The 144179-nt window shown below is 38.5% G+C and overlaps 3 protein-coding genes across 6 annotated transcripts in view; 2 read left to right on the top strand and 1 right to left on the bottom strand.

The window, feature by feature from the left end:
• The window catches only part of ankrd28b (ankyrin repeat domain 28b), a 21730-nt gene extending 992 nt beyond the window's left edge, over positions 1–20738 (bottom strand). Inside the window, exons 1-28 of the mRNA XM_084089519.1 lie at positions 20520–20738; positions 14936–15019; positions 14745–14823; positions 14512–14582; positions 11824–12024; positions 11544–11631; positions 11300–11442; positions 9459–9671; positions 9262–9340; positions 9064–9178; positions 8778–8860; positions 8615–8678; positions 7469–7537; positions 7233–7373; positions 7036–7147; positions 6931–6957; positions 6755–6829; positions 6446–6647; positions 5940–6027; positions 5731–5848; positions 5406–5625; positions 3379–3466; positions 3216–3299; positions 2864–3009; positions 2693–2775; positions 2453–2535; positions 1345–1436; positions 1–514 (exon numbers count right to left, since the gene is read on the bottom strand). The exon at positions 1–514 is cut by the window's left edge and continues 992 nt beyond it. Coding sequence (XP_083945645.1) covers positions 231–514; positions 1345–1436; positions 2453–2535; positions 2693–2775; positions 2864–3009; positions 3216–3299; positions 3379–3466; positions 5406–5625; positions 5731–5848; positions 5940–6027; positions 6446–6647; positions 6755–6829; positions 6931–6957; positions 7036–7147; positions 7233–7373; positions 7469–7537; positions 8615–8678; positions 8778–8860; positions 9064–9178; positions 9262–9340; positions 9459–9671; positions 11300–11442; positions 11544–11631; positions 11824–12024; positions 14512–14582; positions 14745–14823; positions 14936–15019; positions 20520–20546 — 3159 coding nt within the window. The 5' untranslated portion in view covers positions 20547–20738 and the 3' untranslated portion in view covers positions 1–230. The remainder of the gene's footprint in view (positions 515–1344; positions 1437–2452; positions 2536–2692; positions 2776–2863; positions 3010–3215; positions 3300–3378; positions 3467–5405; positions 5626–5730; positions 5849–5939; positions 6028–6445; positions 6648–6754; positions 6830–6930; positions 6958–7035; positions 7148–7232; positions 7374–7468; positions 7538–8614; positions 8679–8777; positions 8861–9063; positions 9179–9261; positions 9341–9458; positions 9672–11299; positions 11443–11543; positions 11632–11823; positions 12025–14511; positions 14583–14744; positions 14824–14935; positions 15020–20519) is intronic.
• Positions 20739–25223: 4485 nt separating this feature from the next.
• On the top strand, positions 25224–59689 carry ahr1a (aryl hydrocarbon receptor 1a). 2 transcript variants are annotated; one of them, XM_084089517.1, is made up of 11 exons: positions 25224–25766; positions 26727–26914; positions 46526–46614; positions 46740–46829; positions 48414–48537; positions 49326–49456; positions 50128–50327; positions 50567–50676; positions 53345–53486; positions 54385–55660; positions 56482–57845. In XM_084089517.1, exons 1-11 carry the CDS (start codon positions 25711–25713, stop codon positions 56563–56565), a joined length of 2490 nt encoding a protein of 829 aa, XP_083945643.1. In that variant the 5' UTR covers positions 25224–25710; the 3' UTR covers positions 56566–57845. The 2 variants fall into 2 exon arrangements, with proteins under 2 accessions (XP_083945643.1, XP_083945642.1); XM_084089516.1 differs by having other exon boundaries at positions 25253–25766; positions 54385–55705; positions 56482–59689.
• Positions 59690–82382: 22693 nt separating this feature from the next.
• hdac9b (histone deacetylase 9b) lies at positions 82383–141955 on the top strand. 3 transcript variants are annotated; one of them, XM_084089813.1, is made up of 12 exons: positions 82383–82506; positions 82694–82819; positions 121848–122089; positions 122206–122356; positions 123445–123568; positions 124144–124265; positions 131753–131884; positions 133279–133394; positions 135222–135344; positions 136465–136660; positions 137103–137314; positions 139977–141955. In XM_084089813.1, the coding sequence occupies exons 1-12, from the start codon at positions 82491–82493 to the stop codon at positions 140301–140303; spliced, it is 1887 nt and encodes a 628-aa protein (XP_083945939.1). In that variant the 5' UTR covers positions 82383–82490; the 3' UTR covers positions 140304–141955. The 3 variants fall into 3 exon arrangements, with proteins under 3 accessions (XP_083945939.1, XP_083945940.1, XP_083945941.1); XM_084089814.1 differs by lacking the exons at positions 82383–82506; positions 82694–82819 and adding an exon at positions 110069–110718; XM_084089815.1 differs by lacking the exons at positions 82383–82506; positions 82694–82819 and adding an exon at positions 116988–117128.
• The last annotated feature ends 2224 nt before the right edge of the window (positions 141956–144179 follow it).

Here is a 144179-nt window from a genome sequence, read left to right as displayed (position 1 = left end):
CCGTGCAAATGTTGGTCCCAGGCCGCTGATTCTTGTCTCGTTATTGCCATGTCGGGAGGTCCGCCCACTTATCCATTACTTTTGTGTAAAAAAAGCCTGCTGCGCCTCATATACACGTGTATTTGTGTGTGTGTGTGTGTGTGTGTGTGTGTGTAGAGAGTTAAGGCTCTGCGGAGTGGCCGGCCGCTGGGTAAATTAAGACAAGATGTGAGCCTCTCCTTTCCTCCACCTCAGTAAGTCTCTGAGTCAGAGTCGTTTAGCTCGTCGTCCTTGTAGAAGCCGTCGTGGCGGCCGATGCTGTTGAAACTGCAATAGGAGCTGTGTTCGGAGCGGAGCATGGGCAGACTGTCGAATGTGACGCTTTTAGTGGGGCTGGTGTAGTGATTGATGGCACTGAACGTGAGACTGGGCACCGCACCTCCGCCGGGAGACACTGGCATCATGGTGGCCAGGATTAGCGCCAGGCAATCTGCCACGTCTTTGTTAGGAGCACAAGCCAGGGCTGGAGTGTAGCCTTTCAGAGAAATGAGAGAAGAGCCTTCAGAATGGTTTTATGCTATTATGGTAAACAAAACTGCCATGTGAAAATTAGGGATGCGAAAATGGAGAAATTTGGACTGATACTAATGATAAAACAATTATTTTCCAATATAACATACAGATAAAGAATGAAATGCTAAAAATATTATTATAGAAAAATAATATTAGGAGATCAATGTTTTGTTTTATTTATCTGTAAACCCTGCAACCAAAATTCCGTAATTTCTTGATTTTTAAATTTCTATGATTTCCAAAACTCTATTGTTTACTAACAAAAGGGGGGAAAAAAGGTTATGAAATGTACATATAAAAAGAAATATATAAAAACATATACACACAGTACCACTCAAACGTTTAGGGTCAGTAAGATTATTTTACGTTTTTGAAAGAATTTTCTTATGATCAACAAGGCTGCTTTTACAAAAATGCTATAAAAACAGTAATACTGCCAAATATTACAATAAACATTTAAATGTTTAAAATATAATTTATTCCTGTGATGGCAAAGCACATGAATTTTCAGCATCATTACTTCAGTCTTCAGCATCACATGATATTCACAACTCATTCTAATATGCTGATCTGATGCAAAATATTTCTGTCACTTCTGATCAATTTAATGCATCCTTGCTGAATAAAAGTATTAAAATAAATAAAAACTTACTGATTCCAATTTTTTTTTTAATGGTATTATGTGTATATACATAAAAGGATCACCAACTTTTTGCACATTTCTAAACATAATATTTATTTTAAACATACATTAACAACTCTAGTCATGATTATGATAAGGTTATAAATTACCATTTTCATCCACGGCTAGCACACTGGCACCCTTAGCTAGTAGTTCTTGGACAACCACAGTCAAGCCATTCCTGGCAGCAACATGCAGGGGCCTGGAAAATGAGAACTTAATATTAGGCATATTCTTTAATCAGGCATGTGTTTAGCTAATGGCAATTATTATTCTGAATTTTTTACAAATTAATAAAGAATTATCTTAGTATCGCAATAATAGTTGTACTGAATAAAACAAATTCAGTATTTATGATAATCATAATAATAATAAATTACATAATACAATATACAATGCCCAGCCAAAAAAATAAATAAAATAATAATAATAATAATAATGATAATAATTCATTGTTTGGATTTAAATAGGCTTAACGATCATTATTGGTGTGATTATCCTGTTTCTAGAATGTTATATGTTTGGCATACATGATTTCTCTAACCCTAATTGATGGAGTGTGTAGCTTTTCATTTCTTAAACAACCATGTAGGAAGACACATCATGGCCATATTCCAGGATGACAATGTCTCAAATTGTGAAAGAATGATTGGGCGGGAGCATGAAGAATCCTTTTCACGCATGAATCGGCAGTCCAGACCTCTAATTCATTGAGAGTCATTGGGATGTGCTGGAAGAGACTTTACAGAGTGCTGGACTCTTGCATTGCCAATTCAAGATCTTGAACCAAAAATGTATGCACTTCTTGATGGAAATAACATCAAAAAAAAAAAATTCATCAAGAGATGCATACATTTTTCAATTTTAACAATTTTTACTCGCATTTGGCAGTTTGCACCCTGGCTTAACATGCTAATAGTGTCCCACAGATGGCGCCACAAGCTCGTGAAGCGCTGTGAGAAGCAATCCATGCATGAAATAAAAGTATTAGAAAAAGTAACATTTAGCAGTTTTAGTAATCGTTTAAGGTAATTTCACGATTTCAATCATCATACAGTAACCAGCCACCTCCTCACCCCCCACATTAATTTAAGCAATTCACGTGGGTCATACTTTTAAGGTCAGAAAATACAGAAATCTGTATAAATGCGGAAAAAAACAACATCCCGTTAATATATTTTGGTATATCGGTGCATCATTTCTACGTGTTGACCGTACGTTTGTAAAGCTGCGTTGGTGGAGTTGATGAGGTTTCTGTCAGTGATCTTCTCCAAGATCAACAAGGCACTGGTTTCATGACCCTGTAGAGAGCAAATGAAAATCAATAGTGTGAGTAACAGATAGGAGAGAATCACCAAATCTATACTAAATGCAATGTCCCATTGCTTGACCTCAATGCAGAATGCAAAAAACAACTCCTACAGAAATGAAGACATAACAGAACAGAGAGTTTCTTACCTTACTGCAGGCCAGATGGAGAGCAGTGTTTTTGTTGGCATCCTGTAGCGTGAGATCTGCTTTTGCACTGCTCACTAATACCTCTGCCAAACACAGACAGACATCAAAACCAAACACAACCTCAGTTAACTGTAAACAAAAAACCATGAGATTTGAGTGTCAAAATCCTACCGACGGCATTGGTCTGGCCGTTCTCAGCAGCCATCATGAGTGGGGTTTTGCCTCCAGCATCCACACAGTTCACCTGTGCGTTGTGACCCAGCAGGAGCTGCAGACACTCCACGTGATCTGTGAATGCTGCAGCGTGAAGAGGAGTCCTGTTACAGAGACAACAACAATTACAGCCTGGACCTCAACCACAACAAAAGATGATTATTTATCATCATTTACCATTAAAAAATCTAATAAGTAATCTAATATTTCCATTTTATTTCAGCTTTATTCCAATTAACAAAATGATATGGCATAGGCCATATTTATCTTAACTGATTTAAGAATGAATAAAGAGAAGTATGAGTGGTACCTGTTTTTGGAATCAGTTGAATTGACGATGGCAGGACTAAGTGTGTCTATCAACATCTCAGCTGCTCCTTCATTGTCATTTATACTGAAGGTCATAAAAAAAAAAGAGCTTCAATACTCTTTCCCTTCTTACACACACACCAAACCAACCCAAATCCACTTACACAGCGCAGTGAAGGGGGCTAAAAGTGTTCCCTTCAGTCTTATGAAATAACTCCTGCTCCAGCAACACTTCAACACAAGTGTCATGACCTGCAGAGAGAGAATCTGATGTAACAACGGTTTATCTAACAAGCTTCCTGAGTCCTGATCAAAAAAAATCCCTCAATAGCCCTATTCGGACTGGACAAGTTTTCCAGGAGGACGTTAGAAAAATTCATGATTCACAGACGTACTTTGTGATTTTAATCCCGTCCCAATCTGCCAAGTCATTGTTTTTCCTCACACAATTCCAGGGAAAATTACCTACTCAAACTCAACGGTCCTCTGAGAAATCTAATCCTGTCGGAATGTGAATGTCTGTGATTGCTGAGCTACCATTTCTGCACCAATCTTTGGCATGCTTTTATTTCAATATGGATGGTATCAGAAGGAAAAAAATAACACATACTATGAATAAAGAGCCAAATCGTGGAAACTGCAAAGACTGCCCATTTTAATATCAGTGTCATGTAAGAGTAAGATACTTGTCTAGATTTCTCTGCTCACTTAAGCAAGTTTATTATAAACAGCCGCTGCTAAAAACTTGAAGTTGACTTAAATAGGGTTTTTATAATAAATTAAAATTATATTAACAAATAATAAATTAAAATATGTCATACGTGATGCACGCACGCACGCACGCACATCACATGACCTTCTGTAACATCCCCCATCTAGAAAACACACACTCCCACCTCTGTAATAAACATGGAGATGTCAGTCCCGTCCGAATCGGTAAAGGAAATCATAGGCGTCGAGGAATAAGAATTGTAACTCAAACGTCATTTAGAAAACTAGTCCCGTCCAAATAGGAATAATGACAGACTCTGGCTAGTGCATGTGACAGCAATCATATTTTGTGATTATGCTGGTTTGACCTTTTTTAGTACCCTGGTAATACCAAACTCTGCTACTTCGCTTTGCTTCGTAGACAGAGTCTGGCATGGCATAATTGAAAAGCGTTTTCTTTCTCGCGGGGGGGGGGGGGGGGGGGGGGGCGCTTGTCTGAAGTTTAAAATCATTGGTTACCCGTAAGCCAATTGGTTACCCGTAAGCCAATCACATAACGTTTGGTTATGGCGTGTGTTATGCGCATGCTCAGCCGCATCTAACTTCCACTGTAAACACATGTATGATGCGAAAACAAAACCATCGAGTGAAATACCAGAGTGAACATGGCTGTGAACGACTTTTGCAGATTATGTGAAGTAAATCTACGCATCCACGGTACAATCAGCGTCTACGTCGTCACGGCTCTCAGCCCGCCCTCTGTTCGTTGATTGGCCGGCTGTTTTCAGGCCGGAGGAAACCGGAAAGCTATTACGCTGTATCAGACTGAGTACAGAAGCGAAATGAAATTGAGCAGAAGTACGAAGTCTGACGTAGTCAGGCTACTTTTTTAGGGGTCTAGTCACAACAAATCAGACCATTGAGATTTGTCTTCACTCACTCACCTATATAAAATATGGGTTGTTTCAGATTAATGCAAGTGAAATCTGTATGTTTCAGACCATTTCATGCTTTCATTCAGATTTAAACATTTTGCAGAAAAAGAAACAAAAATAGACACCATAGTGCCATTTACAGGGTTCCCACACATTTTGACCAATGGTTTTCCATGACCTGTCCTATAAGATTATGATTACTACATAATATTTTAGAACTTATTATTATTATTATTATTATACATAGAGATTGCTAAAGAGGATTTCCTTTGTATGCCAGGTTGTTTTCCTTAAAATGAGATTTCAATAATTATGCTTATCCGTGTATGAAAGTCTCTAAAAATAGCTAACAACCTGAAATCTGAATGTAACTCAAAAGAGGATTCAGCTTCCTGAGACTCCAAACATGGAAATTCCCATTTTTAAATTCCCTGATATTTCCTTGACTGTGGGAACCCTGCATTAAGTTTAATCAGACTTGGTGTGAGCAGGCCTTTAGACAGGTATGGTGTATCCATCTGTGACTGGCAAGTGCGTTTATTCACCGTTGTAACAGGCCCAGTGAAGGGGCGTGTAGCCCTGGTGGTCAGTGATGACAGGAATGGTCTCTACTGACTGGGCAGCATGCAGAAGGCCCCCCAGAACCCCAACATGGCCACAGGCGGCCGCAAGGTGCACTGGAGAGCGCCCCCTACAGTCCCGTACCATGAAACTGGCACTGTGCTGCAGCAGAGCCTCCACACACTCCTCATGGCCCGTCACCGCCTGGTTGGAACAACACACACATCCATGAGCCACGACAGGAAGCACTAGCAGAGGTGAGAGCCAGTGCCAGTAGAAATACTTCTAGTGCAATGAGTTGCGATTTACCCCTCTGTGCAGAGCAGTGCGGCCCCACTTGTCTTTGGCATCAACATTGGCTCCTTTATTAATAAGGGAGTAAACACAGTCTGTGTGTCCGCCCAGAACTGACAGCATCAGAGGAGTCCTGAGAATCACGTATATGAATATATCTGTCATTTCCATTGACTTCTACAAGAAGAACATGAAAATTAGTGTTTTTTGTCTCATGTACTTACTGGCCAATCCCATCCTGGATGTCCACTGCACTCTGCAGGTCGGCATTTCCGATGAGCAAACGGAGACATTCAGAGTGACCATTTGTGGCTGCAAGGCAAGAGAATAGGCACAAATACACGTGTCATGAGTGTTTATGTCCATACATATACAGTAACAGTTTAAATCCCTCTGAGGTTAGCGATAGATCGATATATATTGGCCAGGATGATAAATCTGCCGACAACATCGACCTTGTGTCTGATTGGCTGATTAACAACAAGTGTTAGCTCTGCCTTGTGTCAAGAATCTATAAACAGCTTTGTCAATGGATTTGAACATTTTCTGTTTCCAAATATTTTTAGTGATTGAGTAAATGTAATTTTATAGTAAAAAAATATAAAAAAAAGAAAAGCAATAAAATAAAATCACCCGTCGGGTACCCGAACCCGTGCAGGACTCTGAAACAGTCACAAATTATGGGGATAACTGAACTTCATGCTATCTAATTAGTTTTTGTACAACATACCAGCGGCGTGGATGGGGGTGCGTTTGAGCGTGTAGTCTTTCACCAGGATGGAAGCCCCCTGGTTGATGAGCACATCCACACATTCAACATGGCCTTTGAAGGCAGACAGGTCCAGCGGCGTGTGCCCTTGTGCTGTTCTCACATCCAGGTCCAGCAGAGACTGAACCAATACCTCAAGAGCCTGGTGATGTCCATGATATGCCTGAGGACAACCATTACATATAATCTGAGACGAACCCCAGCCAGGAGGCAAGAAATTTTAAATGTTTCCCAACATTTGTTGAACAAACAGATGGAGACTGTACTCACAGCCAGGTGGAGTGGGCTCACAGGAGCACGTACATCAGAGTCATTTAGGATGTCTGTCCCTGAGGTTTCCATTAACTTCAAGACAAGACACAACAGATTTAATTAGGTCTGATCACTCAAGAGCAGTGATGATGTTAAAGGTGTTGATCTTAAATGTTGAGTGTCATAGTACTTACCACATCTAAAGGAGTTTCACTAGCAATCTAATAAAGAGGACAGAAATACAGTAAGATGAAAATATGAAAAGCATAGACCTATCATGTGATTTTAAGTCGTCTCACCAGCTCCAGACACAGGCGGTGTCCATAAGCAGAGGCATAATGCACTGCATTGTAGCCCTGATTGTCTCGGATCCCTGGGTTAGCATCATTCCTCAGCAAATATTCCAGGCACCTAGGAAGGGAATGAGAGGCACAGGTAAATTCATTAGATTTGAAATTACCCATCCAACTCAACCATAGTGCATATGGTAACTCACTTTCCATCTGCGTCAGAAGCAGCGGCGTAGTGGAGGGGGGTGCAGCCCCTCTTGTCCAGCTCATTGACATTGGCTCCTGAACCCACCAAAGCAAACAGGCACTGGTAGTTGCAGTTTGCAGCTGCGTAGTGCAAAGGTGTCCTAAAGAAGATAATATTTTCTCAAGCCCCAGAATCAAGAATATCACAAAACCATTAGCATAATGGATGACACTGGTACTGTACAGGTAAACACACCTTCCAAAACTGTCCTTCCTATTGAAATCTGCCCCCGTGTTGAGGAGAAGATTCAGACACTCAAGGTTCCTACAGTGGAAAACATGTTTCATTAAATACTGTAATACATGCTCAAACTGTGTGAATCAAACATTAAATGGGTTACACTAGGTTGGTTAAATCACAACAACAACAAAAAGTAATCACAATAAGAAATATTTAGTCTACTTTAAAAGGTCAAGAAAGTTTCAATTTAATGACTTTAAATTTAACGATGTGTGGTGTAGTCATCATTCATTTATTTTATATTTTTAAAATATTTTCCTTGCACCTTGTGTTTCCTTGCATCACATTGTACAAATTTGAAACTTGACAAAAATGTTTTATTTATTAATATACTTTATAAATACCATTACTTTTTTGGGGTAGTCACACCACATGGCATTTTACAAACTGAACTAACCTTGCCTTACCATAAAAAGGTCGAATTATCTGGTATTTTAAGAAACTTATTCACCTTGGCACACAGTCATGAGGGTCTTTATGATATCATTTTATGATTTAAGTTTTTCTCCATGTTGGTCGCACCACATGACAAAGTTTTTAAAATATTAATAAACTACGAAGCAATTTTGTTAAACTATTACTTTGTATTATAAATATTTTTTTCTAAGTAACTAATAAAAAAAATATGCCAAACTAAGTTTCTTTTCAAAATTTGTATTCTTTTAAAGTGTTTTATTTTATTTTACTTATGATATCAGGATATTTGTATACCCCTGACATTTACGCCTTAAGAAAATAAGGATGCTTGGGTTGACCGTTATCGGCCGATAATAGCTTTATATAATTTGATCGGTGGGTTAGGGTTCAATTAATGATACTTTCTCATGTCATCTTTTTTTTTTATACTGAAATACATTCTTGTTAACAATAGCTAACTACACCAGTGGGTTTATTCGAAGCATTTTATTTATCATGTAGTATTATTTACTACAAACACCTGATCGGATCACCCTTACCTTAAAAAAATTACTACATTTAATTCAGAAATCAATAAATGTATATACATTTTTTACTTTTTCTGAATAAATTCTAAATAAAAAGATTTGGACCAAGAAAAACATTGCATAATGTCATTGACCATAAAATCAAAAAGAAACTCACCCGCCAGCAGCAGCAGCATGTAAACAGGTCCTTCCAAAGTCATCGGGGGTGTCTATATCAAAGCCTGGAAGACAGAGGACCCATTCAGTTCATCTTTATATTGAAAAGAGCAGACTATTAAAAAACAACAAATATTGTAATCCATGCACAGAAAGCGTCTTACCAGATGACAGCAGCTTACGGCAGCAGTCAGAGAAGCCGCTGAGAGCAGCCAAATGCAGTGGAAACATGCCATGAACTCCCCTCCTAAATCAAAAAGAGCCAATGTTACAATCAGAAAGCCAGGAGCATCTCTGGCTATGTATGCATGTGGGATCAATTACAACATTCTTGGGATTTCCAAAGAAGATATATAATGAATTCCTGCCTACATCTATGTCAACAGTTAGTGCACAAATGTAACAAAGCTGTTATGTTCAGTAATTAATAAGTGCATGGGGGATTCATACTTGGCTGTATCAGCTCCATTAGTGATCAGTGTGTTGATGAGAAGCTCATGTCCGTATCGAGCTGCGATGTGCAGAGGAGTGTTCCCGTTCTTATCTTCACAGTCTATCTCAGCACCTACACACAAACGAAACAGACAAATTGGACGCAGTCAGATACTGCAGGTTTCAATAATGGAACACAGAAAAATGAAGACTCACCATTCTGAATAATCGCCTGAGATCTTGAGAACCTCCCATGGATTGCGGTCATATGTAGAGGGGTCTTACCGTCCTTACTCTAAGGAGAAAGCAATGATAAATAACCAGTCAAACCTGTTTTTTCTGCAGCTCTATTAATCTAATCAAATCCAATGGTGATTTTTGTCATACATGTGAAGCCTTAATAGAGGCTCTACCTTGATATTGACATCAGCTCCATTGCCCACAAGCAGCTCAAGGCAGAGCGCTCCGTGCCGAGAGGCTGCGGTGAAGTGCAGGGGTGCGAAGCCCTTCTCGTTAACCTGGTTCACATTCGCGCCACACTCGATCAGCTCGTTCACCACCACATCCTGACCGTTGTAGCATGCCACATGCAGCGGAGTGTTCCCATATGCATTTGGCTCATTCATCTGCAAGCATGTCCACAGTTTAAATGATCAGGTACACAACATTCACACTAGGGCTGTAATCTATCAATTATTTTTACTGTTAATAAATACATACATTTTTTTCTGATTAATCAATTAAAATAATAACCGTAACTTGTAAACTGCCATTCAATTTTCAATGTTTTATCCAAAGATTCTCATAAGAAAGTGCCAAGAATGAAGACATCTATCAGTAATACAGACGATGGCTGCATTTAGTCACTGTTTGGGATTGCCAACAGTATTTGCTTACAGGTGTGAGTCTTGAAATATTTTGTTCATTCAGCAGATTAAAGTAGCTTCTTGAATACGTATCTGTATGAATGAATAGATGAAGTCAAAACCGCATCCTAACTAAAGATGCCAAAGTCCATAACACCAATCAAGGCATGAGTTCATCTATCACGACTAGATATTCGGAATGTTTTGTAACCAAGTGTAGAGTACGCTTGAGCTGCATCTGAAGATCCACTGAAGCTGCCGTGGGTGCAAATCATTTCTCGGTCTCCGTGAGTAAAGGAGTCTTGTTTTTAACATAAAGTGAGACGCATTGACGCAAATCATTGCATCGATTACGCAGATGCCTCATAACAGCCCTACTTGAAATTGCGCAGGCTTTCAGAAGAGTTTAATTACAAACGTGTCTAATAGAATGTGCTACTGAATGAAACTGAACACAGGTGTGCAACCAATTTAAGCATTGTGGTGTAACCCACTTAGCTATACATGCTTTTATTCAAATGCACAGTAGGCTACTTTCTTAGTGCCTTTAAAGTGGGTCTCTGCATGAAAAAGTTAGCATAATGCCCTCTGAAACATACTTGGACCAAATCACCCTGTCCCAAGACTACAAATGCCTGTGTGAAAGCAAATCCCATTGTGCATTTTATTATGTTCTTGTCAATCAAACTAACTGCCAATGTAAAATTGACTGGACCAATGTAAAATAAAATTGCGCACTGCCAAAATAATAAAAAAAGACTGAAAAAGAAATGATTTGCAGAAATTAATTTAAGTCACGGACTGAATGGCAAATGTATTTTACATATGGAATTTGTTTATTTGTTCTTATTGTTTTTATTTTACTTGTGTTTTTTTAAATAAAAATAACATTTTGCATTGAAGAAAAGTAGTTTTTTGTTTGCATATACTGTCAATAATAGTTCTTAGAAAGAAAAATCGCAATCGGCAAAAGAAAATTGCAATTGGTACACCTCTAGTATTTACTCTTACTCTTTTTTTTTTACAATTTCTTTATTTGTGAAAAATACTAGGATCACAGAATCAAAACGCTGCTCTCTAAAGTATAAATATTTTTATTTGACAGGTTTATTCTTTATAGTTTCAAGTCAAATGATTTTTTATTATATTAAACGATAGTTTTTAAATTATTTTTAATTTATACTTATTTAAATTTTAAGTGAATATGTAAAATTATACATTTTAAAATATTACATTTAATTGCAGCTAAACTAAATAGTTGTATAAATATCCGCCATCGACCACTACTGTGTTTTTAATATTGCCGGCAAAATTTCTGTATATTCAATATTATCCATAGTAAACATTTATTTTAAGACAATATGATTTTTGTAAAGGTTAGCACTCACATCCACTCCCAAATCCAGCAGATATTTCACTACACTGATCATCCCGCTGGACGCCGCAGCGTGGAGGGGTGTGTAAGCTTTCTTATCCTTACACGTCACCTCAGCGCCGTGCGACACCAGCAGTTTCACCACCTCCATGTGACCTGAGATACAGAAAAAATGAATAGTTGAGGATTTGAATGGGTTTTGAATTTATAGATATGGTTGTGAAAAGGACTGGAAAACAAACATTGCTCTGCCTCACCCATGTATGCCGCCCAGTGGATCGCCCTTCTGTCCTTCTTATCAAACGCATTAATATTAGCTCCCCTGGATAGCAGTAACCGCACCATCTGAAAAAAGAAAAACATGCATACTTTACACAGGGAGGACATTAATTAAACAATACATCTGCAGTGTAAAAAAAACCCCCTCAATTTATATACTGTTAAAATATTCATCTCTCAATTGTACCTCAAGCTCTTAATGAATTCTGAACCATAATTTCAACAAACCCACACATATGCAAATGCTTCTTCACTGACCTCCAGGTGGCCACTGAAGGCAGCGTGGTGCAGAGCGGTTCGTCCAGCCCGATCGGATACATTAACGTTGCTAAGCAGCGGCACCAACGCCTCAGCGCAGCGAACCGCTTTGTTAGCAGCGGCCACATGTAGAGGGGTCTGCCAGTTCTTATCTCGAGCGTTTACATCAGCAGAGTGCTTCAACAAAACCTGCACTGCCTCCTGCAAGACACAAGGTTACATGAAGAGGCAGATCAATAATCTGAAACATTACTTTTCTTTTTGTTTTTGCCTTATTTTGTCAAGTAACAATTAGTCAGTTTACTCACATGAGCTTAAGTCAAAAATACTGGTATTTTTGTACTGCAAAATGTCGAGAGCAAAAATAAAAATAGGCTTTATAGGCAAAAAACGAAGACTGGACGTGTGTCAAAATAAATTGTTTTGTATATTCTTCAATATTTAGTGCTTGAAGTTTCAGATATCTTACAGCAGTGTTTAGCTCACATATCTTTGTTCTATTGTTTTTATTTATTTATGATTGTAATTTCTCTAATTTTATAACCGTTTACTTTGATAATTACTAGATTCAATTATTTAAGGCGAGACACGGCAGGCAAAAACAGTTTTGAGATTTTGGGCTAGTTTACTCCTTCAATATGTGTTCTTTCAAGCTGCTATAAAGAAAACGTTGAAAATATACATTAAAGGGTAAGTTCACCCAAAAATGAAAATTATGTCATTAATGACTCACCCTCATGTTGTTCCAAGCCCGTAAGACCTCCGTTCATCTTCGGAAAACAGTTTAAGATATTTTAGATTTAGTCTGAGAGCTTTCTGTCCCTCCATTGAAAATGTATGTACGGTATACTGTCCATGTCCAGAAAGCTAATACAGACATCATCAAAGTAGTCCAAGTGACTACAGTGGCTCAATCTTAAGTTTATAAAGCGACGAGAATACTTTTTGTGTGCAAAAAAAATAAAAAATAACGACTTTATTCCACTATTCATTTCCTTCTCTCTGGGCCTCGAGTTTTTTCACGTAGTATAACTGCGTAGCGCTTCTGGGTTGTACGTCACCCGCATTACACACATGACCAGCGTCGGCCAATAGTGAGCCTACGTGTGACGTACAACCCAGAAGCGCTACGCAGTTATACTATGTGAAAAAACTCGAGGCCCAGAGAGAAGGAAATGAATAGTGGAATAAAGTCATTATTTTTGTTGTTTTTTGCGCACAAAAAGTATTCTCGATGAACGGAGGTCTTACGGGCTTGGAACAACATGAGGGCGAGTCATTAATGACATAATTTTCATTTTTGGGTGAACAAACCCTTTAAGATGTTTATTTTATTACATTTTGTTTACTTGCATCAGTAAGTTTCTCCCGAATTTACCAAGAAGTTATCATTCCAACGCGACATGCCAAGTTCCGTCTGTTGACTGAAGTCTGTCATGACCGGTATCGCTGTAAAGCTCTGAGTCTCCTGCACAACGCTATGTAACCCAAATATGGGCATTTCCGTTCTATCAGTAACCAATCGTGAATGTTCAAAGGGGGATTTAAAGCTAACGACGAAACCTCATTTAGAGCTATTTAAATCTGCTAAAAACTGCTGTTTTCTCAAAATGAGTTTTTTGTCATTATCTCAGCCTATGTAGCACCTGTGTACACCAAACTTTCCAGTTATACACTTAGCAGTATTCTGAAGATATTTTCAGAGGGATTTGTTAATAAATCATTCCTGGCCTGATTTATGTGACATTTTAATAAAAAAATATGGCGAAAATCGATTTAAGGCTATGGACAGTATATTTTGATTTCCTAGGTAATGAAATCCCTCTGAATTTTTTTTTTTTCATCTTGTGTGTAAACAAAATGAAAAAAGAATTTTGCACCTGGCTTTATCATATGTTCAGATCTATCTACCGAAAATATATGCAAAATCGTGCATATTTAATGAGATAATGCCTAATTTGCATTATTAAACACAAATTTCTAAAACTTGTAATACTTTTTTTATATACTTGTGCAAGTAATCAACTGAGGAAGTTTCATGGTGATATCTATTATTTTAAAATTTTACCCTTTTCATGTGTAGTGTCTTGTCTTAATTAATCAAATGTAGGCTATTTTTTTTATTGTTTTTAATTTAAGTTTTTTTTTGTTAGTTTCAAAATAGTTTAGAATAGTTTCAAAATCAGTTTTTGCTGTGATGCCAAAATTTATATTATTTCAGAATTTTGGTATTCACCAGTGTTATTTATATACCATTATAGTATTTATTATTTTGATATTTGATATTTTTTATATTTATTTTCCAGTTTAATTTTAAAGTTTTAGTAATTTTGTTGCGTTTTTTTTTTTTTCATGTCTATATTTTTCTTTTTTCAACTTCACCTTTAGTTATTTCAGTACATCAAGTTAAACTAAATGAAAATGAAAAAGTTGCCTTGGCAACTAGCTGAAATAACATAAGTTTTGTAATATTTTAATTTCTCTTAGCGTTTATTTTATTTTAAACAACAAAAATGTTTTTAAATACAGTTTTAGTTTAAGTTAACTATAATAACCCTGGTATGCACTACTGATATTTTGGTATTGTGACAATCCTACTCTTCCGGAAGTAGAGTTCAGGCAAATTCTACAGGACCCAAGTGCGAGTATACATGTGTAGGTTGTCGAACGGCTCTGTGCTTGTAGTACCTCACTGCATGATGCCACTGCGCGGTGAAGAGGAGTCAGCCATTTGTTGTCTTTGGCATTCACCCTCGCCCCTACATCACAAAAAACATTGAAACATCAAGAGATTCATGAATAACAGTATAACAATACATCAAAGCCACGTCTGATCTGAAGACGCCTGGAATCAAAGGGAGAAGATACTAGAAGCTTCAGGAAATGTATTTCATCATGATGAATATTTCAGGTGCATTTACCTGATAAAATTAAGAGCTCTATAATTTCAGCATCTCCTAGGTAAGCAGCTGCGTGCAGTGGTGTCCTTTTCTCATTGTCCTGAAAGAAATAAAGAGTTCTTAATCACAATTGAGTCAATTCAAAAAATGTGGTGGTTCAATTAAGCAATCTGGTCATGCATATTATTATTTTTAACAGGTTAAAATCTTACTTGTACATTCACATCCTCTTTTTTGAAAATGAGAGAGCGTACTTCATCCGGATCAACATTGAAAATAGCTTTTAGCAGGGCAGGCTGAAAGACAGACAGAGAAACATCAAGTTACAGGGTTCTTGCAGGTTTCAGTAAGTCAAATTTAAGACCTTTTTAAGACATTTTAAGACCATAAAGACTGAAATTTAAGACCTACCAAATAAATATTCAAATCAAAGAATTAATTTTATTTCAATGAATTCAGTAATTGAAAAAGCATTAATTTAATTTACAGATAAATCACATTAGTAACCTTCCACACCCAACAAAGACGCGATATGTGAACGGCCTCTTGGCGAGCGACCTCCATCAGGCCGCGAGCGACGTGTTGGAGACCCTGCACTAGAGCTCCGCTTTGTAGGCTACGACTCAATACTTTTTTGCTTCTTTGTAATAACTTTCTGCGGCCAGCGTTTCTGGAAATAAACGAGGCTAAACCCTTTTTAAGACCTGACTAAATGAAATTTAAGACCGCGGATGAAAATCTGGCCGTTTTTAAGACTTTTTAAGGCCTTAAATTTGAAGTTCAGAATTTTAGACTTTTTAAGACCCCGCGGGAACCCTGAGTTAGACAACTGACAGTGAGAAACATGGCCAAGTCTGAATCATGACATTTTGCTTGTGTCCTGAGGGGTGAACTTAAATGCAGAGTCTGAGTTTGTGTTTGCAAAAACTGAATAAACATGGTTGCATCTCTCCCCCAAAGACTTCCGACAGCAATGTTGTCATGAGTCTGCATGTGTATTGCTTATGTAAGTGCATCCTCAAGGGCCAGAATGATTCTAAATAAAACCAGCCTCTGCCTCCTCGCCTCGTCTTTTTGAGCTGCAGTGCAAATTGACACTAATGGGTGATTCTTCAATCAGTCAATTTTCTTTCCCTTAGAATGATTTTAAAGAAGACATGCTTTCATTGTAGTTGACAAACATTCAAGCTTTAAAGGATAGATTATAATAGCGTTAAACGTTGTCTCTAATTAATATTTCCTCATAGAATTTCATAATTTTGAGCTTGTCCCCATGCAAACTTAACTTTGCCACTATAATAAATATCTAAAATATATATTTTTAAATTGTATACTATTTGATTAAAGGAATAGTTCACTTTAAAATGAAAATTCTGTCATCATATACTCACCCTCATGTTGTTTCAAACCTGAATGTCAGTAACCAGACAGTTTCTGGATCCCATTGACTTCCATAGTATTTTTTTTCCTAGTCAATGGGACCCAGAAACTGCCTGGTTATTGACATTCTTCTAAATATCTTCCTTTCTGTTCAGCAGAAGAAAGAAATTCATACAGGTTTGAAACAACATGAGGGTGAGTATATGATGACAGAATTTTCATTTTAAAGTGAACTATTCCTTTAAGTATGATTTTAAGTTGTTTGGAAAGAAGAATTTGTAGATACTTTGTAATTTCATTATAACAAAGAATTGTTGTACCCAACAATGTTGTCATTACCTCTGCATTTCTCCTCTTCTCTAGCTTGCCTCAATCCCTCCTAATCTCGTTGCCTAATAAACCTGGCATTGTATATTACGATTAGTGTTGTTATTTTTTGAGACGCTTTTGTTTTTGTAATCAGGATCTCAAAATTATATAAAAATTTGGATTTAGATTTATCAGCCAATTTATCGGTCATCGGCTTTCAAATATAAAGAATTATTGGTATTGGCATCTCTAATAAATTTGGTTGACAAAAATCAGCGACACATCTCTGCCAGAACCACAGAGCGACACATTGAAAACCAGAAATGTAATTAATTGTACTACTTTTTAATCATGACTTGAGAGCAGCTCTGCTCTATTAGGTGTCTATAACAAACAGTCAGCATCTAAAAATTATAATTACATTAATAACTTCAAAAACTGGGATCAAAAACTGCCAACACACACACAATATTTAAAATCCACACCTCCACAAACTGAACCCAAATTAACTTGAAGGTTAATCAAAACCACGATCAGATCCTTATTCCAAGAAATGTGGTGCATTTTAACAAGGATGAAACAGTTTGAAGAATCTTAATTTTTAATTTTTCAAGATTAAGCAGTCAAACATCCACCTAATTGGGGGGGACGACCCTAATATTAGTTAAATGGGATTAAACACCAGCAGTGAATCCCAACCAGCGAGAAACCTCAAAATGATGAATTCAAAAATGTTCTTCATTAATTGAAAGATGATCCAAAATATGATGGTTCTCCACTAGTGTGGAGAGAGCAGATGGTGCAGACAAGGCAAATCTGCTCCAAATCAGCATGACGGTTGATGTTGGACACCACTGTTCCTCCCAGCAGCGAAGCTTGTGCTACTGGTTTATCAAGCACAATGATGGCTAATTTTGTGTTTATCAATAAATATATAGCCAGCTTTAACAAACAAACAAATCCCAAAACATTGTCAGTGACAGGAGGAGCAAAATACACAGTGAAAAAGATGACACCTTGAGTGCTGACACCAGTTCTCCTCTGCAGAGACTCATTTCCATCTCCATCTCCAGCTTTGCCACATAGGCAACGTACACACTGTAAAGTTTCAGGACCGTTAACTGCGGGAGTGAGACCCCTAGATTATCGTTCTGTGTGTGTATGGAACGCGACTCGCTCACGAAACTGTGATGATTGACACCGTATTTAGCGTCTCACCTGTTTAGTATCTGCTATTCTGACCAAAGTAATATTACAGTGACAAAAAACGTATGTTTAACAATTTTAACTAAAGCACACTACTAGCACAGTCGACAGAGGCGTAGTGTTTTGCTTATGCTTGTAAAGGCTGCTTCACAGAGCACGCTCTTGCAGGGTTGACTTGGCCATGTCCACTTATTAGGCTATAAGCGTTTTGGGGCTTGTTGTTTATGCTTGGCTCATAGGGCGATCAAGTTTATGGAGTTATTAAAGTGAGCAGGTGTGGGTCATGATATTTTGGTATTATTTTCAGCATAAAGCATTTCGATTTACTTCTTGTTCTCCGTTTTTCTTAGTAAGATCTGGCAACACGAATGAGTCAACCACTTTCACTGCACATTAAGAGAGAAACATCTCTGATGCACATTAGGCTTCCTGCGATACTCTGTGTTACCGGTGTTAAGCCGCAAACTGATTACATTACTTGCCCACCGCAGCACTGAATTTAGCTGCAGTGTGTACGTGGCCATAACTATTCCATACTTTATCTCTATCATCACCTTCAACAAAAAAAGAAAGAAAGAAAAAAAGGGGGGTTTAGAACAATGCACGCGTCTTCCGCATCTCCTGCAGAGCACGCAGTGTGACTCATGGGAAGTATGTGCACTATGCCAGAGTTACAGGAAGTGTTCAGTCACACATTCTTGAGAGTTGTGAAATGAGACGCAGAAAAATCTGATAACAGCCAAGTGTTAATTTGCCTCAGGTTTCACACCATGCACTACTTTTGAGGATAATACCATCAGCAAGGCATTTAAATGAACATTAACATGAGCAATATACAGGGTGAGAAGTTTCGTAAATCTGAGGTCATATTAGATAATATAATGGATATGTATGAAAAAAGCGAAAGATCTCTTTGTTTGACACATTTACGTCTCAATCAAGACAATATGTAGTACAAAAATCAACACAATATGTAGAGTTCACCCAGATCTTCACTGGCTCATCTAAATCAGTCTCAGTTCAGGTTGTCAGTGGAAGGACAGGCTCACACTGAGAGTCGTGAGAACATAACAAGAAAGCACTTGTGCTTGAAGAAAGCTTCGTTTGAAAAGCCTCCTTTAGTGGCTCTAAGCTGAGACAAGGCTCTATTTGTCACATGTGGCCTGTGCTCTACTGGATGCATACAGGGTTTTAAACTTCTATTCAAGCACTGCGATCGTGTTCGGTCTCCTTTAACAAGCTCCTCTAGTTAATGCCATCACCATGGAGATGAGCACTTCGCTATCTCCACATCCTTTCTCAGAGAAACACATGTGCACATGTACAAACACTAACAACCCAATACTGAAATCTCCTCCTGTTCCTGGAGGTCGACAGGGAGAACATGGAACTAGTAATGCCAAGGTCATTGGTTCGACTCCCAGAGAACACCTGGAATACACTGTAAGTGCAGAAGCAGGGCTCAACAATAAGAAATGTCTGATGGCCAGCTGAGGGAATCGGAAGTTTATTATATGCATGTGCAAATTGGTCTCGCCAATTTAAACGTTCAATCGATTTCAATCCATTCAGGTGCTAAGGAGAACTCAATTTGGTACACAAAATGGCTTCTCTTTTGTGTCTTATCACACTTGAACAGACAAATACACATACAATATTCAAAATGCAAGTCTTGGCGAGTATCTTTGTAAACAGTTGGCTATGTTATAAGTGAACATAACCAGCGGAGAAAGAAATCGAATCTGCTGTACCTAATGTTTGAACATTATAACATTACGTAAGAATAGTAGTTTTTGCTGTGGTATCAAAATTGTGAAATTTCCCTGGAATCAAAATGCTGGTGTTGTAACAATCTTTTGTGACACGACAACTGAAAATCGAAACCATTGGGCCGGTAGCAAAAATCCTTAATGTTGAGCAGTGCTAAGCATCCATCGAGTACATAATGATTGCATTATTCCAAAGAAAACCAGGAATTACATTAATGTGAAATCACTAAATGGTCAAAACAAGAAAAGTGTAACGTAATAATGTAAAAATAGATAGATATCCTGCATGACAAAGTAATGTGACAGGTGAAATCTATGATGTCAGTAATTAAATAAAGCCTCTTTGGCAGTCTCATCACTACAAAGGTCAAAACGTCCAAAATATTCAACATCCTGAATGTGCTTTTGCTAGTCACCTCTCATATTAAAAAGCCAATAAAGTTCACGTAACATACTAAGTGTAAAACATCAACTGCAAAACCTAAATCACCACATTTGAATTATTTTTATAACTGCTGTGCATGACTGGATTAGTGCATCATTGATAGGCGACCATACACCTGTCGTGCACCCTGTAAAGTTGTAAGCCAAAGCAGAATGACGTTAAAGTTATCAATCTTTAAATGACCTTCAATTTATTATCAACCCTATAAATAAAGCTACATAATCAAACCACTATATAATCTCTGATAGCTGTGCATTTTCATAGCCAGCAGTAGTACAACGAGATGTCAACCCTCTACCCTCATGAGACCAACTGTTGACTGAGCCATAAGATAACTATTAAACCGAAGAGCGATTTATGAATTACATTTAGTAGATTATTGAAGACATAAAGTGTACACTTCATCAGTCATGATCCGTTATACTAATATCGTGGCTCGCGGACATTTAGCTTAGCAACTATTAGCCACACTCCTACTGTACGGGATGACAAATACCTAAATACTACGTTTCATGCTTATTTGCTTATAGCACTGTGTATCACGTCTTCATTCCCATTCTCGGTTTTAGTTAAATGACTTTGTACAGTCTAATCGTCTGTAAGGTTTCTGAGTAGTTCACTAGCGTGTTAGCACTTATTAGCCTAACTCGGCTAACGTTAACGTTAGCTGTTTCACACATCACTCACCTGGTCTCTAATTTTGAGAACCACCATGTTTCGATGCTCTCTTTGGCTCTCATGCAGGACTAAACGGATATTAGTTACCACCACCACTTGAATGCTGATGTTTTATTGTCGGTAAATTTAGCGCTTCCAGTAGGCCTGGGGTTTCCTATGTGCCACTGATGAGCAGGGGAGAAAACTCCATAACATTACCGCCACTGCTGCCTCACAAAGAACGAAGACGGCGATTGGCTAGACAGTGGCTTGAGCGAGAGTAAGAAGAACAATGATTGGTTAAAAGCAAGATGGGGAGCTGCTTGTGTGTGCGTGTGTGTGTGTGTGTGTGCGTGCGTGCGTGTGTGTATTTCAGAGAAGTAAAGGAGAAGTGCGTGTTTCTCTATCGCAAAGTGACTTCCAATTCACGTTTGAACAAAAATGAATAGAGACAAAGAATGTGGTTTGGACTTTATTAGGTGGATAAGGCTAGTGAACATATCATATAGCCTACATTTATAACGGTTACTTTTTTATATATAAGTCCTTTAAGTAAATACTTGAATACTTAAAGTTACCAAATGACCATGAACATTATGGAACATTATTTGTGTTATGCCAATATCAATAAGGATAGGCTAGGTCTAACATTATTATTCATCCCAATGATCAACTTCCCAGACAGCAACATATCAGCCCAGATCTGGCCCAAATCTGGTTCATGTGGATTTCACACGGTCCAGATGTGGGCCGGATCTGGGCAGACACTATGTTAGATGTGGGCCGGATCTGGGCAGACACTATGTTAGATGTGGGCCGGATCTGGGACGACACTATGTTGCTGTCTGGGTTGTCACTTATGGCGCGTTTCCACCGAGCGGTACGGTACGGTACGGTACGGGTCGGTACCCTTTTATTTGCGTTTCCACTGCCAAAAGTTGAGAATGGTACCAAAAAGCCGAACCGTACCGTACCACTTTTTGGGTACCCTTCCGTTGGGGTACCTAGCACAGTGGTACGGTACTAAAAGGTGGAGCTAGACTCACTGCAGGACGTTGATTGGTTGACAGAGAATCGTCACTTGCGCGTGCTACGAGGGGAATGACAACATAAGAAGCGCCATTTTTTTATATACAGTTTAATATAATATACTGTTACTGTGTCACGAAATGTAATTTTAAGAGTTTTTCAGGCGAGAATGTAGTTGTTTAAAGCTCTAATCTGTGGTTTATTTATAAAGATGATTTGTTTTTCCCCGGTTGTGAGATCCATGCGATCAGCGGGCGCTCGGCGCTCATGTTTCCCGGCTGGATGAGCCTTTCCTCGGCTAAGTTAGTTCTTCTGACGTTCGCCGATGACTCCGACGGTAGTGGTTAAACATGAGATATAATTCGTCTTGTGCAGACCTAACGGGCGATCTTTGGTCTCGTGAATAATTCGTTCCCTGTCAATCGTTTTGACTGAGGGCTAAGTTTAGTTTCATATTATAGGCTATTTGTATTTAACTTTACTGTTGTAATGTTAGACTAGCGCAGCATTTGGACATTTGACTGAATTGTTTGCTTTATTTCTTATTGTATAGCTTCTTGTACCTTTTACTTAAACTTTTATATTGGCTATTATTGATAAAACTGAAATTTTACAAAAAGAAATATGGTTTCTTGTCATTTTCTTTTTACAAGATTATCACTGATGTTTATTGCAACATTTGTACAAATGAATATATTGCCTGTAATGTGTAATTTTTTTTATTATTTAAACGAAAAGAGGTAACGTTAGGGTTGTGTTTTAAATCGTTTTGTTATAAATAGAATAACGTATAACGTGCAGTGAATAATCAATATGCGTTGCGCATGAACCACATTTGTGTCCCTATAATGTTTAATTTATTTAAATGAAAACGAAAAGAGGCAGAGTAGTGTTTTATAACATATTTCGTTTTATTGTTGCTTAAATTTGTACATACAGAGTAACAGAGATAACCGGAGTAGCAGAGCGAGCTGAGTGACGCTTTTAAGAACGCGCTGTACCATGTGCATGTAGGAGTGAGTCGCACATGGCAAGTACAAACTTTGCGTACTTAATATTGAGAAAAGCCTAATGTCGGCGCTTGTCTTCTTGTGACAAACATGTCGAGGAGCAAGAACAAGATCTGCTGTATGTCATCCATTGTAGTTTACTATGTTCTTCTTCGCGCGAAAATTACGTCGATCGAAACACCACGCCTATCAAGTAAGGGTACTGTTGGCAGTGGAAACGCTAGCCAGATCATGGTTAACAGACCCGAACCGTACCGTACTGTACCGTACCGTACTGTACTGCTCAGTGGAAACGAGCCATTATAGGCCTATAAAACTATGAGAATAAAGACATTCATTTAGGACTGATCATACTGTTTAGGTATAGGGACGGACCTGTTGTAGGTTTAAAAGTGGTAGCCTACATTTCCATATAAAACTGTCAAATTATTATTATATGTTTATATATTATTAAATTATTATATGTAACGAAATGCAATATGTATCAATGATAAAATTACAGCAAACTTGGAAAATCCTAACCATCTTCTTCACTGGGTCTTCACTTTGTGTTAGAGGAAATACATGTTTTCATATGTCTGTACAGAAAACAATGAAACCGGTTCCTTGTATTGTCCCTTAAAGGAACAGCTCATCAGACCATAGTTGCTAAAGTTGTGCTAGATAACAAATATAAAGACAGATGAATAACATAAATGAACATATATCATACTGACAGTTTGTCTCGATAAAATAGGCCTACTATGAGAATAAAGACATTCATTTGGATTAAACAAGGCTTTAAGACAATGAGCGTTAAATAAACGCAGAACAAACAGTCTATTATAATGTTGTGCACCAGATGATGCTAAAGGTGTAGGCTATTTAGCCTACTTTACAAAATACATATCAGTGGCACTGCAACCAGTCACAGAAACTGACACTATTTACCATTTTATGCTATATAAACAATGAGTTAAAACAATTCAACTAAATATAAATTGAAACAAATCTTGGTTAAAAAATTTGCTGCTTGCTCTCTGTAAAATAGCAGTCTAATCCACAGCAGTCATCGGATATGCTCATCATTATCACCATCTGCAGTTATTATGCATAAAAGACGAGGCTGAATCCAGCTTTCGTCTATAAGGTAAAATGGGAGAAGATGTCACACGCGAACATGCGCATAATTTACTTCGGCCACTTACATTATTTTATATACTGTAAGTGTAGCATATGAAATGATAATGCATCAGCCAATGTGTTAAGTGATACATTTGCTAATTTGGTGTCATAGCCCAAAAGTTAAAGTTAGCCTATTCGAAGAGGCTAGTTTTATATAATGCACATTACAGTGATATTTGTCAGGTAGGATATAGATATAGAGGCATCAGCAAATAATTTGGAATATATAGCCTATGTAAAAAAAGAAAAGGAAAAAAAAGTCATATAATAATAACTTGCATATTACATTAACATTTTCACCATTTTTTACGTCATAGCAAAGAATATTATGCCCTTATACTTCCATTAGTAAGTATTCACATTGAAGATTCACTGAATTTAAAGGGATAATTCAATTCTGTCATCATTTACTCACCCTCAAGTTGTTCCAAATTTCTTTCTTCTGCTGAACACAAAAGAAGATATTTTGAAGAATATGGGCATTCATATGGAGGAAAAAAATACTATGGAAGTCAATGGGGTCCATCAACTGTTTGGTTACTGACATTCTTCAAAATATCTTCTCTTGTGTTCAGCAGAAGAAAGAAATTCATGGTTTGGAACAACTTGAGTAAATAATGACAGAATTTTAGATGACAACCAAGCATCTTGGAATTCTTTGGAATTCTGTCTTCTTCACAATTATGGTGAGGAATGTAAAAAAACATGGCTGTGCTGCAGGCCTAATTAATGTATTTTAGTCAACAAGCCACTGTTGTTAAAGCAACATGAAAGGATGTGCAAATATTTGATGCGGTGACATTTGACCATTTGTACAAATATAAGTCATCAGATGAAACATTCCAGTCCCCAGTGTGTCTTGTTACAAAGAAATAATAATAATAATAATAATAATAATAATAATAATAAAAACATACTTATAGGCTCAGCGTAGGCCCGCAATTTAATTTTCTACATCCTCAGATGAACTTTGGCAAATTATATAATTGTAATAGTCAATGACAATAATCAAAAACAATTATAATACAGACAAAATGTGATGTCTATAAATATTTATTTTAAATATGAAATTCTGCTAAGAAGGCACATTGTTATACCTTTGTTACATCCATGTAATTAGTCATAATTTCTATCATATTCTAGTCAATTTTATTAGTATTCAGAGAGTCATCTCAACTTTCTTAATCAGTAAAGTCATTCAAAGTGGTCAAAAAAAGTGCAATTAACTCATGGCTGCATGCTATATTGAACAGCTTTAATTTTGCTTAAACATTTGGTTTTCGTTACCATGCTAAAACTGTTGTAACTTAGTATTAGTCACTACTGTCATAAAAACTAAACATAAATAAATTGCAGAATGCTTCTGAGCTTTTGACACGGTTTAAAGATATCAATTGATTATGGTTTTACAGTTCATACAGTATTACATTTATTATGGCTTAACAATAACTGATATTTTGTTGCCTACAGTTTTGTGGGGTTTGGGGTACTTGGACAAAGTACTGGTTCAGTCCATGACTGAAAAGGAATTGTAGGAAGTGGTTAGCAGGTGGTTAGTGTGAGGGAGAAGCCCTGCCTCTGATTGGACTGTCAAAACCAAATATTGGTCACAGCAGAACTGTCAAACTAACTACAAGTTAGCCCTGGACTATTATGTTAGTTAGTATATAATAGCTGAATACAAACATTTTTGGAGAGCAAAGGCTGCGTTTGAGTCAGTAGTAGTTGAGTTTTAGAAAGTTAGACAAAACTTAGCTAATGTAGTTAGACTGACAGACAGCTTGTCATTTTAGCTTAGCAATGACAGGGATGTGTTTATTCTACCCTCGTGTCAACCGTGGGCTTTAACTGTTTACTAACACAGGTGAAAGCTTCAGATTTAAAGAGCACTCTTAATTATAAGAGTAATTGTTAGTTTGTAGCCTAAAGTTTGTTTATTTGGGCAGAAAGCTAACAGCAGATTAAGTTTAGCCTGCTAGCACCACCCGACTAACCACGAATCTGTTTTTGTGGGAATTATGAGCTCCTGTAATGTTTATGCAAGTCGCAAACGGAGGAAACCTGCCCAGAAAAGGTAATAAATCATTGTTTTACTAAGGTTGCTTAGTTAAACCTATATACTCAGCTTACAGCACGGTCAGCCTGTTTAATATCTAAACCTAAAGCGGACACTTCACTATCGTTGCCTAGTTGTTTATTTATATAGTTTTTGTTACAGTAGGCTATTTCTTTATATAGTTATCTGCATATTTATTCAATTTGACTCAACTTTGAGTGATGTTATCGATGCACTCTGTCCAAAATCTAACCAGACTGTGTTTGCGAAACTTTGACGTCGTTTATAACGCGTTCGACCGTGTTTTGTGCTTGAGCGTTTTCATGAACGAAGATTTGTTCATTGCGTGTCACCTGGCAAATAAGCGATCCAGGATCAGGTGGTGAACTAATAATTTGTGCTTTCCATAATTTATATTTGGCTGCGTTATAATGAGTTCCTAAATCGGAATATTAAAATAAATTATCAAAAACATTGCGCATATGAACGTGTTCGGTTATTTTGACTATTGAAAATATAAAATTGACCTCCACTTGAATGACTTAAAAAAAATTGTGCTGAACCAAAAGTTCAAGTCAGTAAAAAAGGGCACATACATACACACACACACACGCGTTTTTTCTTCAGTTCTGTTAAAATGTGGAAAATGTTTAAATATGGGATAAAACCCTGATTTTGTGATTACATTTAATAAACAACTGAAACTATTCCAGGTTGTGGAATTAAACATTAACGACAAATATTCTTTTCAACAAGTCATTGAATATAGGTGTTTAACTTAATTTTCTATTCACATTTCACCAGGTTTCTGCATTTTCTTACCAAAATGTGGGCCATGTCTAAATACAGTCTAAAATGTTGTGATTGATTATGTCTAATAGAGCAAACTTTACAAAATATGAAATTATGAATGTCTGGCTATCCTGTCATACTAATCTGAAAGTTACAGTAAAGCCGAATGTTTTCTCTTTTTTGTAGTGAAAAGCAGTCTCCTCCTGAATGCGTCAAATCGAATCCATCCAAACGACATCGGGAGCGGCTGAATGGAGAGTTAGACAGGTTGGCCAGCCAGCTCCCTTTCCCACAAGAGGTCATATCCAAGATGGACAAACTCACCATACTGAGGCTAAGTGTGAGCTACCTGCGGGCCAAAAGTCACTTCAATGGTAATACATGTAAACCGAAGCTGCAGTTGTAACATGTGTATACTAATTGTACAATTGCTGACTGCATTTAAATTTATGGATGCAATAGTCCCAGGGGGTCTAATCCTGATCCCAGAGGACCAATGTCCTGCTGAGTTTAGCTCCAAATTCTCCAAAAATACATGCCTGGCAGCAGAGGTGGAAAGAGTACTCAAAATTTGTACTCAAGTACAAGTACCGTTACATTGCTGAAATAATACTCAATTACAAGTAAAAGTACTGGTGTCAAAAAAGTACTTAAGTAAAAGTACAAATTACTCTTCTCAAAAACTACTCAGAGTACTAGTTACTAGTTACTTTTTAGCTGGCGATAGTTAATGTATTACCAATAAATATTCAACCAAATCATAGATTTATGTAGAAAATAGCTACTTTTAACACGTTTTTACCTTATTGTCGAAGGACATTAATTAGTGGTCATGATACTGGAATTTCTAACTTCAATATGACACCTTGAAATATGTGAGTATTCAGTTGGCCTAGCCTATAATTTTTAATACCATCGGGAAAACTACCACATACTAAATATTTTAATATCTACATTTTTGTCCATCCATTTTGTCAAGGCAATCATTATTTTCAAGCACAACACTCATTGTAACAGTAATCTATTTGAATGGAAAAGTTTAATTCAAGTCTTCTGAAGAGACACGTCCACTTTATACAGTGAGATTTTAATTTAGGCTTTTGTTTACATATTTAAACATTGATCAATAACCATTACAATAATCTAACTTAAATATTTACTCACTCAGTGTATTTGTCTTTACAATAGGGTAACGTTAAAGGTGCCTTATGTAAAAATTGAGGTAAAAATATCCAAAAAATGAGCTACATGCATCAAAAGAATGAGAAGAAATAAGGGCGATGATGTCATTAAAAAAATGTCAAGTTATAGTGCTGCAGAGATATCAACCTCAATTAGCATTAGCATTAATAGCCACGGCCCGACAGGTGTCGTAATACCAGTTTCGGCCATGGGAGGCGGTATGCCGGCAACATAACCACCAGTCAAACATGCAATACACGAATAACTCGCACGGCTTGTGGGCGTACTTGAACCTGATGTCAATCGTGTGGAAAGTAGCCTACAGCCCACTACTACATTCAAATAAAATATGATAAAAAAGGAACAGAACCAGAGTAAACATTGGCACTGCTTTCCATCGCTGGAGACAACTAATGGACATGAAAAAAATGAGGTTTGACTTCGAACTTGCAACATTTCGTTTGGACTGGTAAGTAAGATGCTGTTAGTATTTCGTTAGAAGTTTGTTTTATATGTTTGTGTAGATTTTCGGGAAGTTATAACATAGAAATGTATCGAAGGCTGTTCGATAAACGTATATAACGTTCATAAATACAGTATTGTAATATAGTACACATAGCACAATCTCTATTGCTCTTTTTTTCTTGCCAACTACGTGACCTATATTATGTATATTAAATGGCTTTCCTGAGGTAAATCTGACATAATTGTTCTCCAGCTGTGTTATTGACCTCTTCACGATGATAAAAAACACTGATTGGTCGATATTATGTATGAGGAATACATTTTGGTAAGTTGTAGCCTAACGTTACTGTATCTTTCAGTGTTCGTGATTTTTTTACTATTAGCTAGTAGAGATGATCGGTTCACATGCGCTAGGGATCTGTCGTGTAACATTTACAAGCGCCAAAACGGTATTTAATTGACAGAATCTGAGAGCTGAGATTTTTTTATATCATAACTAACCTGCTCTGTCTAGTCTGTCGGTCTCCGTGTCCTCTTTGCTTCGCGATTTTTCTGTGCGTGAGAAAATTGATGTGTGGGGTGAGAGCGTGTGAAAAGTGTTTGCGTGTGTCTCACGGTTAATGCGTGAGAGTTGGAAGCTCTGGTTACGTTGGCGCTAGCTTGGTCAACATCAGCGAATGCTGTCTGTCAAATTAATGTAATTCAAACTAACAATAAAAATGTAATATGAACAAAACGAATATGAACATATTCACTGGTAAAGGTGAAGGGGAGTAGCTTGAAGATATTCATACTCTAGAGTAGACCAACTCACTTTCTGGAGGTATACTGCCCCCATCTGGTATGGAATGTGGAGTATGAATTTATTTATTTTTACATAAGGCACCTTTAACTGTTGCAATAGCTCACACACAGCACAAGGAAGCTTGATTTCAAGCTGAATTTAATTTGCAAAAAAGAAATGTAATTTTTCATAACTTTTGACAACGTTTAATTTAAGAGCATGGAGAGATTGGAGCTGGATGTCATTTGAGTCTGCAGTGAGAACCACTTGGAGAGATTCGCGAATCGCGATTGCACATGATATGACACAGTCCGAGAGCGCACACTCAATATCCGAGTCCAGTTCATTCGTATATTTGAGAGCTCGCGTCCAGTTTTCTGCGATTACATGAATGTGCCCTCGCGTTATAATATTGCACTTGTGACATTTGCCATTAAAATATGCCATAGAAACTTGCAGGTATTAATAAAATTATGCGTAATAGGTCTACCTGCAATCCCGCACTGAGAGGAGGTCAAACTCGCTGTCGTTGATGAGAGAATGAGAACGCGCAGCTGGTATCGTATCGATGTATAGGCCGAAATGAGTATTGACAGATATTTCAGTATTGATATATCAAAATATAGATATTTTGACAATACTACTATGTAGATTGTTGTTTCTCCAAACTTTCAGTCCAGCCATTAATCACTCTGAGCTCCTCGCCTCCTTTACTTATGATCAGCTCTTGTAAACCTGCTGCGACTGCGGCGGCTTTAATTCAGTCCAAATATCAGGGGTTTTATTGGTCCGTTTACGATCGAATATTTTTATTGGCTACCGAAATGCCGGTCAAAGATTTGAATATCAATTCAAATTGTACTCAGTAACGAAATGTGATTTTACAAGTAGCGAAGTAGATTACTTAGTTTAATATGTACTTGAGTACAAGTAAAATTACAGATTTAAAAATATACTCAAAAAAGTACAAGTACCCAAAAAAACTACTTAATTACAGTAACGTGAGTAGTTGTAATTCGTTACTTCCACCTCTGCCTGGCAGTAATCCTGAAGACCTTGATTACCTTGGTTCAGGTGTGTTTAATTGGGATTAGAGCCAAATTCTCCAGGAGAAGGACTGGACACCCCTGCAATAGTCCCATCCAGTTTATGCAAATTTGAAAGATTATTTGTTTATTATTTTGACTGCATCCAAAGGCAACACTTTTTCTTCCTTAATGATTAAAATGAATAAGGACATTTTTACACTGGCAGTTTAGTTCGAAAAAGTACCCGGATGACCTACTTCTTCCGGCGAGATTCTGAAGTGTGTATACGATAGACACTTTACTATCCCATGAGGCCACGGGAGAGGATTTATGAATGACAGTGAAGCGACGTAACTGACGCTGGTAGATCACATGAGGACTACATGGCGAATGTAGTACATCCAGAATTTCATTCATACTACACACACTCATACTATAGAATGTACTTTTTTTTAGCGGTCGTAAAGTAATTACTTATTTAAAATAAGTATCTACTCAAGAGAGTATGCGATTTAGGATGCTGCCTCGGACACACTTGTTCAGGAAGTAAAGTAACCTGCGCATGTGTTTTATCCGATGACAACGTCATCAACCAAACACACTTAAGAGATGACAGTTTGATGATTTACTCTGGATACGAGCGAGGGTGTGTGTGCAGTGTAATTGCTCAGAGTGGCAAATGAATGACTCGCAATTAGCTTTCTCCTCAAAAGAGTCCATTTGCAAGCCTTCATGCGAAGCACATACAGTAAACGCAAGTGTCGTTCACTTTTGTTCACTTGGTGCTCTTTGCATAACAGCACCATATTAATTAAAAGCCTTAAACCACAATATATTCACCCACATTCTCTTTTCTATCATGTGCTGTGCCCATTTGTGATGACGTAAGATGAACGCAAGAGGCTTTTTCCCTCAGCATTAAGATTTGGAAGTTGGACAGAGCAGTGCATGGAGTTCCTCTTTTTGTTTGTGATAGATTGAGTGCTTATCACAGGACATCCCGGTCTCTCAGCAGTTTTATCTCAGGATAACAAAAGGAATATGGAAAAGAAATAGGCTATGCTTTGAAATATTATAACAGTGGTCTGGAGGTTCTTTCTTCTATTGGGACAGATCATTTTTTCTTGCCGCTGTCCAAAAGTTTTACGTGTGTATGAATTCACAAAATTCAAGGCACAGATTGTGCAATGTTGGCACTTGAAAATAGATCATATTGCGCGATATAGTTGCAGTATGTAATGCATGCTCAACTGTAAGAATGAACCGATGGCCCGGGAACAGCCCTTAACATTGCTGTTGAATTCCGTTGATTTAATCTAGCCAATTAACATAGATAAGAAGATTTAGTTGAATGAATGAATTCATAGATTTTAGTTACATTATATTTGTCAAATTTCCAGTAATAAATAAATAGTAATATTGTAAAATATTGTTCCAATTTAAAATAAACATTTTCTATTAAATGTAAATCTGCATTTTGCCCGAGAAGATAGTTATCTCCACACTCAAATGGGAGGTCGAATCGAAGGTCAGGTTGGCCTTAGAAGGGGTAACGCCTCCGCCCGGTTGCCCACCGAGTCGATTGTTTGTACCGGAAGAGTTACGGTCTGAAGTCATTCGATGGGGACATTGCTCCAACATCGCTTGTCATCCAGGAGTAAACCGGACTAGCTGTTTAGTAAAGCAACGATTCTGGTGGCCATTAATGGCTCGCGACATTCGCAGTTTTGTTTTGGCTTGCTCAGTTTGTGCCATTGGTAAGACGTCTAACCGACCTCCTGATGGGTTACTCCATCCGCCGTCTGTCCCTTCGAGACTCGCGCTACCTACCTCCTGGTTTCCGGTTACAGTTTCATCACCACCATCACCTTCGTTCTTCATCGGAGGTCTGGGCTGTCCTCAGCATCCCTGTGCTGCCAAGTGCATTTCATCCCTGGACATTATCCTTCACCACTCTCACCGTCTCTGACCTACTCTCTTTAATAAATATCTTTGTACTTGCTACTGAATCATCTCCGTCATTTCATTACAAGGGGTCACTGTTTGACAAAAACCGAAACTGCATAGTGTCCCTTTAATATCACAGTTCATATAGTGTATGCATGTGTTTCAGACGAGCCTTTCACAATTATGCTCTCAAGGATGCAGTTGTACATCTTTTTTGAAATTTATAAAGGGAACAGTCCAAGTTTTGTTAAGCAAGAACCTGTCATGTAAAAAAAATACCGTTTTCCAGTTCCCAGCTTATATTCTTCCAATTATCCTGACCAGTTCAGAGGTGCGGTCAGCATTGAAGGGATTCCATGAGAAACAAGCTAAACAGGTGCGCTGATTGTTGCGTGTAATTACTCTGACTTTCTGGAGGCCATTACAGGGGAGGGTCTGGGTTTGCGTGAGCAATTGAAACCGACTTGTTGACATTTTGACTTAGGTGAAAAGAGTTACGAAATGTTTGATAGCCATTGGCTCTAGCAGCAAACTTTGACCGGAGTTGCTGTGTAGCATCAAAGACCCTGCCAAGTTTTGATCATTTGAACCAGTGTGTGGGGATCTTTAGGGTCAGACATTGCATGAGAAGAGTGCAGGAACACCAGATGAGATATGATCTCAATGTTTTGCTGGCACACACTTCCAAAATTCAGGGGTTTGTTGACACAGTGACTAAGTAATGGCATCTAGTACGTGAAGACTAGAGAGATCATTGTTCTTAATAGAAAAGAGTTTGCCTGGCAGAGTCAAGAGTACATTTTTTGTGTCTTCTTGCCAGTGTTTTGGTATTGTGGAGTTATGTACAGTATAACATCTTGAAGAATTGATGTTCCCAACAGATACATTTTCAAAACAATGAATTAGTTAATTACATGACTGGGTAGTAGTTATAACCCTATACCATGTGTCAAAATGATTGATGACTTCCGGTCCCGCCCACAGATAAGACATCTGGTCCCCGCCCTTCCGGTTGTCCGTTGAGCTGTCCCGCCCTTTCTGGCTTGTATAGATATGGATATGGATTGTCATATCGAGCGTTCGATCATGTGTTTTGACAGTTTTATCTACCGGTGTCTTTCCGGCATATGTTGTTGTTATGGTTTGCCCTATTGTCCTAGTTAGTCGTAGATCATGTGGTTTTGACAGAAAGTTTGAAGACTGTGTCACACAAGCATTATCTCTTGTGCACACGAGTTGGGTGTATTTTCTGTGTTTGTGTACTGTCTTTGCAACAACTGAATCGGACATAAACACTGATATCTCTGCTACACAGACGTCCACCCTCACATTCCTGAGCAATGTATATAAATGGTGGGTAGTGTGTTGTAAAACCATCACCAGAAACATGAGCTACATGAGCATGGATGATTCATCCTCCCCTCAATCCTCAGAGTCGGAGCTGAGCAACCAAATGATGGAAAGGCTGACTATGGCACCGAGAAAACCTTTCGGACATGTCCGTTTGACAAGTTTTCTCCATGAAATTTCGGAATGGACTACAGCTGAATATGTAATGGGTAGGAACCGTGTATTCGGATACAAATTTCACAAACCAACTCGAGTTGTTACACTCTACACCACTGACAGCCTCGGAGAGTTTCAGACTGGGCAAGACGTGTGTCTGGTATTTCCTGAAAAAGACTGGACTCTCTTCTACAATCGTGTATGGAAGGATCTGAATGATTGTGGTGAGGAGCCTTTGTACATTTCAGAGTGGGACGGGGTAAACAATAATGTCCGGTACCGTGTGGTAGGTGACCATACTAACAAGAACCCTAGTGATTCTGTTTACATATTCTGCTGTAAAGACAAGACAAAGCTCAAAAACAACCGGTCTGCGCGCATACGGCCTAACGAGCATCACAAACTGTATGAAATGCAATTTTTGTTCGACTGGGGCGATCTGAATCTCCTGAATATGGTTTTTTCAGTCATCGACAAAATGTTCAAATGGTGTGACATGCATGACGGATACAATAAAATTAAAGTGCAGCTGTTCCACCCTGAGACATGTGAACGGAGCGGCATATGGTCTCGGCCATCCCCACCCATTTACTACAGCCATCCTAAAGCTCGCAAGCCAGACCTACTCAAATAACGTCTATTAATCAGGTTTTGACTGCTACAACAACCCCGCCCCCTTTACTACAACTATCATAAATTCCTGCGACCAGACCCTTCCAAGCAACATTTATAAACCATGGCTGAAGACGGCGCTTCAGAACCCCATCATGTATGCAGCTGCGGTATCTCTTTCGGCAGCATTCTCGACCCTCCCAACGACAACGCAACCCACCATACTCTGACTGACGCCTGCGGGCCATTGGGCATACACAAAGACTGGGCTCCGGCTAAAACTATCAAACGTCGCATAGACTTTGAATCATGCATTGAAAGCGATTGGGGTCCGGGTAACATTTTCAACCCTGAACCATTGGACCTGCGCAAAGACTGGGCTCTGGCTGAAAGACGCAAACGTAGCTTAGACTGGGATCCGAAGATCGAGTGCGACTGCGGTTGTACTAAACCTTGGTCACCACCACTATCCAACAAAAAGCTTGAATCTCACAACCTGACTGACCTCTCTCATGCTAAACCCGGTTTCGATGCTACAGACGGATGTTTCAGCGACGTGGGATTCAAAATCATAAAAGCCGCGACAGTGGTATTGCTGCAACATCTCATCGGAAAGAAGCTGAAGGACGACTGCGAGGGGTGTGAGATTGATCACCCCAGTCAACTGCAACATTCCTGCCTGTTCGACCCACCTAACTACTACTTTGACACACATTTTGATGAACTTTCAGGCAAACTGTTTAAACCCTTTTTTCATTCAGTCATCACTACCCTTCTGGAGCGGTGTGGGTTAAAATCTCAACCCCAACGTATTCAAGGAACAGTCGGGACTATTCTGCACGAATTAAAAGACGAACCATTCATCGCCGCTAAGCTAGAAGAAATCAGGACGAGACTTCTGGACAAACCCTGCGAGGAAATAGTGCACGACGTCGTTGATCTCTGGGAAGGTCTCTCGATCGTGAATGGAGAGTGACCAAGACCCCACCAGTATGGGTGCTGCCTGTAGCCTAAAGAGCTGTATGGAATTCATGTTTAAAGACCATTACAGACACCAGATGACCGAACTGATGAATAAGATTATTGCGGATGCATCCCACCCTGATACACCGTGTTATGAAACTGTGCGTGAGGCAAATCTCAAGAAAAATATGATACATATAAGAGGACTGGCTAATTCATGGGACGATTTGACGGACAAATGCGCTTATGGTACCGATCCGCCTGATGTAATGATAAAACAGGTTCTAGATATGATGTGTGAATCACAATCTCTACTAGGGATCACCGATGTGCTGTGTACTTGTACGTATGTGGCGGATGTCTGTACCGAGCTGGTAAAGAATTCAAAAGAATATGACTCCGATGATGAGGATGATGCTGTTCAAATTGTCGAAGTGATTAAAAACGTTGAAAAAATTATCGAAATGTATGTCGATTACATCCTAGACAAAAACATGATGGCCTGTCGTGACTTTCTTTTCTGGTTAGATTACCGTTGACTTCATTTTACTTAGACTATGCATGTAACATTGTTATATCTAATTTTACTATATTCCGTTTTGTACTAACATCATTATATTCAATTTTACTTAGATTTTGTTGTACTAACATTATTATTATTATATCCATGTAGGCTATATTCTATTATAATCATTTTTACTATCTTCTATTATAATCATTTTTACTATCTTCTATTATATTAACACCATTTATCCATGTTTACTTATATCATGTATCCTGTAATTTTTTTTAATAAAAGATTGATTCAAACCACATGTACGCGTTATTCTTTTGCAGCGGTTGAAACGGCAGCATGTCGGAGCTCATGAAAAAGGCTTATTATACACCCTCCAACCCCGGCTCTTTAGGGGGTAAAAAACGATTAAAGGACGCCGTCTTAAAAGAAAGTGGGGTCCGTCTAAGCGATAAAAAGGTTTCAGAATGGCTGGCTGGTGAGGATGCTTACACTTTACACAAAACAGCTCCTATAAAATACAAACGAAATAGAGTGGTTGTGTACGGGGTCGATACCCAGTTCCAGGCCGATCTAGTCGACATGATCGCCTATGCCAAGGATAACGACGGCAATAAATATCTGCTGACTTGCATAGACGTATTTAGCAAGTACTCGTGGGCTCGTGTGTTGAAGAATAAGAGTGGGCCCGAGGTCGCTAGAGCGTTCGAGTCTATACTCGAGGAGGGTCGTGTGCCGCAGAAATTGCAGACGGATCAGGGGAAGGAATTTTTTAACAAACAATTTCAAGATGTAATGAAAAAGCACAACATTGATCATTTCGCTACCGCTACCGATTTGAAAGCCAGCGTCGTAGAACGATTTAATAGAACGTTAAAGAGTCGTATGTGGAGATTTTTAACAGCTACAAATTCCCGACGATACATAGATGTTTTACAAGACATTATGCAGGGGTACAACACCAGTTATCACCGAAGTATCTGCATGAGACCTGTGGACGTCGACAAAGTAAACGAGGATCAAGTGTTTCAAAACTTGTATGGTGATATAAAGAAGACCGAGAGAGCCATATTTAATTTCAAAGTCGGCGACGTCGTCAGGATTTCTAAAGTGAGAGGCCCGTTCGCCAAAGGTTATGAGCAGAACTACACGGAAGAATTTTTCACCATATCCGCATGCATTCCGCGACAACCCCCGGTCTACAGACTCAGCGATTATGACGGTGATGTCATCGAGGGGGTTTTTTATGAAAAAGAGTTGCAAAAAATAATTGTGAGTAAAAACAAATCTTTTAAGGTGGAAAAGATTTTAGGTCAGAAAAAACAAGGGAAATCTATGCTTGTTTTAGTGAAATGGCTAGGCTGGCCTTCAAAATTCAATAGTTATATAGATAAAAAAACACTGTTGGACTTAAAACACCCCAACGTTTAATGGATGAGTTCATACGAGCGAAGGACAGTCATGGATGATCAAGGGTTCTACATTACGCTACCGTGCAATGCATCGAGGTCGGTTTACCCCGAAAATCGCATATCCTGCTATACAACCAGGTTAGCAAAAGCTATACAATTGAAAGGACAATGGGAGGTGGGCCTCGCCGAAATCGAATATCCTAGAAGTTGGTATAACTTTAATGACAAAGACGGGAATTTCACCCTGCACACAAGTCCCGTATACAAAAATAGTGGGGGTCCAAAAGATGCGCTTAAAGAAGACTTACCCAAGTTTATTGTATCGAGGGAATTATACATATCTGGTGGGTACTACGCGAACATTCGTGCGATCCTCCGTGTGATAAATCAACTTCTAGCCTCCACGGGTGTATTGGATTACGATGAATTAAAAAACAAAGTGTTTCTGATCGCGAAACCCAATGTTTCAGTCAGCTTTCAAGGCAGACTCGCCACTATTTTAGGAATGATACCGGACGATGCTCTCGGACGTTCGAACTACCATAAAGAAGCAGATTTTACTACGAACCATATCACGTACGCTCCTCATCAATCCGATATCAACGCTGGGTTCTACACAATGTACGTTTACACCGACATCATTCAATATCAATCGGTCGGTGATTCTTACGTACCGCTTTTGAGATGCGTACATATATCGGGTAAAAGCAGCGACACGGTCATTGCTAGATACGACAACCCACATTACGCATCGATCAACAAGGATCACATCGCCAGCATTACCATAGAGTTGAAGGACGACCAAAACCGCGAAATACCATTTTCTTACGGGAAAGTCATCGTAAAACTACACTTTAAACCAACCAATCATTCTATTCTTTAAAATGAGTTATTACTATAGTCCTAGAGAGCACAATACCGCGGACTATGTGGACTATTACCGAAATCAGGCCGGCGGCGGTTTGCCAGGCTATGCCGGGGGAGGGGTTATGTACGGGGCAGGGTTAGGAGGACTTTTCAGAGGTTTGTTCAGGATGGCCATACCTCTGTTAAAAAGAGGATTTAGCATCGCAAAACCCCACCTAAAATCCGCCGCTAAAAATATAGTATCCGACGTCGTCTCAAACGTATTGACGCGGGCGCATAGCAATAATGCTAATGCTCAAGACGGATCTGGACTGATGGTCATGGCCCGTAAGAGGATGTCTAAACCACCTGGTGTGAGGAGGCGTGGTCAATGGGGTAAGAAGAAGAAAACAACAAGTGGAACAAAGAAGCGTCCAGTCGCACGTAGAAAGCGTAAGAAGTCTGTTAGTCGAAAAGCGACGGCCAAGAGATTCGTAAAAACCATATTCTAACATGGCGCTACTACATCGTATGTCGGGAGAATGCATCAAGTCCGAGTTGGACTTATTTACGGTCCCGCTGACGCAGACAGTTATTGAGAAAAACGGCTATTTAGAAGTTGCCCCTTTATCAGCCATATCGGACACCGCGCCATTAGAGTTTTTTATCGCAGGCAACGGCGATGATTACGTAGATCTAAATAACACGATGCTCTATCTACGCCTGAAAATCACGAGACCTAATGGAGCGGACATTGTGCATCCTGCGAGGGTTGCCCTAATAAATTACCCCGGAGCCACAATTTTTTCACAAGTCGACGTGACCCTAGGCGATCGTCTGATATCACAGAGTTCGAGCACCTACCCTTACCGTTGCATCATAGAGAGTCTGATCAACTACAGTAAAGATGCGTTGGAATCTCTTTTCTCTGCCGGACTGTTTTACAAAGACACTGCCGGTCACATGGATGTGAATGACCCCGTAGGCCGTAACGCGGGGTTGACGAAGAGATCGACCTACACCAGCGAAAGTAGGGTGGTGGAGCTGATGGCCCCTATACACAGTGATATATTCTTTCAAGAAAAACTTTTGCTGAATGGAATTGACATCAAGATACGCCTAATTAGAGCAAAAGTTTTTCTTGAAAGAATATATCACTGTGTATAGGGGCCATCAGCTCCACCACCCTACTTTCGCTGGTGTAGGTCGATCTCTTCGTCAACCCCGCGTTACGGCCTACGGGGTCATTCACATCCATGTGACCGGCAGTGTCTTTGTAAAACAGTCCGGCAGAGAAAAGAGATTCCAACGCATCTTTACTGTAGTTGATCAGACTCTCTATGATGCAACGGTAAGGGTAGGTGCTCGAACTCTGTGATATCAGACGATCGCCTAGGGTCACGTCGACTTGTGAAAAAATTGTGGCTCCGGGGTAATTTATTAGGGCAACCCTCGCAGGATGCACAATGTCCGCTCCATTAGGTCTCGTGATTTTCAGGCGTAGATAGAGCATCGTGTTATTTAGATCTACGTAATCATCGCCGTTGCCTGCGATAAAAAACTCTAATGGCGCGGTGTCCGATATGGCTGATAAAGGGGCAACTTCTAAATAGCCGTTTTTCTCAATAACTGTCTGCGTCAGCGGGACCGTAAATAAGTCCAACTCGGACTTGATGCATTCTCCCGACATACGATGTAGTAGCGCCATGTTAGAATATGGTTTTTACGAATCTCTTGGCCGTCGCTTTTCGACTAACAGACTTCTTACGCTTTCTACGTGCGACTGGACGCTTCTTTGTTCCACTTGTTGTTTTCTTCTTCTTACCCCATTGACCACGCCTCCTCACACCAGGTGGTTTAGACATCCTCTTACGGGCCATGACCATCAGTCCAGATCCGTCTTGAGCATTAGCATTATTGCTATGCGCCCGCGTCAATACGTTTGAGACGACGTCGGATACTATATTTTTAGCGGCGGATTTTAGGTGGGGTTTTGCGATGCTAAATCCTCTTTTTAACAGAGGTATGGCCATCCTGAACAAACCTCTGAAAAGTCCTCCTAACCCTGCCCCGTACATAACCCCTCCCCCGGCATAGCCTGGCAAACCGCCGCCGGCCTGATTTCGGTAATAGTCCACATAGTCCGCGGTATTGTGCTCTCTAGGACTATAGTAATAACTCATTTTAAAGAATAGAATGATTGGTTGGTTTAAAGTGTAGTTTTACGATGACTTTCCCGTAAGAAAATGGTATTTCGCGGTTTTGGTCGTCCTTCAACTCTATGGTAATGCTGGCGATGTGATCCTTGTTGATCGATGCGTAATGTGGGTTGTCGTATCTAGCAATGACCGTGTCGCTGCTTTTACCCGATATATGTACGCATCTCAAAAGCGGTACGTAAGAATCACCGACCGATTGATATTGAATGATGTCGGTGTAAACGTACATTGTGTAGAACCCAGCGTTGATATCGGATTGATGAGGAGCGTACGTGATATGGTTCGTAGTAAAATCTGCTTCTTTATGGTAGTTCGAACGTCCGAGAGCATCGTCCGGTATCATTCCTAAAATAGTGGCGAGTCTGCCTTGAAAGCTGACTGAAACATTGGGTTTCGCGATCAGAAACACTTTGTTTTTTAATTCATCGTAATCCAATACACCCGTGGAGGCTAGAAGTTGATTTATCACACGGAGGATCGCACGAATGTTCGCGTAGTACCCACCAGATATGTATAATTCCCTCGATACAATAAACTTGGGTAAGTCTTCTTTAAGCGCATCTTTTGGACCCCCACTATTTTTGTATACGGGACTTGTGTGCAGGGTGAAATTCCCGTCTTTGTCATTAAAGTTATACCAACTTCTAGGATATTCGATTTCGGCGAGGCCCACCTCCCATTGTCCTTTCAATTGTATAGCTTTTGCTAACCTGGTTGTATAGCAGGATATGCGATTTTCGGGGTAAACCGACCTCGATGCATTGCACGGTAGCGTAATGTAGAACCCTTGATCATCCATGACTGTCCTTCGCTCGTATGAACTCATCCATTAAACGTTGGGGTGTTTTAAGTCCAACAGTGTTTTTTTATCTATATAACTATTGAATTTTGAAGGCCAGCCTAGCCATTTCACTAAAACAAGCATAGATTTCCCTTGTTTTTTCTGACCTAAAATCTTTTCCACCTTAAAAGATTTGTTTTTACTCACAATTATTTTTTGCAACTCTTTTTCATAAAAAACCCCCTCGATGACATCACCGTCATAATCGCTGAGTCTGTAGACCGGGGGTTGTCGCGGAATGCATGCGGATATGGTGAAAAATTCTTCCGTGTAGTTCTGCTCATAACCTTTGGCGAACGGGCCTCTCACTTTAGAAATCCTGACGACGTCGCCGACTTTGAAATTAAATATGGCTCTCTCGGTCTTCTTTATATCACCATACAAGTTTTGAAACACTTGATCCTCGTTTACTTTGTCGACGTCCACAGGTCTCATGCAGATACTTCGGTGATAACTGGTGTTGTACCCCTGCATAATGTCTTGTAAAACATCTATGTATCGTCGGGAATTTGTAGCTGTTAAAAATCTCCACATACGACTCTTTAACGTTCTATTAAATCGTTCTACGACGCTGGCTTTCAAATCGGTAGCGGTAGCGAAATGATCAATGTTGTGCTTTTTCATTACATCTTGAAATTGTTTGTTAAAAAATTCCTTCCCCTGATCCGTCTGCAATTTCTGCGGCACACGACCCTCCTCGAGTATAGACTCGAACGCTCTAGCGACCTCGGGCCCACTCTTATTCTTCAACACACGAGCCCACGAGTACTTGCTAAATACGTCTATGCAAGTCAGCAGATATTTATTGCCGTCGTTATCCTTGGCATAGGCGATCATGTCGACTAGATCGGCCTGGAACTGGGTATCGACCCCGTACACAACCACTCTATTTCGTTTGTATTTTATAGGAGCTGTTTTGTGTAAAGTGTAAGCATCCTCACCAGCCAGCCATTCTGAAACCTTTTTATCGCTTAGACGGACCCCACTTTCTTTTAAGACGGCGTCCTTTAATCGTTTTTTACCCCCTAAAGAGCCGGGGTTGGAGGGTGTATAATAAGCCTTTTTCATGAGCTCCGACATGCTGCCGTTTCAACCGCTGCAAAAGAATAACGCGTACATGTGGTTTGAATCAATCTTTTATTAAAAAAAATTACAGGATACATGATATAAGTAAACATGGATAAATGGTGTTAATATAATAGAAGATAGTAAAAATGATTATAATAGAAGATAGTAAAAATGATTATAATAGAATATAGCCTACATGGATATAATAATAATAATGTTAGTACAACAAAATCTAAGTAAAATTGAATATAATGATGTTAGTACAAAACGGAATATAGTAAAATTAGATATAACAATGTTACATGCATAGTCTAAGTAAAATGAAGTCAACGGTAATCTAACCAGAAAAGAAAGTCACGACAGGCCATCATGTTTTTGTCTAGGATGTAATCGACATACATTTCGATAATTTTTTCAACGTTTTTAATCACTTCGACAATTTGAACAGCATCATCCTCATCATCGGAGTCATATTCTTTTGAATTCTTTACCAGCTCGGTACAGACATCCGCCACATACGTACAAGTACACAGCACATCGGTGATCCCTAGTAGAGATTGTGATTCACACATCATATCTAGAACCTGTTTTATCATTACATCAGGCGGATCGGTACCATAAGCGCATTTGTCCGTCAAATCGTCCCATGAATTAGCCAGTCCTCTTATATGTATCATATTTTTCTTGAGATTTGCCTCACGCACAGTTTCATAACACGGTGTATCAGGGTGGGATGCATCCGCAATAATCTTATTCATCAGTTCGGTCATCTGGTGTCTGTAATGGTCTTTAAACATGAATTCCATACAGCTCTTTAGGCTACAGGCAGCACCCATACTGGTGGGGTCTTGGTCACTCTCCATTCACGATCGAGAGACCTTCCCAGAGATCAACGACGTCGTGCACTATTTCCTCGCAGGGTTTGTCCAGAAGTCTCGTCCTGATTTCTTCTAGCTTAGCGGCGATGAATGGTTCGTCTTTTAATTCGTGCAGAATAGTCCCGACTGTTCCTTGAATACGTTGGGGTTGAGATTTTAACCCACACCGCTCCAGAAGGGTAGTGATGACTGAATGAAAAAAGGGTTTAAACAGTTTGCCTGAAAGTTCATCAAAATGTGTGTCAAAGTAGTAGTTAGGTGGGTCGAACAGGCAGGAATGTTGCAGTTGACTGGGGTGATCAATCTCACACCCCTCGCAGTCGTCCTTCAGCTTCTTTCCGATGAGATGTTGCAGCAATACCACTGTCGCGGCTTTTATGATTTTGAATCCCACGTCGCTGAAACATCCGTCTGTAGCATCGAAACCGGGTTTAGCATGAGAGAGGTCAGTCAGGTTGTGAGATTCAAGCTTTTTGTTGGATAGTGGTGGTGACCAAGGTTTAGTACAACCGCAGTCGCACTCGATCTTCGGATCCCAGTCTAAGCTACGTTTGCGTCTTTCAGCCAGAGCCCAGTCTTTGCGCAGGTCCAATGGTTCAGGGTTGAAAATGTTACCCGGACCCCAATCGCTTTCAATGCATGATTCAAAGTCTATGCGACGTTTGATAGTTTTAGCCGGAGCCCAGTCTTTGTGTATGCCCAATGGCCCGCAGGCGTCAGTCAGAGTATGGTGGGTTGCGTTGTCGTTGGGAGGGTCGAGAATGCTGCCGAAAGAGATACCGCAGCTGCATACATGATGGGGTTCTGAAGCGCCGTCTTCAGCCATGGTTTATAAATGTTGCTTGGAAGGGTCTGGTCGCAGGAATTTATGATAGTTGTAGTAAAGGGGGCGGGGTTGTTGTAGCAGTCAAAACCTGATTAATAGACGTTATTTGAGTAGGTCTGGCTTGCGAGCTTTAGGATGGCTGTAGTAAATGGGTGGGGATGGCCGAGACCATATGCCGCTCCGTTCACATGTCTCAGGGTGGAACAGCTGCACTTTAATTTTATTGTATCCGTCATGCATGTCACACCATTTGAACATTTTGTCGATGACTGAAAAAACCATATTCAGGAGATTCAGATCGCCCCAGTCGAACAAAAATTGCATTTCATACAGTTTGTGATGCTCGTTAGGCCGTATGCGCGCAGACCGGTTGTTTTTGAGCTTTGTCTTGTCTTTACAGCAGAATATGTAAACAGAATCACTAGGGTTCTTGTTAGTATGGTCACCTACCACACGGTACCGGACATTATTGTTTACCCCGTCCCACTCTGAAATGTACAAAGGCTCCTCACCACAATCATTCAGATCCTTCCATACACGATTGTAGAAGAGAGTCCAGTCTTTTTCAGGAAATACCAGACACACGTCTTGCCCAGTCTGAAACTCTCCGAGGCTGTCAGTGGTGTAGAGTGTAACAACTCGAGTTGGTTTGTGAAATTTGTATCCGAATACACGGTTCCTACCCATTACATATTCAGCTGTAGTCCATTCCGAAATTTCATGGAGAAAACTTGTCAAACGGACATGTCCGAAAGGTTTTCTCGGTGCCATAGTCAGCCTTTCCATCATTTGGTTGCTCAGCTCCGACTCTGAGGATTGAGGGGAGGATGAATCATCCATGCTCATGTAGCTCATGTTTCTGGTGATGGTTTTACAACACACTACCCACCATTTATATACATTGCTCAGGAATGTGAGGGTGGACGTCTGTGTAGCAGAGATATCAGTGTTTATGTCCGATTCAGTTGTTGCAAAGACAGTACACAAACACAGAAAATACACCCAACTCGTGTGCACAAGAGATAATGCTTGTGTGACACAGTCTTCAAACTTTCTGTCAAAACCACATGATCTACGACTAACTAGGACAATAGGGCAAACCATAACAACAACATATGCCGGAAAGACACCGGTAGATAAAACTGTCAAAACACATGATCGAACGCTCGATATGACAATCCATATCCATATCTATACAAGCCAGAAAGGGCGGGACAGCTCAACGGACAACCGGAAGGGCGGGGACCAGATGTCTTATCTGTGGGCGGGACCGGAAGTCATCAATCATTTTGACACATGGTATAGGGTTATAACTACTCTGGGTCAGTGACACAATGCATTTTTATTGATTTATTTTAATTTGTTCAAAAATATATTTAAAATGCAATTGATTCCTACAGTGGCTTCAAAACAGCTATTCTATGATGAGCATGGTTTCCATTTCAATTAAAATGTATATATTATACATACACAGAGCCGGACAGTAACGGAGTACATTTACTTAAATACAGTACTTAAGTACAATTTTGAGGGATCTGTACTTTACTCGAGTATCATTTTTGGGGAGTACTCATGACTTTACTCAAGTACATTTGAGAGGCAAATATTGTACTCTTTACTCCTCTACATTTCTATCCATAACTGTGAGTACCTGTTACTTCTTCTAAAAAAAAAACAAAAAAAAACATTGGGACAGCCTATCAGCAATCACCTTCAGCTTTCCGCCAAAGTCAACTCCATGGTCAGATTTAGATAAGAGACGAAACCATGGACGAAACAATGGATGAAAACGCAGCAGGTCCACCTCGCCAGACTATTTCAATTTTCTGAACAAGTTAATGATAGTTTTCGCTTCAAGTGTTTGGTGTGTTTACCAATGTAAGCACTGTGGCAGTAGTAATGCAATATTTAGAAAATGTACTCTTGTACTCTTGATACTCAAGTACTTTTAAAAACAAGTGCTTTAGTACTTTTACTTAAGTAGACATCTGACTGTAGTACTTTTACTTGTACTTGAGTAAAATTTAGCAAGGGATATCTGTACTTTTACTCAAGTAATGAAGCTGTGTGTACTCTGTCCGCCTCTGTACATACATACATAATATCTAAATTAATTGAAATGGAAACCATGCTCATCTTAGAATAGCATATTGAAGCCACTGTATGAATCAATTACATTTTAAATATATTTTTGAACAAATTAAAATAAATCAATAAAAATGCATTGTGTCACTGACCCAGTCATGTAATTAACTAATTAATTGTTTTGAAAATGTATCGGTTGGGAACATCAATTCTTCAAGATTTTATACTGTACATAACATAAGTTAAAAAAAGTTATTTATTTGAAAAAGTTTTTCAAAATCATATGAAACCAATATGAATAGAGAACAATTTAGAACTTGGCACATGCTTTTTAAACTAGATTTTTTCTTTTCTTTAACATGGGCTCTCTTATTTGTTATTGACCCAATGTCTGTTTGTTAAGATACCTCTCATTGCCATTGCATGTCATAAACCACTCTGTGAGCAAACCTTTCATGACTCATGTGTGCCAAGCACAAGTATTTTTCAACCATGACTGTGTATTGTTAAACCACTGGGCATTATGATTTGCTTTCACTTTTGGTTGTTCAGATGCCAACAGCTCTGTGATATAAGTTGCCATTGTTATACATTTATTCATGTTTCTCTCTCACTATCATTATTACTGCTTTCTAATGCAGGAAGTTGTGCTGTTGTTTGATTATGCCTGATCAAGTGCCCTCACATGACATTAAATATTGTGAAAGGTTACCCATACTTTTCTCATCATGTCTTTGTTGAAGAATTGGTATTATCTGTTTTATCTATTGTGCAGAGCTTCTTGCTTTAATGCTTGTTTGCTGTTGCAGTGACCCTGAACTCAAAGAACTCCAGCCAACTAGCAAATAACACTAAACCACAAATTCAGGAGCTTCCAGAGGGAGAATGTTTACTACAGGTGAACTCACTGCTGGGAAACATTAGTATTTTAATTCAAGCACATAGATCTAGACAAAAACACAATCAAATTGATTTAGAATTCTATTAGCAGCATAACTTTATCTACCTACGTTTTTTTTATAGCTTATAAATGGCTTTGTGTTGGTGGTCACCTCCAGTGGCACAATCTTCTATGCTTCCTCCACCATTAAGGACTACTTGGGGTTCCATCAGGTTCGTATTGGTTTGCGTATGTATTGTGGGGGTGGAAGAAATTGCAGCCCAAAGGGTTTATTTGTAGGGGCTAAATTGGACCGAAATGATCTGGATTTACATTATAGCACCTTCTCTTTAAAAAAGAATAGGGCTGGGTTAATAATACCAGTTTCTCAATTATAATCAATTCTCATTTTGATCAACCAATATTAATCCTTAAATCCCAGAAATCATTAATTTATTCTATGCTGTCTTCAGTTATCAGACTTTTGAAGCTTTCAAATTCTGTCAGTTATAATAAAATTCAAACAATTAATACCGTTTTGATGGTCTTTAATGTGGTGTGACAGGTCGCTGTAGCCGCCTCAGTTCAAACGGCATGTGAACCGATCATCTCTTCCTCTTTAATACTAGTTATAGCATAAACATGAAATAAACACAAAATGACACAAACATGAATATAGACGTCAATAAAAGCTTGTAATCAATGTCACGTAACAATATATTTACCTCAAAAAAGCCATTCAATGACATTTGCTTGATAGTTAGGTAGAAAAATTAACATTGAGCATTTTGCTAAGTATATGCACTATATACTTTTTTTTTTTACTTAACTTGTAGTTCTTCAATGTATGAATACATTTGCATAAAAACAAGTTTAGGAAAGCCACCATTTAAATGTTTATATATAAAAAAAAACAACGAATTGGAGTAGAAACTGGAGAAATCTGAGTTATTATAAAACCGGCCTTATGTTCAATTTAAATATTTGTATACAAATGTATTTTTTTCCTTCAGATAAATTGACATATAGTGTACTTGATATTAATCGGTATCTGTCACAGTTGGGTTGAAAATAGAGATGAGTAAAGGATCTAAATGCAGCAGTTTTACGTATATTTTACTAAGGAACTAGGAAACAAGAACACGTTCAAATTGAATAACACTGAATTGCATTTAATCGAATCGCAAGATTGTGAATCAAAATTGAACCGAATTGTGAAATTTGTGTCAATGCCCATCCCTAAAAAAGAACAAACAAAAATATTGGCAATTTGTTTGTCAGTCCAGTTTGTTCAAATTTCACCTACCCAAGTTTTTGTTTGATCCACTGCACACATCCCTCATCAATTTAGTGAATCTACTCACTCAAAAACATTTCAAGGTTCATTACATTAAGCATTATGGACCTGATATTATCCAAATTTAAGCCAGTTATTCAGTTGTTGTTGTGACGCTACTGGAAAGATTTCTTAATTGATGTCACCAGTCTTTTTAAATCCCTCATAGCAGATTTCTAATTTATTGTGTGTGAAATTCCAGCTTCTTCCCACAAATGTGATTCTAAAAGCACTTCCTCACCGCAATCAGAAATCAAGCTGTAAACAAATACCAACTTGAATTGAATTGTTTTGCCAGACAAAGCAGGCTGTGAACAAATTTAGATAAAAACAGGTTCATTAGAGGTTGAGATTGCTTAGACATTTACCATTTGTTTTTTTTCTTCAGCATTTAGATTCAGATTTCTTCATAAATTTGGTAACAGCTGTAATGAGCAGCTGTGAAACTACTTGCAGTAAAACCGATGTGTTTTGTTTGCAGTCGGATCTCATCCATCAGAGTGTGTACGAGCTCATTCACACTGAAGACCGGGTTAGGTTTCAGAAGCAGCTCCACTGGGCGCTCAACCCCAGCTGCACTTTAGACGCCGGACAGCTAGTGCAAGGTAGAAAATAAGTTAACTAAACATCTCTCCAAGCAGACCATGAGCAGACCTGAGCATTGTGCCTGGACAACTGAAACATTCTGTCCCCATTCCATCAACACAAAGAGCCAATGAAGATGGGATTGCATTTGTCTGCAAACAAAGTTTGACAAACTTCCATTATGACAGACATCCTAGTTTACAATCTTCATTAAAAAATAAATCCAGGAATAACATGATTTTAAAACAACAAAAGCAATACATTTCAATTAACTTCTAAAACATTGTCATTAATGGCTAACAATTTGTCAAGGTATCCGAATGTTTTTTCTTAGAATAACAAAGAAGTTTGTTACGGACCATACTTTAAACCAACAGCTCACTTGATTTCAGACAATCTGAATATTTCCCAAGATGCTTTTCTGTTATATATGCTCTGAGGATTCAGGTTCATATGTGTAACCGCCTCTTATAGCTGGTGTTCAAAGGCTGTGCCAGTTTACTCTGGTTACAGATTGGGCTTTTTATTCTCAACCAAGCTGGATCGGTTTTCATCAGATCTAACGCTGGCAATTTGGAAGGCCTGTCATTGTTATACACATGACAGCTGTACTAGACAGCACACACACACACACACAGCACATCTAGCTGTTAGCAATGACACTACCTGCAATGAGTTATATAAACACTTACACTGCCACCAATGTATTATTATCACTTTCTATGTTATATAATCTTAGAGAGTTTTGTATTTAATTATGCTTTTCTCTATATTCAAGTTTAAATGCACTTGCTTTGCTTTTGTCAAGCTTCCCATGGTTCACCACTGCCTCAGACGTACTACAGGCCAGAGCAGTTGCCACCAGAGAACTCCACCTTTTTGGAGCGAAGTTTTGTTTGCCGGTTAAGATGTCTCTTGGACAAGTCATCTGGCTTTCTTGTAAGTTGAAATGATAATAAATAAAAAACTAAAAAGCTTTTTGGTCACACTTTATATTAGGTGTCTTTAACTACTATGTATTTACATTTAAAAAAATAATTGTTAGGTACTATGTACTTATTGTGTTCATGTTTTTTTTGCTGCTATTGAGGTGGTATATGAGTAAGGTTAGAGAAAGGTTTAGTAGTTTGGGTAGGTTTGAGGTGTAAGGGAAGGGTCATGTATGCACATGTAAAAACATGTATACAATAAGTGCATTGTATCAAATGATTAATTAAAATTTGAGTACATAGCAGTTAAAATCACTTAAAGACCATATTGTACTGTAAGGGGATTTACAGTCAAAGACCCAGAACCAGAAATAATTAATTAAGACAAGAGTCAGAAATATAATAAATGAAAGAAAAGTTTTACTGAAGATAGTTTGCAGTTTCATTAGCAGAAGTCAGCTTTAAGACTCACAAGGTGATAATCCAGATGTACGTCACAATATGGAAGAAAAGATCTGTCGCTATTTCCATTGCATCACATAGCTCAAATGAAAATTCTCCAAAAAATTCATCATCTCTTCATATTGGTTTCAAAGAGAGGTTGGGGAAAATTAGCTGAACTCTGTGGAATGTATTTACATATGGTCGAATGAGTTAAATAGATGGGTTGTACTTTTATAGGCCATGAACTTTCAGGGGCGTTTGAAGTTCCTGCATGGGCAGAATGAGAGGACAGCAGATGGCAAACCCATCCCTCCTCAGCTGGCCTTGTTTGCCCTGGTCAGCCCTGTGCAGCCTTACATACTGGAGATCCACACCAAGAGCTTCATGTTTGAAACCAAGCATAAACTGGATTTCACGCCCACCGCATGTGACCCAAAGTAAGACATATTAGCTCCTATCAAGTGTGAAAAAGCTTGCGGTTTTGTTCTCTGTTCACTTCAGTTTGTTTCAGTTGACTTGTAGTGGCATCTTTATCTCCTTAGATTTGTGAATGTTTAAAAATTACATTAAATATTTATTCTTGTTGTAAACAATAATTGGCCCTTAATTTGGTGCTCTTATACCATCAGTATCTCTCACTTTCAAAGCCATGTGTTTCTTTTTTCCTTCTCCACAGAGGAAAGATTGTTCTGGGCTACACAGAGGCAGAACTGTTTTACCGCGGCTCAGGCTATCAGTTCATCCATGCAGCAGACATGCTGTATTGCGCCGAGAACCACATGCGGGGTAAGACTCCTTTTATCACAAATGGATAAAGAAAACACACTCACCTCACTCACGCTGGGTTTCAACATTGATGTGTCAGAGGACGGAGATCTAACTGTTGTTGAAATAATTGTATTGCTCCTAAAAGTACAAAAAGACATCGTAATCCTCATGAATCGAGCGGTTAAATCCAAGTATTCTGAAGAGACACGATCACTTTATATGATGAACAGATTTAATTTCGGCTTTTATTCACATATACCGTAAATCCTCTAATATAGGCCCGGGCCTTTATTTTACTCAAGCGCATCGCGGCCCAGGCCTTTATTGGAAGGAGGCCAGAATTAGAGACAGGCCTTTATTTCTATTTGAGCAAAACGGACTACTAAAACGAGATTTTGTGTCTATTTGAACCTATAAAATACTAGGTTCATTTATTGAAAATAAATTCTCCACAGCTGCCATGGTAAACAACGTTAAGTAAATTTTTCACGTAGGCTATCTGTACTTTACTTAAGTAGAATCAATAGTGCTAGTGCATACTTTTGACTTTTACTTCGTTACTTTTTGCAGCAATTATTATACTTTCTACTCCACTACATTTCTACAACGTTTTGTTACATTTTCGTTACCTAAGCTGTCACAAAGAACCGGCAAAAGTAATGAATATGTAAAATAGCAAGGAGACATTTCAATTGTTTATTAATAAACAAGCGTTTTCTGTGTCGGCTGCAAAGATGAAGTTGATGAAGACGATGCTGACTCGTGATCTTCGCAGTAGTGAACGCGCCAGAGATAAATGCGCATTTCATACGGATTAAGCAGAGAGCAGTCTGTTTTCTTTTGTTTTGAATTGTTCTGTTTAAAAGTACACATTTAAAGCTGTCTAAAGATATATTTATCAGGTCTGTGAGGCTTGCCATATATACGCTGAGTTTCGGTTAATTTATGAGACGCGCTTCAGTTTACACGCTGGTGCCTCCGTGTCGTGATTATCTATTTTCTACTATATTTACTTCTTATTTATTAAATCCTGGCAATTGGTTGATGAAACATTGATTAAAATTAAGATACAATTAATACAAAACGAAATTCACTTAAAAAAAAGGCTTTGTGCTTTCTGTTTGAGGTGTCTGTGAAAGTTTTAAAGCTGTCTTTTAGTGCGGCTTTCAGTGCGCTCACGTCCGTAACATTGTTTTTTCCTCATAAATGGAGACACGAAAAATAAATTAAAATGAATATTTTGTGTTCTGTGGAGAGCCAACCTGTCATGATTCCTGTCCTGTGTTTCCCTTGTCTTGTGTGCCCTTTTGTTATTTCCTGTTCTGTGCCATGTTTTGTAGTCCTTTGTAGTTTTTCATGTTGATTAGTCTCCCCAGGTTTTTCTAATTAGCCACACCCCCTTGTTATCTTGTTTAGCTTGTTTGTCCCTGTGTATTTATAGCCCCTGTGTTTCACGTGTTACTTTGTCAGTTGTTGTACATGTAATGGTTGCCTCTGTGATTCCCTGGTTTTGTTCCTTTGAGTTCCGTGTTCATGTTTCTTGTTATTTTATTAAAATACCCTGCGTTTAGATCCTCATCTTCACCTGTCTTCCTCAGCACATTACAGAACAACTGACCCAGTAACACGTGAAACACAGGGGCTATAAATACACAGGGACAAACAAGCTAAACAAGATAACAAGGGGGTGTGGCTAATTAGAAAAACCTGGGGAGACTAATCAACATGAAAAACTACAAAGGACTACAAAACATGGCACAGAACAGGAAATAACAAAAGGGCACACAAGACAAGGGAAACACAGGACAGGAATCATGACACAACCCTTCTTCATCCGGTTAGTATTACTTTTGGTTTGCGCAGTGTAATTCACAGAATTACTAAAAAATATTTTGCTGCCTAAAAGAGATTTTTGTGTCCCGTAACGCATGTGTAGCCTAGGCTATTTCCCTCATATTAAATATAAAACGCATGTGTAGACTGATATTTTTCAATATGTATTAAATGCATTTTCTGAGAATTTATATTTCAAGTTTTTACTGCAAATGTCCCGTTTATAACGCTGGAATTGTCCAATATTAAATTTATACTCAACTAGTTTTGTGGTGTAGGTCTACGTATTGTATAATGTTAACTTCAAAAAAGGGGTGTGTCGCAATTCTGCCTTCTCTCACAGGTTCGTAGGTCTGAGTGTAGTGATTTCGGATTCATATTGCATATTGTTACAGCCCTAATTATTAGAATATATACATTAAGAGAATAAATTGGTAATAAAATGTTACTATCACAAGCATAATGTTGTGGCCTGCCCAGTAAAACGTTGGTTCTAATAATAGCCCCGGCCACTATTAGAGACCGGCCTTTATTTACCTCCGCCGACAGCGAGACCGGCCAATGTTAGAGACCCGGCCGCTAATGGAATACAGGCCAATATTAGAGGATTTACGGTAAGCATTGATCAGCGCACATGTGTAGATAGAGCACAGCAAATATGGCAAACAGAAGCTCAAATGTGTTTGTTTGACGTGCAAGAACCAATGACAAATCTACATATACCATATACATAAATCTGAAATTAATCTTTTAAAAGGGGACTGCTAAAAGCATATATACTTTTTTTATTATTAATGGTAGCAACATAGTTGCTGATTATTTAAATTAATTTAATAATTTCTCTCCCCTGCAGCGATGAGGACGGGTGAAAGCGGGTTGACTGTTTTCAGACTCTTGACTAAACAGAACCTCTGGATTTGGGTACAGTCCAACGCTAGACTTGTCTACAAAAACGGGCAACCAGATTACATCATTGCCTCTCAGAGAGTCATCACGTATGCCTTTATTTGTGTCTTTGTGAAGTTGTCTCTTTTTGATATTGAATATCCTGTATATGTTTTCCTGTGTTGTTTTATTATGAAGCAGTATTCATAGCAAAAGGTAACCGCAGATAATTTAATCTTAGTTGTAATAACTGTTGATAAACTGGTATACCTTAAAGTCCCCCTGTAGTCAATAATTGTATCCCTAGAAAAAAATCTCCATGCCTTAAAATAGCTTGAATGTAGCTCTACACCCGTGCTTCATTTAGTATACGAGGTTCTTTGAATATGCAAATTAGTCCTGCCTCCACTCACTCACACCAGCTCAGAGATCCACTCGTTGATGATCACACATTGACATTATTGGTTACAAGTTAGTTTGTGACATCAGAAACACCAGCGATTTCAAAACGAGTTTTTGAGACTGTCTTTGGTTCACTGCAGTTTTAGGAGAGAATACTCAGCAATGGTGTTTTATGCTTACTTATGACTTTTCACATGTTTTGTCTTAAAGCATATTAAAAACACCAATAAGACATACTGTATAAACAACATTTCACCACAGGGGGACTTTAAAGTCAGCATGAAATTAAAATTCACCCTATTTATTATTTAGTTATTGATCTTATTATGTATGATTCATCCATGCATTTTTTTAATTTGTTTGACTCATAATTTTTAGTCGTGATGAAATGGAAGTAGCAACAGATCTTTTCTTCTGTATTGGGGGATGTGTATCTATAGTCAGCAAAGTGGCAAAACAGAAACCTAAACCCTATGCTTACTTTTGCTGTGTTGCAAGCACTTTTATTTCTTTCAGATCTAGTATTAATATTGTTATTTGGTAATAGCATTTAAAATTGTTTCTGTAGGTGTCTTGCTTAAGAATGAGTCATTCTGTCTTCTGTAGGGACGAGGAGGGTGAGGAGAACCTGAGAAAGCGTGCTATGATGCTTCCCTTCAGCTTTACTACAGGAGAGGCTGTTCTCTATGACATGAACCTGCCCAGATCTCTGGGTAACACCACACCTTCTGATCCCACTGCTCAAGACAACAATAACCAACTCAGAACCACTGGAACTGTAGACCCTGACTCCCTGCTGGGCTCCATGCTGAAGCAGGACGAGTCAATATATGTGTGTTCTGCAGATAAGCGCTCTGTGTCGGTACAGGGATTAGCGAATGAGGATCTTGGTGGGATCTTTTTCAGTAAGTGGCAAGAAAGTGTTATGTCACTCTCTGAAAGCTCTGTGTTCAAACAAGAACCAATCGTTGGCTCTGGAGGAGATGACAACTGTGAGATACTGAGCTTCATGCGGAGTTTAGGTATCAGCCCAGAAGATCTGAAGTCCCTACAACAAGACGAACTGTTCCTCAGGATTGACCTTGATGGTCGAAATGACGTGGCAGACCTCACAGATGGCATCTTGTCCTATGTGCAACAGTCTCTCGGGACGAAGACGGACAGTGTAGGTGATGTCCAGGACAATGTGAAGGAGAAGTGTCTCATCGGGAAGCCTACTCAGACCTTCACACCTTCACAGCAAGCTCCAGTGTTAATCCCAGAGGATTCATGTGATCCTCTCACATTAGTACCTCAGGAGCAACAGATGACTTTTACTATAGCACATCCTGAACCAAAGACACAACACTTCACAGGGATACAACCTCACACGGAACTGAAGGCTGCTGCAGATCTCCAAAACAATCCTCAAGGACAGCAACACTCAATGTATCAACCATACAAAGAGACTGGAATCTCACAATGCAAACTTTCACACATTACAATCCAAAAACACCAGGTTCAGACGACGAGCCAACAGTCACAGTGCTCACACCTTCCAACTCTGGATCAGCAGGTGTGTAAAACACTCAAAAATGCTCAGGTTTGTGGGAACCTCACTGAAGTTCTAGCCAGTGACACACAGCAGGCTCCTCCCCTCCTCCAGCCAGAGCTCCAGCAGCCTGGATGCTTTTACCTGGAGACACCTCATGTGGATCTGAAGCACCCTTACAGAAACCATCTAAGCACTGTGTCCATCAGCTACTCCCAGCAGCTCTCTTCACCTTATATCACTGCTGGTGACGCAGGCTTGAGCGAGTTCACGGCTCAGGACATCGAGGAGCTGCTCAATGGCCTGGATGGTGATATGGAGAGGAAGAGGTACTCAGGACAGGATGAAAGAGTAGGTTTCCGACCAAGCCTGGATCAACAAGCTTACATAGGCCAGGTTAGAATCAAACCACTCATGTGTGGTTTAACTATCTTAACTCTTAAAAATGAAGGTTCTTAATTGGCATCTATGGTTCCATGAGGAAACTTTTACATCCATGGATCCTTGCAATTGCACAAAAGGTTCTTTATAATGGACTTTAATTTTTGCATAGTACATTGCAGCATCACCTTTTTTTCTCACAATGTCTGAAACGGTTTGATGAAGGATTTGGTCTCTGTAAACCCTTCCTTTCCTAGAGCGTCAGATGGCCTAGTCTGTTGTGATTGGTCTACCACTCACAGTGTGTGTTCAGAAACAAAACGGCCATTACCATATCTGAATTTCATAGTACTGTACTTTACTGAATTATACTTTACTGTAAAAGTAAAATATTCCATCACCGTAAATAGTGATAACTGATGTTTCAGTCACCAATCTGGCAGATTTAGTGAGGGATTAATTAGACGGAGTCTGATTGTGAGTCTTTTTGAATGGTTCATTATAAAGACTGGCTCAAAAGTATAGTTTTGCTCATATATATATATATATATATATATATATATTTTTTTTTTTTTTTTTTTTTTCATTCACTAAAAAAGAACATAAGAGGCATTTGTTCATAAATTAGACTACATTGGTCATGCTGTATGTTATTGTTTGCAGCCCATTCGATTCAAACTGTAAATTCTTTTGCTGTGGGCTTGTAAAATCGGTACTGGAAAAGATTGACTTTGGGATTTTAGAATTGACATTTAGATAATTAATCATACTAAAATCATCTCTCTAATCAGTTTCAGAATGGAGGCCACACAAACTATACAATGGAGAGTAACACGGCACATCTCGCACAACATCTCGGCCAGCGGCAGAACTAGAACAGACCACGTCCAAACCTGTCTTTTGGAGGATACTTGCAGCTTACAGGTCCTTGAAAACCTTGAAAGTTTGTGAATCTGAAAAAAAAATTCAAGGCCCTGGAAAGTTTTTGAAAATGAACATACATAGATACAGGTCCTTGAAAGTTTTCTCGAAAAAAATCCATATTAATCCATCTGGTTCACTAATGTTTTATTTCGCCAACACTTCGTGGCAGTGGCATACTAGCTTGCTTGATTTACTTTAGTTATGCGCATTTACGCGTTACGTTACGTGTTTCCCGTGTGAGGTACTTTGTGTTGTACTGTTGCCATGACGCGCGCTCGAAACTACTTCTATGGTTCCTCAACGGTTCACAGACACACCGTGAAATATTGCAAAAATAGTCTGAAACCGCAGAAACGTGATGCCTGGAAATTTCAAGATATCTGTCTCACCAAAGAAGATTACAAAGAATGGTCCCGTATTTAAAGGTAAAATTATGTATTTTACATAGACCCACACATTAATTTGAGGGTGATTGCATGTTAGCATCTTTGTTTCCATAGAGACGGAGTCTAGAGAACATGCGCAACAATGTATCTTACAAGGTAACACGATGTAACCTTCCTCTCACCTGAAATGTGTCCCCACATTAAGTCCTTGAATTTGAAGTTAACCAAGGTGTGGGAACCCTGAATAATAATAAAAAAGGTGGAGCTTTGTTCCTACCTATTAGAGGTCACCATGCTCTGAGCTGTGATGATCATTGGCTGTCTAGAGATGGCAGCTGTGGTCATACAAACCCATAATGCCTGGGCCAGAAAAGATCACCAGTAGAATGCAGGATGAGGACAACGAAGCAGAAATTGGGGTGAAAGAAAGGCTGAAAATGGACAAAGAAAGGCACAACTGTCTTGTGGCTCAGCATGAAGTCTAAGATGAATGAAGAACCAGCCCGTTTGGATCAGCTAGATATAAGAATCTGTGGCTTCCCTGTTAAATGAACAGTGCTGTCACTGTGCTTTGATAAAAGGTCTCTTTAAATGTCTCTCATGAGATGTTGCAAATCTATTGGCCTGTGAAAAATGTGCCCTAAAGAAATATATATATACAGTGTGGACCAAACAAGCCTTGGTTTTTCAAATATGTAATAACGTTTATTAAGTAGGACAACATACCTATCTAATTTGTAGTTCTTTACATGCTCGCTACTTGTTTCCTCTTTAGATTAAAGTGCTTCTGAAAAAATTGGGTTGAGATGGATTTCTTGTGCTCACCAAGGCTGCATTTATTTGATAAAAAATACAATAAAAACAGTAGTATTGTAAAATATGATTACAATTTAAAAGAACTGTTTGTTTTTTCAATATATTTGAAAATGTAACATTCCTGTGATGGTAAAGTTAGATATCTGTGGATCTGTTTTTCCTAAAGTTGTTGAGTCCTGCAATCCTTTAAGTTTGTTCAACTTGCATCTACACCGTTGAGCCAAAATATCATGTCCACCCGCCTAAAATGCCGTTGGTCCTCTGTGTGCTGCCAAAACAGCGCCGACCCGCCGAGGCATGGACTCTATAGGACCCTGAAGGTGTCCTGTGGTATCTGGCACAAACACGTTACCAGCAGATCCTTTAAGTCCTGTAGGTTAAGAGGTGGAGCCACCATGGATTGAATTAGTTGGTCCAGCACATCCCACAGATGCTCAACTGGATTGAGATCTGGGGAATTTGGAAGCCAGGGCAACACTTTGAACTCTTCATCTTGTTCCTCAAACCATTCCTGAACAATGTGTGCAGTGTGGCAGGGTGCATTATCCTGTTGAAAGAGGCCACTTCCACCATGGGAACACCATTGTCATGAAGGGGTGTACCTGGTCTGCAATAATGTTTAGGTAGGGTGACACGTGTCAAATTTACGCCCAGATGAATGGCCGGACACATGGTAACCCAGCATAACATTGGCCATAGCATCAAACTCCCTCTACCGGCTTGTCATCATCCCACAGTGCATCCTGGTGTCATTACTTCCACAGGTAAATGGCCAACATGCACATGACGGTCCACGTGATGCAAAAGAAAACGGGACTCATCGGACCAGGCAACCTTCCTCTGCTTTAAGGTCCAGTTCTGACACTCGCGTGCCCATTGAAGGTGCTTTCGACAGTGGACAGGGGTCATCATAGGCACTCTGATTGGTCTGAGGCTATGCAGACGCAGCAGAGTGCAACACACTGTCTGTTGTGACACATTCCTCCCAAAGCCATCATTCAAATTTTGTGTGACTCGTGCCACAGTAGACCTTCTGTTGGCTCGAACCAGACGGGATAGCCTTCGTTGCCCTCGTGCAGCCTTGGGTGCCCAACACCCTGTCACCGGTTTGTGATGCGTCCCTCCTCGGACTGCTGTTGGTAAAATACTCACCACTGCTGAACGGACCGTTTCAGAGATCCTCTGACAGTTTGTTTGCAATTACAATTTGGCCTTTGTCAAAGTCACTCAGATATTTATAACAGGCCATTTTTTCCTGCATCCAACACGTTACAAGAATTACAAGAGCTGATTGTTTGCTTACCATCTCATCTCTTAATATATGGCCTTGTTAGGAGATGATCAATGATATTCCCTTTACCTGTGACTGGTCACAATGTTTTAGCTCATTAGTGTAAATGGATATAAAAATATATTTACTGGAGATATTCACCACTATTCACTGGACCAAAATCAAATTAGATAACAGCTTGAACTCAGAACTTGTAAATGAATGGATTCCTTCAACTCATTTAGAGCAACACGGGTAACACGTTCTGAAAGAACACTAAAAGTTAGTCGGCCTTCTCTGATGAACAGTTCAATAAAGCTTTTACAAAGCATGCGTGTAGCTGATCGGATCACTTCAGCTTATCTGACTAACTAGAATGAGTATGAATGTGGCATCCTGGTGGGATTTTGCGATACATGAATTATGATTATTTAATCATTTTTAAGATTTAATTACTGGGTCTGTTTGAAACATTTCCTGTATTTGAGTACCTCCCGTTTTTCTCTTCTTTGATTGTGTAATACCGCCCTCTGTTGTTTGGAACAGTATTGGCAACTTTGTGATTTGGTTGGTGATTAATGAAAATAAAAATGATAATAAAAATGTTTCACCTTTTTTTTCCCTTTAAAACCAATTATATTTATATTGACATATATATTCCATAGAAATACTTATACATAATAATGCTTATTTTAATGCCTTTCTATATTACATTAGATACATATTTATATTAAATGAAAATCTAAAGTATATTTGTAGTGTAAATATAAAGTGTAATATCATGTAATAATATAATGTGTGTATATATGACAGAATATTTCATAGAAGTGCTTATTATACATAAAATGCTTATATATCTGAGGAATGTTTGCAGCACAAAGAATTAAGGCAAAAGGGGGTCCAAACCCAGTACTAGCAAAGTGTACCTAATAAAGTGGCCGGTGAGTGGGCTATATATTTTGTCAGATGGGGTGATGTTTAGTTTTACAGCTAATAGTGTCATAGCTTTTGGGGCAAACCCACTCATAGCAGGATAATCCCAACGGATTGGGCTCCATAAGCCCCATGAAACCCCTCTAATGCCAGTAGGAATTTGCCTTCACCGTGGCTGAATGTTCCCACAAATTGAATTAGTAGACGGTCAGCAAAGGGAGAGTGAAGGGAGTGCACAGGGCAGGTCAAGCCCACTCTGCCCCTGTATTCCAGTCCTGTCTGAGACCTGCTGACCTCTGAACTTTACACTTCCCGTGAGGTTTATGGTTCATTGTGGCAATGAACATATGTGATCATCATCACCGTCTTTCTTTGTCTAAAACAAAAGGGTCTCACTTAGACTATGTACAACAGGCAGGTATTTTGCATCATGTACTTTTATATGGCTGTGACAATAGTCAAAGGGTGAAGAAGCTCAAAAAAAAATTGGCCAATACATAATTCTAATACTTACATTTTTTTGTTTTTTTTTTGTTTTTCATTTTAGAACTTTACCATCGCTTTAAATGTGGAAAATAGTAATAATGAATAGGTGTGCCCGAATGGAGCAATGTGAAAAAAAAGAATCCTGTTGTTTTTACAGAAAAAAACTGTTAGCTGTGGTTGCCAAAATAATACTGTAACAATACAGTGACAACAAATGTAAACATATTTACAGAACAACCTGTAACACACACATACAAAATATAACGCACATGACAAAATAACGCAATAAACGTTAATTTAACTACAGGTTGTACCATAAAACCCTAATGTACCCGATAACGAAACATGAAAAACTGTCAAATGTGAAGCGTCACACAGGGAATTCTGGGAATATCCGTTTACATTTTTTCACTGTAGATTTGTTTTTGTTTTTTTACTTCCAAGAATGGTATTAAACAATATTTTACTTTAGGCTAAGGGAACTTAACCAATTAAAAGATTTTTACTGAAACATTTTTTAGTCTTTTAAATGTAAAATTACAATCATTTTTACAATCAATATATGCACAATAAAAACACCTGTAAATGTATCTACTGTGAAGCAATTAATATTGTCTCAGTGCAGCTCAAGGCAGATCTGTGAAAGGATGGGGACATTGGGTCAAGGGAGACTCCCAGGCAGTCAGCATGAGGAATAGCAAACAGCTGGCAACACACACACACACACACACACACACACACGTTTAGTCATCTAAATGGGGACATTCCATAGACGTAATGGTTTTTATTAAACTGTATATTTGATCTCCTTACACTAACCCTACCCCTAAACCTACCCATCACACAAAACTTTCTGCATTTTAAATAACAAAAAACTGTAATTACTGTATTTTTATAACAGTTTACAAATGAGGACGTCCCTAAAGGAAGTTTTTTAGAGATTTTGGTCACTTCTGGGTACAAATTTGTCCCCAAAATATAGTTAAGTAGGTACTCTCTCTCTCTCTCTCTCTCTCTCTCTCTCTCTCTCTCTCTCTCTCTCTCTCTCTCACACACACACACACACACACATCCAGATGCTTGACATAGAAGAAAGGAGGTGAGAGGAGAAGAAAGGAAATGAAGACTAAGAAGAGGAAGGAAAGTCAGGATGAAAAATGATCCAGGGTTCAGAGTCAGACAACACCTTGTACGGATGACTACTGGGCTTCCAATTTGCTCCTAACAAGCATTCAGGCAGCATGACGTGAAACGTGACATCTCGGTGGAGAAGTGCTGGAGAAGAGTGACCCTCTTCGGCTGCCGTCAGTAGAGTTGGACAGAAGCTGTAAAGCAGGAGGAGACAGACAGGAATGCGTTTGAAGTGACATGTAAAAATGTGAAGCCTCCGACAGCTGTGGATTTATGACGATGACAAATCTGTACATAATCGGTGCTAATCGCATCCTCCACCAGCCCTCAGGAGGGATGAAAGAGTCCCTGTCCTACTGCGTTCCCAACAGTCATCAGTGACAGACGGTAGGAGTGGGAAAGACCTTCGTGTTATGAGGCATAACTGATCATTCATGTCTTTAATGTCAGGCTGGATGGCTGCAGACTCATACAAAAGGTTTTTTTTTTTTTTTTTTGTACAGGATATTGTTCAGTTATTGTCATTTGAACAGTAGGTGGCAGTCTTCCTCTTCCTTAAATTGTAGAGAAATGCAGCAGGTGCATAAATACTTCTGAATGAATTTCCCACTATCTCAGACTTAACAGCAATGCAATTCAGACAAAATTCAGGGGCTCCAAAATTATTTGAACTCCCAAGCCACACTTAAAAGTGGATGAATGTCACTGTATTAAATAAGAAAATATCAAGCCATGGAATTAATTTGAAAGAAATTCACAGTACTTCATATAGATTACTTAATAACTATTCATTCATTCATTTATTCAGTGAAAAGTGAAAAATTATGCTTAGACTTTCGTCCCTCAGAATTGGGACAGAAGGCCTGTAGTTGCGCTTGTTATATGATTTATCTTATTAATAATTATTATAATTCATTGAGCTGTTATTTGAGCTGTTATTTTTTATATCACTTCAGTTAAAAATATAGCACTGTGCATAATTCATAGAATTACACTTATTCACATACATCTCTTTGAGTGGGATTCTGTTATTTTATTGAACTGTCATCATTTAATTATTCAAATGTATTATTTGTCAACATACATTTACACAGAATTCCATTTAGCATTTTACATTAATGACACCTTTCTTTGAGAAAATAAATTAAATTAAATTAATCTCAGATGTAATTTAGATATTCTGTAATATTCAGATAAGAGTTGGTCTAAGTTTACATCAGGGGGTTTCTTGTTGGGGGTCATCATACCTCAGTAGTGGGGCAAGATGGCCCCTTTTCATAATTTTGTGCAAGAACAACTACTGTAAATTAATAAAAAGATTCCAGTAATTTCCATTAACAATACATTGGATCCCAGCTAACAAAAATATTTTCCAAGAACGTTTTACTAACATTCCCATCAAGTTATGAAAACACTGTTTCTGAATGTTCTCTGAACGTTCAAACCGTCTAGGTTTTTTGAATGTTTTTTGTTTTTTTTGGTTATGTGAAGATTAATGGAATGTTCCATTTGTTCTCCGAAACATCTGAAACTAGTAAGTAGATGAAACTAACTAAAATGATTCAGAAAAATGCACCATGAGCAATCCTGTTGCTCAAACAGAAGAACATGGTGCAAACAACGCCAATGTAATAGGTTTGATTCCCAGGGAATGCATGATTTGAAAAAAAGAAAAAGAAAAACGTTCCATGAACGATGCATAAGTAATGTTTTCGTGCTAACGTCTTGAGAACGTTTTTAAAGACCAGACAGCTTTGAACAAACATTCTGTTAACGTTACTAGAAGAACGTTTGTTCATAAGTTCTGACAGCAACATAGTGTCGGCCCAGATCCGGCCCACATCTGGTACGCGTTGAATCCACATGTACCAGATGTGGCCCGGATCTGGGCCGACACTATGTTGCTGTCTGGGGAGAACATTTCCTGTTAGCTGACATGATCATTATCTTGTACATGCTAAACTCATAAACTCTAAAATATGTTTAATTTTATTAGTAAATGCACACTGTTTGACTATACATGTACATCAGAATCAAATATTCCTGTAGCTCAAACAGTGGTGCGTGGCAGTAGAAACAGCAGGATCATGGGTTTTAATTATAAAAATGTATGCCTTGAATCAATGTAGTATAAGTGGTTCCAAATTATAAATGTTCCAAAAGGTGGTTTAGCAGCGATGCCATAGAAGAACCATCCTGGGTTCCCTAAAAAAGAACCTTTCAGTGAACAGAACAACTTTTGTGCAATGGAAAGGTTCCATGGATGTGAAATGTTCTTCATGGACCCATCAATGGCAATAAAGAACTTTATTTTCAAGACTAAGTAACACTTCACCTTCATCGTAGGAGAACGATCTCATCTCAAAAAGACAAGCATATACCTGATATAAAACATTTTTAAAAGCAGAGTTCCTTTAAAAAAAAAAAAAAAAGACCTGCACATATTCTCAGAAAACACTAAAAGAGGACCAGCTAAGCTTCTCTGTTCTTGGACTCCTCCTTTGCCTGATGTTCTAGAGTGTTTTTGAGGCCGCAGGGGACGTTTAACCTCCGTCAGAGCCCCTGTTTCCAGACACAATACCGAGCCAGAATAAACACTACTGTGGCAGCCGTACACCTGCACAAACCGGCGCTTTCTCCCTCATACCGCAAACACTCGTCTGCTGCACAATAAACTACGTCATCCATCACAGAGAAACTCCCCACTGCATCTCTTCATCATCTCACAAAAGTAGGGAGAGAAGATTGGGAAATGTGAAGATGAATCCTGAGGGATTTTTGTTGATGCGCAAGACCTGCAAACAAACGTGATGATGTATTTACTGTGGTAGCAGGGGAAAAACTCTCAGCTTGAGAATATGTAGTCATGTTGACATGCAAATGAGCGCAGTGCTCCTGGCTGGAGACCCAACGCTTGTGGTTACACACCAGAATAAATTTAACTCAGGTATTAATTCGACACCTGTAGATGCACTAATTCAGTCAAACAAGGCCATAAGAAAATTAAACATGTTTTTGAAAGAAGAACAGAGAAGAGTGCAAATGGAGAAGCAAGCTAAAAAAACTGCTCTATAATTTTACAAGATGCTCCTGAATGAAAATAACTCTACCATAAGCTGTTATTTTGAGGTCATTGCATGCAATAAACCCTGGACACAGTGATGATCAGAGCATGCATCTGTTATGTATTTAAATCATCAGTGTTGGAGAGTGACTACAAAGAGTGACTCTTCTAATTTAACAGCATTTTCAGTAGCATGACACCAGTTTAGCTGTTTTTACGTTTTTTTCAGTAATAAAACACAATTCAAAATTTGGCAATTCTTTTTTTTAATGGTACATTGCCGTGTTTATTCTAAATAATTTATCCCCTTGTAATCTTTAATCAAAATTTCTTCCCATCTTTCAACAACATCTCTTCACTTCTCTAATGACGTGTTTCCTGGCGTGAGGGCGGGACAACCTGTCACTCACATGACATCAGCAATAGCAAATGACTGCGATCCAATCAATTGCTGATGGACAAATCCAAGTCACATTTTTTCTTGTTTGAGAAGCCATTTCACTGGGATCTACATCACAATAGGGGAAAAAGACTATTGCGACTTCTGTTTCATGCTGACTTTAATTTTTAACCTGATAGAACAATCAAACGCTCACGTAAACAGCTGTCATTTCGTTCATATGTAGGTGGGTCAATGACGTGACGCCTAAATTTTCTGTCTGACTGCATTTTTTCAGGTAAAAACGGGTTTAAATGCTTAAGAATATACTGTAGCCTATATTTGTAGTATCTCTCCCATGTATGTACTCACTTTAACTTTTCAAAAACCTTTAGTTATTTGTAATTTTTTTGTTATTTAAAGTGTCAAAATATCATGTGGTGCGACTGTCCGGCCATAACTTCTGTTTTGAAAATGTCTTTGAAATTACTCTAAATTTATTCACATTTATTTTCTGCACTATTTGGCATGATTTCCAAAGTGTTTTGTAATCCTGTAAAAAAATTCAAAGCATTTGTATTTATATTTCCATCATAATATACAAACAAACTTTGTCCGATGATGTCCATTTTATGAAATATCATGTGGTGTGACCATCAAGGAACTACCATTTTGGGACTTTTATGTTGAAAACTATTCAAACACAGGAAGTTACATCATATACCAATTTACCAAGGACCCATGGAAGCAAGCAGGTTTGTCAAATATATAGTTTTATTATAAATTTCTTAGTGACCTTTTGTGGGAAGCTAGCTTGTTTTGTTTAGGCCAATTCTGTGCCTGTAATTTTGACTGAATTTGAAAATATCATGTGGTGTGACCACTTCAGACTTTTCAGATGTTTATATACAAAAAGTACTTTAATTTTGTATCATTTGGAATAGTTTTTTATGCAATTTGGGATATATATTTTTTTATATTTCAGATGGTTTATGTTTACTCTTTGTACAATATGAGAAAAATGCAACAATGTGAATATATAGTAAACTGTAATTTATTCCTGTGATCAAAGCTGAATTTTCAGCATCGTTACTCCAGTCTTCAGTGTCACATGATCCTTCAGAAATCATTCTAATATGATTTACTGCTCAAGAAACATTTCTGATTATTATCAACGTTCATATTTTTGTGGAAACTGATATACAGTTTATATGTCAGGATTATATGATGGATAGAAAGTTCAAAAGAACAGCATTTATTTGAAATAGAATATTTTGTAACATTATAGCATAAATATCTTTACTGTCACTTTTTATCAATTTAATGTGTCCATGATTAATAAAAGTATTAATTACTTTAAAAAACTATTGACCCCAAATGTTACCTGTATACAATACTTTTATTTATATCTATAACATTATTATTTGTTAGAAAGAAATTCTAAGGCAAGTTAAATGAAATGGTGCACTTATGTTTGCGATGTGATTGTTATAAAAAATAAAATAAGAAGTGTATAAAATGTTTGTGTTCAGGAAAATTCTTTGAAATTTTTATAAAATCTGGTTTAAATCTTTTTTTTTTTTTTTTGATTTATTTTTTCTAGTTCGCTTGCAGAGCGCAAGTTTCTGGATGGCACATAAGTAATGGGTTTAAGTAAAAGGGAGCAGAACCAGTGGTTGTTCTGTAGGCAAATGTCAGTAACTTGATGTGAGCGGCAACTGGCAACCAGTGCAATTTTGTGAGGAGAGGAGTGACGTGCTCTCTTCGGCTTCTTAAAGACCACTCTGGCTGCAGCATTCTGGATCAGTTGCAGAGGTGCAAGCTGGAAGACCAGCCAGGAGAGCATTACAATAGGCTAGTCTGGATAGAACAAGCGCTTGGACAAGGAGTTGTGTAGCATGCTCTGATAGGAAGGGCCTGATCCTCCTAATGTTGTACAAGGCAAATCTACATGACTGGGCAGTTCTAGCAATGTGGTCTGTGAAGTTCAATTGATCATCAATTACAACTCCAAGGTTCCTGGCTGACCTTGATGGAGTTATGGATGACAAGCCTAGCTGAATGGTGAAGTTGTGATGAAGTGTTGGGTTGGCCGGGACTACAAGTAGCTCTGTCTTCACAAGGTTTAGTTGAAGGTGGTGGTCCTTCATCCAGCCAGAAATGTCTGTCAGGCAGGCTGAGATACGATCAGCTACCGTCGGATCGTCAGGCTGGAATGAGAGGTAGAGTTGTGTGTAGCAGTGTAGCAGTGATAGGAAAAACCATGTTTCTGAATCACAGATCCTAGTGATGTCATGTAGATGGAGAAGAGAAGTGGTCCAAGCACTGAGCCCTGAGGCACTCCAGTAGCTAGATGTTGGGTCTTAGACACCACACCCCTCCACGACACCCTAGAGTTCACCCTGAGAGGTAAGACTTGAACCATTGCAGTGCTGTTCCCGAGATGCCCTACATCTTTAGGATTGACAGGAGGATCTGGTGGTTAACTGTGTCAAAGGCAGCCGACAGATCCAGCAGGATGAGAACTGAGGATTTGGAAGCTGCTCTTGCCAGTCTCAGAGCTTCAATTACTGAGAGCATGGCAGTCTCAGTTGAGTGTCCGCTTTTGAAACCAGACTGATTGTTGTCCAAGTGGTTGTGCTGTGTAAGGAAGGAAGAGATCTGGTTGAAAACAACTCATTCAAGTGTTTTCGTGACGAATGGAAGAAGAGATACCAGTCTGTAATTTTCCAGATGTGCTGGATTTAGAGTGGGTTTCTTAAGCAGTGGGGTTACCTGAGCCTTCTTAAATGCTGTGGGAAAGGTACCAGTGTGAAAAGAGGTGTTTATGATATGCGTGAGTGCGGGCACAACTGGAAGAAGAGATACCGGTCTGTAATTTTCCAGATGTGCTGGATTTAGAGTGGGTTTCTTAAGGCGAGACACGGCAGGCAAAAACATCGTTTTTTTTTACTGGTCAATTTTGAGATTTCTGGATATTTGTCTTCAATAACATGTCTTCTTTCAGACTTGTGGTGAAAAAAAGTCAGAAATACACATTTAGGTCTTTATTTTACTACACTTTGTCTGTTTGCGTCTGTAGATTTCTCATAAATTCAACAAAAGTTGGCGTTCTTAATCAACATGCTGCTCCGCAATCGCTGCCTGCACACTGTCATCACATGCACCGCCGGAAAGCTCTCTCTCTCCTGTACAATGCTGTTGGATCCAAATATGGTCATTTCCTTTTTATCAGCAACCAATCGTGAAAGTAAAAGGGCTGAATGCGCAATCTCATTGGCTGATGATAAATCTTTAAAGCCCGTTTTCTCAAAATGACTTTTCTCTACTCCAAGTCCAGCAGTGGGGTTACCAGAGCCTGCTTAAATGCTGTGGGAAAGGTACCAGTATGAAAAGAGGTGTTTATGATATGCGTGAGTGCGGGTACAACTGAAGATGAAATGGCTTGAAGTAGGTTAGTGTGAATAGGATCAAGCGGACAGGTGGTAGGGCGATTGGAAAGGAGGAGTTTGGAGACTTCTGCCTCTGAAAGTGGAGAGAGAAGGGTAGAGTGTGTGTGTTAGCTGGTAAAATGTGTGTGTCAGTTTATGGATTGGTAAATCGGCCGCTGATGGTGGTTGTTTTATTTATGAAGAATGTGGCAAAATCATCAGCTGTTAGGGTTGATGAAGGAGGAGGAGGGTTGAGAAGAGAGGAGAAGGTTTTGAAAAGAGTTAGAAGAATTGTTAATTTTGTTGTGATAGTAAGTCATTTTAGCAGTAGAGATATTAGCAGAGAAGGAAGAGATGAGACCAAAGAGGATAGACGAGAGGGTGAGAGTGAGCGTAGGTTTCACCGAAAGGTGACCTGTGGAGGAGTGTGTGTTGTGTTCTGAGGCAGGTTGAGGTTGAGAGTGAAGAGGAAGTGATCTGAGGTGTGCAGTGGAGTGACCAGTGTATGGTCAGTGGAGGAGTAGCGCGTGTAAATAAGGTCCAATTTGTTACCTGATTTGTTAGTAGCCGCAGTAGATACTCGTTTGAGGTCAAATGAGGCAAGCAGAGTGTGGAAATCAGCAGCCTGAGGTTTTTCTAGGTGGATGTTGAAGTCTCCAAGAACTATGAGAGGAGTACCATCCTCAGGGAAGGATGAGAGTAGCACATCAAGCTCCTCCAAGAAGCTGCCAAGCTGACCTGAGGGACGATATACAACTACAAAATGAATTTTAATAGGGCTAGTGATGGTAATTGAATGTGATTCAAATGAGCTGTTGTCAAACAGAGGTGGTAGGATCAAATTTCCAATCATTTGAGATGAGCAGACCAGTACCTCCACCCCTACCAGTCAGGCGAGGGGTGTGTGAGAAAGTGAAGTTAGTGGAGAGGGCAGCCGGTGTGTCAGTGTCCTCTGGTCTGATCCAGGTCTCAGTCAGGGCCAGTAGGCGGAGACCTGAATGACTAGAAATAGATGTAATGAAATCAGCTTTGTTTACAGCGGACTGGCAATTCCAGAGACCAATAGGAAAAGAGAATATAGTACTAGAAGACACCGGAAAGGTACGCAGGTTGTTAGGATTGAACTGCCTCAGACGTGTGAAATTTGATTTAAATGCTAGGGATGGGCACAGTACTCGAACGTGACAGCGATGATCGATCATAAAAACGATGATCTGAGTTTAAAAAAAAGAGTTTTTTTTCTGATTGATTATAGCAGCATTTTGGGTGGCACCTTGAGCTCTGATTGGTTACCGTTGCCAGAGCGCGGTCCAAAGTCCAAACCGAAAAACAGAGAAAATGTCTTCAAAGTCACGTAGTGATGTCTGGCTTCACTTCGACAAAATAGATGAAAAAAAACAGTTCAGTGCAAAATATGCAGCGCCAAGCTGTCACACAAATCTACCATAAGTACAATGCGTTATCATCTAGTATTTGTACATAAAATGTCTTCCGATACCACCAAAGACGCAACTCAGACGAGCATTGCATCTTTTACCGTCAGACAGAAATGCAACGCAGCCAGAGGTGAAAAGATGACACAACTAATCACCGAAATGATAGCAAAAGATTTGCTGCCCATTCGTTTCGAAGGAGAAGGGTTTAAAGATTTGATGAATTATGTTGAGCCCCAGTATAACGTCCTGAAGGGTTACAAATTTAAGAATCTATTTCAAATATGCTTCCGTACATAGCATCATGGTAAATAATCTTTTAAGGTTAAGATCTCAGCAAAGTTGCAATTCCTGTTCTCTCAGACTGATGGGATTAGCACACGAATGATTCACTGAGAATCTCACCTTTTGTTCTGCAAATGGCTTTCGGACCCAAATGGCTCTTGGAGCCTTATGCTGATTGAATTAGGATTGGCCAGACCCTCAGTCTAGAGTGTTTCCTTAACCTGTATACTCATTTACATGCTTTGTTTGAATTTGTCTCCACCTTCAAAAGTCCCTCCTCCTAAAATGCCTATAAGACACCATGTAAATTTATACACGTTAGTCTTGATGATGAAGAACTACAGACTACAGACGTGGAAGAATAAATCTCTTCTGCTTATAAGATCCATCTCAAGTCTCCTGGTTTTTGCTTCGATGAAGGAATAAAAAGTTTCCAACAGTCCCATCGCGCAAGACAGTCATGAGAAGAATAGAAGCTCTATATGAAAAGACTGCTTCTTCACTGAAAGATAGACTGTCAAAGACAGCGAGGATGGCTATCACTACGGATGCATGGACCTCGCTGACCACTGAATCCTATATAACACTAACTTGTCATTACATTGCTGAATGGGAAATACATAGTGCAGTGTTAGAGACGTGCAGTTTTGACGAACGACATACCGCTGTGAACATAGCCAACTACCTAAAAGATGCTACAGAACAGTGGCTGTCAAACTCGGAGAAAGTAATTGCATGCGTTCATAATAATAACGCTAGTAACATGGTTCCGGCGAATCGAGGACTTTGGGCTTTCTATCAAACACACCTGAAGCAACCAATTAAGGTCTTCAGGATCACTTGAAAATTAAAGGCAGGTGTGTTTGATTAGGGTTGGAGATGAACTGTGCAGGATCGGCAGGAGCAGGATTGGGCACCCCTGCAATATACCATCGCAACTACATGAAAGAGTGTTTACTGTTATACAAAACTGATTTGTGAGCTTTAGAGGAACTAAAGGTGTTTGAATAAACACGAAACACACGTGATAGTTGTCATGCGGTGAATCCGGCCAATCGTGGAACAGCTGTGTCGTCATCAGCCCTCGTGCAGCCCAGTGCAGCCGCTCTTGAGAAGCTGCACTGGCTGAGTTCTCCGGCTACTCTCGAATCGCTCTCGCGGTACTTTGATGGCACACGTCACAGTCACGTGGTGTCGGCGCTGTATCAAGTCGAACAAAATTTCTAACCGGCATGCACTGCTTCAAGTCAGCTGCCAATCGGTCTGCGCAGAGCTGCATGAAGTCAAACAAGCCTACTATGCTCGAACAAGAGCTGTTCGGACCAATCAAATTGTCAGGGCGGGCTTTATACGATGATGGACAGATGATCAACTGTAACGTAATCATCCACGTCACCAAAGAGCGCTTAGGTTGAATTCGTTTACAACAAAGATGACTGCCACTGGAGAATTGAGATTTCACGAGTTCACACTTAGCCTACAATTAAGTCGGATAGAATAATTTGGCATGCTGTCCGAGAAGAGGGCTCCGGGCTCGGTATTCGGCCCGAACCCAAAGTACTCCCCCTGTATTCCAGGCTGTGGAAGAACAGGCCAAGAGTGAGTGGAGGGATGCTGAAAACTGTCAAGGAATGTTAGGTGAGTTGACAGAGTGAATAAATATATGCTTCCTCTCATGCTGATAGGGTAGACATGGTAATTGTTTGATGACAAATTGATTGGATTGATTATTTGAACGTGCTCCTCCTGAACTTTGTTTATGAAACATCATGTGTAGATTCCACCATCGAGTCTGTTATAGAAGATATCGACAGCGCATTAATTTTAAAAGAGGAACAGAGAACCGCGATCAAGGCATTTGTCGGTTGGAAAGATGAATGAAGAACATACGTCACTTACTCCGTTGCTCTGATTGGTTGTAGGTCTATCCAATTGAGTGCAGAGGCATTTTCTTTCCTGGTTCGGTTGAAACACGCCCCATAATCACAGCCCAATGGAACAGTATCAGACTCATATTCTGACTAGAATCTGAGTATGACGACATCAGGCTAGTGTTGTTCAGTAATTTAAGTAATTTTTTACTCTGACTAAAGTGTAATTTTAGCCAATACTGTAAAATAACGTTTTGGTTTATCAGAAAGTGCTAATGTAATCCAAAATATTGCTAAAATATTAAATTGATATCGTCTCCATGACAGACATGCCCCGCCACCTCCCCCGAACAATGTTAGTAATAATAGGGATTTGAAAACACAGTGTAAGAGAGCTCACAAACAGAAAGATCAGATGAAAAGTTGTGTAGAAGAGAAAGGAAACAAGAAGATAATCAAATAAACAACAAGAAATTAATACTCAAGTGCCTTGTCGGTGTCCTTGCTCGGTGGAGTCGCACAGGTAGAGTCGTTGGTCTTTACATTCTTCAGTCTTCACACGATGAGGGCTTCACACGAGGGCTGCCGCAACCGCTGCCGCGGTGCACTAACCTATTTCATAAACACCTAATACCTCGTTATTGAATACAGCAGGCCACGCCCTACTATTTAGCCAAGGGAACTCAAAAGTCACGGCAGTGACGGCACACAAACAAATGCCACGTGGGCACGCGTTTTACCAGAGTAAAACACAGTAAATCAAACAAAGTTTCCTAGCAACAAAGAACCGTGCTAAAATCTACTGGGAAAAGTAAACACTCACAGACCGATGTTCTCTCCTGTTGTTCGACTGCTTCTTCATTCTACTGACTATAAGTAACTTTGCAACTATATGTCAACTTATTCTAACCCTAACCCTACCAGTCTAATAATACTCTACTAAACCTAATGAGAGGTAGTAGACATGTAGGTGCAACGTTACTTAGTCAACAGAATGTGTGTAAGGGACCATCAAAATAAAGTGAAACCTTTTATTCTGACTTTTTGTTTTGTTTGTGTTATTGTTTGATTTGTGATATAAAAAGTCGGAGTTGCCTTATTTATTACTTTTTTTATTTTATCCCGTGGCAGAAACAAGCTTCCATAGAAAGGCCTATTGTCAGAGTTTGTTCATTTATTCAAAACCATTCATTGTTTTTATATTAAAAATAGCTACTGCTCTGAATAAATTATTAATTTGCTTTTGTAAGCCTTAAAGGGGACCTATTATGCAAAATTCATTTTTACATGGTGCAACATAAATGTGTTCTGTTTTCTTTTGTTGTTTGATTCATTTTAACAGCAGTAGGTACTGTATATTTTGCTGCTTTCACTTTAATACACAGATCTATGCGATTTCTTTACTTTTTACGTTCACAGAAATAACTGACTGTGTTTATGTTAACTTTGTGTGTTTTTGACATAACTTTGTGTGTATTTGACAATTTAAGCGCAATAAGACGTGAGAGAACTTAGCTTAAAGGGGTGGTATAATGCACTTTTCACAAGATGTAAAATAAGTCTCTGATGTCCCCAGAGTGTGTATGTGAAGTTTTAGCTCAAAATAGCCCACAGATATTTTTATATAGCATGTTAAATTTGTCACTTTTTGAGGGTGAGCAAAACAATTTTTTTGTGTCTGTCTCTTTAAATGCAAATGAGCTGCTGCTCCCCGCACAGATAGTGGAGCTTCAAAAGCTTGTGTCCTGAAAATTTCAAAAACGTCCTTTTATGTTCAAACCGGAGTCAGACAAAGATGCACTGTAAAAAATTTCTAACCCTCCCAAATCAAAAATTTCAAGTGACCAATAACATCTACATTTTTCAATTGGCCCAAGTGAAATTCTTGTTGCAATAGTCTGTTAACATTGGCTCAATGAGAAATAATACGTCAGACTAATTGAAAAATTTAGATGTTATCGGTCACTTGAAATTTTTGACTTGGGGATGTAATTTTTTTTTTACAGTGTGGAGACTCAAGAAGAAGTGATAACATGAAGACAACATTTCTGAATGGTTAGTTGATGAATTTATGTAGCTATGTGTAGTTATCTTCTAGTCATTGATTAGCATATTCTGTCTTGATAATCTATAAATCGTGTTCCTGGGGGCGAGGTTTATGTAAATTTTAGGGTTAGTGATGTCACTAACCCGGTAGTCCCTACCAGCCTTTTGTTGTAGTCCTTAAAAAGCAATTTCTTTAAAAGAAAATATCTCTCTTTGCTTTGAACTTTGAGCGTTCTGACTTTGCAGATGTTGTTTATGCTCAAACAGCAACATTACACACTAACTAAAGTTAAAAATGTGAAATCATAATCAGTCACCTCTTTAATACTAATGGGATACGCCGTCTGACATCCAGCTCTCTGTGCGCGTGCTTAGGGTGTGTGCACTCAGAAAACCATATATCAGAAGTTTAGACTGATATGGCTTTATAACGCATGCAAATAATAAACTTTCATGATGATGAACTGTAACGTGGGCATGACCACAATAGAGATGATAACCAAAACCAAACAGATGTTTTGTTCATTTTTGGCAGAATGTCTGAGGCACTGTAAAGGCTCCGCCCTCTTCTGGAAAGCAAGGTGGGGAGCAGCAGCTCCTTTGCATTTAAAGATACATGCCGGAAAGCAGCATGTTTTTCCATCCACTCAAAAATGGTATAATAAATGATATGTGGGGTATTTTGAGCTGAAACTTCACAGACACATTCTGGGGACACCTGAGACTTGTATTACATCTATAAATTACAGAAACGTCTGTCTGTCTGTCTGTCTGTCTGTGTGTGTGTCTTTTAACCACATATCTCTCGAACCGTTAGTCCGATGGATTTCAAATTCGACAGGTGTCTTGCCACGGGCACGAGTAAGTGCAGTGCCAAGTTTGACGTTGTTTGGATGAGAAATGCTAAAGATATCGTTAAATATATCAGTTTTAAAAGGTTGTGGTTTAAAAATAAACATTCTGACATTAGAGGGTTGTATCGGTCAAAGAAGCCCCAAGAAGGTTGTGGTTTAAAAATAAACATTCTGACATAAACACTCAGTCAGCTACACTGTTTACTTCTGAATATTATAGTTTGGTTCCTTCTGAATATTATAGTTTTCTTTACCTACAAACCAACAATTACTAAAAACACACACAAAAACTGATTTTGCACAGGCACTTTGCACTGCTCCCTGAATCGACGGATGTGGATGTAATTCATTGTGGATGTAATTCATATTCATTTGTGGATGTAAACTGAATCTATAAGTCAGCTATGCTGTTTACTTCTGAATATTATATTTAATTCTGGTGCGCTTAACGTTATCGCCACTGTGTAATAGTAGCCTATGCTATTCACCAACTAAACATATCCTATTCAATGCGATCACAGTCTCTTTCACGGGCATCATTTGTAGTTGCCTATTCACAAGCTGTTTGCTCAAGCATAGCGTTTTCTTAAATATCATTCTGACATAAACACTCTGTCAGCTACACTGTTTACTTCTGAATATTATAGTTTGGTTCCAGAACGTGATAAATCCGATTAAGGTTGTGGTTTAAAAATAAACATTCTGACATAAACACTCTGTCAGCTACACTGTTTACTTCTGAATATTATATTTTATTCACGGCCATCATTTGTAGTAGCCTGCTCCCTGAATTCAATGCGTTCAGTCTCTTTCACGGGCACCAAACCAACAATTACTAAAAACACACACAAAAACAGATTTTGCACAGGCATTTTGCACTAGTCTTGTAAAAGGGGCATTAAAGGTCCCTTTTAAGTACTCCAATCTAGTTAGCAACTTTTTGGTTGAAGCTTGTCCTGTGAATAACTACATTTTAAATGTATATATACATGAATATGTATATTCACATCAATGAATAAAGTCTATTTAGAAGATAACTATTTATGTTGGATCTGGGGACATTACAATAAAAACCTCAGAAAAAGCATATTTAAATGAAACGCATTAAAGCAATTTTTTTAAGAGATGAGTAAGTAGTCCATTTTTTTTGTAAAAAAAAAAACATCTCACACTTTATGTCCCCATATCAACATAGTCACACTCAAAAGTGTTTGGATGATAATTAATCATGGTTCAGCAGTTCTGACAGAATGTGTGATGAAAGTCAAGAAATTACTGGTAACTGAAAAAAAAAAAATATCACAAGGACAACTTAGTGGGACGAATGACTAAAACAGGTGAGACATGGTTAAAAATTTACCCGGGCAGTGTATTTTAATACCGCTAATGAATAGTCAGAAGGTCTGTGGTTCTGTTGACTCTCATTAAACATAACTTTTTCTGTATAATGTGTAGCATGTGTGCCTGGCACAGAGCAGCTTTTGCCTGATGAAGCCCAGCAGGTGTACGATTTTCCAGTCAGATGGCTTGAGGGGGCAGTGTCATCGCCATACTGCCAACTAAAGTCCTCGTGAACCCAGGATCATTCTCACCACAGATTTGTGTGAGTTGGAAATGTAAGAACAACAAATTCCAGTCTAGAAAATTAAAGTCTAGAATTTTCTTTGGATATACAATGGCTATTCAGATGACTCATTCTTACAATTGAGTCAGAATATCAGAACAGAAGTACTATTTATATCAACATTTAATGTGGTAAATGTGCACAGGGAACTATTGTTTTATGTAAAAGGGGTGCAATGAGATTCTTTAAAAAAATGTTGTGTTCCACAGAAGAAGAAAAAAGGATTTGGAAATGACACGGGGGAGTACATTTGGATTCATTTAAATTTTGGGGTATTCCTTACTATTACTTGAAGGTATTTCTCTGTGAAAAAGTGAGAACTGAAAGCTTTCAGAGTAGCAACAATGTACTTTTTTTTCATTTCATGACAATGCTGAGATTCGCATTACTGGTTCATCATTGTAGCTTACAGCTTACAAAATTTCCTGTCGCACACTTCTAAATAGAAATGCACCGATATGAACATTTTGGTCGATACGATACCGATAACTGATAATTCTTTATATTTGAAAGCCGATAACCGATAAATTGGCCAATACATTTAAATCCAACTTTTATATAATTTTGATCCTGATTACAAAAACAAGTCACCATTAAAAGCCATGTCCCAAGCACACAATTATAATGATGTCACGGTTCATGAATTCACTGTTTTCTTCGTGTCTCGTGTATTTGTTGTTCTGTGTGTGTGGGTGTGTGTGAGTGGGCGTTACCGCTCGTTACAGCTGATCAGCGCGCCAGCTGATCTCATTCCCCGCACCAGCTGCTGCCAATTCACTCACCTATAAGTTCTCATCGCACTCTCCTCTCTTTGTCAGATCGTTGTTTGGTGTCCTCAGTGTGTGTGTGTTCATCGTGTGCCCGTCTTCAGTCTTGTTCCTGGTTCGAGTTCCTGTTCGTTGTCTTCGTGGTTCATCTCGTCTGGATATTCACCTGCACTGGATTCACCGTCACCACTCTGCACCAGCACGCTGACCATCTAGTCCCTGCGCCACCAGCCCACCCGAGTTTCTGAACTGTTTGTGTCTTTTGACCAACCAAATAAAAGTTTACTTGCATCCTTGCTTCCGCTTTGTGTTTTATGACAGAACGATCTGACCAAGCGATGGAAGCAGCAAGTGAACCCTCTTCTCCTCTGGAGGAATTCATCAAGTCCAGCATTTCACGGATGGATACCCAGGAAAGGAACGTGAATGAGTTGGGTCGGGCTATTCAAGCTCTTGTGGCGCAGGTGTCCGAGCTCACCCAGCAATTACCACATCTGCGAGTTCCCACTGCGATAGAGTTTACTGCCAGGTACGTCTCCGCCTAAGGGCAAGTTATATTCACTTTCTGTTCCAGAAAGAGAGGCTATGGAGAAATATATTTCTGATTCTCTAGCAGCAGGGTTCATCCGTCCCTCCTCTTCTCCAGCGGGGGCGGGGCTCTTTTTTGTGGGGAAGGAGGACGGATCCCTGCGACCTTGTATTGACTACCGGGGGCTGAACAGCATCACGGTAAAGAATACTTATCCTTTGCCGCTGATGTCTTCAGCCTTCGAGAGGTTGCAGGGAGCGTCGATCTTCACTAAATTGGACTTGCGTAATGCTTATCATTTGGTCCGCATCAGGAAGGGGGATGAATGGAAGACTGCTTTTAACACCCCCAGGGGGCACTTTGAATACTTGGTCATGCCCTTCGGCTTGTCCAACTCCCCAGCAGTCTTCCAGGCACTTGTCAACGACGTGCTGCGAGATATGGTCGATCAGTTCATATATGTCTACCTGGATGACATATTGATTTTTTCTTCTTCTCTCCAGGAGCACGTGCAGCACGTTCGACGAGTGCTTCAGAGGCTGCTAGAGAATGGGCTTTTTGTCAAGGCGGAGAAATGCGCTTTTCATGCACAGTCTGTTCCTTTCTTAGGGTACATTGTGTCGTCTGAAGGAATGCGTATGGATCCTGAGAAGGTTAAGGCTGTGGTGGATTGGCCAAGTCCAGATTCCCGTAAGGCCCTACATAGGTTTCTGGGGTTCGCCAATTTCTACCGGCGGTTCATTCGCAATTTCAGCCAACTAGCCTCGCCTCTGACCGCCTTGACCTCCCCCAGAACTACGTTCAGGTGGTCAGACGCAGCTGAGGCTGCGTTTACCAAACTGAAAGGCCGCTTTGTTTCAGCCCCCATCTTAGTTACCCCTGATCCATCACGTCAGTTCGTGGTGGAGGTCGATGCGTCAGAGGTGGGGGTAGGTGCAGTGCTATCTCAACGTTCTCCTACAGACGACAGAATGCATCCGTGCGCGTTTTTGCTACAACTACTAACACGGTAGTTTTGACCGTGGTGGACCGGTTCTCGAAGGCGGTCCACTTCATTCCCTTGCCCAAATTGCCCTCAGCCAAGGAGACAGCATTAACAGTCGTTAACCACGTCTTTCGGTTACATGGCCTCCCGACGGACGTGGTTTCCGACAGAGGACCCCAATTCGTGTCCAAATTTTGGCAAGAGTTTTGTAGATTACTGGGTGCGACTGTTAGTCTGTCCTCAGGGTTTCATCCCCAGAGCAATGGCCAAACTGAGAGAGCCAACCAGGATTTGGAGAGAACGTTGCGATGTCTGGTCTCCAAGAATCCTTCCTCATGGAGCCATCAACTGTCAATGGTGGAGTACGCCCACAATTCGTTACCAGTGTCATCTACGGGCCTATCTCCGTTTGAGTGTAGTCTCCTTACGAAAATCGAAAATTAAACCGGACAAGAGATGTGCTTTCAATGTTGAAAAACTGAAAGACCCAGAATTGAAAAACGCATTCAATGTGGAGGTTCGGAATCAATTTGAAGTAGGCTACTCTTCGATGAAATAGCATGCTTAGACCCACCGGAATCCATAAAACAGCGAACCAACGCATTAGACTCTGCTCTTATCGGAGCCTGTGAGAAAATTCTGGAGAAAAGACCGAAATCCAAACAACCAAGCTGGATTAGCCCCAACACCATCAAGCTAATCAACGAAGAAGGAGATCTCAAGGCAAGATACAAGCGCACACAAAATTTAAAAGACAAAGAAGAATGGAGTGAAGAGCAAAAAGAGGTTTCAAAAGCATTCGATATGGACAACGAGGCACATATCAACTCTAAACTCGATGCCCTAGAGCGAGCAGTCAACAAACACGAACATCACAAAGTTTGGAAATTTATCCATGACATCAGTGAAAAGCCCAAAGATGCCTCCTCTAGCAAAATCAGAATGCTCAATGGCGACATCCCAAGTTCAAGCGAAGATCTTTTAAAAGAATGGGCCAACTACTTCTCAACACTCCTGAACAACAAGAGGTTTCAGAACAGGCCGGGGATGTGCTCAACAGATCCACATCCTCCGTAGGATCATGGATGGAGCGTGCGCACAAGACATCCCAATGTATACTACCTTTATCGACTTCAAGAAAGCGTTTGACTCAATTGACCGAGAGATGATGTTTGCCATCCTACGTCATTACGGAATTCCATCGGAAATTGTAAACGCAATCAGAATCATGTATGACAAGTCGACAAGCCAAGTATAAGTTGGAGGAGAGCGTTCGAAGTCCTTTGCAATCACAACAGGAGTTCTACAGGGAGACGTCCTCGCACCGTACCTATTCATAATTGTCATCAACTATGTTTCAAAGCAATCAGCAGGCGATTTCGGTTACCTAACACACAAGGGTACCCCAGCACGATCGGAAAACGCACGGTCACAACGATCTTGTGCCAAAAAGAGAAAAGAGATAACAACCGAACGAAAACTCAACGACCTCGCATTCGCAGACGACATAGCGCTTCTCGAGAACGATCCAACCCGAGCACAAAAGCAGCTAACAGTAATGCAGCAAAATGCCTCTACCGTCGGCCTTGAGATAAGCATTGAAAAAAACGTTCAAGTCCAATTAAATGATAAATCCCAAGTAAAGACCAATCTGTCAATTGATGGAAAGCCGATTGCAATCACGGACGAGTTTAAGTACTTGGGATCATACATAGTGTCGACCAAAAAAGATGTCAACAACCGTATAGCTTTAGCTTGGGTCGCATTTACGAAACTCAAGACCATCTTGAGATCACCCAAGCCGCATGGAAAGTTCAAGATGCGCCTATTCAATGCATCGTGCATATCAGTGCTTCTTTACGGATGCGAATCATGGGCGCTCACTCAATCCCTTGAAGAAAAGCTAAACATCTTTGCTAGAAAGTGCTACCGAATCATGTTGGGAATCAACCAAGCAGAATCTCACATGACAAATGAACAACTATACAGCACAACAGGTCAACAGCCAATTAGTGACACCATCAGGAGAAGGTAGCACCAGTTCATCGGACACTGCCTTCGCATGGGAAACAATGAACCAGCGCAGATATATGTTCTTTACAAGTCGGAAGTCGTATCGAACCGGCGGGGTAGACCAAGAATATCATACAGGGACTACGTTTATTGGTACTACGAACATCTAGACCTAGATAAGGAATGACTGCACGAAGAGCTGACCAGCATGTCAAAAGAAAGAGGACTGTGGAGAAATATCGTCGCGCCTAAAAAGCCCGCCCGATGATGATGATGATGATTTATCGGCTTTAATATATCGGCCAAATTTTCTTATCGGGCCGTTAATGATAACATTAAAAATGTACATATATCGGCTGATACCGATATGGTGGCCGATATATCGTGCATCCCTACTTCTAAGCTACAGTTTCATTCCGTTACTGAATGGACCAGTGTTTGGAACAAATTGCTTGAGTAAATAATTCAATGCCTCAATCAAAAAGATGGTAATTTGCCATCTGAACAATTTACTGGCTGAACAATTTAACTTGCAGATATAGTTTGAAAGTGTGAAAAGTCTGCAACAGTCGAGTTCTGGAAGTAAAAATCGCATTGTTTTATCCATTGGGGAATTAATTATAATAATAACTTATAAACCTTTAAAAAACAGACCTTCTGTGAGCTACAAGTTTGAAGCCATCAGTTCACATTATTTCAAGTTATTATTTTTTTTATAATCGTGTTCAGTAGTGGAATTCTTGCTGAAAAACTATATTACCCATGATTCTGTAAGAACTCTCCTCCAATCAGAGAACTGAAAACAAATTGTGCCAAAAGAACACTTTTGTGTATATTTTAGTGTATATAAATGTATGCATATTTTTCAGTACACATAAAATATATTGCTTCTATATGCATTATTGTAGTTCTCTCACTGAGTCTTGCATCGTTGCAAGTTCAAATCAAAGTTTGTAATGTTGTGATTCATCTTGTAGATGGTTATCTTAGTTCATAGCTTATAACACTTTAACAAAGACTTTTTAAAATCCCTATGGCAAAAAATAATAATAAAACAAAACAAAACAAAAACTTCCAGAACCAAAGCCACTGAAAAAAGTTGGAGGGAAATTTTGTGATCAATATCAGTTATCTTGGAAGCCACCCAGCCAATCAAATTCAAGGACTTGAACTGACTGTTGTATTATGCTTTTTATTACGCAGGTTTCATAGGAAGTGCTACCGAAATATGTTGTAGCGTTCAAGCGTGAGTTTTCTGACAGTAGCGTAGGACTGTGAACGTGCTGTAGTAATGTGTGACAGTAAGTGAGAGGTAGCCAATGACTCAGTCCCCACATAACTGCTGTGTTTCAATCCTTTCAAACCGGTGAGATGGGGAAAGAGGAATAGTGAGAGCACGACTTTTTCATATCCTCAGACAATGTTCAGAGCCCTTTAAACTTCAGATGGCCATCAGACACCACTTCCTCTGCTGGTGACTTCTGACAGGAATCTACAGTGTAAGAGTGTATGAGTGAGGTGCGTGTGCTAGACTGATCTCAGATTAATATTGCAACAGAGGAGTGACTACATTATGAAGATCAAGAAAGGTAAGTGCAAAATAAACTGTCGATAACGATTACGAATATATAAAAGTCAATGGCCAATCATAACATTAAAGATACAGTCTCTAGATTATGTAGTGTTATGGTATATTTTAATATAACATTGAAAAATGTATCACTGTTTTTTTTCTCTGTTCCACACAGTAAATGTTTTTTGTTCTTGTAATAACAGCTTTAGGTGAAGGCTGTGACGACTATATGACACACGGATACTATGGGCCATTAGGATGGGACAGGAGAGCTCACCTCTTTCCCTTTAACACTCTAATCAGGCCAGAGCACTCAGTCTGGGGCTACGGTGAGTGGCATCATACAGTATGTGTTTGTCTCTGTAACAAGCACTGGATGGTGTTATTGTGCAAGTGGACTTGTAAAACAATAATTTGTGACAGACCAAATCACTACTCCGCAAAACTAGACATTACTTTCTAGCTTTTTGTGTTCAACGGCCAAAAATGACCAGGGCTTGGGCAAAAATAGGACTAAATATGACAAAAATGCTTCACTTAGAATGTGCAAAAAATGATGAAAAAATCCAAAAATAATGAATTACTGTTTTATCTAACATTTGATAACATTATCTAATATTTGATATATTTTGGACTTATGGGTTTAGTATGAGGTTAGTGCATCAGAGGCAAGTTTTGTAGAATATGTAAATATACTTTAAAGTATAGAAGTAAAAATAAATACACTGAAAAAAATGTGTAGAAACAATTGTCACTCAGAAATTGCTAGTAAATAATGACAAGGGAATAACAAATCACACGTTGTCTCTTAGGGGTTGATTTGTGTTAAATATAACATATTTAATTTTCTAATTATATTAAATGAAACTCACATTAAAGGATACTATGCAACTTCTGGCCCTCTAGTGGTTTAAAAACAAAACTGAATGTATTTTGCAGAAGAACATTGTTTTGGTTGTGCTTTGGCTCTGCATGACTGTACGGATGCATTTGGTTATCCGACTGCTCATAAAACATTCACTTCTAGGCTTAAGAGATGTCTAGTTTAGACTAGCTGAAGATGTTACTATTCCCATTGATAGATTCATTAATCCATTAAATAACACTTTGAATTGAACATGAAATTTTGAAGTAAAACAACGGAAATAGTAATTTGTTTCAAATAAATGCTGCAGCACAAATACAAAGTTCTGTCATGAAACTCTCTAGATGGTGAAGGCTGATTCTCAAAGTCCTTAAAGGCACACTATGTAGTTTCCGTTTTTGTCAAACAGCGACCCCTAGAGTCGCTGTGGAGTACTTGTATTTAAGGCGAGACACTACAGGTGAATAGGGTAAAAAATTTAACTAGCAGATATCACCATGACACTTTCCCAGTTGATTACCTACATTAAGATGAGAAAAAAATGTATTACAAGTTTTCTGTAATTTAATGTTTAAATATGCAAATTAGGCAATATCTAATTAAATATGCGCTAATTTGCATATATTTTAAAAAACTAAATCTGAGTATTGGATAAAGCCAGGTTAAAAAATATTTTTTCATTGTGTATACATATAAGATGGGGAAAAAATTACAGAGGCATTTATGGATATCTACTTTTGTTATCCTGCAAATCAGAATATACTGTCAATAGCCTTAAAAAAATTATTTTCGCCATGTTTTTTGGAATAAAATGTTATATAAATCAGGCTAGGAATAATATATTTACAAATCCCTTTTTTTCACCACAGTCTGAAAGAAGACATGTTATTGAAGACAAATATCCAAAAATCTCTAAATTGACCAGTAAAAAAAACAACAATGTTTTTGCCTGCCGTGTCTCGCCTTAAAACGATCAGTTTCTCGTTTTTTTTTCTTTGACTCTTCCGACCGCGCTTTCTTCGTTTTCTACATCGACTCTGCCATGATTCACGTCTGAAATGCGTGCTAGTGTCTTCCATAGAGGCTGCTTCATATGTTGTTGATGTATGTGACGCCATGCCGTAAAGCAAGTCGTGATTCTCGCGAGATTTGGCAGGGCGCCACCTCTCAAACCTGCATTGCTGGTTTTGCCAGCAGCGGCCCCCCCCGCTTTGCTATCGGGATGATCCGCCCGGCTGCGAGTTCGTTTACCATCAAAATTACTTTGAAGCTGTTATATTAAGGTACAAATCTTGCATAGTGTGCCTTTAACTCAATCTGCTGGCAATCACATCATTCTCTAGAGGGCACAGTTGATTGGTTCCTGCCTTATCAGTAGCCAATGAGCTTGCTGCTCAACTTTCAAATACTCGGTCAGCATTTGCTTTAGCAGTTGCAGCGTGTTTTCAGAAACCCTCCACCTTCCCCAGCTCCACCTGTATAGATCTGCTATGGGTAATTCATGTACGCTATATTGTACAGCAGCTGCATGTCTTACTTGCTCACAGCAGCGTGTCGTGTATGTATTGGCAGTAGCAAGTCCCGAACTTGCTCTGCAGCAGCAATAACAGCAGCAGCGTACCAGATCTATTCCATCAAGATCAAACATATCAACATTCTCATATTCATTACCATGCCAAACACTCAGAGAGTTGTCATGACAGAACTGCTTTCAACTCTGATGTGACACTAAAGGCTGGAGTAATGGCTGATTTGCTATCAGAGGAATAAATGATATTGTAAAATATATTAAAATTGAAATCAGGTCCTAATCATTTTTTTTTTTGTTTTTTTTTTTTTTCAAAATTACTGTTTTTACTGGATTTTTGATGAAAGAAATGCAGCCTTAGTGCAAGAAACTTGGTGCAAGAAACTTTTGAACAGTTGCATATACAATGCGCATTTTCCCTAACTTGTATATCCCTGTTGATTCTTCATTGTGAAGTACTGGAGGGTCTGTGGGCAGGGATTTGGTAGTTGTTATTGTGAGAGAGAAACTTGGATGGGGAAGTGTAATGTGCCTGAAAGAGGAAACGCTGAAAGCTTCACACATCCTTGTGCAAATAGGATAGTACATTCATGAGATGTCCTTTCACAAGCTTCCTGTTTGACTCTAAAAACTGAAAAGCTTCTTTTGTAATTTGTGGGTTTCTCAGAAACGGAAGGGAGACACAATGAGTAATAGGCCTGCTTTGACCAAATGGGTGATTAAGACATTTTAATGATGTGAGATCATATGAAAGACACGTTCTCCTCATCAGACCTTTTGATCTGAAGCGTGTAGCTCGAAGTAAATATTTCCTTGTCAAACAGTGTTAGGAGGATGATGAACCCTAACAATGAGAGCAGCATGGGTCGATTTCACACTTGTGGCCCGGTATGGATCAGAGTATGCCATGAATCATAGTACCCCCGTAATGATGAGCTTACATACGTACCAGTGATCTAATCTTAGATTTAATCCATTTGGAGATCAATCAATAAGAGTGCAGACAGGGGTGGAGCTGAACAGAACGAGAGCTATTGTGCTCTATATTGGGAGCCATTTCAGGCTTGACGCAGAAAATGGTCTCTAAGCAACAGCATCAGATTTTAAAGTAACAGAGCTGTCTACATTTCCATAGTGTTAGGGAAACAACTTACCTGCACTCACCAGCACACATATCTGAAAACACAGTATATTGAATAGATATTTGGGGAGTCTTTTGCATTAGATTAAATATGAAATATGCTCTTGGGATTAAAAGAAGCCCTTATCGTCAGAAACTTGTTGATGATTTGTGCAACCTCAGTACAGAATTTCTATTTGAGTGAACGGATAGAAAAATTAAACTGTGGCTATCAGGTTTTGCCACCTGCTGGTAAAAGATAAAAGAAGCAATCATTCCAAGCCTGAAAACAGCGCACAATGTACTGCATCATTCATTTCTGTGCTGTTTATAAGGCAAGTGGATGTGAAAATATGAAAAAAATCGACAGATTTTGTGCCTGTATGGGTTTGAGAGAGAAAACGTGTGCGGAAAAGTGTGATAATTCTGTGCAAATGCATCTGTGGTTTGCTCCATCTCTCAGCAGCAGTGGCCCTTCACACATGTCATACTCATCCTTCTACTGCTGGCAGAATGGAGATGTGACCAGCTGACAGTCACACCGCTTTTTGAACTGCTTACTCAAACCTTTATGGACGTTTTTTCAACTCTGGCACTTCTGTCTCTTAGGGGTTGTTTTGTATTAAATACAAAAGATTTCATTTTTTATTTATATTAAATGAAGCTCACATTAAAGGATACTATGTAACTTCTGGCCCTCTAGTGGTTTAAAAGAACTGCATGCATTTTGCAGAAGAACATTGTTTTGGTTGTGCTTTGGCTCTAAAGTAAAAAGTTGAAAAATGCTTAACTTATTTTGAAGAGTTAAAGCAATGTATAAACATATGTTGTCAAAAACTTATTGATTACATAGTTGTTGTTTTTTTACAGTGTACCTGCATGTAATTATATCTGTAATTCATTTCTATAATTACATCTGTTGAACCTTCCTTTACACCTTAACCCACCAGTATACTTTCCCTTATCCCACCATGAACAATGAGTACATTGTACCTAACAATTCGTTTTTTATGTACATAGAGACACCAAATATAATGTGTGACCTATAATCACATTTTACTAATCAAAACGGTGAAATACACTTTAACTATTTCAATATTGTGTGAAAATAATTGATGTACATTTTAACCCAAATCATAACTGGTTGTGTAATTATATCCACCACAAACCAAAAGCCTAGTGTACGTAGTTACCATGGAGACAACAGTGTCAGTGAAGTGCATTCTTGCTTTGAAATATGAGACATAATGTGTAAAGAAAACAAAGAATATTCAAGGCAAATACCATAATACTTTAAACTGTAATATTTTCATTGTGCCGATTCCAGTCAAGCTGCAGAAAGAAATAGTGGTGAAAGTCTGAAAATACTGCATTAAGTGTATTTGGACTCTAAAAAAATGCTGGGTTGTTTCAACGCATGCTTTGGTCAAATATGGACAAACCCAACCATTGGTTTGACAACCCAGCGGTTGAGTTTGTCCATTTTTGACCCAAACATGGGTTGAAACAACCCAGCATTTTGCTAGTTATGATATAAGCTTTAGCAAGATGGGGGAGTCAGCATTTTATCTAAAAAATGTTTAAAATGTAATTTCCACCACAGAATGAATGGTGATTTGAAATGTGGTGTAAATTACATGGATTTATGACTGTACTGGGAAAAACAAATAAAACAGCATTATCCTTCATGCATTTATTTCCACTGTTGGAAATTATTAGAAGACACATTAAACTAGCGAGTTTGAAAAGTGTTTTAATGGAGTTTAATTTCCAAAGCAAGAAAAAAATAAACAAGAAAAAAAATGATTTATAGACTTTTTAAAGCTTTTATCACAAAGAATCTGGGTAATACTGAACAAATGTTGTAATGTATGCACATGTGCCCATTGATTTTCTGTTGTGACTCACTGAGGGCATATAAGCTGATAGCTTATAACATTCTAAAACTCTTGACTTTGGGGGAATATCTCAGTTTACAGTGAGGACGGACACATTGAGTAATAATGAGTGTAATTAATTATTGCAGGACTGTCTGTTAAGCTGAGGGCAAGAGAAGTCTAAAGGAAAGAGAACTAATTCTTTCACTCTCTGGAGGGTCATAAAATGCCTTCGACATTGAAGGTTGAGTTATTTTAGGGCAGGCCTAATTTACTACGCCTTCTCTCATCTCCAGCTAATAATCTGAACCTCTCTCCAAAAAGGCTTGAAATATTGGAATTAACTGCAATATAATTTTACTAAAATCATTCTTTGCTGAGCCCTTTGTAATTTGTGTTATAGCAAGTTGTAGAAAAACTCCTTTTCTACTCCTTGTAAACAACACAGATGGAATGTTAGCGGTTATCAACAAGACAGGTGCGACCAACTGCATTCCATCTCAGCGTGAGATCTGTGATTCCCATTACCATACATGCTTGTTTTGACCCTGATAGCAGTAACAGACATTTCAGGGTGACATAGACCAGGTCCCATCATCCTCGGGGCCCAGGTCACCACGCTCTGTGATTGGACGGCCCTTTGTTCTGGCCTTTCATGTGCAGTGCACCTGCTCTGCCCCTCCCTTGGGCCGTCCTGGTGAGTTATGGGGTAGCGCTGCATAGAAAGGCGTGAAATGAGAAATGTGAAGTTGCTTTAAGTTTCCACATGCTTTAGTCACACTAAGTGGTGCCCCTGTTTGGTGTCTAAAGCAGGGACGCAATATATCCCAGATGTGTGTGATTGACAGGAGGCTTCTGAGCATTGTTCTAACATGACATGGTCCGATACAATTCCAGTGACACGCAATTTGTTCCTTTAATGTACAGCATGTTTTGTAATGACAATAAACTACTACTACTAAACTACTACTACTACTAAAATATAGTACATTCAAAGACAGTATGTGATTTCAGGTGCAGCCGTTTTTGGAATGAATCAGTTAAGTGGATGATTCAATGACTCTCTTAAAATAGCAGTTACTTGTTTCAGTCCTAAATGAATCCATGTTTTGGATGAATTAGTTAAATTAATGATTCAGTGACTTACTTATAAAGGCAGTCACTTGTTGCCACCTACTGGCGTATTGATGTAACCTGCAGATAAATTCATAAAATCGCAAAAATCCCCATCACTAATACACACAGTGAGTCTTCCTGGAATGTGTCATGCCAGTTAGGACATACATTTTGTCATTAGTTTGGTTTGAAATTTCATTGGTCCAAAATCTTCATATTTTCTGATTGACTGAGACTGTGTCACATATCGGAACAGTTTTGTGTTGTGAACAAATTGCTTCTTGCTTGAAACTTGTCTCGATTAACTTGCTTTTTAGGGCCCAAGCCCTGAAAGGGCGAAGGCCCTATTGTTTTCGTAAGGATTTTTTTTGTTGCATTTTTGCCACTTTTGGGGCCCTTAACATGCTCAAAAACTCTTGAAAATTTGCACACAGGTCAGAACCCGCGGCCATCAGGGCCGGACTGAAGCTGGTACCCGGGCGTGGCAGGGGGGCTCGACAGCGCCCCCTGGAATGGGGTCCGAAATCATGGTCCATATATCAAACACGCTTGCATGCAATAATATGAAACTCAGTACACATATAGATCTCATCGGGCCGAACAACTTTCGTGCTCTAAGTTTTACAAAAGCCCAACAGGAAGTCGGTTATTATATGTTGTTTGGAAAACGCATACAATGGAATGTGAAATACTCCTCCTAGGGAATTCATCCGATCGCCACCAAATGTGAATGTAGTCAAGACATTGAGGATGAATTCTTGCGAACGGATTTTTGATATCTCGAACGGTTTGGCCGTGGTGAGGAAACAAATTTATGGGGAATAATGGGACACAGGAAAAGTGTTATAACTTCTGCATACATTAACTGATCTTGATGAAACTTCAGCAGTGTGTTCGTTGTAAGAGGCCGATCACAAGGATGTGACTATTGTGAGTCAAAGTTATAGCGCCACCAACTGGCTGCAGGAAGTGTGTCACTTTCAAAATGCTTTGAAGACACTCTCTTATTTTTACCCGATTTGCTTCAAATTTTATGTGTATAATGTAAACACACGGCAGATGTAGACCTGTGGAAGGATTATTGATATCTTAGATACTGTTGCCGTGGCAACGCATCAAAATTTAATATTCTTTTCGGATGCTTTTAAGACTCTTAGCATGCTTCAAATTGGATGAAACTCGACAGACACATAACACTTATTAGCCAGTAGACATGTGAAAAGTTTCAGAAACGGGCGTGGCAGGGGGGCTCAACAGCGCCCCCTTGAACGGGGTCTGAAAACTTGGTCCATATATCAAACACGCTTGCATGAATTAATATGAAACTCGGTACACATATAGATCTCATCGGGCCGAACAACTTTCCCTGGTCAAGTTTTACGCCAGCCCAACAGGAAGTCGGCTATTATGGGTTGTTTGAAAAACGCATGCTGTGGAATTTGATGTCTTCTTCCTAGAGAATTCATCCAATCACCTCCAATCTCGGTCCGCATGAAGTCAAGACATTGAGGATGCTAAATTGCGGACTGATTTTTGATATCTCTAATGGTTTGGTCGTGGCGAGGAAACGAATTTATGGCGAGAAAAGAGAAACACGAAGTGGTATAACTTCTGCACACATTAACTGATCTTAATGAAACTTCAGCAGTGTGTTCGTGGTAAGAGGCCGATCAGATGGATGTAACTATTGTGAGTCAAAGTTATAGCGCGACCAACTGGTAGCAGGAAGTGTGTCACTTTCAAAATGCTTTTGACAAACGTGAGGGGGTTAATTTTATGTACAGTCACAAAAATCAGTACACATATTGGTCTCATCGAGCCGGACAATTTTCTAATTTTCAGCCATTAGCTCCGAGCAATAGGAAGTCAGATATTTTGGTTTGAATGTGGATTTCTTTGCAAAATCAGCCTTTTACCCACTCCTCTTAAGTGGTTTATTTTATTCCCACCAAACTTTTTCAACATGATGAAAATACATTAAAGATGCTAAATTGTAAACAGATAATAAATATCTCAAACGGTTTTGCTATGGTGAGGGATTAAAGTAATGTCAAAAAAGGAAACACTAAAAACCTCCTATCTTCTAAAAATGTAATTATACACCATTTATTTCTATATAAAATTATACAAATATCAGAACTAAACCCATTTTATTTTTTTATTTTTTTCAATTTAATAATTGTTTAAGTTTAAAAACATCCAGAATGTTTTTTTTAGTCCACAAAATAAATAAATGATGTCATTCATAGTGCTATACTGCCCTCTTGTGTTCAAAGTCAGGTTGGCCTATTGTATCTATATATATCTATATTTTTATTTATTTGTTTATTTTTTGTTACATATATATATATATATATAATGTATATATATATATATATATATATAATTTTTTTGTTTTTGTTTTTTTGTTTTTTTGTTTAGTGTAACTAAAGGCACCAGGGTGGCGGTGCCACCGGCTTGGGCCTGTAATCGCTGCTCGCAGCTATATTTATATATATATATTTTTTTTTTTACATTTTTAATCGTAATGTTATATAATTTAAATAATATTAAATAAATGTTGTCTGCTCTATAACAACATTTTTCTATATGTATATGTTGCATATATAATTTGAGTACAATTTTATTGTATGTACATATGCATATGGTCTTTTATAGTATTTGAATTTTTTTATTTTAGGAAAATGTATACTAGTGGCACCGTGTGCATGTATCTTACAATAAATCTTTGCAACAGGTAGGCAATACTACAGTTTTTCCATTTCTCTTTGTCTTCTGTTTTTCTTTTTCTCTTGTCATCTGCAGCTTGATGATAAGGCTGATGAAGGCGATGGAGTTTCTATTTTAAGCCTTGCCACAGTCCTTCTGGCCTGGTCAGGGATGCAGCTAGTGGCTCTGATGTCATGTTTGCTTCTGCAACTGCATCTGTTTGATTCTTTTTGTAGTGGAAAGCCAACAAATCTCATAGTTACCTCAGATGAGAGGTTGTTGCCTTTCTTAGCACTATACTGTCTAAAAGAGGGCAAGAGAGAGAGAACAAAGATGAGAGGTTTACAGCTTGTTAGTGTGGCTGACATCGCAGTGGTTTCGTTGGAAAGGCCCGGGGTGGAACTAGATCTGGGATGAAAGGAGCGGTTAGGCTCTCTGAAACCACTCCTAAACACAGCATGTGGTGTATATGCATGTGAATGACTGTGTGTCTATACATAAACTTTCACTTCCCTTTGTAAATGGTGACTTGAGATGGTTTAAAAAAAAGAAAAAAAAGCAAGATTCAATAATTAAAAAAGGAAATTTATATGACTTTTTCAGACCGAAAGTCTAAATCTACAATGGCCCAACATTAAAAAAACAAATTATTTTTTACACATATTTTACATTATTCCCAGTCTATCAGAAATGCTCTGTTTAGTTCCAGTCTCTATGAAGTCCTTCCGAAAAGCACAATGTGCTCTGATTGGTCAGCTAAGTGTATTGTGATTGGTTAACCTTTGCAAGCGTGTTTTGGAAATGTCACGCTCCTTACCATAACTGCGAGTTTTAACACACTACTAATGCAACTCATTTTTTGCATATGCCTTGGGCAGGAATTATTTAAATGAGGAATATTGTGATGTGTACTTTCCCGGCAGTAAACTCAAGACTACAGTCGAGGTGTTTCAGGGAAGGATGTTCAGAAACAGTGCTTAACTGAAAATAACTCCCTTTGGATTGGAAGTCAACTTCACACTTAAAATGTATAAATGTCTTTTCATTGAATAATACAATATAAAACCAATGACAGTTGAAAGATAACCTTGACACCACTTGATTTAAAATAATTTCAAAAATTGCTCAGAAAAGTGAAGTTATCTCTGGGAAAACTTTGTTTGCAGATGCAACTTGATTTTTTCGACATCCATATATTTGTAAACGTGACTTGCGTTTCCAAATATTGTATTTGGAAATATAATTTTTACATGATTAGACTATATTTAGCCTATAATACTGTGAGAAGTTTAATGAGGACTTAATAAGGAATCTCAGGGCTAACAGATTTTATTGTGCTGCACAATTGTCTGCTTTATAACAGTACTTAAGACATTCTTTATTTGTGTTGAGCCTTTTGGGAAGGGAGAGAAAGGAAGGATCAAGAAGGATAAATGATGCAAAGGATGGATGGGGTAAATGTGCTCTCTAGAAACATTCTGTGGGAGGTTACGGCACTGTGAGCTTCTGGCCAAATGAGTGGGCTGACCTGATGTGTCCTCTGATCTGTGTCCCACTCCTCATAACAGGCTCCTGGGAGCTCCTCTGACAAATAATAATAAAGACCCGCTGCTCCCACACAACATCACAGGGATAACGAGAAAAGACTGATATTAATGTTTTTAGATATTAATTATATTGATAGTGTACAACAATATTCTACTGTATTATTATATTTATCAATAGTAATAAATTAAATGATAAAACTATATAATAGCATACTTTTATTATTATTATTACATGCATTATTGTTAATACAATTGTAATTGTAAATACAGTTATAATTGATAATATTTTTAAATATTAATTATATTAATATTATACAACAGTATTCTACAGTTCAATTGTTATTGTTAATAATAATAGTAATAATAATAATAAATTGAATTATTACACTTGAATTAAACAATATAGTATACTTATTATTTTATTCCATGCATTGTTAATACAAATTAAAACTGTTAATTTAATTTAATTTAATTTAATTTAATTTAATTTAATTTAATTTAATTTAATTTAATTTAATTTAATTTAATTTAATTTAATTTAATTTAATTTAATTTAATTCAATTTAATGACTACAATAAATTCAAGTGGTCTCTTTTCCAAAAAAACTTTGGGCGGAGAGCAGTTTGATAATAATTTTTCCTTATATAACACACACACACACACACACACACACACACACACACACACACACACACACACACACACACACACACACACACACACACACAAAAGTGACCTGAAGTGACTTGAACCCCTCTGAAATCAAATTAATTAATATTAATATTGTAAATTACTTATTGTTACAATTAATACAATAAAACAGAATAATGTTAATACAATAAAGTGTGAATTAAACAATAACAACAGTGTGAATTAAAAGTTCTCTTAGTAAAATGGACCAAAAAGAGGTCTGAGCTCAGTTTTAAGGCCAGAGATAGTGTACAAAGAGAACTTTTCACTTGGCTTATTTTGGTTTATTTAAAAAGACTCTTTCATTCTGAAAAAGCTAAATTTTCATTCTGCTGTCAAGCAAGCTTGAGTCACCCTCCTTTGAGAATGCCATTTATTCGTCTCTACAAATAAAAACAGGAAAAATGTGTCATCTGTTTTGTTCATTGTGCTGTATACTTCTCTCAGGGACCTTTCTCTAGGAAACCCGATTCACCCTGGTCATGGAAAGCCACAATGGCGTAGGTGGTAACATCCAAGACAATAGCAGTCAAGGAAATCTGCCTTTTCCTTTGCTGTAATGTATAATTTCCTGTTTTTCCCTACATTTACACATATACAGAATGAGATGGGATTAGTCCTGATCAGTGCTGAACTGAGCTTTCCTGAGAGCCTTTCCCTAAATGCAGAGGCAGGATCTGATTTACTGAGTCAAATGAAACTTAAGCTATTATGTAAGAAACATCCTCAGATCAGTTACTTTTATTGGCCTTTTATTCAACTCTTGCTACTGTATATGGTCAGTTTCAAAACATGGAGTTTAGAAAGTGGAGTTACTTTGACGTCTTCATTTTTTATGCTTTTTGTCCATTGATTTCATTAAGGAGATTTCAATTTAATATTGCATTACACAGGGAGACTCGAGCCAAGAAAAAGTATGATCATTAAAAAAAAATGTGTGAGATTGAGCAATTTGGTTGTAAAGCAGATAATATCCCCAAAATAGTAACATACCTAAATAGGTAATGGATTAAGCATTACTGGACTGTCAACTGCAGGGGGGAAAAGGACCATGAAGTGTGTGTGTGTGTGTGTGTGTGTGTGTGTGTGTGTGTGTGTGTGTGTGTGTGTGTGTGTGTGTGTACTTGTACAGCTATCTTTGTGAAGACCAGTTTGAGTTTTAGACCATTGGAGTGAGGACAAAGAGAGTAAAGTGAGGACATTTTGGCCGGCCCTCACTTTCTGAGACCCCTTTAAAGGCCTGTTTGAGGGTCAAGACTTGGTTTTAGGGATAAGGTTATAATTAGGTTAAGGGTATGGTTTAGGGTAAGGGTTCGGGTTAGGCACTTAGGCAGTTGTGATGGGTAAGGTTATGGTAAGCGGCTAGAGATTGCATTGTGTCAATGAATGAGAGTGTGTGTGTCCTTGTGTGCATGTTATAGTGTATATTTCTGCTCGTGAGGACATGGAATGTGTTTCCAGAGAGATGGATTGAGATGTAGAGATTATTGTGAGATAAAACCTCAGATTAACTCAGCGAGGAGCCTCAGTATTCCACTATTGTTGTGATCTCTGATCTCTAAACATGTGCCATCTGGCATCCAGTTCACAGATTTGTTCTCAGTTCATGCTATACAGTATTACATTACATTACATTACATTACATTACATTATATTATATTATATTATATTATATTATATTATATTATATTATATTATATTATATTATATTATATTAAATTATTTACAACAGTTCGTTCTGGTTCTCGATTCTGATTGGCTGAGAGCCTTTTCCAGCCATGTGATATTCTACCAGTATATCACCACGGGAACATAGACAGTAACAGAAATGGACACAGCGACCCCATTGGATTCAGCGGAGAAAAGAGAAGTCAATTAGAAGCACTCACTTCCTGATGGCTGAGCGTACTGCGCAGACTCAAACTGAGCTTGACGACGTAGATGTGACGTGAGCAACCTGTCTGTCTTCTAGTAGCTGTGCCAAGAGAAATCTGAATCATTCCCTTCCAAAACTTGCAGAGACGGAGAGCGGGAGTAGGAGGTGTCCATGAGCTAGGAGCAGGAGAAACTTTTGCTAAGTATTCTGATTAATTATTTTGTCATTTTGCCTCCACGTCCCCCCGATTGCCCGCGAGCTTCTCCTCCTGTCCATACGGTAATTTCTCTACTGTGCGACAGAGAGTCGCGTGGTTATGACGCAATCGTTAGCCTATTTTTACAAAAACGGCTTCTACGGGGCCATAACGTAAGATACAAGGTAATGGAGCCTTTTATAGATTTTCGTGTTTCTTTAGAAATAAATAATGGACAAATGGAGTCTTTAAACGCCTCAGATGTAAAATTATTCGCTGTCAAAGTGACGCCAAAATGAATGGGAGTCAATGGATGCTAACAGCAGGTGATGGTCTGCTAATCAATGGCGGCACTCGGGGAAGCTTCAGTGTTTTCCGAAACATTGGCCCCCTGCATTTCTCACAGCAAGTGTCATGACGGACAAGCAAATTACATAGTTTTGCAAATAGCCTACTACTGTTGTGTCACGGAATGTAGTTTAAGAGTTTTTTAGGCCAGAATGTAGTTACAGAATTTAGACCTCAAATATGTGACGTATTAACATAGCGCCTATTTGACCATTTATTTAGACGCTTTCCGTAGATGCGAGCTCCAGACAGTCAGCGGCCGTTCAGTGCTCATGTACCCACAGAGAACAGCGTCATCTCGGCCAGTCCTTCGGGAATTTGCGGCTGGCTCTTAGATAGTGTTAAAACATGAGGTATAATTCATTTCGAGTATATCAAAAGGGCAATCTTTTTAATCTATTACTTGTTCCAGAGCAAATCGATTTGGCCAAGGGCAAAGAAGTTTCATAACTTTATAATTTTATTTAGCCTAACTGAAATCCTGTACGAACTACTTTTATAATGCTAATATTGTTTATTTAAGTATATTTTTTCAATAAATAATATTTTATATAAATAACATGCCATATTTGGTATTGAGAAAGGGTCCTTTAGTGATTGTGATTTCGACTTCAGTGAAAGTTAGCTACATTATTGCACTGCACCATTAGATGGCAGCAAAGACTGTCTTTATGATTGAGTCAGTAGTAAACACTTTTATATTGAAAGGGACTGAAACAAGACGCAAGTTACAAATGCATTGACTAGCGCTTTCATAGAAAATCCCCTTAACTGTTAAACGGACAAAGACGAAGATTTCATTTTCCTCAATGGATATTCAAACAGTTTTTGTGAATTTGAATATAAGATGGACCTGAAGAATATCAGCTAGATGCATACTGGTAATGCGCTCGCTTAGTTGATCTCTCTCACACGATACTCTACTCTACATGTAAGGAATAATTGACTCCGGGCTGTTGAATTAGAAAAAGAATGCACACCTGAGGTGATATAATATAATATAATATAATATAATTCATATAATATTTTATATTAATACATATTTTATCGCATATTTATTTATTCATTCTTTTTTACTTAATTAACTAACAAAACATGATTTTCCTGGTTTGAGCCCGATACTGTCAATAAAAAAAACAAAAAAAACTCCTCATATGGAATTTAAAGTGTCATCATTTCAATATTAATGTATGCATTTATGACAGGTGATGACCACATGGCTTATAAAGTTGGTGGTAGTCAAATATTTCCAATGTGAGGGCTGAGGTGTGTTCAGGATGTAGGCTGCAGTAGGTTAAAGGTCAGAGAGAGAGAGAGAGAGAGAGAGAGAGAGAGAGAGAGAGAGTCAAATATTTCCAATGTGAGGGCTGAGGTGTGTTCAGGATGTAGGCTGCATTAGGTTAAAGGTCAGAGAGAGAGAGAGAGAGAGAGAGAGAGACTGTGTGGTTGAGCTAAACTCTATCTAGCCAGACTGTTATTTTGAGGTAAATCAATATGCTCCAGCAGTCATGGTCTGATTGATCAGGGGGATTTCAGTGAACTGTCCCTTCCCTCCTAGAGACATGCACAGCAACATGTCTATTTATAGAACTTTATCAATACAGCACCGAAAGGACAGACGGCAAAGCCTCTTCAGAGACAGGCAACGCACAGAGAATACCAATAGAAATGGGATGAGGAGAAATTTCTGATGTCATCTCTGCTGCAAATGGCAGCGTTCATTTGGGGGAAAATAATCTAATGGTGATATAAAATAATCTACATAGAATATTATTCAAACCTGCTGAAAATAAAATATTCAAGTGGTAGAAATATTATTTTACAATCTGAAACCATCCTGAACACATAATTTATGCAAAACCAAACTGATGCAATATATGCTTTTTCCAGGAGGTATGTAATACCTGGAGAACCTGTTAACATTCCCATTCATCTCAACGGCAGTTGATCAGAAATGCACAAACAGCCTCGGAAGGGCCCTCCAAAAATTGCATGAAATGTTTCTCATTTATAGGTTGCTTTCATTTTTTTTCTTTTTTTCTTATAATGCACTTTAACTTTTGAATGGCCATTGATGGAGAAGCAGCCTTTTTTACCCGTATAATGATCCAGTCTTCTCACAAACCAAAACGCATTTGACAATGGCCAGAATCATCATGTGGATTTTGAATGCTACCTCCGAAAAACCTATTCATATCATAAGTTGCATGATTATTGTTGGTAAAAAGGTGTTTTTCTGTGACAGTAACCGCCCATTCTATTCCATCTAAATTTGGTTCAACTGAGTCACACCTTCCACATATATTTTCCTTTAAAACAAAATTCTGTCAAACATGTTGACATTTTGAGTATTTTTTGTCTATAAAAAGAAAGTCAGTGGGGTCTATAGTTGTTTTGGACCCCATTGACTTTCATTGTATATGGAAAACATCCTTCAAAATATATCTTGAAACAACCTTCAAAATATCGTATTTTGTGTTCTGCAGAAGAAAGTAAGTCATAGATGTTTGGATAACAGATTAATTTTTTTTTTAAATATCACTTTACATTTTTTTTTTACATTTAGTCCCTTGACAATGACCTATGTGTGTTAGTAAGGTTTCTTTCTTGCCTCATTATTAGACACTTCCACTGAAATTTATGAGGTAAACAGAAGAAGCACTTTCTGCACATTATCTGATCCGATCCGCAAAGTGCTCTCACTCTCAACCTAAATGTCCTGCAGGAAATACCAGCGGAGGCTAGACTGAGTAACCTAATAAAGCCACAGCGCCTAAATCATCAGACGGAGCGGAAACATGCCCCTTTAATACAGCCAGATGGAGATGCTAATTGGGTTTGGACCTCCAGTCAACAACCCTGATGCCTTTGGGCTTCTACGTGCTCGACCTAGTGGCTGAATCAGGATAGAGCTGGACTGAGGTGACAAATTCACATGGAGAGAGATTGAGCAGGTCTTAGTGAAGGACGACATGGCAGTGAGCAGAGGAGGGAAAACCTCAGGATAAGGTGGGAGGGGGGAAGGAGAGCTGATGCAAGTGTGTGAGCGTGAACCTGAAATGTTGCCAGTGTGTCTGTGAGGTGTATTGCCCCAGATGAGCCAGGACCCAGGGGAGAACAGAGATTTCTCATTTGTTTCCAGGTCCACCTACAGCACTGGGCTCCTCTGCCAACGGCAACCTGAAACGAGTACATCCCACTTATAATGCCACAAACAATTATGATGAAACTCTGAGGGGAGCAAATATAGCCATGCATAAATAGCACATATGTAAACAAACACATTTGCACATGGAATATTTCACCCTGTTCTTTTGTAGTAACTCACAATCTTTTCCCCTTAGGTTACCGTAAACTAAAAATAAAACTGAGGTAGTTTCTGTTATTGAAACAATTTTCACACGAATCAAAACCATCTTCACATGTCAGATCTAACACAATCTCATTGCATTGGTGAATTGGTGTCTAATTATGAATTTGTAAAATTGTATTATTTATTTGAATTTCACTTTTATGTTTACGCCCCAGGCGGTTATATTTAGGGGTAGACCTGCATGCCTTTCCCTTTTTTTAAAAAGTGTACATTCTCATACAAGTCACATTATACAAATTCATACAAAATAGCCACCTTGTAAAATACTGTAGTTACGTTATTCCTTTAGATCGGGTTAGGACATCCCACCTACCAAACTGAAACGGAAATCCCACTGCTGTATCTAACTAAAACTAAATGAAAAATGTAAAGTACATTTTATAACAGTTAGTTATTGTCCTGAAGCTTGTCCAGTAGTACAGTAGCTTGTCTGTGTTTGCGTGTTCCAGACGCACTGTCAGTAATGCTGCCTTCATGTGCTATTGGAATTACACAAATACAAGTTAGTTAAAAATTAGACATGAATGCCCTCTCAAGACCACTGGGAACTTTGGGGATAATTTTGATACCCAACTTTAAACATGGCGGAGGGGAGAATAATTGTGGTAACTTTATTTTGATGGTCCACTTTAGACATTCTACTAACTATAAATAACTTTTCAACTACATGTCACCTAACTCTCATTAAAATATTTGTAGACTGTCTGCTTAATATCTGATAACACTTTATTGATGCTCCACCAACAGACATTAGACTAAGTAACCTTACAACTAACCCAAACCCTAACACCTAACCCTTACCTAACAGTCTACTAATACTTAAATGAATGTTAGTTGACTTGTAGTTGCAAAGTTACTCATAGTTGAATGTCTAAAGTGGACCATCGAAATAAAGTGTAACCACAATTGCTGCTGTGACTGGTATTCTTCATTAGGTTTCTCCACAACAGCTTGTCTTGTTGTTAAAGTAGTGCATATTTACATATATGAATAATTATTTGAAACATGTTTTATACACAGCGAAAATAACCTGTAGCCATTTGGAATTAAAATTCCGGAATTGTCAGCAAGCTGATATAGTGTGGTGAACGTTTGACAATGAATGAGACTATATATATACACCAATAATTAAGCAAAAAATAAACCGGGTGCCCTTCATGATTCCTGTTCTTTTCGACAACAAAAGCTTGAACGCTACAAGCTTGTTATCACGACTTCAGAAATGGAAACTATAGGAAATTTTTGAGAGCATGTGAAGGTCATGTGTGGTCACATATGCAAAAAATGTTGCGGGCAAAAAAGGTCCATCATCTATTTGCAGAAGGCTTGTGTAGCAATGTATAAAGCACAGCTCACACAAAAGTCAATTTCAAAGTAAACACGTTTCTGTCAGTCAACACGGTGAATCCCCATGACCAACTTGAATCCATTATGAAAATCTTTTGCCCTCACATGAAATTCCCAACTGTGAGTATTGACATTGGTAGGCTATTGCATTTTCGGAACAACATTGACAGCACCTTGGCTTGGCTATAATTATATTGGTGTCTCCACATCAAGGGATTGTTTATGCTATATATACAGAACATTATAGTCCAACAGTTGGACGCCAAACAGTAATGCTTTGTTTATTAAGAGCGCACTGCAGCTTTTTGCTGCATTAAATGTGTGAGCAAGTATAGGGTCGATTCTGATTGGCTGTTAATATGCTTTTATCGTTCATTAGCTGGAAAAACGTTCTGAATCGTTCAGTGATTCTAACAGCATTATTTTGTGTTGTTATCATTATAGCTGTGGTATGAACTTTGCTATTCTCATAGAATTAGAACAATTAAAACTTTATAGATATATTGTCCTTTGGTGTGAACAGGCCTTTATTATTTGTGGCTCGATCTTTCTGCATGTTACATCGTTACGCCAGTAGGTGGCGACAAGTGACTTTTTAACTCATTGAATCAGTCACTCAAACGATTTGTTCAAAACATTGATTCATTCAGAAGAAACCCCACGGTGTTCAGTGTGTTACTCTGGGATAGGAGAAGGTTTATCTCGCTTCGGTTTTGTAGGCTAACCTTTTCTGTTGGTGGAGCAAAATGAAAGAAATTAACTGGCAACATCGTGTCTAAAATGTAAGTTATTACCCTGTTGTTTGTTGAACAGTTGTATAATATCTTTCTTGCAAATGTGCTTTTGTTTGAATATCAGTGTGCCTGTGGCCACGTTACAACTCAATCACTTTAAAGTCGATTCATGTTAATTCCGAATAATATTCACTCAAGCACTCATGCTTGTGTCATCCCAGCAAACACAGAACGTTGGCGCAACGTACCCGACCTTCTAACAACGTTTTAACAACATGGCCAAAAGGTTGCTATAACTACGTTGTGTGGTGAAGGTTGTTACAGCGTTGTCACAATGTTGACATTAAACCACCGTTCAGGGCCATTGCTTAAGGTTGTGCCTAGGGTGTCTGGACAACCACTGGACTACATAATGTACTCGTCACTGCCCTGAAGCGGGAAAATCAGACTTTTGAATCCCAACCACCTGTTGGGCTCATTGTGTTGTCTTGTTCTTCATCGAGCAAGGATACGTGAGTACTGCGTTTAATTTAGCCTACCTCAGCTATCAAACTCAACCTACAACTTTAATTTTTAATGTGATTAATGTAGCCTAGCTTGCACTGTTTAGTTTTTCATTCGATTTTTCCGCTATTTAGTCTCATTCGTTTGCTCCTCTGTATCGTCCGGCTTTCGGCTACTGTCTGCCATACAGACCCGGTTTTGTTCATTAAATGTTCTGATCTACCTTTGCTTTTTATGTTTTATTTATTATACTTAAAATAAATTTTGTATATTAGTTTATTTCGGGGTTTTTTTCCACAAATGTATTAGCCTACTTTTGGAAGTGCAATTTGATGGAGTTTTAATAAAGTTGAATTAACGAAACCTTCTGTCATTTTTACTCTTCAAAGTGTACACTTGCAGGTGTTGATAGCCCCATTAAATAATAATATAGATAAACAATAAACGATAAAAAGTATATAATTATCTAACAAAATGCTAAATGGGGGGATATAGCAGCATATAAAAATATTGTCAGAACGTCGTCTCTCAGTTGCTGAATGTCGCGCAACAACGTTGCTACAGCCCTGTCGCGTCTTACAATTCTACGTTGTTACAATGTTGCAAGCACGTAGACAGCGACGTTGCCATAGCAGAAATGCAACGTGCCAGAGACGTTGCCACAACGTAAATGTGTTTGCTGGGATGCTGCTTAATTGGAAAATGCTATTAAAGTTTTTTAAAAAAGCAGGTCAACAAATATAATAACTTTGATAGCTACATCTTATGGACTTGAAAGGACTGTTATCATTATTGCATCATACCTTTAGTCTGTTAATAATATTCTGAGGAGAATAGACTACATTAATTCTCTTTATGAATATTTAAGGCTACTCATTTGAAGACATTCATAAAATAGTTGTTTTTCAGGTGTAGATAATTTCTTTTGATATTTTTTTTAGCAATTTTGTGTTCAAAAGTACAGCTACTGTCTCTCTCACATACACCCAAGCCATTAATGAAAAAGTGTAATTTCTTGGTCAGACAGTGCACCTAATCCATTTATTGGATTTAAGAGTTGCAGAGAGAAAGAGACAGACAGACAAAAAAAAAAAAAAAAAAAGACATCTTTGAAGCAAAGAAAAACAAGTGAGCAGACACTCTGGAACTGACACCTCCTCTCCCACACAAAGTGGTCATCATCCAGTATGGAACAAAAACACGCTGCAGTCTGATCTAATTAACTAAAGAGCAATATTTGCTCATCCGGAGGACAGCTAATGCAGTGCTGCCTTTATATGGAACGAGGCGAGAGTAAAGAACCAAAGAAAGAGTGCAGAGCTTTCAGAGTAAACACATTTAGTGCCCTTGAAAGAAAAAAATATATAATGTGCTTGGACGGAAATGTATGGACATAATGCAATTGAGTCTTGTTTTGTATGTGAGTTACTTCATGTAGTCAAAAAAGCTGTAATATATACATCTATATAAAAACTGAACTCCATCACCTTTTGTCTGTGTAAATGCAGAGCATGATGTGGTGCCGTCTGTGATGCGACACAAAGCCCATTGTGGCGACCTTTCCTTTTGATGTGCTCTCTTGTTCTCCTTTTCTCTCTATTACCCTGTTTTGTTGAGAGCTCTCCATTTACCTCACATTTAAATTCAGAAAACGCAGGAGCTTTTGTCTGATCCAGCTCGTGTCCTGGAGGTGACAGCAGTGGCCAGGCATATTTGTGTTTGTGTGTGTGTAACTCCAGCTTACACTTTGACGCTACACTTAAATGCTTTAATAAGACTAGAACGAATAAAGGCCAGTGCTGACGTGGATGAGCTATAACTGGCCCCTGCCACTTAGCTTTTTTTCTGTCCATTTATCAGGGCAACTTGCTCTTTTTGGACACAAATATACATACCCTTTCCTTTCAAAAACCATGGGGAAGTAATGTACAAATATCAGTGTATAGGCTATCTGTAAGTAAATGGCGAAGAGTATTTTAGATGCAGAGGAGATGGGATCTTTGAGGTGATCTAAATCGATCACCTGACATACTATGAAGATGCACACTTAAAATGATAGTTCACCCAGAAGTCACCATTTACTGACCTTCATGTCGTAAAAACCTGTATGACTTTCTTCTGCGGAACAAATTTATTACATATCGAAATTATGACATCCAAATTAGGGTTGCATATCTTTTGAATTTTAGCGATTCCGGTTCTGCTAATCGATTCCGATGCGTATCTATTCTCTGTTTTGATCTCAATAAGGTAAAAAATTAAAATAAAAATGAAATCAAACATTTAATTATTTATATAAATTATTATATTTATTCTGTATCATTTTGAAAAACTTTCTTTTGCAGCTGAATACCATGAACAAAAATAGCGAATCGACTTTACGCCGAATGTCACATGAACAAACAGGAAAATAGGTCTCATTGCATCCACTTGTCGAATAAAGTGTTAACAGAAGTGCAAACTGACGGTGATATCTATATGGACTTAGATAACCGGACTAGCGATCCGCTAACGTAGCTAATTCTTTTTATTGTTGGTGTTTTATCCTATTTAAATATCTAAATGTTACTGAGAAGAAGAAAAATAAAATAAAAACACTTTCAGATATCAATCTGCATATGCGATGGACATCGATTATGCTCATCTTTGGAAGCTCTTCTGAAAGTATCTTAAGTAAAATGGTATTTTTGGTATTTATCAAAGCGCATACCTGAACCAGAAGCGATGCAAACTGTTTTATAGAATATTGAAGTTTGTTGCACATAACCTCCACTGAGACTATAGATGAGTTATTTTGCGTCTTCTTGCACTTGAATGCCATCAGGTTGTGTTCGGGTCATTTTGACCCGGAGAAGATTTTATTTTTCCAGAAAATACTAGTTAATGTTATCCCATTGGACTGAAACTTAGTGACTTTGTTTACAAAGGGTATAACTTCTCAAATGTTTTTTGACAATTTTCGTACTTTTTTAGGGGGGGGGTTTGTCACCTTGTTACAGTTGTTGTGTTCCCGATCAAATATGACCGGCCTACAAAAAATAGCTTATAAATATCTCATTATATTATATTATCACCCAATATTGGATTCAATATTTTTGTCAACTTGACTGATTTTTTTGAGTAAAAAAAGCATAATTTATGAATAATTTTGGAAATATTAAATAAAATATGAAAAAAAATTGCACTGTTGATCACACTAGTCTACTTTAATGTTTCACAGGGAAGTTTGTTTTGAAAAACTTTTATTTTGTACAAAATGGCACAAAGTTATACTTGTGGTGTACCCGGCCATTGAAAGTGAAGGGAGGAGAACTAAAAAATTATTTTTCAGGAGCATGTTCATTATGTTCATGTACAAATATGTGCATGTGTGCTTGCAAACATCGAGCCCTTGGACCTGTGCATGTTTGGATACATGCATACACACGCTACCCAAACACACACACACGTTAAAACACACAAACTATTTTGAGTATTACACACATTCTTTTTCACAGAGAGAAACTTGATCCTACCCTGAACTACATCTAATATCCATTCATCCATCTATAGATCGATTCAAGGATTTAAGGATTCAAATATAGATGTAATAGCACAGACACATATAAATGCTTCACAGTGCCTTGCTTGGCATTTATTTTGTAGCAGCACAATGGTGAAGAAGCTCTGTGTGCATGATGTTCTTCATCAGATCATTGATCAAGACACCAGTGACGAGGAGGCGATGCAGGATGGATCTAGCAGTGAAGGAGCATTAGAAGATGTATCAGAAGAAGAAGGCACCACATGCTACAGACCTTGAAACAACTGATGAGCAGCAGTCTTCTGATGATGAGGGCCCACTTGATGTTACGGTTACATTCTGGTCGAAAGATGTTACTTTGTCCTGGTCTTCACCCACGCCTATGAGGCAAGGTAGTTTTTCTTCTGAGAGCCATCCTGCATCGCCTCCTCCTCACTTGAATCTTGATCAATGATCTGATGAAGAACATCATGCACACAGAACTTCTTCGCCATTGTGCTGCTAAGCAAGGCACTGTGAAGCATCTATATGTGTCTGTGCTATAACATCTATATTGTACATTTTAGTCCCAAAACAAAATATCATAATATTTTGTTTGAAAACTGTGATGAAACAAAGAACAAGAAAGAAAGATTCTTTTGAAACAGGGTCATTGCGGACTAAATCCAGTTTGTGCATACGTGTCTGTGTGTGTGTGTGTGTGTGTGTGAGAGAGAGAGAGAATGTCAGATGGATGAATGGATATTAGATGCAGTTCAGGGTAGGATCAAGTTTCTCTCTGTGAAAAAGAATGTGTTTAATACTCAAAATAGTTTGTCTGTTTTAACATGTGTGTGTGTTTGGGTAATGTGTGTATGCATGTATCCACACATGCACAGGTCCAAGGGCTTGATGTTTGCAAGCACACATGTACATATGTGTACATGAACATAATGAACATGCTCCTGAAAACTACATTTTTCTCTTATTTTCAGTCTCTCCCATTCACTTTCAATGGCTGACAATTTTTGACCAAAATGAGATGCCTACTCTCAGATAAATGAGGCCTACGATTAATCAGATGCAAATAGAAATATAAAACCAGTCCTAATTGAAAGAGAACAAGTTGACAAAAAGATTGAATCCAATATTGGGTTATAATATAGCATAACAAGTGATTTATTAGCTATTTTTTGTAGGCCGGTCATTTTTGACCGGGAACATCAAAAGTGTTATAGGGTTTTAAACACAACCTGAGGGTTAAAATTACATTAAAATGTACACATAGGAAACGATAAGCAGAATCGAAATGCGAGTGTTTTATCGAATCCATTGGAAATTTAGAACTGGTTTTAAAGTGGAACCAGTTCTCGATACCCATGGTCAAAGCATAGATTAATTAATTGGTTGTCTTGGATATTAACCTTCCTGTATAGTGCAGTTGATTAAATGTGTATGTCTGCAGTAGAAAGTGCCATTAACTGACTAGCTCAGTGAGTTCATAAGGACGCCAGACTGCTATATTTTATGCGCTATTTACAGATGCATGCTTATGCCATTGATTACTTGAGTTACAGGTACTTAAACTCTTGCTATAATATTTACTAATATCAGTAACCCTTTCCAAGCATGCTTGTTTCAAACTCCCCTTGAGCTCATCCTAAAAAAATCATTAGCCATTATGCTTGAGGAAGTGAAACCCACCTCTTTAAATGCTCAGTGTTATGAGATGCTTTTAGCATGATTAGCACTTAGCGTTTGGGTGACCAGATGCTTTTAAGCTTCAGACTGGGAAAGGGGTTATTTGGTGGGCCTACATATAGTACATATACAAATATATAAAGATAACCAAGAGCAGCACTAAGTGTGGAAGTTATTGTCAACCAGATACATTGCAGCTGATTTGCTGGAAGATGTTTGACAGTCAAACATTAGCAAATCAACTTGCTAGGGTACAGTTTTCTTTTCTCTCTTTCACCAATGGTTGCAATAAAGATGAGTGCAGGATCTGAATGCAGCATTTTAAAGATTCAACAAAGAACTCAGGACAAACTCAGAACTAGAAAACGACAACAGAAGAACCAAAGTAAACATGACAAGATCTGACAGTGAACTTAAAGAAACAGCTTAAATACACAGACCAAACGACTTACACCTGGTGCAAACGATAATCAAACAATGAATAGCCAAGGTAACTAACTGAAAACACAAGAAAACTGTTCTAAACTAATTCAAAATCACACAAACAAACAAAGAACACACATCCCCTGTGACATGTCCCCCAAACAAGGAGGCACATCCTTGTGTTTCATTAAATAACATCAAAGTCCATTTTGGAAATATGCAAAACTGGATTTTCTGATTTGTTAATGTCAGGAGAATCAGTTTTGTCTAAAAAAAATGATCAGGAAAAGTTATTACAATAAAGCAAAATATGGATTAGAGTTCAGAGCAGTGTGACAACAGAAGGGATTGGAGTGAGAGTTTTAAATAAAGTTTGACTGTCACACAGATGGCTCCCCCTGTGTGCTCTGAGCTACTAATTCATCTTAAACACATTTGGCCAGGGAAATCCCTCCTGTAGAGCAACACTGGCCTCAATATACACCCTACCTGCTCCACAAATGACCACACACACAAACACAAGCTAAACAAGTTCAGCTTAGACGTGCGTTAGTGTTTACACAAGCTAGGAAAGAATGTGTTCTCCTGAGAACTGTACTTGGCAATGAAAGTAGTTGGCAATGAAATATCACATAGTACACTGTTAAAAATAAAAGTTCTTTAGTGCAGAACCTCAGGTTCAAGAAACCCTCACTTATCAAGATCCATTTTTGGCTGTATTGGGTTCTTGAGTTGCTATATGGTTCTTTAGTGGTTAATAAAGTTCTTGGTGTTTCATTAATGGGTCTTCAGGTCAGTGTGTTGATGTGTTTTTAAAGAACTTTGTGGAAGTCTAAAGGTTCTACGAAGCCTCTAAGGGGAAGGTGATGAAAAATATGAGATGAGTAGAAAAATCCTGTTGTTCGCAAAACTTTTGCATTCTCATTTCGCAGAGAAACACAGCATTCGCTTGCAAATCTTTTACGTTTGCTCGCTAAAATATTGTTCTTCCCACCTCATATTTCCATCACAAAAGGCAAAGTTTCCTGGGGAGCACAACAATTTTGTGAGCGAACAAAGTTTCTCAGGGAACATTTTTAGAAGAGAATGCAAAACCATCTAAATATAATTTTTCAATTACAAATAAAATAAATAAATAAATGTTTTATATATATATATATATATATATATATATATATATATATATATATATATATATATACACATATATATACTTTTTTTTTTTCATAGCTGTCAAAGTTAACATGTTAACAATTATGATATTAATAAAATGTTGAAGATAATATTTTTTAAAGTACAATAAAATAAAGAGTATAATAATAGTATTAAAGGTGATTATTTAATTTAGAAAACAATTATGTAATTTTATTTATTTAATATATTTAAAAATATGATTTCATATTTTAATATCAATTATTTAACATCTGTTTTCACAAATCTTATACATGAAAATATACAGCTGCCGGTATATTTTAGGAAGGGAACCCTGTAAGCGGGTCCAGAACAGTTTGAAAACCACTAGTATCAGACTATAAAATAAGCTTAGATATAAATAGAGTGGATATTTATTGGCATGTTGAGCTTTTGCAGTTCCTTATGCAACATGCACATTCATATTTTAATCAATACACAATACACCAAGCGTGAATGCAAGATCTGAAATGCGTGTACTGTAGTGTTCTCAACCATAGAAATTTTGCATTTTTTTCTCTGTGTGCTAAGCACAGAAACCCTGCGAGAGTGTCAGCGCTGCGGCAACATGTCAAGCAAAATGTAGGGAGGTTATATTTATATCTGCAGGAAAAAAACTGGTTGTGTGTCTTTTTATGGAGGCCAGAAGCATGATAATAGAAGAGAGATGGAGCGAGAAAGAAAATGAGAAAAGAGATAAAGAATGACAGCATACTAAAACAGAAAGAGAGATAGACACAGAGACATGCCTTCTGGCTGTAGATGAGGGCCACAGCTGTGTTTGGTGTGGTATTTTTAAACGCATCAATGCTGCTCCAATCCCCGCACCGCGCCTGACCTATTTATAGCCCGAGCCGGCCATTGTTCTATTTCTGTCACCTGTGGGCCATGCTCTTGTTGATTCACATGCAAATCAGCCTCCTCCTCTCTGCAGCAAGCAACTTGACGGAAAACGAGAGGGGGAGAGATAGAATCAGGAGCTGCATCTCTGAAGAAGCGGAGAGCCACCTTGGAGGACAAAAAAAACAAAAACCTGTTTGAGAGGGAGGGAGGACTGAAACCAGTGAATCTGACACATCGGAGAGAAAATAACAAGCAGTTTTGTCGGGACAAGAGGAAGGCAGAGCGTAGAGAGTGTGAGAGACTCTCCTGCTGATTCTCAGAGCCACTTAGGTGTCGACTGGAGAAGGATCGAAGAGAAGAGATGAGCAGAGCAGAGGAGGAGTGAAGCTTTTTAGTGTTAGTGAGGGAGAGCTCTGTCACTCTTCGGGTGTCGCTTAAGAGGAGGAGGAGGAGGAGGAGGCAGGGGCGAATGTTCCTGGTCTCTTGAGAGAGAGAGAGAGAGAGAAAGAGAGAGAGAGAGAGAGACAAACACACAGAGAGAGACCGAGAGAAGAGGAAGGGACAAGTTGACAGCAATACAGGAAGAGCAGAGCTGGCAGACGATGTGCTGCTAACTGAAGTACTAATGCTCCAGACCATTTACGAGGCCGACTCTTGTTTCTCTGCAGACGGCATCGGGAAACACCGGCTGCCTCTGACCCCTCACAACGCTGATATGCACAACGTCAACAACTCAGGTGACTGCTTTTTAGATCTCTGTCAGTATTTTCTGTATTGAGATAACAAGGATCACATCCTAAACTTGTGGCAGCATCATCAAGTGAGTTTTATTCTGCTGGGTTGCAAGATTCTGAGTACTGTAAGATTGTGTTTTTGATGTTGCAATGATCTCTGAGGGGAAAGTTTTCAGGGGAGCACCGTTCTGTGGATGTGTATTAGTTGGTTTAACCTTAAATCACTGAACTAACAGGGAGGCGGCTTGAGGTATGTGTAATTATCCTGTCAGACGTCATTTTGGCAGAAAGGGTAGGTTATAATGGGCATGAAAACAACGCGTACAGGATGTTATGCGACTTTAGCCTTTAATTCAAGAGAGAGGAAACTTCCTGAGAGAAATACGCTGTCAACATGAAAGGCACGTTACTTTTTGCATTTGCCAAAGACAATCAGCCCATTCTATTTCTGACCTGACACTGTTTGCTGAGAGCTCGGGTATGACATCACTGAGCGAGTGTGTGTTTGCTTTATTGTCTAAAATTTGAGCTTGACTCATTTTTGCTCTTTGCTGTTGTTTCTGACTTGCGGTTGCTGCCAGAAAGCTGCTCTCACAACCTCTGACCGGTTCAGAATGTGGTGTTCTGGGAAATCCATGATATGAAAGTTGGGGTGAATTGGGGGTGGGGGGGGGAGGAAGTGCATGTATTGTATATTAAGAAGACAGATGGAGTCATTTCAGTTCCTGAAAGAAGGGTGGAGGGTATTGCTTCACCTCTGATTTTTCTCTCTTGCACGTATCATTGCAGAACCGCAGGAGTTATGTCTAGATTTCAGCTTTGTTGCAACATAGCTGAAATTTCACTGAATTTTTTAATCAGCACAAGCAAAGCATAATGCAATCCCGCCGTTCTAAATATACACTGTTAGAAAAAAAAGGTTCTAGAACCTTAGAGGGTTCTGTCAGGCACTTCATAGATAGAACCTTCCCATCACTTTATGGATTTACTTTTAATTAATAAATTTTGTTTTAATACATTTTTCATTTTAATTAAATATTATGAATCAAACATACTTTATCACTAGAAAAAAAATGAAATAACCCATTAAACATGAAAGTAATACACAGACATTTCTCCTTAGGCTATATAGAAACTTTCTTTTTACAAAATGAGTCAAGAAACCGAGAGTTCTATATAAAGCCTTTTTAAGGGTTTTATTCAAAACCTAATTTTCGTGTACTGTGCATAAAGACGAGAAAGACTGAGCTGTCGTCTTCAATAAGGCTCAGCGGAGCAACCTGTTAGGAGGCTAAATCCAACCAACCAGGTCAGTAGGGCGTCCCGTTCCACCCATCAAAACTCTGATACCGAACAATTCAATTAATGCTCATCTGTCCAGTGAAAGCCCTTTACAGGCATGCGAGGCATTATACAGAAATATGTGGTTAAACAACAGCCACCAGAGTGAGGCAGGCCGGCCGGCCTGTTGCACGCTCTATGGGTCAGCTATTATTAGTATGTTATTTTCAGCTTATAGCATTAGCGTGCTAAGATTAGCCACCGTGGCACTTCGCCATCATACCATCTCCACATACTCTTAATATAACCGTACAGTGGAACAGTTATTAACAGAGAGTTTTGTCACCGTCATGTGATATGCAGTCGGGTTTAAATTATTGTTAACGAGGGTCTACTTGTTATAAAAAAAGACTGTTTCTTCTTTTTGTGTTTCATTTCTGTCGCTCTGCTCGATGCAAATAGCATAGCTGCAAAATTCAAAGAGTGTAGAGTAGGCTATCTGAAGTAGTTCTCATAACATTGTGATCTTTTCACTGTGTGATCAACGATCAGATGTGTTTTGGTAACTGAGGCAAATAGGTCAAGTTAAGTATTTCTTAAGAGTGCAGACTTAAGGATTTATTCTGTAACACTAACCAAGCTCAAGGAAACAGCTATTTGAAAATATGTGATCAGAGTCGAGCCAGAAATCTATGGGAGCTATGCGGCTGTCGGAGGATGTTTATTGTAATGCTAATGTGCGCTCACTGTCAGTTTTAAACCATTGAAGCTAGTCTTCGAACAAATGTTATAGTCATTCTGATTATGTGGATTAAAGCAAACACTTTAGAGGGCTAAGTATTGTGTTGAATCAACAAAATGTATTGCATGAACAGGTGAAAATCATCTTGTGTCAGCCAGCGTTGGAGGAAAATATTTAGCAGTTTATTTCACTTGTCTATTTCAGCGAAAACAGTGTAAAGAACTCGTAAATCTATTCTAATACACTTGCAGCAATTTTATGCTCACAGAGCAAGAAGTCCCTTAATGTAGGTGATAATTAGTGACAATTAAATGATTTTTGCAGTTTTGCCATCCTTGTGGTTTTTAATATACTTCTGAATAAAATAAATGGCTGTTCATGCATCATCTTGTTGTTTTTATCTGTAGCCTTTCACTCTATGACCCCAGGTTATTTTACTTTGAAAAATGATGTTTTGGATTATGCTAATGACAGTGATAAGCAAGTAATGTGATCATGCAGTCTATGGAGAACTATACAGTAGAAAATTAAAAATTTTGTTGGGCTGTTACTATGAATGTAATATGCAACATTATGAGTGGAATGACTCTCTCACTGATGCGTAATGTTATGGATGTGATCACATTTCTTAAATGTGAGCTTTATGTGCTATGTGCCTTTTTATGTTTTTGAGATTTAGAAGTGATTTTGATTGGTTTACCAAATTTGAAAGAGTTTCTAGGTTTCTAGGAAAATATATTTGTGTGTGTGTGTATTTTAGAATTTTTTTCTATCTTGTTGGGACATTTTTTGGTCCCCATGAGGGGAAAACAGCTCATAAATCAGTGAATTTTGTTTTTCTTTTTTAGAAAATGTAGAAATGCAGACAGATTTCTTTGAAGATTGTGTTTAGAACTAGAGTTAGGGGATATACAGTTTGTACTGTAAAAAAAGTCTGAATTTCCCCATAAAACATGGAAACTCAACATTTGTGTGTGTGTATATGTATGTAGAGTATGTATGTATGTATGTATATGTAATGAAAATATGTTTTGTTGAAATATATTTTATTTAAACCCTCAAATTTCTAAATAAAGTATACAATGTATGTCGGGGGAAGGCTATTTTTAAATACACCAGGAAAAGTAATTTATATTTTATACGCTCATATTTTACCAGTATATTTTTCTGAAAAATCCCCCCCCCCCATATTTTATAATGCATCCAAAAATATACCCAAAAACATATTTTTTTGCTGAATGGAATGATCTGGATTCCCCCTGTCCTGTTTTTGCTGTGAGGAATAAGCTTCTACTTAAAAATACAGCAGCGTTTCCTGCTTTAGACACGCCTGCAGCTCAGAATAACATCAGCCGTAATGAGCACTCAGTCACCGCAGCATATACAGCCAAAAAAGCATCACCCTGTTTTTGCTAAGAAACATACCATATCCCCCCCAAACATAAAAAAACTGTTATGAGAACAGAGGTTAAGAAATAGATTTCCATTTAACTGTGCCGTAGGCTAATTTATAGGGCACCTGATTATTTTGCAGCTTGTTATCTGTACATAAACGATGCGCAGGGTAGGCAAGTCTCACTACAAGAAAGGTTAACATATGCAGCATTTGAAGCATACTAAAATATGAGCTTATTTATGCATAATACTTTTTTTTAAATGTCATCAACCATGTAATTTAATTTAGTTATTCAACATTACCACTGACTCTGTCAAGCCAAATTAAACTTAAGTATATTTCCTTTAAAATTAAAAGGTAACAAATCATAGCGTGACACATTTCTCCCAGTAAAAAGTGTCATGTATAGACGGTTCATTAAGAGTCTAATTTAGTACCTTTTCACTTAACGGTGTGTGGGTGGTTTGCTTTTGTAGCTGGATGCAGCACTACAAACTCGACGCTTTGATTATCTCTGTAATCAACAGTAATGAGAAACATGAGTCTATGAGAAATGCATTGCTCAAGGGATTATGGGAAATGTAGTACAGCAGATGCGTCACCATATCCCTTGAGTCTGGCCCTCTGGGGGAAAAGGAACCGTTTGGACACAGGCCAGGATGCTTGTCATCCCTTCCTGCTAAAAATAAAACAGGGTGCTTACGGTCTTCAAACTTGTGTTTACTGATTCAGTGCCACATCTGCACCACAATTCTCCTCTCATGTCATACCGTTCAGTTGAGAATTCAGAAGTAAAACCACAACTAAAGAAGACAGTTCATGAAAGCTAAGGTGCTTGAAATGTGGGAGGTTAAGGGTGGGAGCGGGCCGCCCAATAGCTTACATAAATTTGACAGGTTGCTTTTATTTTTGCCCGAGTTAAAATTACCAGATGGCTCAACACGTTTGACAGTCTTTCACACATTCCCTATATTAAGAGTGTGCTCAGAAATGCAGTTATATTTAGCCCAGTTACTGCTGGTTTGCGACTCTCTTTTCAGCTCAACTGGCGTTAATACATCAACAGCTCTTCTTGGCTTCATTGCACATAATGTTCTCGTGAAGGCTCAAGGCCAAAACACAAGGTGTGAGCATGTTTTGTCTCATAACATTGATTTAGTGATGATGTCAGGTGATGCAATAATGGACCGCTTCCCACTGTACTCTCAACAAGTGCCACGTTGACAATTAAAATAGAATGAAAAACATGCACGTCATTGCGGTTCTATGGCATCCAACCTGTTGCTTCATTTACTAAGTTTATTTAACAATAAATGATGAAAGCACAGTGGACCTAATCCAATGACAGAAACGGTTGATATTCGGTTCGCTAAATGGTCTAAAACACGTTTTCTGTACTAAAAATGAATATGGCGATACTGTACTAAAACACAGCTGAAGTTTCCTGAACAGTGCATGAAAATGTTCAGTCTATTGGCGCGTAGTGTTTCTTTATAAAGTGACATTGCCAAATACTGGCCTGGCAGCATAATAGACCTACAGCGTTTTTAGTCGTTTTTGCGGATCCGTGTGAACGGGGATTGTTTTGACAACGTTGTCGTCTGTACGCGAAAAACGCTATGATTCCCAAAAGGTATGATTCCCAAACAAATGAGAATCATGAGTCGGTTCTTATTAGTGAATCAAAGCACTTTATTTACTATTTTTACTATAGTAATAATAACAGTAAATTATGGGTAATTACATGCAACTAACCCTAAACCAAACCTTAACCCTAACCTCAACCCTAAAGCAAGTAGGCCTAATATTACTTAGTACTTAATTATGTAATTACACTGTAACAACGTTTCCTTACAATAAAGTGTAACCCAGTGTTGTAACTGGCTGGTTGTTCATATGACAATGTGTTTAGATACACGTTTTGTGTTTTGTCAGTAAGAAAAAAAAGAGTAAAATATGTTTACCACATTTTTTATTTGTTTACCATTGCTGTTTAATGCATAATTAAGATGTATTATTGCATAGTGTTTGTGCTTCCTCAAGAAAGCAACATACACTGTAAAAAATAAGTTATGACAACATTTGTTTTTACATTGCTTTAACTCATCAAAATAAGTTAAGCAATTTACTTTTTATTATACTTTTTATTATACAGTTATACAAGATTCAACTCATTTTTTAAGTCAGTTTAATGTAATCTAAGTTGACTTAAACATCCAAGTTGATTGTACTTACAAATTTAAGTCAGCAACTTTTTTTACAGTGTAAAAAGTCCAATCAACTTTTGCAAGAATTGTTTGACATTTATTAATTTATCTCATTTAGCAATGGAATTTCATTTCCCCCTAAATATTTTTTCCTAAAAAGTATTAAAAGAATGGCTAATGTAACTGTTGAGGAACCAAAACCATGACGAGGAATCAAAACTGGAATCATTCAATTCTTTACATCCCTAGACCTAATTGTTCACATTAGAACACGTCAAAGCTTCTCTTCCCAACAATGTGTCGCAATGATGTCACGCTGCCTGGAACAGGGTTAAGTTGTGTTATCCAGAGGGCCATTTGGTCTAACCCGGCCATTCTTAATCTCTAAACCGCCAGCTACCAGCTGAGTTGACCTGAGGTTTCTTCGCCGAGTGCTCGGTTGGATGGTCAATCAAAGTTTGTCTTTTTAACGACGGTAGTGGGGAGGGCAAGCAGAGAAACATAAGATAAATGAGATATCACCGTGAGTGCTCCAAGCCAGCAGGTGTTTCTGAGGCTATTTTTAGCTCCATTAGGGCAGCGAGCCCAATGCCTGTGACTCATTGTTGAAGCTCATTGGTTGACTCCATGAGTGCTGTAACAGGCTGCTCTTTGTGAAGAGCTCTCTGAAGTCAGAATTAATATTCCCCCCATCATTCCAGGATGCTTAGGGTCCTCAACTACAGAGAGCTGCAAATGTCTCTTCAAACTCTTTTCCAAGAAAGTGCCGTCACGACAACAAACCAAGGTGAATTTTTGCTAAACACCAGAAGTTGGCTTCAAACGCTTGCTTCGAGCTCTACTGGAGCTGACAGGCATAGCCGACATGTATGAGTGTCGACAGAAAGCTTGTGTGTGTGTGTGTGTGTGTGTGTGTATGTGTGTTTCTGTCTTATAGAAGGGATGATATAATATCCATGGGTGCTCTCGGGGAGGAGACACCACACAGCGCAGCTCAATATCTGCAGGAAGAGGAGTCATTATGATGTCGCCAGTGTTGCCATGGCAGCCGGTTTGGGTGGTGGATTGGGTGTGCGTTTTGTCATAGTCTAAGATTGCACCACTTGCTTTTATGTTGCTATTTATAATCGGCGGTTGCGCATGCAGACATTTTATGATGATGGTGAAGAACATTATGTTCAACCAAACAAGCATAGAAATGCTTCACCATTAATGTGTGAATTGCTGCGTGTGCCACAATAATTGCTTTGCTATGGCAACTCATTAGGGGAATATTCTAGGCTTAAGATACACTGGTTCATGGATATAATTCATGCTTTAAAGGCTTTGCCTCTTTGTGTGTGTGTGTGTGTGTGTGTGTGTGTGAGCATTGAACAGGTGGTAGTGTGTTATGCCAATAACAAGCTTTCTGAGGATTAAAGATACATAGCTAATTAATCTAGTCTCTTGCATCTAGTGTGTTTACTAAAATCCTATCTGTCTGTCTGTCTGTCTGTCTGTCTGTCTATCTATCTATCTATCTATCTATCTATCTATCTATCTATCTATCTATCTATCTATCTATCTATCTATCTATCGGTCTGTCTGTCTGTCTGTCTGTCTCTGTCTGTCTATCTATCTATCATTCATTTGTTCCATCTGTCATTCTCTTTCGTTCTATTTATGTCTGTCTGCACTGTAAAAAATCTCAAATCATTATTTTTTTTTTTTCTGCACTGCCTTCTTTGAGTTTTACTTCCAAAACTTATCACTTTCAACTTTTCAGTGACTTTATTTATTTATTTATTTATTTATTTATTTAGTCAATTCAAATACATTGGACAAATCAATTGGGTAAACACAGTAAATTAAGTTTATTTGAATAAAATCAAAAACGATCTGTTCAATTTATCTTTCTATCACAAAAGAAGTGTTTTCACAAAAGAAGAACAACATTGACTTTTAGCACAGACAAAAAAACCCCCAAAAAAATCAGGGGCCGGTTTCACAAAGATAGACTTTGACTATGGCTTAGATATAGTAGATAGTCAGACTTCAGAGAGACATCTAAATCAGACCGTTGCAAAAAGCACTTAAGACTCTGACTATCTTAAGTAGGACTACACTGCAATGCATTCTGGGTAAAATAAGACACTTTTCAAAACAAAAAACATGGCGGATCGAGTAAGCGCATTCAACCGCTCAGTGCAGTTTACCCCAGCGGAAAATATGTGTTTGTTGGAGGAGTATAACAGTTACAAGGACATTTTACTTGGGAAATTTAGTGGAGAATGTAGTAACAAGAAGAAATGTTTAAATCATGAGCCATTTTCCCTTTTCTTTTGGCTGTTTGTAGTGTAACTGATTGTTACTGCTGGTTGCCAAGGTAACATAGAGGGCCCTATCTTGCACCCAGCGCAATTGACTTTGTACACCGACGCATGTTTCATTCCTATTTTGCACCCGCGCAAAGCGCGCTTTTCCCTCCACAGAAGCACGTCGCTAAACTAGGGAATGAACTTGCGCTCCCTGGGCGGTTCAGCGCAAAAAAGGAGGCGTGTTCCGGCGCAAACAATCCCTGGTGCTATTTTACTGTTCCATAAAACAATTGCGCCACTGGCCAGAAAAAACCTAGTCTAAAGTCAGTGGCGCGTTGCGCGTTGTTCATTATGCTATTTTAAGGGCGCATGCTTGACCATAATGTATTGCGTGCACAAAGCACATACACTTTGATTCTCTAATCTACACAGAAGCAGCAGTTTTCATTTTTGCAAATCATATTATTACAAACGATAGATAGATAGATAGATAGATAGATAGATAGATAGATAGATAGATAGATAGATAGATAGATAATTTATTATAAAAGCATACATCTAGCTTACACATTTACTCACATTATTATATACCTGTTTAACCGAAGCTAATTTGGGTGTGTTTCTCCATCCCCAATGTCACTTCTCTCTCTTTTACGGCCGTGACGAGAGCGTTGCTCTCCTCGGCTGTGAACCGCTCCTGGCGCGCGCCTGGCAAATCCGCCGTTATAATAGCAATACGCCAAGGAAAAAGCGCGTCTGCTCTTAAAGGGAATGTGAGATGATGCTCTGATTGGTTTATTTCACGTTACACCCAAACCACACCTATGAATAATGAAGCTACTTCAGACCAACCCCTTTTAGATTTGCGCCTGGCGCAAGAGCCATTTATCCCGCCGGGAAAATAGCAACAGCGCCGAGACCCGCCCACAAAGTTACTTGCGCTTTGCGCTTTGACACTTGCGTTTCAGATCGTTAAAATAGGGCCCAGAGTCTAAGACATAAGTTAGCCTGGGGGTAAGGTGGCTAATTTTTTTGGTCTAAATTAAGTCTGTCTTTATTTTTGTGAAACAGTCTAACTTGCATTAGCCTAGTCTATGAGCAAATTTTTGACTTGTCTAACACTATAGACCGGTCTAAAATAGCTTTGTGAAACCGGCCCCAGACATTTTTCAAAATACAGTATCTTCTTTTGTGTTTAACAGAAGAAAGAGAGCGATACAGGTTTTGGAGAACAATTTTTTTTAACCTGAAACCATATCCTCAGTTATTAATTCTGTGCGGTTTATCAGCCATTGACATTGTGTACTAAAACGCTCATTAAAAACTAGCCAACTAATCCATCATGTTGACTAAGAGAAAAAATTATCATGTTTCCAGACACTTGCTTACTCAGATGATCTTAAAGTTAATTGTTTTCTGTGTGTGGCTTCCTGTTGTTACATCATTCCCAATTGTGTAACAACCACTTTAGCGAGTACTTTTCCTAAATGTGGAACCTAGATTCACTGAACCATAAGTACATCTTGACTAGCCTCTCTGTAAACTTCTTTGTCTTTCTTCTCCACACTCTTACAACATTCTGTACGTATGCGCACTTTCCAAACCCCATCTCTAAGTAATTGCTTTTCGTCTTTCAGAAGAGACACATTCTCTTATGATGAACATCTCCTTTGTGTTTCAGGCTTGCTATGTCTGTTGGATATATATATAGTTCTTGGGGCCTTAGGGGTGTCCTCTGCTTTTTGTACCCGGTGTATTACTTGTAATGAGGCACAGCTTGAAGACTACAGCAGCAATTTTCCATAATGGTGAAGGTGTGATAATGGCTTTAAGGGGGGAGAACGGTGGGGGAATAAGAGGCAGGAACACAAACATCACATAACATATATGTGACATACATAACAAACTGTGGCACTGCAGTCTCCATACAGACCAGAGGAGTCAGTAGAACACATTGGACCAAATCATGGCTAGTAATAACCTTTGGAATTATACATGCTGGGATTCTTATATACACACTACTGCAAAAAAAAAAAAAAAAATTGTGTTGCTTTACTCTCTCTACTGTATCTCTGCATGCTGTATCAGAGAAGCTCCTATGGGGCCATACATACTTAATGACTTTGAGATAGTTGGTTGCTTAAGGCCAATTCTATAACAAGTCATAACAATCATACGTTTTAAAAATCGCTCTACACCACAATTGTAACCATAATTACATTAATATAATGACAAATAATATTGTTAGAGCAATTTGTCCAGCTGATGAACGTTAAAAACATTGAAAGCCAACTTGACTTAATTTTTTACTGAACATAACTAAAGCTAATTTTCATGGAAGCTTATTTCCTCCACAGAATAAAAAATAAAAAAAGGTAATTGCGACTTTTTATCTCACAATTCTGACTTTTTTTCTCACAATTGCGAGTTTACATCTCTTTACCAGAATTGCGTGATATAAAGTCGCAATTGTGTGTTATAAAGTCAGAATTGAGATCGCAATTACTTTTTTATTTTTTATTCTGTGGAGGAAATAAGCTTCCATAAAAATTAGCTTTAGTTATGTTCAGTAAAAAATTAAGTCAAGTTGGCTTTCAATGTTTTATTTGTTTTATAACACAAAAGTGCAACTTTATATCACGCAATTCTGACTTTATGTCTCGCAATTCTGCCAAGTTTTTAGAAATGTACTCCTTGAATTCATGGTGGTTTCATGCGGTTTAGATTTTTTTTATTTTACATTGTAATGTCTCTAAAAATGTCATGTGGTGTAACTATCAAGTGAAAAAGTGGTAGCATATTTCCCCATATCTTGAATACATGTGAGTGTACACATTTTAATCATATTTTATATATATATTCATATTATTATATTTTATATATTTTTAAAATGCATTTTTCAAGGTTAAAGGTACACCCCATGGCATTTTACATTATTGCCTTGTCATAAAAAAATGGCAGATTTTCTGATATTTTAATGCATGTTGGTTGGACCACATGACTTTTTTGGTTGCACCACATGTCAAAAAAAAGTTTTTCAAATATTATGAATTTCGAGACCATATTTTGTTACAAAATAATATTGTAATATGTCTAAAGAATGTCATACCTGATCGTTACAATATCTCTGACTGATTACTAATAATAACCCTTCAAAAATATAAAGATATCTGTACTAAATCCTTGCATTCTCACCCTTTTTTTCTCAGTGGACATTAAGCCAGAGGTTCCACTGGCTCTTGATCCGGGCTCCCCGTTGGACTTGCGTACAGACGTTAGGATGCAGGGTTCTGCTTCGGACCCCATTGTGTGGGAAAGACAACTTCAGCAAGAGCTGCTCCTCATTCAGAAGCAGCAGCAGATTCAGAAACAGTTACTCATCAGTGAGTTCCAGAAACAGCACGAGAACCTGGTTCGCCAGCACCAGGCCCAGATACAAGAGCATTTGAAGGTAACAACACAACCCTACTGACATACTGAGTTGATACAACGCAAAAAGCGAGAAGTGCAATACAACCATACAGTTTAACTAGATAAATAAATGTGTAATAAACATCTGCCTCTCAGTTGCAGCAGGAACTACATGTCATGAAGCAACAACAGGAGCAGCTGGAGAAAGAGAGGAAACTAGAGCAACAGAGTCAGGAGAGAGAACTGGAGAGGCATCGGCGTGAACAACAAGTCCTGGTCCTCCGCAACAGAGAACGGAGCAGAGAGAGTAAGAGCTCATCATCACGATCACGATCACCCACACAACACTCAAACACTCCACAACCTGTCTGTATCTAATGACATCAAAATGGCATCAGTCAAATGACGTCTGGGTCTTTTACATGGTCAAGGTGTTATCAACACAGGACGAAACTGACAAAAAACAACAAAAAACGACTAGATCTAGTCGGCCAGATCTTAGCTGGCGAACTGTAATAAGTGTAAATATAATTAAGGGTAAAAGTTCTAGAAAAGGGAAAGTGGGAAAGATAAAGTTTATGCCTGTGTGTAATTGGGTGAAATGTGGGTAAATGTGACTTCATATATATTTATATATTAGTTAAAATTTGTAATATAATTTGTATATAATTATATTATATATATATATATTTGGGAGGAGTAAATATATCATTACTTACTTCATTACAGATTAATTCAAATTTTGAGGGAAATGTGCTTAATTGTCATCTCATAGTGCAATAAACAACAATTTGATTGGACCATTAGATTTCAATAGACTTTCTTTTTCTATAGGCTCTCTTTTCTATACGCATGACATAATCTCTTATTTCTGCCTTTTGACTTTTAATGGGAAATATGACTGAATATGAATGTTCTGGACAGGTTTCATAAGATTTACCCATAAACAGATCAATTGGAACTCCTTTTGTTCATGAAGTTCTATATAACAGCCTTGAATAGTGCCTCACTCCTGCTGTCCAGAAGAGGGAGATATTCCTTCATTTGTTTAAAGGTGCTCAAACATATTTAGCCAATAATGCTATATAGGCATCTGAACTGGAGCTTTTGAGAAGAGCGTGTGGGTGAATGTGTAGGAGAGATGCTATTGTTTGAGTTGAGGCTGATCCTGCTGTGTCTGGGAGTGGCAGTAATACAATCATTTCTCTGACCTTGAAATGAAGCCAAAACTCTGCAAACATTCTTTCTGTTTACAGTGTCTCTAACCAGAGACCTAGCTGAGCTCTGTCAGGAATGTCTCAGTTTTATTGTATGCATTGTAAGTCTAAATATAATTTGATTAAACCCCAAGATGTTTATGATTTTTTTCTCTGTGTGCGTCTCCTGGTCTGACAGGTGCAGCGGCCAGCACAGAGGTCAAGCAGAAACTACAAGAGTTTCTGTTGAGTAAATCCACCAAAGACGGCATGTCAAATGGGGTCCCCCAGAAAATCACACAGAGCTCCAAACTGTGGTACACGTAAGTAACCTGCACAAACCTCAAACCATTTGCTTTTTAAAAAAAGCTGAAATGTGTTATTTCAGACTTTTCATTTTAAATGGATGTAGCACAGAAATAGCAGAAACATTTAAATACTATCTAAGCATGTGATATATTAATAGATATTTTAAAATTGTAGCACTTTAGATTCACTATTCACACTCACACATATTCACTATTAACTAGTTGCTTATTAGCATGCATATTACTAACATATTAGTACTAATACCAAAAAATAACTACTACAGCAACTACCTTATTACTATCAATAAGCAGTAATTTTTTTAGGGAAAACCCCCAACTTTAAAGGGTAGTGTTTTAAAAGATGAAATACAAATAAAGTTAAATGTAGGCTACTTATAGTTTATAAAATAAATAAAGCAAGACTGGAAGCACTTTTCAGATTTTCCAAAGTACAAAAATTTCGATTTTAGCTAATAATCAGTAAAGTGATACTAAGGTGGATGGTGGACTAGAGCACAGAAGGGCTGTCAGCTGTATTTATGACTGTGAGGTAAGTTCAGGAGTTCAGTTTGCATCTCCTTTCTGTTCAGGGCCTCCCATCACACCTCTCTGGAGCAAAGTTCACCTCCTTTGGGAGGCGCGTCCTCCTCCTACAAGATCTCCCTGCCCTCCCCACAGGACTGCCGGGACGACTTTCCTCTGAGGAAGACAGGTAGGTTTCTAAAAGCTGGCCTCTCAAAATCCATTTTTTATTTATTTAGCTGTACTGTCTCAAAAAGGAGTCACTCACAATCCGTTCCCACTATAATCTTGCGATATTGCCAAAATGTGCGTTGCACATATAATATTTAATTTGTAGCTTTGCTCACAAGTCATTGCTTTTTGCACTGAGGAGGGGTTCTGATTAGAGTGTTTTTCCCAGAATTACAGGATCCCTTGAGAGAGATAATAACCGTATTTGCATTATTTCATGGATAGTTTAAGTACAGTAAATGAAGAGTAGATTTCCACAGTAGGATTTCTTTCCCTCATAGCATGCGACTGAACCACAAATTTCCTAAAACACTAAAAGGTATATAATTTTCAGCTATATAAGAGGCTTTAATAATTTAGAATATCCTTGACTTTTCACAAGAAAACACCACAGGTTTGTTGACTCAGTGTTGGAGGGAGTCTCGTAGGAAGTCAGTATTAGTGTGAGTTATGACTCCCACTTGGCCAGCCAGTCATGAGTTCTTGCAAAGGGCGAACTGTTCATAACTGTGCTGTTAAGTCACGGAAATGACATTACATTCCTTCCCCTTTGTGTCCCTTTGAATTATGATGGTAAACAATTATACCTGCCTAAATGCTTCACCATATGGGTTGGCATGTTGTGTATTTACATAATTTAGGGATCAGGCAATGGAGGTTTAATCCCAAATTATGCAGACTCTGTGTGCCCAATGTAAACTAATCTAAGGTAATTATGTTGGTTGTTCTGTTCAAATAAGCTCTTTATGGACACATGAAAGAGACATGTTTATTGTCTTAGCTTTTCAACAGTAACCTCCCAGTTTCAGCATCAATTTCTGCTTCGCTCCACTGAAACCAGCCAATATCCTGAGAACTAAAAGGAGCGGAAGGTTCTGGAATCCAAACAGCCTGTTGAGAAAGCAGTCCCAACAAAGAAAAAAGAAAAGAAAAAAAAAGGCCTGAGCTGTTGCTGTTAGGAAAACTTATAAATATGAACTGCTTTGGTCCCTATTACATATTATTAAGATCAATAACATATTATTGATTGATTATTGATAGACCATGATAAAGGAAAGGGAAAATCTTGTTAAAACACGTCTCGATGTCAACATTCTTTGTATATATATTGTGTTTGTGCGGTTTTGAATTTTTTTTTTACACATTTTACGAAATATTTAAATTTAATGACTCTAAAAATGTCATGTGGTGTAACCATCAAGTAATATTCTTGTATTTTTGTGTACACATCTTAATTTTAAAATATATTTTTCAATGTAAAAAATATTTTTTACTAACTCTAACAATATTGTAAAATATTTTTGCACAGAGATTTTTTGACCTTGGCAGACACTCAATGATAAAATTGCCTGTTTTATGTTTTTTTGTCTCTGTGTTTCAGCGTGTTGGTTGCACGACATGACTTTTTAAATACGAAAATACAGAATTCTAATACAAATTCGACGTTTTTCTTAATTCATTATTATATAACTTATTGAAGTGACAAAATTTTGGAAATAAACCGTTTCATAGAGAATTAACTTTAAATGTTTGTCAAATCATATTAATATATGCTACCGAAAGCCAAATAAGTGTCAGGAATAACCCGTCCTTTATGTGTGTTAATCTTATCCATTGCCTAAACCTTTTAAAAGTATTTCCTGCTAGTTGGATTCCAAACCCTATATGTGGTCACACTCGTGTAAGGTCCCCTCCCCCTCTTCCTGTCTGTCTCAATTAGATGTAGGCACACAACAGGAGCCACACAAAGATGCTGGTTGTTCCACATCCTGGATTTCATGGGAGATGCTTGACTGGCATATGTCAAAGGTTTAGGTTAGCACTGTAGAGAGAATTAACCAAAACAAGGCTGTTTTGTGAGTGCTACAAGAACTGACACTTTTTCAAGAGGTGTCATCAATGCTGAATCATCTATATAACTCAATGTGGCTTTGGTTTGATCTCACTGTTGTGAAAAAAAAACCTTGATTGAACTTGTCAAAGAAAAACAAGCTGTTTATCTCCAAAGGATCACATGATTAGCTTGTTTACTCGCCACCTATCTTCTTTGTGCCAAGTTCTGGACTAGAAAAGATCCATGTGGGGGGCACTTGACACTGCTGCGGGCAGGAATAGCCCAGCTTATTGAAGACGGGGGAAAAAACTCCTTCTTATGACCCACATACCAAACATGTAGAGCAGGTGCAGCTGAGATGAGAGGGATTTGAGTTTGTGTGTCTTAAATGTGGATATTTTGGGCCTTCAGACCAGTAATGCTTTATTATGCCATGCCATTATTCCCCACTGGAGATGGAGGGATATGGTATAGGGGGGGGGGAACAAGAAAAATGAACCAAGATCCAATGATGAAGTAATATGGTTTGCAAGGGCAGTGTTGTTGCAGCACAAAGTCTTCATCTCCTGGGTAAACAGGTGTTTGTATTTTTACTAATGAGAGAAACAAGTATCAGAGAGGCCATAGACTGGATAAGGTGTGTGTACAGATGGGTTATCTTTAGAAGGTCTGACTCTGCTATTCTTTTAAAGGTCCCCTGAAATCAAAATGTAAGTTTTTTTTAGCTTTTAGTATGAATATGTTAGCCTTAAGGTTATGAATAAGCTGCTGTGCTCCAAAACAATGACAAAATTCGCATTTAGGAGATGTAAGCATTCAAAACTTACAGTCTCTCACTTCTGCTAAAGTGGATCACGGATTTTTATGACAAAACCGAGGACTTCAGCTTCTCATCACATCTTCTGTCCAATCAAATGCTCTCTAGAATCTAAAGTGTCCTGCCTCCTATACTATAAATACCACCTGGCCAAAGTGACCGTTGACATGTCACGGAGCAATATGGGTTGAAGATGTGTGTTCGGTCAAGTTTCGTTGGTTAAGACTGAAATGGCTAGAATTTTTCATCAGCACTCTGATTCGCTTCCATGGTGCTGTCATTTCCTAATTTCTCAATTCTTACAAGAATGACTTGCAGTCTGTGAGGTAAACTGAACGCCATTGGCTATTTGAAAAGGGGGAGTCTGAAAAGGGCATCATATAAAGCTGCGCATTCCAAGGCACTTCAGTGGGCCGTTAAGGAAATGCAATGGATGCAATGGAACAATTGAATATTAAATACCTTTTATACACTCACTGGCCATTTTATTAGGTACACCTGTTCAGCTGCTTGTTAACACAAATACCTAATCAGCCAATCACGTGGCTGCAACTCAATGCATTTAGGCATGTAGACATGGTCAAGACGATCTGCTGAAGTTAAAACTGAGCATCAGAATGGGAAAGAAAGGTGATTTAAGAGAACGTGGCGCATTTTTACTCACACTTGCTCTTGGTGAGTGTTAATTATTGACCCTGGCTATCACATCTTAGTAGAGATGATCTTTTTTTGTCACTTTACACATAGATATAGGCTACACTCCTCACACTTGTCTGACACATGCTAAGCCACACAACTTTAAAGCGAACTTCATCTTCGAGTTGAGACAACACAATAAATATAACTCAGCAGTGTGTACCCTCCAGTGCTGCTTTCAAATGTAATAATATGATTGATTTATGGGCCTGTTAAGTCTTTGCCTCATATATATTCCTGTTTGGCTTGGCATCTAGTTCCAGGCCGTACGTCAGTGCTGGGGAAAAATCAAGCAGGTGTCGGGCCTGTCTCTCCGACAGAGTGATGGCTACTGTTTTTAGCGAAGCTGTGGAGTAGAGTGATGAGTTCTCCCATGGCATCACGATCACAGCCTCCTACTAAACCCACCAACAATCGCTCTTCCACCTCCACAGCAATAGGGTAGCGTTCCCGTGGTGACAGGCTGTAGCGCCGGAACAAAAATAGAAGGCAATCAGGACAGTGTGGGGTGCAAGGCGGATTGGAGAGGGCTCCCTGCAGTTCGCTCTCAGCCCACTCCGCTTGCGGGATTTACATCCCATTAGCGCACTGCTGGATTGGGAGCAGACAGTCCTGCCTCTGCTTCTGAAGAGGCCTGAAATAGCAGCCCAGCCTGCGGTCCAGTTCTTTCCCTTGAGATTAGTACTTACAGCTGTGTCTTCCCATGACTCCCACTTCTCATACAAGTCATCCTGTATGGTCCTTTACATTTGGTCAACTGTCTTTTTAGGATGGCAACAATACCTTTCTAAAATAAATCAAGATCATAAGACCTTAACTGGAGGGCCGAATGACATAAAGTGGCGAACAAACAATAATAAAAAAATAGTTTATCTTGCAAAACTATATATATATATATATATATATCATTCTGATGCTCAGTTTTAACTTCAGCAGATCGTCTTGACCATATATACAGTGAGGAAAATAAGTATTTGAACACCCTGCTATTTTGCAAGTTCTCCCACTTAGAAATCATGGAGGGGTCTGAAATTGTCATCGTAGGTGCATGTCCACTGTGAGAGACATAATCTAAAAAAAAAAAATCCAGAAATCACAATGTATGATTTTTTAACTATTTATTTGTATGATACAGCTGCAAATAAGTATTTGAACACCTGAGAAAATCAATGTTAATATTTGGTACAGTAGCCTTTGTTTGCAATTACAGAGGTCAAACGTTTCCTGTAGTTTTTCACCAGGTTTGCACACACTGCAGGAGGGATTTTGGCCCACTCCTCCACACAGATCTTCTCTAGATCAGTCAGGTTTCTGGGCTGTCGCTGAGAAACACGGAGTTTGAGCTCCCTCCAAAGATTCTCTATTGGGTTTAGGTCCGGAGACTGGCTAGGCCACGCCAGAACCTTGATATGCTTCTTACAGAGCCACTCCTTGGTTATCCTGGCTGTGTGCTTCGGGTCATTGTCATGTTGGAAGACCCAGCCTCTACCCATCTTCAATGCTCTAACTGAGGGAAGGAGGTTGTTCCCCAAAATCTCGCAATACATGGCCCCGGTCATCCTCTCCTTAATACAGTGCAGTCGCCCTGTCCCATGTGCAGAAAAACACCCCCAAAGCATGATGCTACCACCCCCATGCTTCACAGTAGGGATGGTGTTCTTGGGATGGTACTCATCATTCTTCTTCCTCCAAACACGTTTAGTGGAATTATGGCCAAAAAGTTCTATTTTGGTCTCATCTGACCACATGACTTTCTCCCATGACTCCTCTGGATCATCCAAATGGTCATTGGCAAACTTAATACGGGCCTTGACATGTGCTGGTTTAAGCAGGGGAACCTTCCGTGCCATGCATGATTTCAAACCATAACGTCTTAGTGTATTACCAACAGTAACCTTGGAAACGGTGGTCCCAGCTCTTTTCAGGTCATTGACCAGCTCCTCCCGTGTAGTTCTGGGCTGATTTCTCACCTTTCTTAGGATCATTGAGACCCCACGAGGTGAGCTCTTGCATGGAGCCCCAGTCAGAGGGAGATTGACAGTCATGTTTAGCTTCTTCCATTTTCTAATGATTGCTCCAACAGTGGACCTTTTTTCACCAAGCTGCTTGGCAATTTCCCCGCCCTTTCCAGCCTTGTGGAGGTTATCTCTAGTGTCTTTGGACAGCTCTTTGGTCTTGGCCATGTTAGTAGTTGGATTCTTACTGATTGTATGGGGTGGACAGGTGTCTTTATGCAGCTAACGACCTCAAACAGGTGCATCTAATTTAGGATAATAAATGGAGTGGAGGTGGACATTTTAAAGGCAGACTAACAGGTCTTTGAGGGTCAGAATTCTAGCTGATAGACAGGTGTTCAAATACTTATTTGCAGCTGTATCATACAAATAAATAGTTAAAAAATCATATATTGTGATTTCTGTTTTTTTTTTTTTTTTAGATTATGTCTCTCACAGTGGACATGCACCTACGATGACAATTTCAGACCCCTCCATGATTTCCAAGTGGGAGAACTTGCAAAATAGCAGGGTGTTCAAATACTTATTTTCCTCACTGTACATATATATATATATATATATATATATATATATATATATATATATATATATATATCACAGTTTTGCAAGATAAACTATTTTTGTATTATTGTATTTTTCGGTATATATATATAACATTCTGATGCTCAGTTTTAACTTCAGCAGATCGTCTTGACCATATATACATATATATATATATATATATATATATATATATATATATATATATATATATATATATATATATATATATATATTGTGAAGCAAAACCAGTCGAGAACCACTGATCAACATAATAACTTGCTCACTGGGTGGTACTACTGCACAATGGGGAACTGATGGGGGAAAATATAAAACAACACTCATAATAATGAGACCAAATTTCGGTATTTCTGGCTGCTAGTTGTGATGTGGGTGTTTTCCAAAGGGAGGCACTGAATCTGTGTGGCTGACTTACTCACTCACTTCCCATCAGGGAGTTGTTTAGAAATACTTGCCTGTAGATTACAGTCATGCAAAACAGACACTTCTCCATAATTCAACAGTATTTAAATGATGGCAAAATGCTCCATAGGGTGTAATTTGAATATAATGATGTAAATATGTTTTTTGTTTTGTTTTTTTATTGTAGTCATTGTCGATTTTGAATTAATGTTTTGAATTAATATGATTTTGCATAGAAGACATGTTACTTTTACGCAACAAAACATCTGCCAACGTTGTCTGTTAATTGAATTACTACTATACAGAGACTCACTATAAAAAACTAAACTAAAAAACGTAAAAAATATATCTAAATTGAAGTTGCCTTGACTATTATTGTAGTATTTATAAAATGTTAATATTATTCAAATCCTGAATTTTAATATAATAATTTATTTGCATTGATAATAACACATTTTTCTACTAAAATATAGTAAAACGTTGATTTGATTTGTTATTATCAGTGGTAAAAACGAATGTGGTAAATATTTTTGTGGAAACCATGATACATTTTTTTTAAGGATTCTCTGAAGAATAAAATTTTAAAAAAGAACAGCGTTTACTTGAAATAGTAATGTTTTTTAACACTATAAATGTCTTTACTGTCACTTGTAATAAGTTTAATATGTCCTTGCTGAATAAAAGCATTCATTTCTTTAAATAAAAATAAAAAATCTCACTGAGCCCAAACAAATATAATATATTACCATGTTCAAACATTACATCATGCCAACATATCTTTCTTATTATTATTATTTTTTTTCCACAATTTTTATTTTTTTATGGTCAGTGTATGTCAAACCTTTGTGCTACTCAGCCTAATTTACTCCAGGTGATGAGGGAACTCTTATCTTTGAAAACAGCCTGTAAATGCCCACAGATCTAATCACAGACCGATAACATCACAGCACAGGAATGCTACTACACAACACTGTGGATTCCCCTCTCCTGCTTACTAACAGGCACAGCTACAAATACATCAAAACATTTCCGTAACAACACTTGGCTAAAAAAAGCTTAGAATCTAAAGTAGATTTTAGATTCGGATATTTGATTTAAATGTGTCACTGTTTTCTCTTCAGTCTCAGAGCCCAATCTAAAGGTGAGGTCCAGGTTAAAGCAGAAGGTTGCAGAGAGGAGGAGCAGCCCACTTCTCAGGAGGAAGGAGGGGAGCATCATGACACCCTTCAAAAAGAGAGCCCTGGAGCTTCTGGGTAGGAGTGCTGTCCCATAATGCATCTCACATTAGACAATATACCTGGGGCATAAACAATAAGACATCCTACTGGTTGGCAGTCCACTGGCAGTTTCTCTCCATCCACTGTCTGTGAAGCTCAGTGTTATTATGTAACGGCTGCTCTGGCAGGTGTAATCCGGAGTGCCATCCAATGTGGTTTTGAGCCTTGGCCGGTTGAATGGTTTTTCCACGGTATTTCAGTCGCTTATGTATATTTATGATGTATCAGTGGCAGCAGTTGGTGGTTGGGTTTGGAAAAACACAGTGGCAAGATTGTCATCCAGTAAATCTTATGTAAAGATGCCAAATATGATATCATTCTTTTGCTGTTCACCAGATGCCAGTCAATATCTCATAAAATACATAGAGAGATGGATCAATGACATGACATGCATGTTTTTTGTGCTGTCAAATCGATTAATCGTGGTTAATCACATCTAACTTAAAAGTGTGTGTTTACAAAACATATGTGTGTGTATAATTATTATTAAATGTGTGTGTGTATATATATATATATATATATATATATATATATATATATTGTATATGTATGTGTGTGTATATACTGTATATACACACACATATATTTATACACATATATACTGTATGTGTATATGTACATATACAAAGACACACACACACACACAGAAAAATATATGATATATATACATTTAATAATATATACACACACACACATTATATAAACACAAACCTTTATGGTAGATGCGATTAATCACGATTAATCGATTTGACAGCACTTTTTTTCTTTTCTTTTTTGTCTGGATTTATTCATTTATTTTAAAATACATTTAAAAAAATCGCAATATAAATCTTTTTTTATAAACAAACTAATATTAATTTTTATATTTTTGGGGATAATAAGGATGAACAAAAAGTATGATTTTTTTTTTAAAGAAAAACATATTGAGTATTTCCAAATGTATATAAGTGGTAGGACTTTTAAGAAAGAAAAATTTAAAAAGAGAGATTTTTTTTTTTAGGGGAATCATTATGATTAATTTACTACCATTGTGGGAATAATATATAATAATGTAATCCATAAAATGTACTTACAAGTACTTACAAGTACAAGCACTTATTATAAGTACTTTTTTTTTTTTATCTGATTACATTATTGTGTGTGTGTATATATATATATATATATATATATAATATATATATATGTATGTATGTATGTATGTATGTATATATGTGTATATGTGTGTGTGTTATTCTTTTACCTTGAAAATTGCAGGAAAAATATACTTAGTTGAAAACTTTTGTTGATATATAGATCTGTACAGTTTATAAATGATAATGTCAATGATGTATACACTTGAACTTATGTCTGTTTAATTGAATCTTCCCCAGAATCCACAGCCAGCAGCAGTGCACCAGGATCGGGGCCCAGTTCACCCAACGGGGCCTGCAGTGCCTTAGGGGCTGAAAACGGACCCTCCTCACTACCAGTCACCACACGCACTGAGGTACTTCCATTAAACAAGTTTTATTACAGGTACAAAAGTCTATTAACAGTTTAGCTTTCTCACAGCAGTTTCATCAAAGCTTTCCTGAAAGATTAGAACCTGTACGACTTAAAGAAAAGTTGATGGCCACCAGGCCACACCCATAAATTTCCTCAACACAAACCCAGCCTGTCCTTGTGCAGCTATGAAAACAGAACTCTGTCTCTACAGCATGTGACCTGCTTGTCCGTCGCAGTCCAATGAAAACGGCTCCCAGCACGGACAATAAAGAGTCAGTTCACTTCCTCCCACAAACTCCTGCTCTATTCCGCTAACATTTACTGGCATAGCTATGTGGTTTTCTTTGCCTGCGGCTCTCGTAAAGCTCATGGCAAGAAAGAGTAGATGAGATACTGCTTGAAACAGACAGTTTCGGGACAGTTGTGGACATTTACACCTTCAGCCTTCAATATAGCCTGCATATTAAAGGAATATTCCAGGTTCAGTACAAGTTATGCTCAATCGACAGCACTGTTGTTCATAATGTTGACCACCACAAAATGAATTTTGACTATCCATTTCTTTAAAAAAAATCTAAATTCTGGTTTACATTGAGGCATTTACTATGGAAGTGGAGGGGGGGAATTTGTAAATGTCAAAAAACTCTGTCTCAAAAGTATGAGCACAAGATGTATATATATAAAAAAAAAAATTCTTTTTGAAGTGGTTTTATAAAATAATGTTAGATTTTAAATTGGCTGCTATTTAATTAAATAAATATATGCGCTGCGTGTTTAAAGGTGAAGCGCAACACTGTGTTCTCTTAGATGTCAGCAGCTAATGATAACAATAATAATCTCAGTCATATTGATTTATAATCACAAAATTTGGGGAAAAATTGCACAGCCCTGCAAACAAGCTCTTTTTAGAGATTTTTATCAACAACAAACAAAAATCGTTTTTCTCCAAATCGTGAATCCCTACTGCCGATTGAGCGTAACGTATTGAACCCAAAATGTTCATTAGCTCCCTCTGACTCACTTCCTGGTGGCTTCACGGCTCGGTTCCTCCAGGTCCCTGTGGACTTCGCTCACAAAGAGGTGTATTCTGGGCAAATGTGACATGTCTCTGTGAAGCCTCAGCTTAGCAGCTGTGTTATTCTTCAACACCACTGTTTACACTCCCATGGACCTCCAATGCAATAGCCGAGAAGGAATGCTTATTGCGCTGTGATCCAGGGTCGAGGTGGTGGGTGGTTGAGCTTAATTGATCCACCAGCCGCTGGTAGCCAAAGACACGCTAACAACACAAACACGCCCGATCGCTATTGTATTGACATAAGCTTGACGTCTCATGGATCGGACCGCTGGGTCGAGGTGCTACCCGCAGACAGCGCGCCAGTTTCGTAAGCGAGCCGTGTTTGTGATCCGTTACATTGGGTATCTTCTTTCAGAGGGAACTGGTCCCCTGGGTCAAATAAGGCCGGATATCCACATACAGGTCAGTGAATAGGCAGGAGGGATTGAAGGATAAACAGTACAGCCTCTCTGCCACATGCTGATGGGCCGCACCACTGGGTGGAGGAAGTACAGTCGAAAACTGATCAGTTTTTTTCTCTGATGCAGTGAAATGATAGCGACTGGGATACGATTCTACATTTGTGGGTTTCTCCACGTTGAGCTCATACAGCTCCGCTGTGGCAGGAACAAAACCGTCATTCGTTTTAGTACATTAAAGTTTATTGTTCTGTTGCTGTTGGTCTTTCCAATGGTCCATAGTGGGATTTCAAAATATCTCTTTTTCTCTCTCCCCTTCCTCCATTCCCCTCTCTCTCTTTTTCCATCACAGCGGTGGCCGTCACAGTCGAGGTTATTAGGGCCTGAAAGCTCAATGTCTATGTTAAATCTCTATACGTCTCCATCGCTGCCCAACATCTCCCTGGGTCTCCCGGCTGCCTCCTCTCCCATCAGTGTAAGTCAAGTAACCTTTTTTATATAGCACTTTATACAATACAGATTGTTTCAAAACAGCTTTACAGTTATACAGAAAATTATGCATTTTGGCTGTTGTTCAGCTGAAGTCAGTTCAGTTTTGATTCAGTTCAGTTGTAAAGATCATCAGTTATTAAATTAGTTCATTTCATCTATAAAGCAAGTGAAATAATGACATGCACATCCTCTTTCATAACTTCCTCCGTTAAGGCCTGTTCACACTAAGTCTAGATTTTCGGCATGAACAACATAACACACTGAATTAGATTGCAATGAGTACAGAAGAAGTGCATGTGTGTGCATATATATATATATATATATATATATATATATATATATACACACACACACACACACACACACACACACACTCACATATATATGAGATCAAGTGAATATATAGTTTATATATATATAGTTTGTGTATATATATATTATATCACTTGACGCTGAGCAATTAATTCCGGTATCAAGTCTACTCAAAATAACCATGAAACTTATGTGCAAAAGTATATCTAATATTTTATGAAATACAATAGAATGATTAATAAATCACATTTTTAATTTGAATGTCTTTTTTAAACTCTTGTCACCAAAACTGATTAACTTCTAATAAATGAGGGGAAATGTAGTTTATGGCCTTGGCTCAGCTGCATATTGCTTTGACTGTTGAAAGACTAGCCATCACTGGCTGACTGGATGATATGTGTAGCCTCAGGGTGCTGGCCTTTGACCTTGGGGGATTTTATAGGCCTTAGATAAATATTGTGCTTAAGTGTCTGGTGTCAGTTGCACTCCAGCCCTCCCCATTCACCTCATCCATTACTGCTGTTTAAAGTCCAGCCAAACCAGGATAATTAAATGTAGCTCCAAATAATCTTCAGTTAATTTGCAGTTTAAATATCGTATTGCTCTTTACCTAGAAAATTAAATAAACCTGAATAAATTTGTCTGTATTTGGCTAATGCTATATTCAAGACCCTTCCACATAATCTCTTGTTTATCATAGCACACATTGAGGTTTGAATCAGTATATTCAAAACTTTTGCAAGTGAACAAGAGGGCAAACAATAGACAATGTCCTCTCTATCACCTGTCAGGCTGCTTTAGGACTTCAGGAGAAGCATGTTGAGGCTGGGGGTGTATCAGCGGTCATTCAGGGTTTGCCCACGCACCTTCTGGGTCCAGTTCCCCTGTCTGTTGCGATGGAGACCAAAGTGAGCAGCAGCCACCAAGCTCTCCTGCAGCACCTCCTCCAGAAGGAACAACTTCGCCACCAAAAGATCCTCTCTACTGGTGAGAACATATACAAGATTCTTACAGAATACTTCAGAACTCTCTATTCTTGTTCAATAGAATATAATACATTTTATTTCAACAGCTTTCACATGGCAATGTTAAGTTAATGTACAGTCCCCCTGGAGCAACATGGGGTTAAGTGCCGTGATCAGCAGCACAACATTGGTTGCTCAAGATTGTCCCTTGTGGGATGTGAACCTGTAACCTTTCAGCTTGTGGCCTAAAGTTTTTTTTTTTTTTTTTTTAAGGAACAGTTCACCCAAAAATTATGATTTTGACATTAACCCTTACATGCATACCTTAGGTCGACCTAGGACATCTTTCACTACCTTTCCAGTTCCCCTCATTTATACATCAACCTTCTTAGTATTCCTAAATCTATTCATTATAAACACATTATAAACAATATAACATTGTCTATATACATTTTGTTACATAGGTCAAAGTCCTGTGCATCCTCCCTCTCCGCTGGCCATGATGGAAAGCTCTCCAAGCAGCACCCGACACAAACTGCCTCGTCACCGGCCCTTAAACCGCACCCAATCTGCTCCGCTGCCCCAGAGCACACTAGCTCAACTTGTGATTCAGCAGCAACATCAGAACTTCCTGGAGAAGCAGAAACAATACCAGCAACAGATCCACATCAACAAGGTACAGTCATTTAGCCAACTGTCAGTGCAGCAATGATTTTAAGGTGTTTTCACACCTGGCTCGTTTGGAGCATGTTGTTTAGGCAAATATGACCATGGCAATCGCACTTGGACCCACATCAAAACAACCCAGACAGGAACATAGTGTCGGCCCAGATCCGGCCCACATCTGGCACGTGAAATCCATGTGTACCAGATGTGGGCCGGATCTGGGCCGACACTATGTTGCTGTCTGGGAATCGGCCCGAGATGGCCTGAACAGAGTGGTTTCAGCCTGATTGAAAACAAACTCTAGAGCAGTTCTGTTGTGGTGAAAAAGCAATCCAACCCAATGGACCAACGAACCAAGCTATATGAAAATTCATAATGGGAAATGCATTAGCCTATGTAAAAAGCAGCAGTTTCTGTGGGAATGAAGGCTTATATACACATTCATAAAAGTGTGTGCATACACTTTTATGAAAATAAAGCCACAAAACGCACATAAATTCACATAAATCCCAGAACATAAACAGGTGCACTCTGACCAATCAGAGGACAGTTGGTCTCACATGTGACTAGCATCAACACACTTTGGTTTGCTTTGATGTTGCCTTGTGAACCGAACCAAGAAGTAAATGCAACATTTTAACAATTTAAGTCTCTGTTTCAGAGCAAAGCAAATGATCTAAAGGTCTAAAAACGCTCTTAGTGCTGTCATGGGAAGATGAGGATGAAGCTGAATGATTATATTGTCATCATAAAACACATTTACCTTGAAATACCATTCAGTTCACATGGGAACTAAAGTTGGACAGCCCATCTCCATTATGTGAGGGGAAAAACATGTACTGGGTTCAGAAGCGGCATTTGAATTAGCATAGCTTAAGGCATCAGTTGCATGCTAACACCACAAAATTGCATAGGGACAAGTTCAAATGGGCACCAAAGTGGATAGAATACATACTTTTGTTCCCTTGTGGAAATATTTGTGTTTCTGTGCACCAGCAGCCGTGACCTGGCCATCCGTTTAAGTGCAATTATTCTGCCGCGCATGCAAGGTTAGCGACACGGGAGGCTCGCGCTGTGAAAGACTCCATTGTTAGCGGGAGCTTGCAGATTGATCTGCCTTATTATTGCTGAGAGTGCTATGGGAAATTCAAGGTTACATGTGCAATTTTCAGACATGAAGATCAAAAGTACCTAGAGAGCACTTGTTTTGCCTATTTATTGTTATGGCCTCAGTCACCAGGGGCATGTAAAAAAAAAAACCCCAAAAAACAGAAGTCTGGTCTGGGTCACGAATGACTAGTATAGTTGCATGATTGTAGTTTGAAAGTTGCTAACTTGTTTTTCATGTTTAAATGATGTGAAACTTGCAAATCATGTTTAAATATAAAATGAGTTAAATGCAGAGTGCAGCTGTTTTTTTTAAATATAGTTTCAAACGGGTTCTTAATGTATATAGGCCTATTTCGAAACATGTTGGTGTCATATGAATTTGAAAAACTTTTATACCATTTTCAAGAAAACTTTGTTTAATGATTCTAAAAAATGCCATGAGGTCTTAACCATCAAGTAAAAACTTGAAACATATTTTCCCTTCACATGGGAATACAGAAATTATGGAATCACCACACTTAGAGGATGTTCACCCAGCTTTTTTAATTTATAGCAGACAAGCAAATCACAGATATGATACAAAAAAGGCTTAGAGGGAAAAAAAAAGTATTTTCAAAAGTGTTTTGAAATGTGTTCAAGGTAAATAGTTTATTTTACAAATATCATGAATTAATAATCACTCATACATGTCATTAATTTTTTGAGGCTGTTGGCCACCTGATATTTTACAGCCTAAACTAAATTTGCCTTGCCACAAAAAGTTCAATTTGATATTGTTGGAGACGTGTATAATATAATGTTTGGGTTTGGTTGCACCACATGACTTGTTAATTTGGCAAACGTTTTTTTTTAATATATATTATTACGATTCTATTTATTTATGCCAAGCTACATTCATTTTCATTTTCAAAACATTATTTTTATTTAATTAAGTTTTTTTTTTATTATTATTATTATTATGAAATCAGGAAAGTTGTATCACCTTGACATTTTTAACTTGATGCCCCCAAAAATATCAAAATAAATTATAGAAGAGGTGTAAATAAGTCATACAGTATATTAATTTAACTTGAATGTATTTGTAAGTAATTAATAGATCCTTTAAAAAAAGACAGAGAAAATAAGTGTAATTTAATTGATCCTGTTATTTTTACCATAAAACTGACTGGAAGCAACTGAAGAGTAAATAATCTCTCTTTGGATGGTCTGTAAACAGATGTACCTAGAAGTAAATGATTTCTGAGGGAAATGAGGTCATGAATGCTGTGAAATCAGGGATTAGCTCTCTGGCTTAATAACTGAATGTTTTTACATGTGCTAAATAGGGCACCTGTGTAATTTTACATCCAGCTTTAGTAGGAGATATAAAAAGTATGTTACTAATTCCCGGACACAATGACTATATTTACTTGACGTAAGCTATATTTGCATGAGGTTTAGATTCCTCCTCACTATTTAGCTGTTGTGTACGAGTTCCACTTCTGGTAAATGACACTTTGTGTAAATCACTCAACGTTGACAGAACCTCCAAAAACAATAAACCGTGTTTCTCTCTTCCTTAGATGCTATCGAAATCCATCGAGCAGCTCCGTCAGCCGAACGTCCACCTGCAGGAGTCCGAGGAGGAAGAGGGAGAGGATTTACATGACCATCCCATGCAGGAGGACAGCTCGCCCTCTGGTGGTGTCATCAGGAGGCACAGTCCCGACAGCAACCGCAGCTCCGGATCACCCATCGAGCCACTGGACACTCATCCTGGGGTCATCCGGGTCAAGGAGGAGCCCGAAGCCAGCGATGACGAGACAATGGCCACTCAGAGCCTGGCTGACAGGCAGAGATCCTACATTCACCAGGTGAACGGGAGGATGGTGATACAGGCCATGATATGAAACGACAGATACGTCTGCACACGAAGGCACAGGCTGACACACACGCGACATGCTTACACGACACAGAGCCATTGCTTTGGGAGCTCTCATTCGTGAACTTGTGAAGTGATCTGTATTGTACGTTGTATGTTTTGTATATAATTGAATAAGATGAGAATTTTAGCCCACTTGGTCTTTTAAATGCTAAGAAGCAATTCTTGATTGTTTGTTGAAATAATAATTTAAGAGATCCTTTCTACTTTCTATCCGCCCTTTGAGAAACTGCAACTCAAAGCTCTTGTAGGATATTTCTGTGATTTTTTTTTTTCCCCATGGCACTATGGATTTCTTATAGATCTTACTTTGCTTTATATGAATGTTATTATAAAGATATGTTACAGTACGTAAGAGTAAGCTTATTGTTTGCTGAAAGGCTTACAGATCGTCTGGGGACAAAGTCGGTAAACGTGAAAATGCACACAACAACAACAACGAAATTAAAGGAATAAAAGAATATTCCGGATTCAGTACAAATTATGATTAATTGACAGCACTTGTGGTATAATTTTGATTGCCACAAAAAATATATTTGACTCTCATTTTCTTTTTTGAAGATTCAGTAATAATATAATAATTGTATGTAAATAGTAAATATTCTTCTATTGATAGTGTATTATTTGAGCTGTAAAGTTAACTTCTGGGTTTTAGTTAGAAAGCAAATTTTCACACTAAAACAAGCATATTGTTTACATCTTGTGGTTATACTAATAAAACTGTGAGCATTTTATTAGATTGGCCCCATTCTTTTTTCCTTTTTTTTGTAATCAATACTTTGCCAATAACTTTAACTGAACTTAACTTGCATTGAACCTGGAATATTCCTTTAACAGTTGGAACGCGATCTGGAAAGCTCTAGAATGACATTCTGTGTTCCTTGTTCTCCTGTGGCCCGAACCGAAGGCACTCTGCTCCTTGCTGAATTTTTCAGAGGGAGAGAGTTGTAGAGGAAATGCCTGGTGGAAGCCAGGAATCAGAATGATTCATGAGCGCAGGAATGCTGGGAGAGGACAACTCCATGCTGAAGTCAGAGGGCCCAGCAGTGAGCTCTGATTTACTGTTGAGGCAAATTACAAAGTGAGTGAGGAGACGGCGGGGGGAGCCCCCTTTTAAAACCAATCATTTCCTCTGTATTCCCACGTGATGTGTTTACCACGACACGCAGGCTTGATGTTTCTTCGGTAGAAAAAAAAGAAGGTAATCGTTCTGTTCTTTCCTGAGGCAGTGTCGCCATTCGTTGGCCGTCTTTCTTCATGAAGTGCTCAGATCAACTTGCGTGATCAAGAAACTAATTGTCATTTTTTGTTAGCGAGCCATCTTTCCTGTATTCCTCTTTTTTTATTTCAAGCTTTTGGTGTGAAATTATGTTTTGTGAATGAAAAACAAAAAAACAACTTAAAGAGGAAAACATGTTTAATTGATGTGAGCCATCACTATGTCTACAAATAGCCTGTGAGTCAAGCTGAGCTGGCCTGTTTCATTCCTGTTGTCTTTTCCACTGGATGTTAATAAGAACTGTCCGCTAACGATAGAATGTCACATATAGTTTGTAACCGTACGTGTTTCCCGTCTGTCACAGATCACCTTTTATAAATAAAGTTCTTTTCCATCCTGTACTTTCTCTGGACAATCTTTTCAATGAAGATGTTGACGAGTGAATTTGAGTGTAAAATGCAGTCGCTCCCTAACAAACTTTCCCACACTCAGCCAGAGTCCGGCTTCTGATTCTAAGGGCAATCCAGAGGTTTTAGTCTTTGACTTTGAAGGCTTTCGGAACGAGGCTTTGAAGTGAACATGAGAGGTTCCCTAAGTCTGCATTAAAGATGTTAAGATAAAGTGAACCTCAAGACGATGATATATAACCTGGGTTAAAGCGACCAGGTCAAGTTTAACCAATTATGCAAGGTAGGCTTAGCCGGAGCCCGGACAATTCCCAGTCTGAACTAGTGATCCAACTGCAGTGTGCCACCTGTAAATAGTCAATTTTTGGAGAATTTCAGTTTGAGCAGCTTATGTCTCAAATGCTTTGAAGACAAGAAAAAATTATGTGTAAATTATGTGACTTTTGTTCGACATCATAATTGCCTGCATATTAATCTGGGGTAGGTGAAAGTATTTAATTATTCACTTCAACAATGTAACTTTTTTTCCTGTCACTATAAATTTGAATGATCCATCTGGATCAACATGGTCAACAAGCGTCAACATGGTTTAGCTTGTAAGTATTAATGTATCATATAACTGAATGAATGTATGAATGATTGACTGTAATAGGATGTTAAAAAACCACTTTTTGAAACTTTTTACAGTGCGATGGACAGAAAATGCCACGTCTAGTATTCCTAGTATCTAACAACTCCACAATGGACTGGCATGGAGACGTGAGACGATGAAATCAGATGTGTCTGTGTGTTTTTGTGGTCCTTTCCATTTGCCTTGACCAAACTCAAGGTGTGATACAAGACTGCTGAGACTATCCTGGCAGCCAGTAAAGGAAACAGCGTTTCTTTTCAAGAAAGAGTTATAAAACGCCCACCCGGGATCCAAATTTATATCAAATAAAAAAGGAGTGTGAACTGTAAAGGCTCCTCTCTGGTGTGGAATCATTTATTTTGGAGACACGTCCATGCCCAGTTCTCTAGGGCCTGGTGTTGGTGTTATTTTTTGCTGCCTGTCAAACCAAATGTACATGGTGTGCCGTTCAATTATTCGGCTGCTTCCAAGTTGGCCGACTGTGATTGACTGGCAATAAACTATGCTTTGCTTAACTGACAGATCATGGGCATTACATCAATGGAGAAATTCTGTCATTGGATTCATCGTGAGACATATAATATATCTGCAAAGCAAAATATAAGAGTGGTAACTGTCTGATGGGGACGTTGTGGCTCATGCTGGGTTATCATTACCCATTATGTAAAGCTATTTGGTGGTTTTGCAACGTTTCACGTTGTACGGTCAAGACCTCATCCAGTAGACGTCAGTGTATTACAAGCAGCCAAAATGGGAGAGCGAGACATTGGGACAGCCAGTTTTCGTCTCGCCCTTTGCTGTTAGGAGAACGGCAGTCCTCCACCCTCAATGATTGAAAAGGAAGAAATGTTGCCATAACATTGACCCACAGAACTGTTGTCGGTCTCACTGGCCAGCGTCATCCAGCCGGTTATCGTGACTCCAACATTGATCTTCCTTTTCATGTTTAACGAGGTAAGTGAATGGAGAAGGGGATGTTCAAAGAGCAGGCAGCGTGCGGGACCTGCTGTATATCACAGTCAGATTGGTCGGGCTGATAGGTGAGGGTGAGGAAGAGCAGTGGCCCGGGATAAGGGTTCCCATGGGAAGAGCTGACTGCACTCCAATCTGTTAGGGCCAAGGAAGGTTTTCAGAAAAAAGACAAACAATTTTATGTTTTTAAGAACATTTTGCCATTAAGTTTCCAATGTTATTAGAATGAATTTAATTTCCTCATTATGTAATTGAACCACAAAGTGTTGTTTTTAAACTGAAATGTTTAGACCAAAGAAACTTCAATATGACTTCCAACATGTTAAACAAGATTGGATAAAAGTACAATCTAACAACAATAAAACAGAGCCCAATAAAACACATAACTATGAAACACTGCTGACTATTAAACCAAACTAGCTGATTCATTAACTCACGGACATGTAAAGAATGTTACACTAAAATTGTATGAAATCCATGCTGTGGTTTTGGTTTTGCTTATCAAGCCTGATAACATTGAGAGAATGTTCTATTTATGTTAATGCAAGAACATTGTGTTTGTATAATTTAGGTCACTGTGACTTTGTCCTGTGAAATTTTGTCCTAACCCTATCC

This window comes from Abramis brama, assembly GCF_963993115.1.
Source record: "Abramis brama genome assembly, chromosome: 17".
Taxonomy (NCBI): Eukaryota; Metazoa; Chordata; class Actinopteri; order Cypriniformes; family Leuciscidae; genus Abramis; species Abramis brama.
Note: the sequence above shows the minus strand (reverse complement) of the source record. Positions and strands in the feature narration are given on the sequence as shown.

Bases quoted from the DNA above. Each gene is read 5' to 3' on its own strand.
- ahr1a (XM_084089516.1), top strand. From the start codon at position 25,711: ATGAGCTCCTGTAATGTTTATGCAAGTCGCAAACGGAGGAAACCTGCC. The intron at 49,457-50,127 runs GTAAGTTGAAAT...GTACTTTTATAG, and splicing joins ACAAGTCATCTGGCTTTCTT to GCCATGAACTTTCAGGGGCG. The intron at 50,328-50,566 runs GTAAGACATATT...CCTTCTCCACAG, and splicing joins CCCACCGCATGTGACCCAAA to AGGAAAGATTGTTCTGGGCT.
- hdac9b (XM_084089813.1), top strand. The intron at 122,090-122,205 runs GTAACAACACAA...TCTGCCTCTCAG, and splicing joins AGATACAAGAGCATTTGAAG to TTGCAGCAGGAACTACATGT. The intron at 136,661-137,102 runs GTGAGAACATAT...TTTGTTACATAG, and splicing joins CCAAAAGATCCTCTCTACTG to GTCAAAGTCCTGTGCATCCT.